The sequence below is a fragment of the Urocitellus parryii genome, chromosome 15, assembly GCF_045843805.1.
Source record: "Urocitellus parryii isolate mUroPar1 chromosome 15, mUroPar1.hap1, whole genome shotgun sequence".
NCBI lineage: Eukaryota > Metazoa > Chordata > Mammalia > Rodentia > Sciuridae > Urocitellus > Urocitellus parryii.
The window spans coordinates 6,791,970-6,913,865 of record NC_135545.1 but is presented as its reverse complement, the minus strand read 5'-3'; the positions used below and the strand labels follow the sequence as shown (position 1 = coordinate 6,913,865).

Sequence of the window (121,896 nt, the reverse complement as noted above, 5' to 3'; positions counted from 1 at the left end):
TATAAGCCTTCAAATATTGAATTTATTTTTGCATAGTTTTCAAAATGATTCATACTTTGGTTCCAGAAAGGAACCCAGCTCCTTCTAGAAATCACTTAGCAATTCCTTATGTGTCCTTTCAGAGAGATACACAACTGGAGGAAGCAAATAGAGAAGCAGATGCGTTTTTTTTTTTTTTTTTGGTGTTCCTGCCCTGAGGCAGCCTACTCTGTTCTCCAGCTTCTGTTTTTTTTTTTTTTTTTTTTTTTTGTTGTTGTTGTTTGTTTTTAATTCTAACATATCTGAGAGTCTGTACCCGAACAGAAGCCCTCATCCATCTTCAGGGCTGCAGAGAGGTCTCTCCTGTGTATGTGCCATATTTTTTTTTCATTCACCCTTGCTCCCTTTCTCATTCTCTGAGATGGGTCCTCACTGTGTTACCCAGGCTGGTCTTGAACTGGGCTCAATCAGCCCCCTATTGCTGTCCATTGAGGATATTTCTGATCTTTTTTGGTGCCTTTTTAAAAAAAATATTTACTTTTAAGTTATAGGGACACTAAGTTTTATTTCATTTTTATGTGATGCTGAGGTTTGAACCCAGTGCCTCTGTGTGCTAGGTGAGTGCTCTACCATTGAGCCACAACCCTTTTTTCTTAGTACAGGGATTGAACCCAGGGGTGCTTAACCACTGAGCCACATCTCAGCCCTTTTTATTTTTTGAGACAGGGTCTTACTAAGTTGCTTAGGGCCTTGCCAAGTTGCTGAGGCTGGCCTTGAACTTGCAATCCTCCTGCCTCAGCCTCCCAAGTCACTGAGATTATAGGCATTTGCTACCACACCCTTTGAGTGCTTATTTTGTTTTGCTTTTGGTGGTGCAGGGGATTGAACTCAGGCCTCACGCCTGCTAGGCAAGCACTCTGCCACTGAGCTACATCCCCAGCCCTCAGTACCTATTGTATTTTATTTTTTAATTTTAATATGTATTTTTCAGTTGCAGTTGGACACAATACCATTATTCTCTTTATTTTTATGTGGTGCTGAGGATCAAATCCATGTCCTCGAATGTGCTAGGCGAGCGCTCTACCGCTAAGCCACAGCCCCAGTCCCCTCAGTACCTATTTTAAACTGAGACAGAACTGACACCTCACCCCTTCCATAAGGCATTTCCATGCTGCCCATCAACAGCTGTACCAATCTGTTTCTTACCACTTTACCTGGTGTGGACCACCCTGGCAGCCACGGGGATGGGCAGTGCATGGCAGGTTCAGCGCTTCTTGCCCTTGATGTGAGAAGTGGGCGCCTTGGGTTTGGGTCTTATAGCCCGGGAGCATCTGAAGTGGTGTGTGCTGGGGTGGCTGAGCAGCAGCTGTGAAAGGCTGCAGTGAGAAGTGGGGATGTCCCAGCCCTGTGTTGACAGTCATAGGTGGGTCAGAATGAAAGGTGAGGGTGTTCACTGCTCGTGGCCCATATTTTTCCCACCAAGTGAATACCAGCAGCTTCTGCTGATGTTCAGGTAACACCTGGCCCTGCTTCCTCCATACCCATCTCAGTCTGTGAGCTTAGCCTTTTGCCTCCTGAGCTTTGGTTTCCCCATTCAAATGAGGGTGGTATTCAGAGGCTGAGGCAGGAGGAGTATAAATTAAAAGGCCAACCTTGGCAACTTAGTGAGACCCTGTCTCAGTATAAAAAAGGGCTGTGGATGTAGCTCTGAGCTGAGGTTGCAGCTTGCCTGGCATGTGCGAGTCTCTGGGTGCCATCCATCATACTGAAAACCAAACCAAAACCAAAAAAGAAAAGAAAAAGAAAAACGAATCATTAACTGCTTGATTTTCCAAGAATCTTTTTAAAAAATGAGGTGTTGCAGGCAGAGCACTATTTCATCATAACACGTATTTACTGCTGCACAGCAGAGGGGCTGAATGCATCTAGAGAACAGCAGGTAAACCTGGCACTGTGGCTCACACCTGTAATCCCAGTGGCTCTGGAGGCTGAGGCAGGAGGATTGCAGGTTCAAAGCCAGCCTTAGCAGCTTAGTGAGACTGTATTGGGGGAAAAAAAAAAGAAGGGAGAGAGGTCACAGATTTGCAGTTCATTCATCTGAACTGTAAGGTGAAGATCTGTCTGTGTCTGTTGAGGTGAACTTGAGGGACCCTTTTGAAAACTGAATGAGAACTCAGTTTCCTGGTTACTTACTGTAACTGTCCACCATTATGGGTCATTCTTTGAGAGGTACAGTTGGAGGGAAGGGCAGCCTGAGCGAGAGGACTGTATAGGCAAAGGCCTGGAGGCAGGGCACCGGATGGGTAGAGATGGCATTAGAGTTCTCCCCCTCCCGTGCCCCTGACTGAGCTGGGTCAGGCTCCTCCCTCCAGGCCTTCACCCAGTAACCAGTCATCCCTCTACTCCAAGCGACACTGGGAACAAGAGCAATAGAGCAAGACCCTGGGGAGTGCACCCTGCCCTTAACTGCTTGGGACCCGAAATGATGCCAGTGACATCATGCTCCCACTGTGAGGTCTGTTCAGGTCATTCCTGAATAAACTCTAGGGGAGCTGGGGCAGGTGGGTTCCTTATGACCAGGATGAGAAGCTGGGTGGCAAAGGGTACACTGGCTGGGGGGTGTTATTTTGGTTTTGGTGGTCATGGAGGTTGAACTTGGCCTCCATAAGGTAGGCAAAGCACCTGACTACCGAGCTACCAGCCCAGCCCTGTGGAGGAGGTGTTCTAAGTCTGGTATATATTTAGGGAGGCCTAGAGGTCACAGCGATTTCCTTGGGCGCTCTGTGACTGGGGGCTATGTCACCATCCACCCAGCAGGTAGTTTTTCAGTTACTGCTTGTTCCCCATCTAATTACAAATTCTGAGGAGAACATTAAAGGTAGAATATACAGAGCTTGTGGAGCATATATCAGCCAGACTTTTTTTTTTTTAATCATACGTCATTTGTAACTGCAAATGAAAAAGTAACCCAAGACAGAGATCCTCCAACTGCCATTTCTCAGTATAAAAATGTATTATTTGTCCGTGTGTCTTCATGTCTTTTGTCTGTCATAATTAACATTCTTCCTCTATGTACTCCCAGTTCATCCTTTTAGGAAACTCAGACGGGCAGCTGACTTTAAACAGATGCTGGGTAAAAGAGGACCATTTGTAAAGACGTGCCTATGTCGGGTCAGGCCTGGTGTTGTGCAGTAACGCCTTCTAGCTGCAGTGGCTGGAAATGGCAAGAGTAGATTTTCTCTCACGCTTCGCTAAGTGTCAGCTTGGTGCCAGGCTGAGTTCACGTGAATCAAGATGGGATTTTTGGTTGTTTTTGTTTTGATGTTTGTTTACTGAGCTGGGGATGGAACCTAGGGCCTCATGCAGGCTAGGCAAGTGCTCTACTGCTGAGCTGCATCTTCAGCCCTTTCTAAAATTTTTTTCTTTTGAGACAGGGTCTCGATAAATTTCCCAGGCTGACCTTGAATTTGCTACCTTCCTGCCTCTCAGGTAGCCCAGATTACAGGTGTACATATGTCATTTCTGCTCATATATTGTCCTGCTCAACCATGGTGGTTCAATTTCTGGGCAAGTAGAGAGCTAGAAATACATGGCAAGTAGCACTAATTACCATCTTAACACTTTACATGTTTTATTTTAATCAAGACATTTGAACAGACATTCAGCTCCATTTAGAACAAAGACCTTTTCTTTCAGTATTGGTCTCCCAGTTAGCATACAGCATTTGTATTTTACTATGCTTACAAACCACAATGAGTGATCTCACTTTTAATCAAGTCTTTAAGTGACTTGAGAGCCTGAACACACTTATGAAGCAAACTGAAGGGCTGGAGATGTGGCTCAGCGGTAGCGCGCTCGCCTGGCATGCGTGCGGCCCGGGTTCGATCCTCAGCACCACATACCAACAAAGATGTTGTGTCCGCCGAGAACTAAAAAATAAATATTAAAAATTCTCTCTCTCTCTCTCACTCTCTCTTTAAAAAAAAAAAAAAAAGCAAACTGAAAGCGGATTCTTGCTAGGTTTTTATGAGCTTATCTATTAAATCACTTACAGTTGGTTTGCTTGCACTTAATTTGGCAGCATTTTTTCTTTCTAGCAACTCATCTTCATTCTTTCTTTCTAGCAACTCATCTTCATTCTTTCCAATGTAACCTCGTTTGCATACAGATAACTCTTACATTGATTTTTTAAAAAAATTTTTAAACATTGATGGACTGTTATTTTATATGTGGTGCTGATAATTGAACCCAGTGCCTCACACATGCTAGGCAAGCACTCTACCATTGAGCCACAACTCCAGCCCCATATTAATATTTGATAGTGGATTAAATTATTAACTTAAGAACAATTGGCATAAACAGGTTTGGGAACAACTACCTCACAGGAAGTAGGTAATCCAGCAGATGAAAGCAGAACTGTTCAGTCACAGTAGTGGCCCAACAGTCTGTGCCCAGGTTTTACAGGTGAAATCGAGAGTTTATTTCAGATCGGTGGACTGGGTAGGTGACATGATTTCACAGAGCTTTACTGCAGTATTACTAATAGAATTCAGCCTACATTTTCATTTCACCTTTTGACATGAGTTTCCAGTTTGGTCACCCTGGAGTATATCCTGGTATAGCTCTCTCCATGTGTGTATAGTCCTGGGCATTCATCCCCACATGTGTCCTGATGAGGTCTGAAGGAAAAGGAAGTGTTAATTAGAGAACAGGAAGGATGAAGAAGAGATCAAGAGATGATCTAGAGGGCAGCAGGGGACATGGCCAGGAGTTTGGGTTAGTTAATTCTAAAGACACTGGGAAGCCCCTGAAGGTTTTGGTGAGAGGTGTGAGTGTTAAAGTGACAAAAGTTGGACCGATGAGAATGGGGAGAAGAGAAGATTTAGAAGTTCTTGTCTATTTTCTCTCCTCCTTGCTATGGAGTTATCTGTTCACATCTAACTTGCTGTCAAGGAGCACTGACTCACCTTTTGCCACAATCCAGTTCATATTCTGGATTCAAGCCATTCCTGTGAAGCTCTTAGGCAGGACACTTAGTGGGGCAGAGAACTGACCTGGCCTAGGGGTTCTCCCCATTCACCAGCCACTCCTATCTCCTTTGTTATTTGCTCCAAGGCTCCAGGGTTGGAGTGACCAGTCTCAATCCATATATAACACACTTGTTCCTCATCCATTCAAACACTGAGGACTATTGGTTTCCCTAGCCAGACCCTTCCTGTCTACACTGTTTAGTCAACATCTCAAACAAAAGTGATATTTCCCTCCTCAGCTTCAATTAGTGGCACTAATTCTCTTCTTCACTTCAATTAGTGGCACTCCTGTGCAACCCAAAACCTTGTTCTCAACCTTCTCTCAATGCACAAATCCTTTGGGCTCCAGCTTGAAAATCAATTGTGAAACTGACCACCCCCACTGCAGCCATCTTGCCCTTGATGCATCCTGTCCATGCCTCTTGCCCAGATTATTGCTACAGCCTCTCAGTTCTTCTGTTTTCACTGTTATTTTCAAAACAACAGCCAGAGGGATCCTTTAAAAAAATATTAAAAGTTAAACCTTCCAAAAGTAATTCTTCAGTAGATAACATTTGCTAAGAGAAGAATAAACAGAATCTGCATTTCACCGGTGTAGGCCACTTTATTTCCCCTACCATCTGTCTTCTCTCTTTAGAGCTAACTGTGGAACCATGCTGTTTCTGTAGTCTTTTTTTTTTTTTTGCATCCAGAATTGAACCCAGGGGTTGCTTAACCACTGAGTCACATCCCCAGCTCTTTTTTTATATTTTATTTAGAGTCAGGGTCTCCCTGAATTACTTAAAGCCTTAAGTTGTTGCTGAAGCTGGCTTTGATCTTGTGATATTCCTAACTCAGCCTCCCAATCTGCTGAGATTAAAGGTGCATGCCACTGCACCCAGCTTCTGTAGTCTTATAGTGTGATTATGTGCATTTTACGAATGATTTGTTTATAAAAAAAGTACCAGTTCTCCTTTACCCTCACTCTGCTCTAGCTGTACCTGTCTCCCTTCTTTTTCATCCACTTTAAAGACTTGTGTCTTTGAACCCCCATTTAGCACACTCTTCCATTTTATCGGGAATTGCAGGTTACAATTCCCTAACTTCCCTTGTTAAATTGTCCCCCTGGTCCTCAGCCCATTGAGCTGTGCATTTGCTCTAGTCAACAAGCATTGCAACTTGTAATATTTGTTTTCCCCAATGGATCACAGGCTCATTGAGGGACCTGGTGTGATCTGATCATCGCAGTATACTCACCGCCCAGCATAGAACCAGCCAAGGTATTAATAATAGGATTTTTTTCTTCTTAAAAGGTAACGAGAGTTATTGTGCCAAGCACTGATCCTGACACTTCATTAAATTCACTTCTCATAACCACTCTAAGGTTGGAATATTATCACACTAGACGAAAAAAGACTCAAGGAAGAAATCGTACACAATGACTAGTGACTACGCACTTAATTTTAGTTGAGTGAATCAACGAATAGCGGAGAGCCAGAAGCTTGAAGGCGATGCAGGGGGTGGAGCCTGGGCGCGTAGCTGTGACTGGAGGGGTTTCCAGGGGCCGATGGCCCCGCCCAAGTCCCCATGGGGCTCGCTGGGAGTTGTGGTCCCCTAGCCACGTCACCCCTCCAAGCTTTAAGTCCTCCCTTCACGCGTGGTGCTACCCTCGCCCTCGGGCTTCTTGGTAGCGGCCCCGGGGCTGTAGGTGAGGTTCCCCGACTCCCATTAGGGAGCCGACTTGGTATCACCTAGTGTCATTCAGCCCCCCTCCCACTTTGGTACGGTCTTTGGCTCCGCCACGCGCCCCCAGTCGTTTCTCGTACCTCGGAGCTCCTCCCCCGTGCTGGAGCGGCCCAAAGTATCTTCCCATTGCCATTCTTCTCACACACCTTCTCTTCCCAAGGTTCCCCCAGCCCTTCTTGGTACGGCCCGACCACGCCCCCTCGCGGACGCCGTTGGTACGCGCCGAGCTCCCCCGCTTGCCGCAGTGGTTTGGCCGCGGCGACCCCTCTGGTAGCGCGTCCCCCGCGCTTGGTACGGCTCAGCCCGTCTCCCCTGAAGCCGCGCGCCCGCGCCCCTCAGTCGGTGGATCCCGCAGCCCCCCGTGTGGCCCGTGGCAGCCGTCAGCCCGCTCGGCCCTCGTTCGCCATGGTCCGTCCGCGCCGCGCCCCGCATCGCTCTGGCGTTGGGGGCCCCCTCGGGGGTCGCGGTCGCCCCCCGCGGCCTCTCGTGGTGCGTGCGGTCCGCTCGCGCTCCTGGCCAGCCAGCCCTCGAGGCCCGCAGCCACCGAGGATCAGGGCCCGCTCGGCCCCTCCCATGGTGAGCCCCCCGCCCTTTTTCCAGAGCCTTCCACGACCCCGCCCCCGCCGGCCCCTCCCCCGAGATCACGCCTTTGTCCGAGGTTTCCTCCTCTTTGGGCTCTCCCCTGTGGCCCGAAGGCTGGTCCCGCCTGGGGCAGTGGCCCCCGTGGACCCCCCTGTGGTACACGCCGGGCTCTCTCCTTTGTTACGCGTTTCTGCTGCGGTGGGGGTGGGGTACGGGGGCGGGGCGGGCTCAAATTACTGCTGACTCCGCGGCCCAATTTAAACGCGGGGTGGGGGGCGGGCGGATGCCGCCCGCGGTTGTTTTTCCTATTGGAAAGTTGGTCCCTCTTCGGGCTGGAAATCTGAAAATGCGTGAGGGGGCTGGGCGACGGCGGTCAGTAGGGGTGGGGGTAGCGTTTTGCACACGCGCACCCAGTTGTTGCAGTCGGGGGCGTTCTCCCCTGTGCCCGAATGATGCCTGTGGCATGCGCACCTAGAATCTACACCCACGCCCAGATATGGGATGCCTTTATGGATTGCAATGAATTCAGGCCTTAAAGGTAAACATTCAACTTTGGAGGTATGTTAGGGTGCACATGCTTCATCAGACCCCAAACATGCACAGACTTTTTAAAAACCGTAAAAATGTTTGCTTAGGGGCCGTAAAAGTGCACATCACGGCGTTTCACACGCAAACCATGCACACACTTGCCCAGATGTGAGACTTCTACACTTGTACTCAGGCTCACTTAGAAACACTCTGCCCAGAGGTTGCCCAGAGCTGAAGCAGCTTTACTCAAGCCTCAAACACTCTCCTGCGGGTCTGAAACATACTCCACTGCTTTCCTGCTGCCTGAAGCATTCCCATCTAGTTGTTCAAATATGCTTCCTAAATCCTCAAACATGCATTGGAAGACTTTAAACTTCCCTCCAAATCCCCACAGAGCTACCCTGTGCAGTAAACAGCAAATCAGCACAATTTTACACACACTTGCCTAGATATGAGATTTCCTTTGGGGTTGCTTTCAGTCTAGACCCTAACTGTGTCCTTCTGCTTCCATATGCTCATCCTGAAGTTGCAGGTGTAGGTACGGTTTAGGCAAACATCCTGGTGTTTACCCACTGTGTGTGACTCCAGATCCAAACATATCAGATTCTAAGTGCTCAGTCTACTCTTCTAGACAAGCAGACCTTAACTGCGTTTGGATCATACATTGGGCTCTTAACAGAACATGTTTATAGTTCAGGTAGCTCAGGTAAGTACTCCATAATTCCTGGGTCTTATGTATCATAAGTACACCCTCATCTCCCAGGACTCCTGCAACTGTGTTTTTCCTACCTTTGCTCAGGTGTTGAGTCTCCCAGGTGGGTACCTGCAAACATGGGCTTTCATCACCTTTTCTCTGTCCCGGACACACTCCGGCCTTGAACACATCAACGCTTTCTTACACTGGAACGTTCTCTATCTAGTTTTCTCCCCCCCCAACAACAATGTATATCCCTGGCCCTCTCTGGTTTTCTTCTTGATCTTGTATGTTTGCTCAAATCCCCGACTCACCTGTCCAGGTAGACTGTATGCTTGCTCATGTTTTTATTCAGCTTAAGACCTGTATAAAATAAGTATTTTCCTGCTTGTCATTATTCTGGGATAAAAAGATCTCTATATGTTTTATAAGGAATGTGGAAAATATCCATTAGTGACTAGGTAAGAAGAAAGGTAACAACTCTTATAATTTTGCTTGTACCTACTACTGAGATTTTCACAAATTTCCTGCTTCCAACCTCTTTCTAAAGCTTTCTCTTGTTTGCTTTGATGTGTTTGATTTTAAAAAGACAGTTTAGAGAGGGCCCTGTCAGAAGAACTTGTGCTTTGGTTTGGTAGTATGGTGCTTTCTGGTGTTTTGCAAGCATTCTGGTGTGACTCCTCCAGGATTTGTCATACCCTCTTCCGAATGCCTTCCCCTTTTTCCTGAATAGCCTGTTCCTCCGTTTATTTCTTGGTACTGCCTCCCTGGGGTCAGCAAGAAAGGCCACCCTGTGCCTGGAAAGGTTGGCACAAGCTGGCAAGGGAGTTTGGACTTTCTCTTTAGGATGATGGGTAGTCCAAGAAGTATTCTGAGTATTGGAGGGACAAGACCAGCCACTGTACAGGACAGGGCTGGTTATATATGTGGGGCAGCAGGCCCTGCTGGGTATAGGAATCCTCCAGACAGCTGGCTTTTGAGTTAGGTCTGACAAATTGTTCAGGCTGCAGAGGATGAGTGGTGGCATATCCCCTAAAGGGACTGGATGACATTCCAGACTGAGAACACAGCTGGAGCAGAGACTGAAGGGGGAACAAGACCTATTCAGACCAGTGTCATGTGACCAGTGGGCTGTGGGTGGGGGAGGACATGGGATCAACCTTGACGGGTGTTGACTACTAGGGCAAGGGGCTTGGATGGGGCCCTGGGAGTGTCTAGCATGGAATTTGAACATTGGGATGTCTTTTCTGGAGTGTGTGTACATAGCCTGTCCTTAAAGGTCTCCTGGTCTGAGTTTCTTCACCCCCCTCTGCCACAGGAAGGTGCTCGGGTCTTCGGGGCTCTGGGTCCCATCGGGCCTTCCTCACCTGGCCTCTCCCTTGGGGGTCTGGCTGTAAGTGAACACCGTCTCAGCAATAAGCTGCTGGCCTGGAGCGGCGTCCTGGAATGGCAGGAGGTGAGCAAGTCTTTGTCAGGTTCACTGGAGTTTTTGTGGACTGGCCTAGGCTTCCACCAGTCCCCATGGGTGGGGGCTAGCCTGGGCTTCTAGGCTGTGTCCTATGACCCCCATTCTCCTTGCTCCCACAGAAACGCAGACCCTACTCTGACTCTACCGCAAAGTTGAAACGGGCCCTGCCCTGCCAGGCCTACGTGAACCAGGGCGAGAACCTGTGAGTGCCTGGACAGGGGACGGGGTGGGCTCATGGCCAGAAGGCGCTCCCTGACCTGCTCCTTCCTGCAGGGAGACTGACCAGTGGCCACAGAAGTTGATCATGCAGCTGATCCCGCAGCAGCTGCTGGTGAGACTCCCCCCAGCCCACCCAATCTACCCCCCGCCATACTCCATATCCTTGTGGTGACCCAGTTGTACCCTCGTTGCCTCCAGACTACATTGGGCCCCCTGTTTCGCAACTCCCAGCTGGCACAGTTCCACTTCACCAACAGAGACTGCGACTCCCTCAAGGGGCTTTGCCGCATCATGGGCAACGGCTTTGTGAGTTGGGCAGCAGGGTGGGCAGATGTGGCATGTGGTGAATCGGGCAGATCTCTACCCATAGCCCAAGGCAGGGAGGGGCCTGGGGTAGTTGTTCCCCTGCATGTGTGTTGGTCTCTCTTTTTTTGTGGTATTGGGGATTGAATCCTGCAGTGCTTTACCACTGAGGTACATCCCCAGTCTTTTTTTTTTTTTAAACGTTTTTTTAGTTGCAGATGGAGACAGTACCTTTATATTATTTGTTTTTATTTTTATGTGGTGCCACGATTGAACCCAGTGCCTCATGCATGGTAGGCAAGCTCTCTACCACTGAGCCAAAACCTTGGCCCCATGCATTCCCAGTTTTGACACAGGCTCTCACTAAATTGCTAAGGGTCTCACTAAGTTGCTGAGGCTGGTCTTGCACTTGGATCCTCCTGCCTCAGCCTCCTGAGTTGATGAGAGTACAGGCATGTACCTTCCTGTCTGGCTGCTGTTTTCAGTCTCTTGAGGAATTCTTAGTAGGACCAAGAGAACAGTAACTCCCCCACTTGAGTCTGTCTCAGGCCCTGAGAGCTTGCCATTGGGGTGGGAGTGAGTGGAGGGACCTAGGCTAGCCATGTTGGGACCCAGAAGATGCTGGTAAATGGGTGTGTTTGGGGAAAAGGAGCAAACTAGCACAGTGTGTGTGGGGCTTAGTCTCCTCTTCTCTAAAATGGGGCTACCAGGCCAGGGCTGGGGATGTGGCTCAGTGGTATAATGCTCGCCTAGCATGCGCAAGGCCCTGAGTGCAATCTTTAGCACTGCCAAAAAAAAAAAAAAAAGTGTGCGACGTAACTACTACCAGGAGCCCTTATTTCATGGGGTCTCTGAGAGGATAGAATGTTTGTGTACAGTGACTTGAGTGCTCAGTAAATGTGAGCTGGTGAGACTGCCAAAGGACTTGCGGTTTGGACATAAGGCAGGTCACGAAGTAAGCCCATTGGAGTTGTGGGCCAGAATGTCCCCTCTTTGGTCTTGGTTTTGGCAATGGCTTCTGGCCCCTTGCAAGTTGTCTAGCTGTGGAAGGTGGGCTCTGGGGGCAGGTGAGCGTCATCTATTCATGATACCCAGAGGATTAGTTCTGGGCTCATCCCCCAGTCCCTGTTCCCTTTTGAATAGTTGGCTCCCTCCCATTCTGTACCACCTTCTCCAAAAATGCCATGTGTGGCAAGACCCCTATGTCTAGGTTGTTCCCCTTTCCCTCAGGACCTAGACACATCAGGACTTGTGACTGGTGTGAGATCTCCTAGCCAGCAGGTCCCCTTCACTTAGTTCTTGCTGAGGGAGGATGTGTTGGTCCCCAAGACCCAGTCTTCAGGGAAATGAAGTGCATAACCTGTAATGTGACCTGGGATGGTCCCTTAGCAGGTGGTCACTCATTGAGCCCAGGATCAGGAGGTTAGGTTGCTGGTTGTGGTGGGGCAAACCTATAACCCCAGTGAGACAGGGAGGTTGCAAGTGAGGCCAGCCTCAGTGACTTAGTGAGACTCTATCCCCAAATAAAAAAGTAGTGTGTACTTAGCATGTGCAAAGCCCTGGGTGGAAGCCCCTAAGCCCCCACCTCCCCCAAAATAAAAGAAGTTGGGCAGGTAGCAAAGAGCCAGGTGTTCTAGGAGGTAGGCCAGTGAGGTTGGCATGGATTTCCTTTCTCCCAACACATGTGGGATGTCTTGTCAAACTCTTGTCCTCCTAATTGCCATCGACAAGGCACTAGAAGCTCACATAATGAGCATTCATGTAGTACTTAGAGTGTGTACTGCACTGTCATTAACTGTGTTACAATGGGGAAACTGAGGTTGCAAAACAAGAGGTGGCTTGCCTTAGCACACAGCAAGGAGGTAGCATGTCTGGGTTTGTACCAGCAGCCTGGCCTGATGTGTGTGTTCTTAACCACAGGCCAGTTGCTGTCATCAGGTGGGCCCAAGCCCTTCCTGGAAGCCATTCAGGTTTAGGCAGCAAATCTAGTTTCTGCAGAGGTGGAGCCTCTCAGGATCTTCACACCACAGTGTGGGTCCAAGATGCCACCCCAGCCTGAGTCACTGCAGGGTAGGGGAGATGCTGAGACACAGCACATGTTCTTAGAAAGGTACACTGTAACTGCAAGCCCTGCAGGAAGACCACGGCCTGGACTCTGACGACTTGTGCTCCTCTCGGTCTCCGGGTAGTGTGGAGGGCGAGTGGCTCCTCAGCAGTGTCCGGGGTTCCTGACCTGCTGGCCTCTCCCCCAGGCGGGCTGCATGCTTTTCCCCCACATCTCCCCCTGCGAGGTACGCGTGCTCATGCTCCTGTACTCGTCCAAGAAGAAGATCTTCATGGGCCTCATCCCCTATGACCAGAGTGGCTTCGTCAATGCCATACGGCAGGTCATCACTACGCGCAAACAGGTCAGGTGTGCCAGTCCAGTGCAGCCTGGCCCCTAGCTGGTGGACGTGGGCAGAGCATGGTATGATAGCTGGAGCAAGGAGCGTTAGGGAGCTCCAAGGAGTCAGTGGCTCATTTCCATCGAGGTTCAGTGGGACAAATGGCTTGTCAGGCTTGGGCTGGAGGGACAATGGATGGTGGGTGCTGGCAGCAGAAGAGCCTCGGGAACAGGGAGGCAACTTAGGTCTGGCATACTTATCTCAGGGAAGGTGGTGTGAGGCTAAAAGGCTCTGGAGGGTGACGTGTGTCCTGGTTCATGCCTGTCAATTACTGATAGTGCTACCATTTCTGAGAAGTGTACCAGGTTTTACAACAAATTATAGGCTCTGTGGGCTTCATACACCAGGTGAGGGGATGAGACTCGTCTCTGGACCCTTGGGAGTCACAAGGAGGTATTCAGCAGTCAAGGGGCAAAGCCACCTGAGGTTTCCCTGGGGCTGTGATCAAGGCGGAGACGGAGGTGGGAGGATAGACAGGGCTGGAGCTGACAGGCCAGGGCAGGAGGAAGGCTCAGGAGCCCTATGACAGTGGTCCAGGGAGCCTCCTCTATAGCAGAGCCTCTCCTGGTGCATGGCCCACCCTGCCTTTTTCCCCCACAGGTGGTGGGACCTGGTGGAGTCCATTCAGGCCCTGTCCAAATTGTCAACAACAAATTCCTGGCATGGAGTGGTGTTATGGAGTGGCAGGAGGTGAGTCCTGGCAGGCTGGGGACCTGGACCCAATGTATCTCACTGCCTCTGGGCTTCAGCGGCTGCTGGCATCTAGTGTCCCACCCCTGAGGCTCCTCTCTTTCTCTGTCCCCAAAGCCTAGGCCTGAGCCCAACAGTCGGTCCAAGAGGTGGTTGCCATCCCATGTCTACGTGAACCAAGGAGAGATCTTGTGAGTGTTAGATTTGGGAGCAGAGGCTACTTTCTAGCAAGACGTACTCCTGACTCCATCCTTGTGCCCACAGGAGGACTGAGCAGTGGCCGAGGAAGCTGTACATGCAGCTCATCCCACAGCAGCTGCTGGTGAGTTGGATGGCAAGTTGTGGATGTGACATCAGGGCTGTGGGGGGCTTCCCCGAGGAGGTGGCTCTGAAGTTGTCAGCTGGAGCAGCGAGACCAGCTAAAGGTGGAGGGAAGCAGTGGCAGAGGCCTTGGGCTGTGCAGCCTGTCCAGCAGGTGGAGGAGGGGCGTGGAGACAGGGTTGATGTGGACTGCTGTGGCTTTAGTTGAGTGAGGTCCAGACTTGGTGCAGGCTGCCATGAGAGGAAATGAGGGGCAGAGGTGAGTAAGGAGTAGGAGGAGGGCAGGACTTTCAGGTTCCCAGCATTTGCAGAGGTGACATTTTTCTGAGCTGAAGCGCAGGTTGGTACAGCATTAACAGATTGTCATTGACTGGTGTGGGTAGTGGGTGACCCGAGGGAGGGGACCATGGAGTCAGTCCCTTGGTTTCCCCACAGACCACTTTGGTGCCACTGTTTCGGAACTCCCGCCTGGTGCAGTTCCACTTCACCAAGGACATGGAGACGCTGAAGAGCCTGTGCCGGATCATGGACAACGGCTTTGTGAGTGGGGCTTGCACAGGCAGAGGCCACTGAGCAATATGTTGCTTGGAGCCTCAGGGGAAGTCCAGCTGGGGTAGGAGGCGGCGGCTGCTCTTGGGTTTAGAGACAAACGGAGTGGATCAGTGTAACTTTCCACAGAGCCAGCCAGAATGGCTGTGCCCAAGAGTGGGAATGTGTCCTGCACAGGCACCTGTGCTGCTCCAGACAGATATCCTCATTCTCTCAGCTCTCCTGATTCTGTTGTAGACAGGCAACTGGTATGGGTTCCAGACCTACCCTTCTAATGCCACGTCCTAGTTTAGTCTCAGGACCTGGTGTCACTGCGCATCACTAAAGCACCTAGTCAGTATCCTAGGTCCCACCTGTGGTCTTCCTCACCCTTCCCCTCCCCAGCTCTGAGCTTATGTCCCTTGCTGGAGGGCACCTCCCAGACAGGAGGTCGGTCTGCTTCCAGCCCAGGTCCCATGCACTTGGGATTGTCTCGTCTGTGGGGTTTTGGCTGAGTCTTTCCCTTTCTCTGGACCTATTTCCCCATCAGAGGTGAGGAAAGGTAGCCTTCTGTGATTCTGAACTCTCAGCCAAGGATGTCTCCTTCTGGGTACTTGCTGTGCCTGGATGACATCAGTCTACAAGAACCATTGTTATTTACCTCTCCATTAGTCTGTAATGAATGATAGCCCTGAAATCCTTCATCTGGGAAATCTGTTAAGGCCCCATTTTCTCCTAGGCCTCTCCCTTCCAATGGCTCTGGTGGGCACAGGCACAATTTCCTCTGGGACCCTTACACCACAGTCCCCTGAGGCAGTGCCCAGGCCTGAGGCTGCCCAGTTCTTTCTGGTTTTGGTGGAACTTATGAGTCCCCCCCCACCTTGGTTTTATTTCTATAAAGTGGGAGGGGTGACTTTCTGGGTAGAACCCAGTGAGCTCCATCAGGGACAGCCATGTCAGTGTCCTAGGCCTGCCTGAGACACCTGATCACGGTGGGGGCTTTGGCGCCATCTGCGGCAGCTTTGCTTCATGTCCCCCAGCAGGAGGTGGGGTTCGCATGAGGTGGAGGCACTGTGCTTAGTGCCACTTGTCTGTCCTGATGGGCTCTTTGGAGGCCTCATGTGCGGCAACCTCTTGGGCTTCAGCAGCACATGTTTTGCACAAACTGCTGGGTCATTCCGCAGAAGCCTGTGGGTTCTGGTCCACTGGTTGCTCCTGGCCTTGGTCTCCTTGTCCTCCAGATGGGGCGGTAAGGCAGGGCAGTGGGCAGCAGTGGGCTGGCAGTGTACTCAGTGGCACCACCTTGGGGCTAAGGGAGGTAGTATGCGGGAAGAGTGTGAGGAACAACCACCTCTGACACGTCCCCTACCCTGCCAGGCTGGCTGCGTGCACTTTTCCTATAAAGCCTCATGTGAGATCCGCGTGCTCATGCTCCTGTACTCCTCGGAGAAGAAGATCTTCATTGGCCTCATCCCCCACGACCAGAGCAACTTTGTCAATGGTATCCGGCGTGTCATAGCCAACCAGCAGCAGGTCCTTCAGCGGAATCTGGAGCAGGAGCAGCAGCAGCGAGGGGTGAGGCCATCCCCAATACCTGCCTTCCATTCCCACCCTCCCTACCGCTGACTCTCCCCCTGACTTCCTCTGCAGATGGGGGGGTAGTGCCCCTCCCCAAGACCAGGCCCTCCAGGAGTCACAGATGAGGCCCCTGCAGAGACTGGTGAGTGCTGACCCTGTTCAGTGCAGATGGATCTCCTCAGACTTGCCTGGGGTGTTAGGAAGAAGCAGGGTGTCCCTGGCCTGGGGAAGACCAGAGAGAAAAAAACATTGTGGTCCCCAGTGTTCTGTGGCCACCTGGGAATACTAGCCCCACTCTAGCAGGGAATTGAATCTGGGGCAGCAGCTTCAAGGCCTGGGGCTGCTGAGGTGCTGTGTCCAGCTCTTTCCACTATATCCCCTGCCTCCCAGGTCAGATGCTTCTGTGCTGGGGCCCCTGGGACTACAACTGCCCAGCAACACAGAGGACAGCGTCCTGAGGTCTCGAAGGACAGTCCCCATCCCTTTGCATTTCCCCAATAAAGTCTTTTAAAAATCTACTTGTCAGCTCAGCTCACTGCCCGAGTGCTGGGCAGCTCTCCTGCTCCATGTGATGCTGTGGCAGGGTCAGACAACAAGGCGGGAGACTGACCCCTGTCCTAGCAGCAGTCCTCACCTGAGTGTTTTTATGTCCCCAGGGCTGGCTCAGCATTTGAGCTGTTGATGGTGTTCGCTAGGAAGTATGTGTACTTAGCAGGTTACAAGGGAAAAGCTGTGACTACTGATCAGGAGTTGCTCTTTGAGATCCTCGTTACCCAGTGTGGGAAGTAAAGTGGGGCTCAGTGTGGAGCCCCCAAGTTACCTGACTTGGGATCTTCCCCAGCTGTAATTAAGCGGGTAAGGGTGTTTGGTGGCCTCACCTCCTGGGGCCTTTGTGTCAGAAGCATGAAGCTGTGTGTTGGTTCTGTTTCCAGTACCTGGTGCCAGGGCCTTGCAGGTAGTGCTCATGGTTTCTTTCCCCTGGACTTACCTGGAAGAAAGCATAGGTCAGGGGCGTTTTTGCCTCCTGTAGCTGGAGGGGGATCCATAGGCAGGTCCAAGACCCACATCCCCTGCATTCAAGTCCAATGCAATAGAACCTGAACCCTGGATATTTTGTCCTCATGCAGTACTGGGAGTTGAATGCAGGGCCTCACACATGATTAGGCAAGCTTGCAATCACTGTGCCCCTCATGGGTCATCTTGAGCCAAGCTCTGGCTAGCTTAGAGGGGCCCATTCAGTGTCTTACATTCCCATGTCTCATCTCAGTCTCTTGTTCGACCTGCTCATGACAACCTCCTAGTGACATCTTTCCACAGCCCAAGGTGGGTGGAGTGGTTTGGTGTAGAACATGAGATGTGCAGAGGACCAGCCTGAGCCAGTCCAGGTCCCTCCTTTTCTGTTAACCTGAAAATGTAGAAAAGTGTGCATGTGTGCGTGCGTGTGTGGGGGGGTGTTGGCCCAGGCCTGGTGACGCACCTCCAAGATGACCACCCTTCCTCCCAGCAAAATGCTGGCCAAGCTTGGAGAAAAATAGTATTTATTGCCAGGTCAGGGAGGGGAGCATGGGGCTGGGCAACTCAGCCCTCAGAGAACTGCCGGTAGAGTCGCTCTAGTTGCGGCTCTAGCTGCAGCTGGAATGGGATCTCCAGGATTGCAGAGAAGCCTTCCACCACCGTAGGAGCTTCGAACTGTTTCCTGGTAGCAGAAAGGGTGGTAAGGAGAGGCCAGGCCCTACCAGCCCACAGCCTACTAACTAGAGTTACCTGTAGCCGAATATGACGACATCTGACACTGGTGTGTGAGAGGAGCCAGTCATCTCCCGGAACTGTTAGGGGAGGGTTCAGAGTGAGGACATCAGGGGGAGGGAGGGGCAGGGCAAGAGGGAGCGGGAGGGCAGGGGCTCACCCGGTTGTTGTGGCGAGCCTGCTCCAATGTGGCAGTGAAGAGGAAACAACGGCAGGGAACACCTGCATCCCTGGCACACTGGACATACCTGTTGAGGCCAGGAAAAGCGCTGTCACCAGGCCCTTGCCAGCCCTACTAGAGACCTCCCATGGGGGCCAAATACCTGGCCCTGGTGGGGATGTCTGGATTTGTGTTGTCGATCACCACGCGTTTCCTCTGCTTCAGAGCTGCCTCACAGGTGCTCACACAGCGCTGCCAGGAGCCTAGCGTATCCTGGGGACAGAGGAGAGCAGGTCACAAGCAGGAATTGCCCAACAGGGAACAGAAGATGAAAGGGGGGGGTCCTGGTGGGGGCAGGGCAACAAATCAGAACTGCAGGAGGGAGGCAGGGGTGCTGGGCAGCAGCCCTGAAGGCCCGGTTGGGGCAGCCAGGGAATGAACCAGTGGGATGGTGCGGGGCAGCCTCTTACCCTGTTCACATGGACGTACCCAGCTGACACGAGATGTTTCTTGAGGAAGGTGGACTTCCCAGCTGAGAGGCACAAGATCACTATCAGTGGATACCCAGGATCCAGAAGGACACTAACAGCACCCAGAGATGGGGATCAGGATATCTCACCCCCAGGGAATCCCACGGCGACAACCACCTCTGGGTCAGAGCTCAGGAGGGAGCTGGACTCTGGGAGGCAGAGAGGCCCTGAACAGGAGACAGTCCTCTAGAGGGGTGGAACAAGAAGTTGAGACCCTCATTCCCCTGCTTGTTCCCTGCCTTCCACCCCTCGGGCCTCACCGGGTCAAATGCTGGGAGGACAAAGGCTGCTGCGGGCTGCTTAAGGAAGAACTCCTCCGGGGTGGCGAAGGACAGGCCAAGGTTGAGTGCAAACTGGGGCAAAGGCAGAGGTGAGGCAGAGGTTGAGGGCGGGGTGCGGGGCTCACCATTGGTGACTGATCCCCAGGTGACCGATCCCCAATCGGTCACCGGCTCACCAATCGGTCAGCGCAGGAAAAGTCTTTCTTCTTACGGCCAGGGGCCCAGTTGGCTGGGCGGCCTGCTGCATCTAGAACGCACGAGGATACCCTTCACTGCCAGCAGGTTTGGTGAGAAGGGTCTCGGCCCACCCGCAGCAGCCCCAAGCCCTTACCTCCCACGAAGATGCTGTCCCCCACAGAGATGGGCACGCCCTCGTTGGCCTGGAGAGACAAACAGAACCCGCTCCTAACAACTGTCCCTCCACAGTAAAGGGCTCCCTGGGGCAGCTCCTCTTGGTCTGTGCCCTGCATCAGGCCAGATCTCAAACCTCTCAAATCCTCACCATCACAGCCCTTCTCACGCTTCACTGCCCAGACTCAGGCCAGAGCAGATAGGCTTCCAGGCTCCCATCCCCGCTTAGACCCCACATGTGTTCCTACTCTGCTCCCATGGCCCCAAGGCGAGGCCCCACCCTCTCACTCACCTGGGTCCACCAGGTGGACATCCACACTGGTGAACACACAAGGCTTGGGGCCTTCACACCAGCTGTCACTCTGGCCAGGACCACTTCTGCAGATATCCATGTGGCTTCTTCCCTCACCTCCCTTAGACTTTTACTCAAATGTCACCTTCTTAGAGAGGTCCCCCTGGCTACCGTAGGAAAATCACACCCTACTTCCTATTTTATACTCATGTGTGCATTTATAGCTGGCTGCCATCAGCGGTCTGCGAGTACTGCTAGAGCGGGCATGCCACTATTATTTACCAGGATTTTCAGCTCAGAACAAACCATTGGTTGAATGAATGAACAATCTCAACCACTGATTTTTTTTTTTTTTTTGGTGGTACTAGGGATGGAACCCAGTGACTCAAGACATGCTAGGCAGGTGCTCTACAGCTGAGCCACATCCCCAGCCCTATTTTGTATTTTTTTTAGAGACAGGGTCTCACTGAGTTACTTAATGCTTCACCTTTGCTGAGGCCGGCTTTGAACTCATGATCAGTGAGTTTGATCAGCTGCCTTTGAACTCAGCCTCAGCCTCCTGAGCCGCTGGGATTTCATGCATGCGACACCGTGCCCGGCTTATTTTATAGTTTGAGACAGGGTCTCCCTAAGTTGCCCAGGCTGACTCAAACTTACCCTCCTGTTTCTGCTCCTGATGCAACCTCTGACTTCAGCTTAATAGTACTGGCCTCATATACCAGCACCTAGGAACTGACAGCTAAACCACACGACAAGGACTAAGGGAGGAGAGAAAGGAACAAGCCCCAAGAAACAGGGGCTGGAGCAAGGGGAAGAGGTACAGCTCACCTGCTCCTGCAGATGGTCCCACATGCCAGTCACCGGCTTCCGATACAGGCCTGCATGGGTAGCCACCAGCACCTGAAGTGGGGCAGGGGTCACACACCATCCTCAGCTCTTCCAAGCCCCAAAGAGCTGCTCATGCTCTGGGATATATAGCTCATGACAACTGCTCATGGCTTGACCCCAGCAGAGGCCTCTGTCCCATACATCCCAGGGACTCTCTCTGGGTTTGTCTCCCACCCAAGGGTCTTTGTTACCCTACCCTGGCCCTAGCCTCCATTCTAGTCATACCTGAAAGGGAACCCCCAGCTTCTCTACCACAGCCTCCACCTTGGCCTTGAACTCCTCTGCTGGCAGTTTCCCTCGTCCAATGCCCATCTGGTTGGTGAAGATCACCAGCTAGGGAGTAGACAATGTCACCAGGGCCTCCTCATCAGAGACCCTGTCGCGCTTGCTCACATAGGCACAGACCTTGTAGCCTTCTGCTTCCAACTCCTTCAGCTTGCGTGGAATCTCTAGGTACAAGACCCTGGAGTGGGTGGGAAGTGGACAAGTGACCTGGGGCCTGGAGGGGTCAACCAGCTCCACTCACTCCCTTCCCTTGCCCCTCCTCACCTCCAGTCACTGGGGCCAGTGGGAAACACCTTCCCAGAGCGGGTGGTGATGAGGGTCCCATCCAAATCAAAGGCAGCTACCTGGTGTCACCAAGAACAGAGGAGGGGCAGCATTGAGATACCTGTTTCTTCACTCACAGGATGAGTCACAATAACACTTCGATGCAGGGAGATGGTTTTCTGTAGATATGACCCAACAGGGATGAGGCACAGATACCTCTGTACGCAGCACCTGAAATCCTACTGTCCTGTCACTCCTGTGTCCACCCCACCTCTGCATTTCTAGTATTAAAATGAGGATTAGTTTCTTACCTAATCTCCTCCCCTGAGCTTTTACACCTTGGAGATTAATAACTACAGGGGAAATAAAACCAGAGCAAAGCTTTTTTTGGGTGCCCACTGCCTGTCAGGGACCAAGGCCACATACTTTTTGGGAAGTCATCATTTCAGAGGTGAGATGTAGACTCAGCATGGCCTTGACTACATCTAAGTGCAGTCTGAAGAGCCCCTGCTGACCTGTTCCTGGTCATCCTACTGATTCCTGGGTGGCTACCAAGGGGCAGCAGAGACCAACACACATTTCCCCCAAGGCTAAGAGGCTGACAGCCTTGCCTAGGATCACATTTGAAGTTCAGACTGAATGCCCAGCCTAAGGCAGAACCTCCAGCAGCCTCACCTTGCCCCGAGGCTTCACCCCAGGTGCTGTGAACACTAGCAGCTTCTCCAAGCTCTCCCAGCCAGGGGATGACATCCTTAAGCGCTTTTTCTGCTGCTTAGCATCCTCCTCCTGCTCTTCATCTGAAGCTACTGGAGAGGTGCCAGGCGGAGTATCTGGCTGGGATCCTGATGTATGGGTCTCTTCCCAGCGCAGGGTCAGTGGGTGGAGGCCATTGACCAAATATAGTGTGTCCCCCACCCCCAGAGAGCCCTCCAACCCTGGTTTCAACTCCTGGGTTCCAGCAGTTGAAGGGTTAACGCCCAGCTGCAGAGAAAGAGGGAGGGGCTGGGACCAGCTCCACCCACTGTGAAAACCTCCCCCCCACCCAATACCACAGGGTGATTTAGTCCACCTACCAATCAGACCCTTACAGGCTTCCAGTCTTGCCCAGTTGAAAGGGGACAGATGGATACCCAAATAAAACCCACAACTCTTTTTCACCAGCACACCCCCTTCTTCTGGCCAGTTTTCTACTGGGTCTATCCCCTGCCAGTTTGCAACTCCCCTCCAGACCCTACCCCCAGACACTGCTGCCCCTTGCTGAAGCACTGGTACCTGTTTCACAGCCACTGTCCGGGTCTCAGGGTCTGCAACCAGCTCCACTAGGGGATGAGGGGGTGGGGTCAGGATCGCATCCTTGTGTGAAGGGCACCCTCATACTGGGGAGCGGTGGCCAGTTTCAGGCCACAGAATGGAGCTACAGCATCCATTCCGGAGGGAGTAGGAGACAGTTTATTTCTCAATGGGATTGGCTCCCACTGAGTCCCTAGGACTGCGTGTGGCATGGTCCTTGCCTACGAACAGGGCAGATACTTTCATATAAATAATAATAAGCGAGGCTTGACGCAGGCCCTGGGCTTGCCCTGTTACCATCCACGTCCACCCGGCTTTTACTTTTCTCTGTAGGATCACCTCTCTTCACAAAGGTGGCGGCCAGTTTTAAACCTTCAAATGGCCCGACAGCAGCCTCCGGTGCCCACTGACAATTCTCCCGGGGTTGGCTCCACACCCTCTCCCCCAAGGTCAGGTACAGCCTCTCCTTCTGCGCTCCCCAGAAGGCACCAATCGACTCCTGGGCTGGACGCACCACGCAACTGTGCCTAGTAGCCGAGCGTCCCTGGGTGCATCATTCTTTAGGATCTCGTTCCCGCCTCTAGAGCAGGCCACACCCCTTCCCGCTCAAGCCCGTCCCCACCTTGGTTTCTGGAGCACTTCCGGTCCGTAACACGAGTGAGGGGACCCCTGCCCAGGACCAGAGCCTGCCGGTTAGAAGGCAGGAAGATGGGAGGGGCTCCCCCAGCGGCGCTCTCCAGCCACAGGCGGCCCTGGACCTCCTCCTCAGCCATCCTGCTGCCGGCCTAGGGGAAAGTAGATTCTGGGGTCTGAGCGACAGGTCGTCCTCGTGAACTACAGGAAGCCCCGCCTCCACCTTCCGGCACCAAGGTTCCCCTCCCTCGGTTACCGGCCCCGGAAATCCCACCCCCTCGCTGTCGCTTCTCAGGCGACAAGGCCGGCCCCAATCCCCGGTGAGTGAAGTTCCCACCTCTCCCGGCAAAGGCCAAGAACGTCGCGCGTACATCCCCAACTCTCACCCGTGCTCGCCGCTCCGACCAGGAAGACTCTGCGAGAGGTTCTGCCCGCTACCCAGAGGGCGGCTTTCAGCTTCCGGCGAACGGAAATGACTGTCCTAGCCCCGCCCCCTCCAGTGCTTAGGGTCCTTCTGCCGCTCTGCCCTTCTTCCCTCTTGCGGCGTCGCGAGCCTCATGCCGTTAGGCGGAGTGGATCCTCCATCCATAGACTTTTTTTCTCTTTACACGTTATCCTCTTATTTTAATCTTCTTTGCTGGAGAAAATTGCAACAGGAGGAAGCTTTCCGACTTGACGACCATCGTCAGTAAAAGAAATTCAGGCCCCCTAGTCATCTATCCTACTTTTGTTTTACCCCCGATGCTGCAGTTAAATCCGCATCTATGAAGTGGAGATACTCGTTCCCAGTTGTGGGTTAATAGGAAGATAAAGAGTTGATGTATGTAAGTGAGCGACAGTAAGGCTGTTTTGTCTTTTTCCATTGTTAACACTTCTCAGGTGGTAGTCTGACGATAGGGGATGAAGATTCCATTTTTTACCTTTCCCTATTTTTTTTTTTTTTTTTTTGCTTCTGGTATTGGGGATTGAATCCAGAGGTGGTCTGCCACCGAGCCACCTTCCCCCCAGCCCTTTTTTATTTTGAGGCAGAGTCTCGCTGAATTGCTCAGGTTGGCCTTGAGCTTGCTAACCTCCTGAGTCGCTGGGGTTACGACGTGTGCTCCAGCGAGCCGGCTGAACCTAGTCCTGACTTCGAACCAGGTTCCACCTGCTGTCTAATCGCCCCCAGCATTCTTGTGGGAAACGCCCGCCTGAAGATTCCTGGATTTGTTTGGGAACCTTAGCATGCTCTCCAGAGACCTATTAATTAAGGGCCATTACGATTCCATCACTCATTCCGCTTAAGGTTGGAGTTCCATAGTCACATAGGACTGAAGTGGTCTCCACGACCCAGTGAATTTAAATTAAAACCGAGACAAGGGGCTGGGGATGTGGCTCAAGCGGTAGCGCGCTCGCCTGACTTGCGTGCGGCCCGGGTTCGATCCTCAGCACCACATTTAAAAAAAAAGTTGTGCTCCCCGAAAACTAAAGAAAATTCTCTTACTCTCTCAAAAAATTCCAACATTCAGCTTTGCACCGAGAGTCAATTAACTGCTGCTCTCCGTCTTCGGAAAAATGTAGAACACCTAACACACCTCACACACACTCATAGAGGTAAAACTCTTTAATCTCAGAGCGCCCCTCCCAACTTCCGACCCCCCCACTCTCTCCCCCACACCAGGGCCGGAGAGTGAGCCCCCTGCCCTCCACCTCTGGTGGACGAGGGCCCTTTAAGGCACCTGTGGGGGTGGGGGAAGAGGAGCGGGAGCTGGTTCCGTCCTGGACGCAGGGACGGGCTTGGATTGGCAGGTTTTTGTGGGATGGAATCAATGAGGTGGGGTGTCAGACGCAGACACGGGACTGGGCCATCCCTGAGGTGGCCAGGGTCACAACTGTCAGGACTAGGGGCAAAAAAAGACCCCAGCCCAGTAGTGTAAAGCCATAAACTGGAAGCCGCAGTTCTGGGCAGTTGTGGGCGCCGGAGGCTTGGCCGCTGTCCCCGCGGAGCCAGTGAGGTGGGACAATTCTGGAAGGGCGGGCGGGCGGGCCTCGGGAGACTCCAGCCAATCACAGAGCTGCCCAGTCACCAGGCTCGAGTCAGGGCCACCACCCACTCCTGGGCTTGGCAGTGCTCCTTCAGGGACCTTCGCTGAGGCCGAGCTGACCCCGGGAGGTTTGGGACCGGCCTGGCCCGACGGCGGCCGAAGCAATCAGAGTCTGACGCTGGGCAGAAAAATGGGCGACAGACCCCACGCGAAGAGTGGCCGGATCGCACTCCTGGGCGGGAGATCGAGGGCTGGAAGGGCGGCGGGAAGTGCAGGGCGGGCCAGTCCCGGGACCGCCGATTCGTGGGGACTGTCCCGGCTCCGGCTGGGATTGGCCAGCCCTGGGGGCGCGGCGGGGGTGTAGTGTGGGCGGGGCGGACGCGGCCCGGGAAGCTTTGTGGGCCTCAGTATTTCCGCTTCAGCTTTTGGAAGTCGCTGGTGTTGAGCCGAGGTCGTGGCAAATCCCCGAAGACCTGGGTGTCCTCAGCCTCCCGCAGAACCAAAGCGCGCATGCTCGCCGCGATGCGGTCGAGGTCCGGCGAGGAGGGCTGCAGAGAGGGCGGGGTGGGTCAGCACCCTCAGGGCCCGCGGCACACACCCAGAGCTCCAGCACTCAGCCCCTGCACCCTGGGCGACAGGCCCGCTCCCAGCTGGTCCCGACCCTCCCGCTTGGGCCCTGCGATGCCCACCGCCAGCCATGCTCTCTTGCTCCATTCTTCTACCCAACTCACACCTCCTCTGGCAGCTTTGTTGGCCTCTCCCCCTCCCCATCTTGACCTGTGTGCCACCACAGCTGCCTGTCCCACCGCAGGGAGGGGTCTCAGGCACCATTTGGGCTAAAGATCCAGTCACATTCCAATCAGACCTCTGCTGGGGACTAGTTAGCTGTACATAAAGAGATTTTGCCTTCCTAGGCCTCAGTCTCCCCTTCTGAAAGATGGGTATAACAGGGCCCCGGGAGGGCTGAAATTGGATAGCCATCTCAGAGATGGAGCAAGGAAGGTGAACTATCAGGTGGTCTGCATAGAAAGGACCCTCATATCCACCATCAAAGCCCTCCAGTAGGCTGGGAGAGGCCATAGGCACTAGTTGGTCAGGAGCCCATGAGGAGGACAGACAGCCCAGGGTCCAGTACTAGGAGGCCTTGAAGGTTCAATCGGTTAAATGTGTGACCATAAGCTGCCAACATGGACAGCAGCGCTGTACCTGATGCCTCACTGGGCCCTTCTACAACCTGGGGGCAGAAAAATGGGCGACAGACCCCCCACGCCCATTTTTCTGCCCAGCGTCAGATCACTCATCTCTAAGTAAATGGACACTGAGTCTTGAGGGGGACAATGCCAGGCCTTCTCCCTTGCAGCCCACTGCTCTTCTAAAGGAAGCTGGGTTCCAGTCTCAGACCTCTGGGAGGCCATGCGTCCTCTCAGTGCCTCAGTTTCCTCATGGCTTCAAGGAGTTCCAGTGTTTGGTAGCTGGAGCTACCCCAGGAGCGCAGAGGAGGCCTTCCGAACCGAACAGCATGGCTACAGCTGCAGGCCTGTGGCTGGAAACCTGCCTCTCACGGCTGAGTGGGCTTCAGTGAGCTCACAGGTGAGAAGGCAGCAGATCTGAGGGCTTCGTGCAGCAGGTGGCTCTGAGCCTGTCTAGCCTCCCTCCTCCCCAGCCCCACCTGCCCCTCACCGGCCCGTTCTCCTCATCTGATGACCGGGCCTCTGTCCTCTTCTCCTTGAAGGCCCAGACAGGCACCGACACTGGCAGAGACCGGGCATACTGCTGTGTGGGCAGCGCCGAGGCTGGGGGCATGGAGTAGGCTGGGGGGCCAGCTGGGGTCTCCTCACTCAGGCTGCCATCTGTGAGAAAGGGGTACTTCAGCCTCTGTCCCCGTTAGCATTCCTGGTTCTTGGGTGTGGGGATAGCGGGGGACACTCACCATCTGTGCTCTCAGGGTCTGACTCGCAGAAGGGGGGCAAGTCCTGGAGGGTTGCATCCTCATCCATCACAAAGAGCCCTGAGGATGGTGTCAAGAGGCCCTGGCCAGTCAGGTTGCTATCCTGCTACAAGTGCCCCAACTCCAGCCACTGTCACTGCTTTCTGGGGGCTCCTGCAATTATTAGTCTCTCAGCCTCAAATACACGGTGCTCGTTATCTGTCCGGTCATGAGGAGAATTCATCTGTCAACCTGTCACACCCTCAGATGCAAAAAATACCCTGGCTAACAAGGAGCCTCTAAGATCTGTTTTGGACAATCAATGTGACTCAGAACATAGGCTTACAGAAAATGCCACATTGTGACACCTGCTTGACAAAAGGAGAGGCTCTGAACGATTGTGTCGCTGGCTGGAGATCCCACAGCAAGTAAGTGACATCACCAGGATTTCAACTACGCACACCTGGCTACTGTCTGTACCTTCCTTCTTGGCAGGTGTTGTCCAGCAATGGGAGGAGGCCGAGGCCAGGCATTGGTGACAACAGACAGTAATTCCTATTAATTGATTCCCCTGCACTCTCTCTCACTCCTCAGAACCTCAGTGTCGAGTGCAGCCTCTGGGAGGAACCCCTGCAAGCTGGCTGCCCCCTGACTGGGGTGGCTGCTGGGTGACGTTTCACGAGACACAGTCCCAAGGGCCTCGGCCCCCCCCGGAGAGTCACAGCAGGCAGCTAGCCAGGACCAGATCCCCAGCCCCTGCCTGGCACCTTCTTACCTCCGTTATCGCTGCCACCCAGCCGCTCCCCGGAGGTCTCTGTCTCCGTTGGTTCATCCTCCTCGTCCTCCTCATCCTCCCTGGCCAGGGCAGCCTGGGGTGGGCTTGGGGCAGGGCTGGGCGGCTGTGGTTCTGGTGGGGGCCCGGGGGGCCGGGCAGCAGCAGCTGCCCTATGAGCTTGGGCAATGTCATGGAGGCAGCGCCGGGCAGCCTCAGCCAGGGCCCCACGGCCATGGGCTGCATAGGCACAGGGCCCCGGGCGTGGTGGTGGCGCAGCCGTCAGCAGCACCAGCTCTGTGCCTGTCCGGGCCCGGAAGCGCTCGGCGGCCCCCACCACAGCCTCCCACAGCTCCTCCGGCCGCCCTGACGCCATCAGCGCCCTGTGGGCCAAAGCAGGACAAAGGGGGATGAGGCTCAGGTGCCCATACTGTTCCCACCCAGCCTCGTCCACCTGCCCCCTGGATGCCACTCATGTCCCTCACATCCACTTTGCCCCGCTAAGCTTGGTGCTTTCTGCAAACCTGCTACTTCCCCGGGCCCCTCACACCACCCCTCACTCACACCCACCTCCCTCCTGCCCCAAATATCTGCACTGTCCTTTCCCAGCCCCAGGTCTCCTTTTGGCTCTGCCCTGTCCCACATGCGAGTCAGGAGTCCTTGGAATGTGGCAGCTACAAGCAGAGAGGTGCTATGAGCGTCACAGCCATGCCGGGTTTTGAAGACAGTATGAAGAAGCAGAAGGCAAAACTGCTCGGTAGCCGTCACTCACTCTGGACCCCATGTTGAAAGGATGGCAGTTACACATACTGGCCAAATAAAACAGATGGCAGAAATAAATTTCATCTGTTTTCTTTTTCCAGTGGCTTCTAGGAAACTGGCAGGCTGGCACTGCATTTCTGTTGAACAAGCTGCACCATCACCCCAGCCTCCAGTCACATAACATGAGGCCCAGAGGGTCATCTCCACCAAGAGCTGACCCTACCACTTGCGGAATTCCCAGGACAAGGTGGTCCCCACACCTGGAAGACTGAACCTCCATTCAAGGCCAACCAGTCACTCATCCTGTGTGAATGAAACTTCCCTCACCCCTGATTAAGCCAATTCCCCTCCTTGGGGCTCCTGCATCAGAGCAACCTCCTGTTACAGCCAATCCCCTCAGGAAAGGATTGAATAAAGGGGGGAAAAAAAGCCATGTGAGCTGCTCTCTGCCTAGAAATCCACCCGCTGAAAGCTTTGCGCTTCCTATGAGATGCTGTCTTGCCACCTTGTCTGTAAGTCTTCCTTGGTTCCCAAGTGGACGACATCCTCCTCAGCCCCCACAATGCTTAGGCTCCCTCCATCCTGGTCAAGTCACCTCAGCTAGTGACAGCTGTACCACTGACTGCCTCTCTTATCAGACTGCGAGCTCCCCTAAGCAGGAATCTGTCTCTAGGACAAGTCAGCTCTGGACAACATCGGTGGGAAGGCCAGAGGCAGGGGACTGGCTTCCTGCCCTGATTCCAGCCAGCTATGTGACCCTGGGCCATTCTTCCCTCCTTCTTCCCCGTTAACCAAAGCAGTAAGCCAGAGCTGCTGGGGAGCTGAGGAGCTTCCTTGGAGACATAATTAAGTACCCTGTCACTGGAGGGATTCAAGTCCACCAGAGGCAGGGTGAAAGGAAGCAAGGAATCGGAATTCAACTTTCAGGCCCTTTTTGATTTGTGACCACAGAAATGGGTACAGGAACTCGATGTCCTCACCTCACCTCCTCTCAGCTCACTAAGGTGGGGGCTGATAACCCACAACAGGGTTCAGGGAGTACACAACTCTGCTGGGAGGGAGGTCCACGAAACACATTCCATATTCCAGGCAGGGCCCGAGGGTGGAATCAACTTCATCTCACTCCCCACCCTAAGGGGAAGGGAGAGTATCACCCCACTTTACACTTGCAAACTCAGGCTCAGGGAAATTCAGTACCTTGTCCAGGGTCACACAGCCAGAAATAGCAGGGCTGAGGCCAGGACTAGGACAAGATCTAGAGAGTTCTTAATCCTGCCGACCATCCTGCCTGCCTCAGGTGGGAAGATTCATGATCTTCTTATCCAGATGGGGAAAATGAGGCTCAGTGAGCTTAAGAAACTAGCCAGAAAGCACACAGCTGGACAAGGCAGAAGAGGGGCTAAAACCGCTGTCTGTCTGATCCCCAGGTCCTGCAGCACTGGGAGGTGTCCAGTGTCTCATACACTCTCAAGTTCTTTCCATCTGATGAAGGAAACTCAGGCTCAGAGCAGGTACAGACTGGTCTAAAATCACAGGCAGGTCCTGACAGTGACAGACATGGCCTGGGCTCTCACTTTCCTGGGCCCCCTATGTGTACATGCAGAAAATAGAAGAGGACATTAGGATCCAACTACCTCTTTGCACTAGAACTTGGGGTGGCCACAGAGCTGACCAGTGTGAAAACGGAGGCAAAGCAGGTTGTGAAGGTCCCTGCACCTCAGACAAGAGGCAGGGGCAAAAAGGACCAGGGACTTACACAACCTCTCTGCCAAGGCCTGAGGGCTCTCTGGACTGCTCCCCAACAGGGCAGCAAAGAGCTAGGAGCCTCCCGCCCCTTCCTCTGGGAGCGGGTCCAGTCGCCTCTCAGGAGCCTCACCCCCGTGGAGTTTAAGATTGGGGGTGGGGCATGTCCCCTACGGGAGGGCGGGGGGGGGGCGGCAAGGCGACTAGCCCCTTCATATGGGATGTGGAGGGAAGAAAGGTGAGGAAGAGGGGAGGGGGAGTGAGGAAACTGACTCCAGGAAGCGGTGAGAAAAGGGCAAGCCCCCAAAGCCTAAGGGATGCTAGCGAAGCCCCCCACCTGTCAAGCTGGAAGCGACCCTCGCCCGGAGGGGTGAGGAACGCGAGCATGCACGCTGGAGCCGGGGCAGGGTGAACGTCGGGGACCAGCTGCGCCGCTCAGACCCATTCCCACCACGCCCGGGGTCCAGGGAGGACCCACTTCTACAAGAAAAAACAGGAAATCCCGCCCAGGTGGGGCCAGGACCGGAAGTCCCGCCTTTGGACGGGTGAGGGGCGCCGCGAAACCCCCCCCCCAGCGACACCTAGGTCCCGTGGCATGGCCCACGAGTCAAGGTGAGGATCCTGTGGGTAGGGACACCGGGAAATAAGGTTGTCTAGGATTTTCCTGAGGTCAGACATGACGGTTCCCATGGGAGACTCTCTTCCAGCATTCAGCCAAAGGTCGCTGGACGATCTCTGCACGCTGATTGATGCAGGCCGTACCCCTTCCGTGAACCGATAGCCCTCCCAGCGCCCCCTCTGCCTCCGGAACGCCAAATCCTCCCCATACCGCGGTTCACAACGCCGCCTCCACTCACGTGCCCGTAGCCAGCATGGCCGGCCCGGCGCCGTCGCCGCCCTCAAAAGGCATGGCGGCGCTGCGTCACTTCCGCGTGGTTGCCCCTCCTCCACTCCGCACACTCCTCCTCCCTTATTCGGGTCTCCTGAGACCAAAATGGCAACAATAGATGCTTCATCTAGACCAATGGGGGCAATAGTAACAGCAGAGTGCCCATAAATGAGATGGTGAAAGAAAGGTTTCCGCGCAAGCCTAGGCCACTTCGATTTGCCCCCAAGAAATATGGCTGACGGCAGATCCTCACACAGGATTGTAATAAACTCAGGCAAGTGACCTGACATCCCTCACCCGTAATCAAGTTTTTCCGCAGACACAAAAAATGGAGGAAATCAGAGCCCGTCAGCGACATGGCATCCAGTCTGGCTTCATTTTCTCCCAATGTGTATGGACACTCCCTCCCACCAACCGACCCCCCAGCAGCACAAGACTGGCAAATATCCAATATGGCAGCATTTCTTGCTTCGGTTTGCCCAGCTTCAAAATGGCGGCTCAGCCCACTTTCCACGGTGACTCAGGAATTCGTCTGGGACAGCTTCGTTTCCGGGGGCATTTACGGCTGCATCCCGTAATCCCGAGCCCCTCCGAACGTCTTGTGTACATCTCCTCTCACCTTTATCTGTTCCTCTTTTCCAACACCTCGCTTTCGGGCCCCGCGGAGAGATGAGACTGCCCCGCATTAACATGGCCTCGGCCGACCTATTAGGGCCGTGCCCTTGAGCAAAATGGCACCTCTTTGACTTCGATGCCAGTATACAGCATGGAAAAATAAGTGGACGTTTTGGGGCGAACTCGAGCTAGGGGAGGCGGAGCTCTTGGACCCTCCCACTTGTTTACTGCGTGGCGAGAGCGGAGACGCTGCGCCTGCGCACCCTCTGACAGCTCCACCTTCAACGTCTATGCCTTGTGACTCGAACCCTTGCAGTTCAAGTTCAACTACCCCATTCTGAAAAGTGGTCTCACCCACTCCTGCTTTAGAATGGTAAGGGCGCTACCACCATCTGGACTTGAGGGGGAGTGTCCTTTCCGGATGTGACACCACACTGACCCGGAAAAGAAGGAAGCTGGGGCAGTGGGGCCTCTGTGGCAACTATGGAGGGATCTGGCTACAGGGTAAGTACTCAGAACCCATTCCTTCGCTTCTGTCTATACAAACCTCCCCCTTTCGGTAGTCTACTGGCTGTGCAGGGGTTATGGGAACCAGGCAAAGCCTTAGCAAACACCATTCCCTGGTAAACGCGCTGTCACCCTTCGCTTGGCTGTCCGGAGGGACACCCTGCCTTTTAGCCCCGCCCTCTTTGGAAGGCGCACCCACGCCGGAACGCGGGTCTGGTCTTCAGGTTTGGTCACACCCTCCCTATCCCCTCCGCAGAGCCCCAGGCCCCGCCCCTGGGACTAGCTCCGCCCAGGCCCGCTCCCATTGGCTCCCTTCCGGTGCCGCCCCTTCACGAGCCCGCCCTGGCGGGGTTTTACCCTCCCTGGTTGTGGCCGGCAGGTGGTGTTTGAGAAGGGAGGTGTGTACCTGCACACCAGCGCCAAAAAGCATCAGGACCCGGACTCGCTCATCGCTGGCGTCATCCGTGTCGTGGAGAAGGTGGGCTGGAAGAAAGCAGGGCCTTCAGAAGGCAGGGGTGGTAGGGTGTGGAAGGCTGAGTGAGGGTGGTGACTGCATTATTTGGGAAACTGCACTGAAAGCTTTAAGGTGGTTTGGAGAGCCCACTAATTCCTCTTCATTTACCCCAGGACAATGACGTCCTTCTGCACTGGGCTCCTGTAGAGGAGGCTGGAGATTCCACCCAAATCCTCTTTTCCAAGAAGGTAGGGTTCCATCGAATCCCGCTTCTTACTCTTTTCTAGGTCTGAGTAGCAGAGGCATTGAGGGACCTGGGTACCATCCTAGACACCTGTGGGGGCATGTGTGAGCCTAGCTGAGAACTAGGAACTCTCTGCTCCACTGTTCCTCTTTGTGAAATGGGCTGAAAATGCCCATTCAAGGGAAGAGGATGGGGACCATAAGATTCATGGCTGTGAGGACACTTGCTCCTGTACCCTTTGCTCCTTGGGGGAGCCTTGCCAGAGTGGGATGGGAGAGCTGAGCCTGTGCATTCCAGTTGCTTGAAGGAGTTTGACATTTCTTGGGTGTAGTCTGCCATCATGGTAGAGAACAGCTCACTGAGGTTTCTTATCCACTTCTCCCCTCCCCTCAGTTCTTACATACTTTGTCCCTTTCCTGTCTTTCACGGGTTATCACCAGCACTACTGGCTTTCACTCTACTTAGCCCTCAGCACAGCCCTTGTCTGCACCATTTCACAGAATCTGTGCAGCAGCCCCTGAGCTGGCACCATTAAGAGCAACCACCATCTATGGCTCTTATTGTGTACCAGCCCCCATAGTGGGGATTTTGTTAGTTTCATAACAATCTGTGAGTAAACAATTTTTTTTTCACTGTTGAGATATAATTCACCATAACACTTTTTTTTTTAAAGAGAGAGGAGAGAGAGAGAGAGAGAGAGAGAATTTTCAATATTTATTTTCTAGTTCTCGGCGGACACAACATCCTTGTTGGTATGTGGTGCTGAGGATCGAACCCGGGCCGCACGCATGCCAGGCGAGCGCGCTACCGCTGAGCCACATCCCCAGCCCAACACTTTTTTTAAAATACTTATTTTTTACATATAGGTGGACACTTTAATATACAGTAAGAAATTCATTTATTTATTTTTATATGGTGCTGAGGCTCAAACCCCAGTGCCTGACACATACTAGGCAAGCGCTGTTCCCCAGCCCATAAAGTAAAAAATTTAAAGCATGTAGTTCTAACTAATTAGAAATTAAAAAAAAAAAAAAAGCACGTAGTCCAATGTATTCACCATCATCACTAAGTTGAAAACATTTTGTCATTCCCCAAAGAAACAGTATGCCTCCTGGTGGTCACTCCCTGTTGTCTGTGCATAGCCGCTTGTAATTGTGGATCTATGCCAATGACCCGTGCTGACGAGATGAGCTGGCTGCAACATTAAGCTAAGAAAATGGTGAAAAGGCACAGGACACAGAAGTAATTTTCATATCGAGAGCGGGACTGCTCTGTGACCTTAAAAGTCAGCTTCCACACTGGAGAGAGCACTGGAAAAGAGTGTGCACCTGGAATCTCTTTATTTTTATGAGGGAGACACAGAAAGGAGGTTCAATATAATGTTCTTCATCAAATAAGGCAGGGGATAAGGTTTCAAATGGGGGGTTGTTCAATCACATTGGCTCAAGTCCAGAGCTGAAGCAAACTTCTTTGCCCAGTGAAGGTAAAGGCCACTTGCTTTGCACAGCGCATGGTGTGCAATGCCAGATCAACATCCCCTTTACTCAAGGTTGAGAGGGGATGCTTAGCTCATGGGCAGGTGGCCTCCCACAGATCTATTTTCTTTGTTTGACTTTGCCTGTTTGAGATGTTTCCTGTAAATGGAATCATGCAATCCTTTTACTCATACTTGCAAGGACCATCCATGTTGTAGTGTGGCCCTTTTCCTTCATGAGGCTGAATAGTATCTGGCCTTCATGTCACCTGGATATGCAGTATTTTGCTTCTTTATCAGTTTGATGGATGTTTGGGTAGTTTCCATCTTTTGGCCATTATGAATTATATGCTGTGACCATGTCTGAGTTTTTGTGTGGACATAGATTTTTCTTTCTCTGGGGCCCATACCTAGGAATGGATTGCTGGCTCATCATGGTAACTCTATTTTTTAATCTTCTGAGGAACTGCCAGACTGCTTTCCAGAGCAGTGGCACCATTTTACATTCCCACGAGCAGTGTAGGCAGGTTTATTTCTTTGCATCCTCGCCAGCGCGTGTTATCGTCTGTTTAATTCAGCAATTCTGGTGGGTATGAAGTGGTATCTTCCTTCTTTCTTTCTCTTTTTTTCTTTCGTGGTGTTGAGATGGAACCCAGGTCCTCATGCATGCTAGGCCAATGCTCTGCCACTGAGCCATACTCCAGGCTTGTGATTGGCATCTAATGGTGGTTTTGTAGTGCAGTTCCCTGTTAAGTGCTAGCAACTTTCTTTAAGCACTGCAGTCTCGCTGTCTCACTGTCTCACTGCAAAGCTACTTGCTCAGTAGCATTCATCCCTACACACTGGAAGACCTGGGTTCAAGTCCTGGCTATGCTGGGTGACCTTGCTCGAGTGCTGTGCCACTGTTAGCCTTACTCCCTGTTCAAATGGACTGCCTTCTAACAGAGACTCTAGGCTCAGATCTGGAAACTCTGAATCCGTAGCACCTCATTCTCCTCCTTTCCTCCCCCAAGGACTCCAGTGGGGGTGACTCCTGCACCTCTGAGGAGGAACCTACCTTTGACCCAGGCTATGAACCTGACTGGGCTGTCATCAGCACAGTGAGGCCACGGCCACATCACTCAGAACCCACAGAAGGTAGGCTGAACTGGTGTCCCTGGGAGGCAGGTGGAACACATCTTGCCCTCAGTGGCAAAGATTTTGTTGCTTAGTTGGAATACCCACCTGGCACCACCTTCCTGTCCCAGGAGAGTGGAGTGGATTGGCTTCGGGCACCCCCTTGGGTCCTACCCCTGAAGGTTTCTAGGCTGGTGGGTGTGACAGATGCAGCCAGTTATCAGCTACAACAGGGCTGATAACTGGGTTATCAGGGTTGGTCACGTCCTACCTCTCTGAGGGACACTCAGGAATTTTCTTTCCCAGCAAGGCCAGAAGAAGGAGTGCAGGGGGTGTTGTGGTTTGAGTGTGGGGTCTGAACTGAAAAGGAGGTTGGAGGTGAGACAGAAAGGAATCTGATTTGGAACAGACCTGAAGGACTTCAAGTAGCAGATTAAGGAATATAGTCTTCACCCTGAAGGTTGTAAGGAACTTGAGAAGGTTCTGGAACAGGCACATATCTACCAGGCTTCTTTCCCATTTTATTGTTTTATTCTCTAAGAAATATAAGGTGGCTCAGTTATAAAAGATTAGGACATGGGAACCACTTTTGGTGGGACCTCAGGAGACAACTGTGCTGACCTGGCTGCCTCTGTACTTCCACGCTGCTTCCAACACAGTGCTGTCCTCCTAGGTGCAGAGCCAAGCTCCACCCAGGGCTCCTGGGCCTTCTCGGTGAGCCTGGGGGAGCTCAAGTCCATACGCCGGTCCAAGCCAGGCCTCAGCTGGGCCTACCTGGTTCTGGTGACTCAGGCTGGAGGCTCGCTGCCTGCTCTGCACTTCCACCGTGGGGGCACCCGAGCCCTGCTGCGTGTCCTCAGCCGCTACCTGCTGTTGGCCAGGTGAGCCTTCTCTCAGCTCTAGGCTCTGACTAGGCCCTGGCCCTCTGCAGCTGCATCTTGACCCCTTCAGATTGCAAAGAAGACACAATTCAAACTGACTTAAAGGAAGAGAAAAGGAATTGCCTGGCATAACAAAACTGAGAAGCCCAAGAGTAGTGTGGATTTCAGTCAGGCCCTGGGACCCACAGTGCTAGAGATTGCTTCTTTTCCCTTTGAGCTTCTGTCATTCTCTGAGGCCCCTAGCAGCCCAGACTTAGCAACAGCCTGCATGGAAACATCTTCCCATCACATTCCAGCAGAATCCCACAGCTGCCTCTCAGGCTCATCCCTGAGTCGAGTCACCCTGGCCAGGGAGGTGCAGTCCCTTATTGCCCAGCTCTAGTCCCTGACCTCTCCCTGCAATAACATACCTGAGATGAGGGCTTCCTCAAGGGCTGCTGGGATGCTGAAATGAACAGATGTGTGCCTGGACAGCCCAGGACACTGGGTCTCCACCGCGCATCACCGGTGCATCCCCTCCCACCTGCCAGCTCACCGCAGGACTCCCGCCTCTACCTTGTCTTCCCTCACGACTCTTCCGCCCTCTCCAACTCCTTTCACCACCTGCAGCTCTTTGACCAGGACAGCTCCAACGTGGTGTCTGTGAGTGTCCTCTCTACCAGGCCAGCAGGGTGGGAGTGGGGCAGGACCCAATGGAACCTGTGATAATCTTTGTCTCTGTGCCCAGCGCTTCCTCCAGGACCCCTACTCCACCACCTTCAGCAGCTTCTCCCGAGTGACCAACTTCTTCCGAGGAGCGCTGCAGCCACACCCTGAGGGGACCTCCTCCCCTGACCTTCCTCCACCACCTGATGATGAGCCTGAGCCTGGGTTCGAGGTCATATCCTGTGTAAGTATCAAGTGGGCCCTGCTTGTTACTTTCTGGCTGTTTCATGGGCACATGACTTAATTTTCCTGGGCCTCTATTTCCTCCTTACAACGTGGGACAGTAGTGGCACCCCCTTCTGGGGTTGCATAAGAAGTAATTTCAGTTGGATATGGTGGCATACAACTGTAATGTCAGCAACTTGAGGAGCTGAGGCAAGAGTATCATGAGTTCAAAGCGAGCCTGGGCATCTTGGCAAGACTCTGCCTCAAAATAAATAAAAGGCTGAGACTGTAGCTCAGTTGTCCTGGGTTTGAACCCCAGTACCAAAATTTAAAAAATAGCAAAGGGGAGTGATCTGACAGAAGCACATTCGGCCGTGCCAAGCACAGAGCACACCCGATGGCTGTTGTCACTGGGGGCTGTCCTGCCTTGGGTGGCCTTGCTGCTGATTCAGGGAGGGAGCTATTTTCTGTCCCTGATTATTAATGGTCTGTTGAGCTAAGAAGGGCTCTGAGCTCCCTTGGAGGTGGACTGAGATGGTGCTAAGGGCCAGTTGTGGCAAGCCCCAGGCTTACCTCCTTGTGTACTGCAGGTAAAACTGGGGCCACGGCCAGCTGTGGAACGGGCTTCCCCAGTCACAGAAGGGGAATGGGCCCTCCACGTGGGCCCTGAGGGCCGCCTACAACAGGTCCCTGAATTGAAGAACCGGATCTTCTCAGGGGTGAGCACCAGAGGATGCGGGATGGGCAGGGCTGGTGGCATCAGGAGATCCACTGAACTACCTCTGCCACTCTACCCACAGGGTCTGAGCCCCAGCCTGCGACGAGAGGCCTGGAAGTTCCTCCTGGGATACCTCAGCTGGGAAGGCTCAGCTGAGGAGCACAAGGCCCATGTGCGCAAGAAGACGTGAGTGAGGAAACATGGCCCCTGTGTTCTTGGGGCAGTTTTGCCCTTCAAAGCTTTGGCTTCCACCTCCCTAAGTCTCCCAGGTGGATTGGAGTTCTTGATCAACAGCATGTCCCATGAGCCAGCACGGCACCTGGCTCTTCACAGGGATGCTGTAGACAATAGGCTTGTTCCATGAACACTGGTTTTGAGCCTGCCATACGCTGGGCACTGTGCTGTGCCAGAGGATATGGTGGTGAACAAGTCAGACCTGCCATCCCCATGTGGTCTGTCTCCAGTCTGAATTGCTGCTTCATTCCTGGGCCATGCTGTGTCACTAGTCGTAATAGTTTTGTGGTCTAGCCTCTGCCCTCCCTACTCCTTAGGGATGAGTATTTCCGCATGAAGCTGCAGTGGAAGTCTGTGAGTCCCGAGCAGGAGCGGAGGAACTCACTCCTGCATGGATACCGCAGCCTCATTGGTGGGTGTGCTGGGTTTTGGGGTGGTGCAGAGGTGAAAGGGTGGGAGAGAGGAAGTAGCGAGGAGGGCTGGGGCAGGGATGAGGTCATCTGGGGAGGGAAATGGGGGTGAAGCATGGTAGAAATGGCCTGGGGTGACAGGCCAGGGATGGGGGCAGGGGAGCCTTTAGGATTAAATGTCAGTTGTCACTGGGAGGTCTAGACAAGTGATTTTACCTCTCTGGGTCTCGGTTTCTTCGCCGGCAGGATGGGGTAAGCTGGTGAGTTGAAGCCCAGTGCCTCACAGCAGGAGTGTTAATGATGATTTTGGAACCAATCCCACTCCTGCCCCAGAGCGAGCGCTGAAGCTGGGGGCTGCCAGGGAGCAGAGGAGGCAGGGCTGGTGCTGGTGGCCAGGAGGAACGGGGGCCTCACCTTTTTTACGTTTGCACTCTGCGCTGGGTTCCTGCAGAGAGAGATGTGAGCCGCACTGACAGGACCAACAAATTCTACGAGGGCCCCGAGAACCCAGGGCTGGGCCTCCTGCATGACATCCTCCTCACGTACTGCATGTACCACTTTGATCTTGGTGCGGAACTGGCCCCGGGTGGAGGTGGGGTGAAGGAGCTCTGCCCTAGATCCTGACCTTGCCCCCCTCCCCCCAGGCTACGTCCAGGGCATGAGTGACCTTCTCTCCCCGATCCTCTACGTCATTCAGAGTGAAGTGGATGCTTTCTGGTGTTTCTGTGGCTTCATGGACCTTGTGGTAAGGCCCACTACAGGAGTGGGAAACAGACCTCTGAGAGTCAGGGCTGGGGGCTCCTGATACCCCCTGCCTTCCTCTCCCTGCAGCATGGAAACTTTGAGGAGAGTCAGGAGACCATGAAGCGGCAGCTCGGACAACTCCTGCTGCTCCTGAGGGTGCTGGACCAGCCACTGTGCGACTTCCTGGGTATGTCCTTAGGGCTGGTGGGTGAGTAGGCAAGGGATTCACAGACCTTGCCAGAGATTCTCTGTTAGTAGCCACAGAAAGTGTCTGGGATGCTTGGTGCTGATCTGAACAAGAGATCCTGAAACTTAAGTGTAAGGGCTGAATGGCAGTTTGGAACTGAGCTTTGGCATTGCCCATGATCCTCTAGCCACCCCCATGCTTCCCTCCACCTGAGGGACTTGAGCTACAGCGTGGTCTGCCCAGGGTGTTTCAGAAACAGGGAATCTACCATCTCTGTCCATCCTGCTCCCGCTCAACCTAGGCCAGGATCAGAAACTGGTTTTGTGACTCCTGGGTGGGGCTGCTGCATGCTATCTATAAGCTATTTGTTCAATATAAAAAATGCTGAAAATTCAGATGAAGAAAAAAGTAAAAGATGATGATAAGGTAATTTATTTATGATATTTCCTTGAGGAAGCTCTAAGACTCTTGGGGGAGGGAGATAAACGCCTCACCTCACGTTCTGGGGCATGAGGACCTGAGCTGCCTCTTTGCAGCTGAATGCGTGGAATTGTCTATGCCTGAATGTGTCCGAGATCCTCTAAATGCATGGAATTCTCTTCCCTGAAAGACACATGGAACTGATTTATCCTGATGGACATCTGCAGTTTCTTATCAGGATAAATAGTCTGGAAGATATGTTAAGGTCAAAATTCAAAAAGGGAACTGACCATGTCCAGGGCTTTTGGGCTGGGGTGTGGCTTAGTAGTGGAGCACTTGCCTAGCATGTGTGAGGTCCTGGGTTCCATCCCCAGCACTGCCAAAACTTTTATAACCCCCCCACCTCCACACTGGGAATTTAACCCAGGGGTGCTTTACCTCGGAGTTACATCTCCAGTTCTTTTTAGTTTTTATTTTGATATAGGGTCTTGATAAGTTGCTTAGGTTGGCCTAGGACTTGTGGTCCTCCCATCTCAGCCTCCTCAGTTGTTAAAGAGTTATGTGCCATCTTTTGAACTGATGTCCTCATCGCCACTTGCCTGCAAAGTTATCACCCCAGCTGACATTTTGGCCAACAGTGTTTCTGGGGGCCAGTGTCTACAACCCTCACCAGCACTGGTGGCTAAGATTTTGTTATCCTTGGGAGTGTTTATCTTGTCAGAGTGAAAGATGTGGAGGTAGTGCACTTCCTCTGGAGAGTGGCAGGCATGGTGGGAAAGCTGGAGTGGGCTTCTGAAGCCCCCAAGCTTGCACGTATGACCTGCCTGCACCCAGGGAGGGCCTGACAACCAGGACGACTCAGAGGCTTTGTCCAGCTGTTGAGCATGTTGTGAATTTTTTTTTTTTTGAATTGGTTTTGAGTTTGGGGGGAATTGGGTTTTGAATTTGCTTATTATAGGGCACCTGCTCTGGGTGAAGCTGAGTCATGCATTGTCCTCCCCCAGACTCCCAGGACTCTGGTTCTCTCTGCTTCTGCTTCCGGTGGCTACTCATCTGGTTCAAGAGGGAATTCCCTTTCCCGGATATCCTTCGGCTGTGGGAGGTGGGCCAGCCAGTTCTGGTGGGAGGACTGAAGAGGAAGGAGAAGTGGGAGGGGCTGGAAGGTTGGAGGGAGATGGGCAGACCTGAATGAAGCAGACTTGGGTAGGACTTCAGGCAGAGGTTCCTTCTGGCACCCCCAGGTGTTGTGGACAGGGCTTCCCGGTCCCAATCTGCACCTGCTAGTAGCCTGCGCCATCCTGGACATGGAGCGGGACACCCTCATGCTGTCTGGCTTTGGCTCCAACGAGATCCTTAAGGTGAGGGCTCCCCCTGTCGTCCCTGGCAATGCCTTGCCTGTGCAACAGTTGGACTATTGAATGGATGGTTGGCTGTGTACACTGTCAGGGTGGATCTGCTGTTCTCTCCTTTCTCCTATGCCTGCCTCCTAGCATTGTACCCACGGAATAGGTGAATGGGGACATGCCCCGCCCCTTCATTTTATAATATATCTGGCCAGCAGTGAGCAATGGGAATGATTACTGTAGGACTGAGAAGCCTGACTCCCTGACCCCACAGCCCTGCTCTGAGCCCCTACAGGGTCATCCCTATCTTCCCTCCATTCCCCAGCAGGCAGGTGTGTAGAATAGTGCTTGACCCACTCCCTCCCCACAGCACATTAACGAGCTGACCATGAAGCTGAGCGTGGAAGACGTGCTGACTCGTGCCGAGGCCCTCTACCGGCAACTGACTGCCTGCCGGGTGAGTCCTGGCTCTCCCCACAGTGGTCTCCCAGCTCTTCTGCTGGCTCACCACTGACTTTTTGCCTCCACACCCCTAGGAACTGCCCCACAACGTGCAGGAGGTTTTGGGTCTGGTGCCACTCTCAGAGCCCCGCAGCCCCTCGCCCCTGGTGTCCCCACTGCCACTATCACCTACACGGGCCCCGCCTGCCCCGCCGCCTCCAGGGGACACAGCCCCACAACCTGACAGCAGCCTAGAGATCCTGCCAGAGGAGGAAGACGGCCCGGACTCCTAACCTATATTGACCAGTGGCCTGCATGGGCGCTTTATCTGCCCCAGGCCTCTGGGGGCTAAGGGAGGGACCTGTGAGGAGGGCTACTGCCCGCTGCACTCCTGATAAGCTGGTTTCATTAAACTGACATTTCTCACTTCACTTGGCATTATGGCCAGGATGGGGAGGTGGTGGCATGTGGCCCCTGTGCAGAGCCCAAGCCTGACCACCTGACCTGGGACTTGGCCAATGAGACATAAGAGGTGTCCCCATAGGGCGTGTGGAGGCAGGGCTTTCCAGCCAGCCTGATTTGGGGCTTCTGGAAAAGTGGAAGATGAGGTGTTCAGGGCCACAGCAGCAGGCACCTCCTGGATGTAATGGCAGTGAGGGGCCTGCAGAGCTGCACACTGGTACCCTGCCCACCAGCTGCTGCTCATGTGAAAAAAAATAAACTAAATTTGTTTAGCCCACTGGAAGTCATAGATTTTCTGTTGTCACAGACCTGGTTGGGTGGGGAGCACTGTAACACTAGTAGTGCATTGTCTGTCCTGTCCCCTTCCCCCATAGAACCCCCTGTCAAGGAAGAAGCTAGGGACAGCTTCTGGGGCTCCAGGATAGGCCCCTTCCCTTTGAACTGCAGGGCTAGTAGCTCTTGTCCAGGCAAACTGGGGAAGCAACTGAGCAGGGACGGGGCTGAATCACATGACTTTTTCTGAAAATACTTTAATTCAAGCCGCTAAGGTGGTCGGTGTGCTGGACAGATGGGAGCTGATGGGCTGCACCATGGGTGGGTTCTCCTTTTCCCTCTCTGCACGGGGGATAGCTGGCTTCCTCCTGGACATCTCCCTGCCTCTCGTGGACCACATCCACGTGTGTCTCATGGACCACGTGCAGCTCTGGAGGCTCCTGCTGGTCCACGCGCTGAGGCTGCGACTGTGGCTGCGGCTGCTGCTGTGGTGGTGGCTGCGGCTGCTGCTGTGGCGGCTGTGGCTGCTGCTGGTCCACGTGGTGCTCGTGGTCCACGTGGTGCTCGTGGTCCACGTGGTGCTCGTGGTCCACGTGGTGCTCGTGGTCCACGTGGTGCTCGTGGTCCACGTGGTGCTCGTGGTCCACGTGCCCCTCCACGTGCCCCTCATGGACCCTTACTACATGCATCTCCACACGCCCTTCTTTGCCCTTATCCACAGGCCCAGGCCATTCCCGGGTGTTGATTTTTATGGCAACCCGCAGAGCCGACTTGACGGCTGTCTCCACCCAGCCATGTGGGTGGGCAGTGTGCTCCCCGGCGAAGTAGATGCGGCCGTAGGGGACCACCCAGTCGAAGTCCTGCCCATTGTCCTGGTCAGTTTGCCAGAGAAACGGCGGCTGCACCACGAAGCCACCCTGGCTATGTGGGTCATCCTCCCAGCGCTTAACGACACCGCTGCCGTCCCAGAGCCGGTACACAAGCGGCCCGTGCAGCGTCGCCAAATCGTTGAGTGCCAAGCGCATCGCATCATTCGGGCTAAGGCCAGAGAACACAGCCGCAGAGTCTGCCCACGTGTAGGAGGCCAGCAGCAGCGCGCCCTCATCTGGTGCCGGGTAGAATATCTGACGCGATGGGCGATCGGTGTTCGAATGGCCGCCTTCAATACGCTCGTCACGCCAGAAGGCCCGACGGAAGTTTAGGAACACTTTGGTGGCCGGCACATAGTGTAGTTGGCGCAGCGCCTCCTGTCGCTTGCGCGACAGCGGCGGTGAGAAGGCGATACGCTGCAGCGCGGGCCCGCTTGCGGTCAGTAGCACTACATCTGCTGTCAGTGCCTTCGGATTCCGCGACGTGTGCGAGGTCGCAATGTGCACGCGCACTTCTTGCATGCTCTGAGTTATCGCTATGACCGGAGCGTTCAGCAGCACTGGCCCGGACAGCGAGCTCAATAGCGCAAGCGGCAGCAGGTCCCAGCCGCCCACGATGCGGCTGTACCTGTGGTCGGGCATAAGCGTGAGTGGATATTTACAGCGGGATTCCTCAGCGCAGGCCCCGGCGCGTTACTTGCTCCTATTGGCACCCCCGTCATCCCCCTCATCCTCCCCACCCCTCTCTGGACCTCAAAGGCAGGAGACCTGCAGAGTAGAGGATATATGACCCAAAACCACACCTCTTCTCTGGGTTACACCCTTCTGCAGGAACCTTTCTTACCAGGTCCTCTGGAGGACCTCTGTTGCCCAGGTAAGCGGGACCAGACCAGAGGGACTGGCCTCTCCAATCCTTTAGCCCATTCCTTCACCCCTGCAGACCGGGCCCTTCACACCAGCTCCACCAACTCACTTGGGGTTGGGTTGGCCTCACCCATCCAACACTCACCGGAGCCGGTCGCTGAGACAGCTGTGCGCCCGCAAGGCCTCAGTGAAGCTGAGGTGGAAAAATCCGTCCTTGGACATCACGTCTCCCAGAAGCTCCACGGCAGACTGGCTCAGGTTGCTTTCCCAAACGAGGTATTCCTGCAGGGCCAATGAAGGCCCAAATCAGGGCCCAGGTAGGCTGCACCTGCCAGCGGTCAGCTCTGTCCCTGCTTCCCTGAGAACCTCTCCCTAGCTGGGTCTCCTGTTTCTATGCCCTGGACCTTAAAGATTTGGTCCCCTCTTGTAATGGATGAGGGAAAAAGAGGTTCAAAAAACGGGCGTGTCCAGCCCAGGGGAAGGGAGCAGTCACACTGGAGCCTCAGATTTCTTACTTCTTTGGGAAAGCCCCATGGACACCCTCTTTGCCTTCATTTCTGACAGTAAAATCGAAGCCACCACTCACCAGAAGCGTGAGCCTGTCAAATCTCTTCATTGCCTTTCTGCAGCCCAGCACCATGACTTCTTTGAGGGCCTGTCCGGGAATAAGCAGATGGTGCCAGCAGGAAGGGCTGGGTTCCCCTGGTTCTGCCCAAGGCCAGACATCCACCACTCCTTCAAGCCCCCAGGCCTCCACCATCAGCACTGCCCTCCACTGCAACTCAGTTGTCACCATGGGGAAGAGTACTCTTAAGTGTTCATTCCCCTCACCCCTCATTTGTTCAGCCCAGCCTAGGATTGTGTCTGTGCCAGTTGTGCTGTGTCTTTCTGGATCATTGCTGGCATGGACAGAAGATGAGTCCCCTCTGCCGTCAGCACCAACAAGACATGATGGCTAAGAAGGTGTAATTCCCCAGCCTTTCTCTTGACCACCAACCTCTGGCCTCCTCTTAGCCCGGTGTTCCAGGTTCCCACCAGCTCCTTGGTCAACTTTTCTCAAGGCAGCCCTGGTTCTACAGAACAATGGCCAGTGCCTCGGCTGCCCTTAGTGCTCTCCTACCTTCATTGCTGCACTGTGGCTTCCTGCCTCATCTATTCCTGACACAGTGATCACCCTTTTTGGTCTTTCAGTTTCCTACCAGAAGCCTTGCCGCTCGGGTCAGATTTCAGCCTTCTCATTTGTCCACCTGCTTTTCACTCCCGACCAGGAACTCCCCACAGAAGGATGTGCCCTTCACTCTCGCTCACTCAGCTAGCATTTCCCTAGGCTCCCTGTACTATCAGTGTCAGGTCACAGAGCTGACCAGGACTTGGTGCTCACCCTTGTCCATGGGGGAAATGGACAAGTAAGGGGCTCCTGGAGTTGGTTGTGGCCAGTCCACCCTAAGGGCATCTGGAAGGCCTCCTGAAGGGGAGCTGGCTCTCAAGGGATAGACAGGAGTTCCTTGGTGGGGAAGGAAAGCAGAGCAAGCAAGAGGTATGGTGGGGGTGCAGGTATGGGATGACAGATGAGCATAGCAGGCTTCGAAGAGCAAACAGCAGGTGCATCTGGACCACTAGGAGGACTTTGGGGGTAACAAAAATTTCTTAGAAAAGAAAAGAAGCAGAGGCTGGAGAGCTGGGGGAGGTAAGGCCATTCAGAGCTGACACCTGAGTCTAGGGACTGTGACTTTGTCCTGGAAGGTCTGAGGAGTCAAAGAGGGCTGTGAGCAGGGTTAGCTCTGAGTGGGAAGACTCTTCTGGTGCAGGAGGCTGGGCAGTCATGGAAGAGACTGGGGTGAGGGTTCAAGGAGAGGATGGGTGTGGGCTTGGGCTTGGGCTTGGGCTGGACACAGAGGTGGGAACATGCAGTGGGGGTAGGAAAGAAGGGAGTGTGGATGATGATGACACCTGTGGGTCTGCCCCATGACTTGGGGCTGGTGGAATCATTGTAAGAAGAAACCTGGGAGTACGAATGGGTTTAGGGAAAGATACTAAGCTCAATACAGCTGAGGGGACATGGCACAGGTCTGGGTTGCAGGAAATAGATTTAGGAAACATCACCTGGGTGATCAGTTTTAGTCAAAGGTATAGAAAGGTGAGGTGGTCCAGTTCAGAGTGCAGTGGGAAGGGAAAGCTTGTGGCAGGGGAGCTAAAGGCAAGAGCCAGAGGCAGGAGATGATTAGGGACCACTGGGAAGGTGGGGCACAGAAGGTCAGGGTAGAGGAGGACATGGGGACACCTACTTTGTGGAGAGCCATCTGGTAGATTTCTTCAGGTGAATGACCCTTCTCCTTGGAGCGCAGGTTGTAACCCAGCTTCTCGGGCATCTTCTCTACCACGTAGTTCCGCAGCTTCATGTCATTCACTTCTGTCCATGTGTTCTCATCATATTGGGTAAATTTTGTCAGATTGAGTCCTAGGCTCTTGCAAAGCTCCTGAAGGATCCTGAGGGTGTGGGAGAGGTTGGGTGAGGGCCAGAGTTGGCAGTCCTAGTGGGGTTTGGAGGAGGGAAGTTGTGTATGGATGTGAGGCTGGGGTAGACTTGGGATCATCAGTGCTGGGGATGGGAATTAAATGTGGACAATGTTGAAGGCTGAGGGTGGAAGGAGGATGAGGACTGGGTCAGGAGCAGGGATTGTTTTCACTGGGGATGAAGTTGGAGCTCAGATTTGATTTGAGAACAGGAACAGAGTTCAGGATGGATAGAGGTTGGGGATGGGGAAAGGGCCAGAGGCAGTGGCCACGCTTGTGCCTGGGGTCCTGAGGGTGTTGGGAGAGGGAGAACTGGGGAGGCTTGAAGGGGATGGGATGGTACTGGTGTGGGCTAGGGGCTCTGGCTGTATAAGATGACCTAAGTCCTGCAGCAGGTACCACAGCAGAGCTGGTGCCAGGGAACCATGAAGTTAGGAGAAAGATCAAGTTGCAGATTAGACTTAGATCCAATTTGTGTGGGACATCTAGGTGTGAGGGTGCTGTGCTCATTGCTAGAGCACTTGCCTAGCATGCATGAGGCTCTGGGTTCCATGAAAACAAATGAAGACACTGGAGCCTAGAACTGGGATAAAATTGGGGTTCTGGTTGTGTCTGGGTACAGAGGTAGGGCTGGGGGCATCCAGATCAGGCCTCACCTGTGGGAGTTGGGCATGCGCATAGCTCCCAGCTCCCCAATCCAGCCTGTCTTCCGGTCCCGGAAGGTAAGGATGCGGCCCCCAATTCTATTATCTGCCTCCAGGATGGTGACCTGAGAGAGGAGGGGAAAGTGGGGACCTTCAGTTCCTTCTACTGAGCTTCCCACCTCTGCCAGACCCTCCCTTCCTCCATCCTACAGTGGTGTGATCTAGATCAGAAGATTGCTTTCTTCCTCCTTCCTCTCCCCCTCTTCTTTCCCCACCCCCCAGTACAGGGTACTGAACCCAGAAGTGCTCTACTACTGAGCTACATCCCCAGCCCTTTCTATTTTGAGACAAGGTCTCAGACTTGCAATCCTCCTGGTTGAAAGATTCCTTTCTTTATGGGTGGTGAGAGAAGCTGGGAACAACAGAAAATGGGCATTTCCATCAGGAAGGCCACTGGCTGGATTGCAGAGGGACTTCCCAGTTTAGGAAAGGAATAGGGTGATTTCCCATATGCATAGAAGTCCCTGGGCTGGCCCATTCTCATTCTTGGATTTCAATAGGGAACACTGTGGTTAGACCTCAGGTGTCGCTTCCACTTGGAGTTTCTACCTCTATCAAACACAAATCCCCATCCTGGCTCCCACCTGATATTTAGAGTGATTTAGAGCTGGGTGCAGTTGTACACACCTGTAATCCCAGTGACTCAGGAGGCTGAGGCAGGAAGATTGCAAGTTTGAGGCCAGCCTCAGCAATTTAGCAAGGCCCTAAGAAACTTAGCAAGACCCTATCTCAAAATAAAAGATAAGTAGCTGGGAGTGGTGGTTTCTTTGGTTTGGGAGGCTGAGGCAAGAGGATCACAAGTTCAAAGCCAGGCTCAGCAATTTAGTGAGGCCCTAAGCAACTCAGTGAGACTCTGTCTCTAAATAAAATATTAAAAAGGGCTGGGGATGTGGCTTAGTGGTTAAGTGCCCCTGGGTTCAATCCCTAGTACCAAAAAACAAAAAACCAACAACCAAAAGAGTGATTTAAGCAAGGTACAGTGGCTCATGCGTGTAATCCCACTGGCTCGGGAGGCTGAGATAGAATTGCAAGTTCAAAGCCAGCCTCTGCAATGGTGAGGCACTAAGCAACTCAATGAGACTCTCTCTCTAAAAAATATACAAAAAAGGGCTGGGAATGTGGCTTAGTGGTTGGGTACCCCTGAGTTCAGTCTGGCAACCTCCCTGGACTGGAAAGTACCAGTACAAAAAAAAAAAGAAGAAGAAAAAAAGACTGAGGAGTGGGACTGGGCATGTCAAAGATCTCTCAGGGCAAACATGTTAGAGCAGGGGTTTCAGGAGAAAGAATAGGTCTCTTTCTACCCCCACCACTCTGCCTACACAGGTAGGATATGGTGTCCTCCACCCAGGACTCCCAGGGAGACTGTAAAAAGCACTTCTCACCTTGTGTCCAGCATTGCCGAGCACCTTGGCAGCCACCAGCCCAGCCACGCCAGCACCAACTACAATCACTTTCTGGGGCTTCAAGGTCCGATTGAGGCCCAAGGTCACCACCTTGAGCAGCTGCTCGTAGTCAGGATCCTGCATGCATTTCTCAAAGGGGTCCTGGCTGAAGGCCACCTTCCAGTCCAGGGAGGCTGCCAGACTGAGGAGGATTGGCACAAGGGTGAGGAGGCGCAGGGCTGAGAACAGGAGGAAAGGGTCAGTGCACACATGGGGGCAGGATTCTGCCCCGCTTGTCCCATGGCCCCTCCCCTGCTTACTTACCCAGCTGGGCCATGACTCTCAGGTGGGAGATGCTGTCTGGGGTGGAGGAAAAGCAGGGGCCACTGTGACCAGAGCCTGTGTTCTCCCAAGCCTGACTGTCTCCTTGTGGAGTGCCTGGCTAAGCCCTTGCCCTGCAGCCGTCTTTCTCTCTGGGCTTGTGTGTCCCCTGACTTGGCCCTCCTTCTCCTGCCTGCCTGCCTCTGCTCTTATCTCCCGGTTTCTGCCCCTCTTTCCCGCTGTTTCTTCTCTCTGCCCTCCTTCTCTGTCTTCTCATCTGACAGTCTCTTGTTTCTCATTGTCCTCCCCTCTCTCCCTCTCAGTCCAGGTCTCTGCAGGCTCCTCTCTCCATACCCTGACACCAGCCTCTGTAGCTCTACCTTCAGTTCTCTGAGGACTAGCTGGGTCTGCTGCCCCTCTCTCTTCTTAAACTAGCTGGCCACACCCTCCCTTTCTTTGGGCTGGGGAAATGAAACTGCTTGTTTGGAATCTCAGATGTCAGAGGCTAACAGAGGCTTTTCCCCAAGGGGGAAAGGGATTGGGAGGAAGTAACTCACTCTATTTTCTGATAAATTGGTATTCAGGTAACCATGCTGAGGGTGGGGACTGCCCCCTGAGCCTGCCCCATCCTAGTTACCAGGTCCCTGTTTCTACTTCCCCTGTGCTCTCTGCTCCTGGACTCTTGGGGCAGGGGGACCAAGGGTTTTTCTTGTCTTGGGGCTTCATGTGCCTGGGCCAGACCTCCTTTCTCCTGAATCCTTCCCTCTGTTAGCTATGGCTGTGCCTGCAGGGCCCCTGCTGGCTCCATTTCCCTTCCCATATACCATTCCAGCCTTAATTTCCCCTCTATGGAATGAGAACAGTAGTGTTCTCTCAGGCAGCAGTGCAGTGGGCAGACTGTGGGCTCTAGGTCAGCCTGCCTTGGTCCTGGATCCAGTGCCTGCCACCCTTTGAGCAGGGTCTGGCTCTCTCTCTTTTTTTTTTTAACTATTTTTTAAAAATATTTTTTAGTTCTCGGCGGACACAACATCTTTGTTGGTATGTGGTGCTGAGGATCGAACCCGGGCCGCACGCATGCCAGGCGAGCGCGCTACTGCTTGAGCCACATCCCCAGCCCCCAGGGTCTTGCCCTCTCTATGGTCCCTATGTGCTGCTGTCAAGTGGGGGCTGTTACAGTGTAATGGGATGGGATGCATCCTGGTAAGATCCTATAGACAGCATCTTGATTAGACTAGAACCTGCCCCTCTGGTCAGCTACTGTGGCTGCAGGGACATTGGGGCTTCCTAAGTGGCCACCTAGCAGGTGAATGCTTGCCCCTCCTTTCCATTCCTGCCTTGAGAATTACCATGTACTCCGTGCAGGCCACAGTGTGGGGTGGCACCTTGAAGAAATGGCTTCCAGGAGCCTCTACCTTTGTTCTTTGCCACAAGGTCTTCATGTCAGGCAGCAGTGAGACCAGGTGACTTGGAGTCATCTCTGAGCCTCTCTCTTTTTTTCTTTTTTTGGTACCGGGGATTGAACTCAGGGGCACTCGACCACTGAGTCACATCCCCAGCCCTATTTTGTATTTTATTTAGAGACAGGGTCTCACTGACTTGCTTGGCCCCTCATTTTTTTTTTTTTTTTTGGCTGAGGCTGGCTTTGAATTCCCAATCTTCCTGCCTCAGCCTCCTGAGCTGTTGGGATTATAGGTGTACGCAACCACGCCTGGTTTATCTCTTGAGTCTCTACACTTAAGTCCCTAAACCAATGGTGAAGAAGCAATCAGGGATTAGAGAGAGGGAGGAGTGGCTGAGGAGAAAAGTCAGAGGCAGCTGGTTCTCTAGCTAGGGTGGGGGCATTACCAAGAAAGAGTAGGCTGGGAAATTCTGCAGTAAATCAAAGGAGGATGTGGGTACACAGGAGGACTGGGTGCATAGGAGTGAGTCAGAGAAATTGATGAAGGGGTTGGGGAGGAGTGACCAAGGGGCAAAATCGGTGAGCTGGACAGATCCTGAATGCTGACAGAAAAAGCTCAAGTCAGGGGCCAGGGTTGTGGCTCACTGGTAGAGTGCTTGCCTAGCCTGTGTGAGGCACTGGGTTTGATCTCTGGTACCACATAAAAATAAATAAAATAAAGGTATTGTGTCCATCACAACTAAGAAAATATTAAAAAAAAAAAAAAAAAGCTCAAGTCAGCATGAACAGCAACAAGAGACTAAGGGACCTGTCCCACTGCAGTCTCCACTTGGGTTACCCTATGCTCAGGACTTTACATGCACTGTGATCCTTACAAGGCCTGCATTTGACAGATGAGGAAATTGAGGCTCAAACACGGCAAGGAGGACCACAAGGCTCAAAGGGGAAAGACTTGCCCAAGGTTCAACAGTGGGAGCAGTTGCACTGGGGATTCCTCAATCCTTGCTGGCCTGGCTCCTGACCTGAAGACCCTGGGCCTCCATATCCTCATCACATCCTACACCAGTTAAAGGAACTAGGAACCACCATGAAAGGGTGGAGGTGGCAGAGCCAAGGGTTACTAACACACATCAGGGCAGGTGTTTGGGTCCCCACGGTGGGTGAGTGAACCCCCCTTGTCCTTCTGGCAATGGGCTACTCGGTTCATTGCTCCCCCTTACCTGGCAGAATCTAGGGAGCAGGAGGGGGCATAAATGGAGGGTAGGGTCCTACCACATAAAGCATTGTAAATCCTGAGCTACTGATAGCAGCTACTGTTTAGTAGTATTTAACTGCAGGCTAAATACATTTTACAGTGAAGAAAACTGGCGCCCAGCTAAGTCACTAGCTAGAGTGATGAGCCTGCATTTGATGTGTGTGCAGCCTGGCTGCAGGCTTGTGTTCTCAACTGCTTCTGCTACAACAAGCTCAGATGATTATTATTATTATTATTATTTGTTGTTGTTGTTGTTTTTTGGTTCTGGGGATTGAACCCAGGGGCACTTTAACACCTAGCCATATCCACAGCACTTTTTATTTTTTGTATCTTTTTTTTCCCTAGCCTCATTGGTACTGACAATTGAATCCAGGGGCACTCTACCACTGAACTATATTCTCCTGTCCTATTTATTTATTTATTTAGAGACAAGGCCTTGCTAAGTTGCTGAGGCTGGTCTCAAACTTGCAATCCACCTGCCTCAGCCTCCAAAGCTGCTGGGATTACAGGCATATGCCACCACACCTGGCTCAGATTTATGCGTTAGGGTAGGGTCTCTTTAGTTTGGCACTATTGACATTAGGGGCCAGATAATCTTGGGTGGAGCTGCTTTGTGCACTGCAGGCTGCTGATTGGTTCCTCTACCCACTAGATGCTATATAGCACCGTATCCTCCACTACAGTGCAACAACCAAAAATGTCTCTGGACACCACCAAGTGTTCCTAAGGGAAATGGGTAAAGTGAGGGTGGAATCAGGGAGGTATGGGCCACAAAGAAGAGTAGCAGAGGTTAGGCTTGGTGTCCTAGGTGTGGGCAGGAGACAGGACAGGATGCCCAGACAGATGGCCAAGGTCAGACAACAGGGTGAGAGGTGGGGTGGTACTGAGAGAGGGCCACACTAATTATCTGTTTGCTTCCTTAGTTTTGGGAAATCCTGGAATTTAAGATGGAATTTCAAGAAAACAACTTTAATCCTTCTAGGTAGAAACGGTCTTTAGGGGGAAAAAGTGTACCAGGTGGTTTACGTTTACTTCCAGAATCATAATGATAGTTCTAATGGGATTTAGGTCATATCCACAGCAGCCAAAGACCTGGCCCTGGCTCCACTGGAGGTCTCTGTGGCCCAACAGGGCAAGTAATGCTGATAGTGACCATGCAGACTTCCCAGGGACTGGGCTACTGCCTGACATTTTGTAAGCTTTTCTCTGAGTCTATCTGAAGACCCTGAGTGGTCAACATTCAAATGTTCCCCAAGCCAGGCAAGGTGGCCCATGCTTGTAATCCCAGCTACTCGGAAGGATAAGGCATGAGGATCCAAGTTTGGGGGCAGCCTAGGTAGCTTAGTGAGGTTGTGTCTCAAAAACAAACAAAGGGATGGGTGTAGCTCAGAGAGCTTGTTTAGCATGCATGAAATCCTGGATTCCTTTCCAGCACTGAAAAAGCAACAAAGCACTCCAAAGTCACAGAGGAACAGGGATTACCCAGGGAAAAGTCATGGGTCCAAGCCCTGGATGCAGGGGCACAGGGAGCAAAGGACAAACTTACCCAAGGCCCCTGATATTTTGCCTGACCCTCAGAAAGGGGTTCTCTTCCCACAGAGCCCTCCTGTCCCTCCCTCCCCAGTTTCCAGAATACCCCTGGACCCCAGATGCAGGGGGAGGGGGCACTCACTGCATGGCCGGCTGTGGGGGGCTTTCTCAGTGCCCATGGCCTTTCTGGTTAGCCTGGGACAGAAGTCATCATCAGACATATGCAGAACTGGAACGAATGGCAGTGGCTTTGTCGTGCTGCCCTTGTTGGGTCAGAGATGCCAGGTCCTGGTGTGGGTTAGAGTAGTTGGGAGGCTGTGGGAGGGCAGACTTTCTTTCCTAAAAGTGTGTTATCATGGAAACTTTTCAACATATATAAAAACAGACACACTAGGATGATGAAGCCAAGTGCTTCTACCATCTCATAGCCTTGGTTTCTAATTACATTTTATTCCTTCCCAAACTGGATTATTTTGAAGCAAATCCCAAATGTTGTTTTATAAATAAATACTTCAGGATATTTGTCTAAAACAGGGAAAGGCAAACTTTTCCAGTAAATATTTTAGGTTTTACAGGACACATTTTTTTTTTTACTTTTAATTTATTTATGTATTCTAATTCACATGTCTCTGTTTCAATGTACCCATATTCAAACCAATATATAAGTGAGGGTGTGGCTATGTTCCAGTAAAGCTTTATTCACAGTAACAGGGCCATAGTTTGCCATTCTCTCATCTAAAAGATAGGAAATTACTTGAGATTGAATCCAAGGGCACTTAACCACTGAACCACATCCCAGCCCTTTAAAAATATTTTATTTAGATCCAGGGTCTCACTGAGTTGCTTAGGGCCTCACTAATTTGTTGAGGATGCCTTTGAACTAGCAATCCTCCTGCCTCAGCTTCCCGAGCCATGGGAATTTCAGGTGTGCACAACCCAACAAGAACTTACTTTTTTTTTTTTAAACTATAATACCACTATCACATTTTAAAATGGCAATAATTCTTTAGTATCACTAAACCAATGTTCATATTTTCCCAATTGTCTCACAATTTTTGTTTGAATCAAGATCAAATTGGAGTTCACAAGTACATTTGAGTGATGAGTGTCTGTCACTTTTGGTTTTGTGGATTTGGTGGTTTTTTAGAACCAGGGATTGTGATGGGGTCCTTGGGGACCAGGTGAAGTGCTAGCAAGGCTGTGCAGGTCTGGTTCCTGCCACAGGAAAACCTTTTGGTATTCATGGAGGTTGAGGCAGATGGTGTCTTGAGGTGAAATGGGATTAGGGGTACCCAGATAAGTCACTGAAGAGACCAGGTGTGTAGTGCTGTGGGACAAGTCTGGGGAAGCTCGAGTTATTTTGGCCTATGGGGAGTAGGAGGGTTTGCGGGGGCTGGCTGGTGTCCCAGAAGCAGACATGGCTCCCAGGGTGAGGGATTTCACTCTTGGAGAAATTGCATAGAGAGCCACTGTCCCTAAGGTTATGAGGGCAGACTCAATTTTTTTAAAAAAATTTTTGGGTACTAGGGTTTGAACCAACAATCTACATCTCCAGCCACCCCCACCCCCACCCCCACCTCTTGTCTTAAATTGGAGACAGGGTCTTACTAAGTTGATGAACTTGCTGGCTTTGAACTTGCAATCCTTTTGCCTCGGCTTCCCAAACTGCTGGACTTTTTTTTTTTTTTTTGGTACCTGGGATTGAACCCCGGGGCACTTAACCACTAAGATACATCCCAGTCCTTTTTTATAATTAGAGGCAGGGTCTTGCTGAGTTGCTTAGGGCCTCCCTAACTTGCTGGGGCTGGGTTTGAACTCAAAATCCTCCTGCCTCAGCCTCACGAGCTGCTGGATTTATAGGCAGCATGCACTACCATGACTGGCAAGGGCAGATTTTTTTTTTTTTAAGTTGGACACAATATCTTTATTCATTTATTTCTGTGTGTGGCTGAGGATTGAACCCAGGGCCTCGCATGTGCTGGGCGAGCACTCTACTGCTGAGCCACAACTCCCAGCCCCAGATTTTTTTTTTTTAAAGCTCTTAATTTTTGGGTTCCCTAAAATTTAGAAGCAGTGGCACGCTGGAGCTAGCTCCATCAGATTCACAAGAGCTGATTTAAATTTTCAGGGTTTTGTTTTGTAAGTAACTCAGTCTTAAAAAGATACCTACAATTTAATAAATATTATTTTTTGCAGTACCTAGGGATTAAACCCAGGGGCAGTCTACCACTGAGCTCCATTCCAGGAAACCCAACTTCCTCCAGAGTTGCTGGGATTACAGGCGTGCACCACCTCTTCATATTTGAGTATGTTTTACCCTATTACACATGCTCATGAAGTGAATGTATTTTCTGAATTGGTGTGTGTCCGCTCTCAAATCTGTGTTCACCAACCTCACGTGGACAGCTAGAAGTCAGCTGTGGTGTGAGGAAACACACCATGCAAACTGGCATCTACTGCCTTTAGGCTTCCCCACTCCCAAGACTTACTGTTAAGACACCATCAGCTTGCCACTGCCAGGGAACCATCTATTCCCAACTTTCCACAGGGGTCCAAGGCTACTCTTCTTCTGGAAACTTATACCCATTTAAAAAATCTGACCTTTCCCATGCAAGCTGAGCCTGATGGTTTAAGGACATCATCTAGAGGAAGGGTCTGGGCTGTAAGGTGAGGGTCATCCCTAACAGGGTAAAGGAATGCAGGGAGAGCTTTTGAGAATCACCTTTAAAAGCCTTGGATTCCAAATCTAGTCACCACCTGTTTGTTGTCTTCATAATAGTTAATGAAGAGGAACTTAAGAGGAGGGGCCAAATGCTGGACTGGCAAGGAAGCACATCTGCCTGTTTTCTTCCTGAAAAGGGACAAACTGCAGTTATAATGAAGCCATCATGCTAAGGGAGGCCCCAGTAGAGTGCTAATCCTGTTTGTTCTTGGGGACCCTCCCTGACTCCCCCAGGCCTGCTGGGGCCATTTCCCTGTGGATCCAGAGAACTATGCACAGTGATCCATATTTATCTTGCTTGTGTTCTTCAAAGTGGGGTCCCCAAGGTCCTCCAGGGTGTGAGAAGAAAATATTAGAACTCCAATTTGTTTTTTATTTTTTAAATACAAGAAAGCTGAGAGTATAGCTCCGCAGTAGTACATGAGGTACAAGGAACAAAATCCCTCCTGCCCACACCCCCACCTGCACACACACAAAAACCCAACTATAAAAGTAATTAAGCCTTACCCTTGTTTAATATGCAAGAAAATAAGAATGTTATATATTTTTTTTGTACAGGGGGTTAAACCCAGTGGCCCTTTACTTCACTCAGTCTTAGCAAAAATTCATTTTGATAGGGTCTCCTCAGTTGCTTAGCGTCTTTCTAAACTTCTGAGGCTGGCCATGAGCTTGTGATTCTCCTGCCTCAGCCTCCAGAGTTGCTGGGATTACAGGTGTGCGTTACTGGGCCCGGCAGTGATAGGGATATTAAACACACACACATGAAACGTTTGCTCAAAATAGTTTTTTCTCTTCACATCTGAATGGCTCTTGCCAGTGATGGGCAGAGAAACATTGCTCCATTTCCTAACTACATTGCTAGATCAGAACTGGTGTAAAGCACATGCTCCAAAAACAGTGAAACAAGCAGTTTTTTTTTTTTTTTTTGTTTTGTTTTCTAGGGGAAATTGAGGACTTCCTTTGGGCAAAGGGATCAGACAGGCAAGAAGGTCCACAGCAGAAAAAGGACAGTTAGCTGGCAGAGCTTTTAGGGAAAAGCCACTAGGGCAGTCAGGGCTCCTCTCCTCTAGTTCATTGTTTCCTCTCCTATGGCTTCTGCTGGAACTAAACTCTTGGTATTTAATTTTTTTTTTAGTTGTTGATGGACTTCATTTATTTATTTATATGCAGTGCTGAGAATTGAACCCAGTGCCTCACATATGTGAGGCAAGCACTCTACCACTGAGCCACAACCCCACCCCTAAACTCTTGTTCTTTAGTGCCAAAGATAGTCCAAGGAAATAATCACTCATGACCTCAACTTTGGAAAACTTCTGGAAACTGGGCCATAAATCTCCAAAATATGTGGCCCAGCTTAGTGTTGAACAGACTCAGGAAAGCCAAAGGGCCAGATTCTCCATCCCCCAGAAGAATGAGACTCAAGTACTTGAGATCACTTGAGCCCATGGGGGTCTGGAGGGCTGAGGCAATGGGGCTTTACCTGCAAAGTGCCCTCCCATACAAACCCACACTCTAGAGCTTCACCTCTTCACCACTGAAGCATAACCTTAGTCCCACAGCTGGCCCTGTGACAGAGGAATGCAGTCTATGATGTCACTATGATATTTACACCCGCTGGGGTGGTGTCTTACATATGGTGGCGGATGACAGCACTCAGACAGGATTCTATAGAAAATATGGACCGTGCCTTGGTGCTGCTCTTCCACCTCTAGTAACTGTCCCACCAGAAGAAAGCCTGTCTTGAACTTGTGTTGCTTCCTCCCCATAGGTCCAATCACATATTGATTGGTGTCTATAAACAGTGTAGTTTTGCTTGTTTCTGCTTTTCAAACTGAAAAGCAACTCTCTCCTTCTAATATTTACCCAAATAGCAGATTTTATTTCACAATACACTTTATTTAGGAAAGCAACATACCATCACAGGTATTTCAAAGAATGCAGCAAAGTACAAAGACAAGATATGAAAGACAACTGGAATACAACCAACTAACTGGCTTTGGCCTTCAAGACACTGGATCTTACCACGACTAAGTTAACTTTGGCAATGGGAAGAGAGCAGAACCAAGTCTGTGGCTGCCTCTGGCAACTCAGGCCATATTACACATTAACAGGTACTTTTGTAGAGTAACATGCTGAGTTTTATCTTCATTGTTTATTGAACATGTGACAGGACTGTGATGGGGACACAAAGGGGAATGACAGTCAGTCTCTGCCCACAGGAGCTCACAATCTAATGGTGAGATAGAGAAGCACACAGTCAACACAATACAGTGTGAAATGCTAGCTGGTGTCCTAAGGGGACCCCAGGATGGTTACCTAACCCAGCTTTGCACAATCAAGAGGTTTCCAGGAGGTAGCAAGCCTAAAGCAAGTCCTGGAGGATTAACATGCATATTAACCAGGCAAAGGGAGGCCTCTGGATGTGAATTCTGACCTTTTGTCATCCCTTGTGGACCCCGAGGGACCATCTCCTCCTCTGAAACTCTCTATCCCATTGTCAGTTCCATTTTTTTTTTGTCTTGGTGGTTAATTTTCATGAGCTTACGTCTTGCACTCCAAGACCAGGCTGCCATCTCCTCAAATGACAGGGAGTAACCTTAGTCTTTTTTCAGCACACCCAAGACTGAGTTGGACAGAGTGGCTGCCAAACACAAACCCTGGATAGGGAATAGATTGTTCTTCAGTGAATGAGCATTTCTCCATCACTTGGCTGGAACAAGAAGGAAGAGGTGGGTGGTTGTAGTAGGTGAGAGGGGCCAAAGATACAAATATAACACAAAAACCACCCACTATGTTGCTGCCTGGACCAGAGGACTCAGAATATTTCCTATTTGCTAATGGGAAAAGTCCAACCACAGAACCATTCTCTCAACAGCACAGTAATTTGAAAGAAAGTTATTTCACTGAAACACAACATGACCCCCATCCCGCTGCCCCAAATCCATGGCCCTAAAGAGGCCTGCATTCAGTCAAAGGTGATTCGGAAGCTGCGCTCCTGCTCCTTGCGACGCCCTTCGCACACTTTGGTCACTTCTTCCACCTTCCTCTGCAGCAGGGCTGAATTCTGGTCAATCCACTGCAGAGAGTCCATGTGTGCATTGAGGATCTTGCAGATCTGCTGTAGAGGGTCACTGGTGTCGGCAGGGCCTCCAGATGTGTTCAGATGCTCGATGATATCCTTGAGGTCCTGGGCCATACGTTTCAGCTGTGCATCAATGTTCTCAGCCAACTTGTAGGTCTTCTCACGCTCCTCGTCAGCATGCTGCAGGTAGATGGTCCCGCTCTGTTCCTTGACTGACTCCTCCAGTGGGCTCAGCAGGTCTTCCAGCTCCTTCTGTTGCGATAGGATGAAGTCAAGCTCTTGGTCCAGCCGCTTCTGATCCAGCTTCACCTTCTCTACTTCCCGGTGCAGGCTGGTGATCTTCTCCCCATTTTCAATCAGGGTGCGGTCCCAGGCATTGACCTGGGTGGCCTGCTGAAGGAAGTGCCGTTCCTGGTCCTCCAGTTCCAGGCTCCACTTGTTGATCAAGCTCTCCAGCTGCGCATAGGTCATCACAGGACAGGTGGCTGCTCCAGCAGCTGTACTGGTGCCAGGTGGAGCTGTCACAGCAGCTGGTACATTGCTGGGGATCCCACTTGGCACCAGTGGTTTTAAATTCAAGGCAAAGCCAGTAGAAGTGGTGGTGGTGGTGGTGGTGGTACTGGAAGAGGATGTTACTGTGGAGGCACCAGAAGCTGCTCCAGGAGCCTTTAAGCTAAACCCCAGTGTACCAGCTCCAGAAGCTCCGGCAGTGGTTGCTGGGGCACAGAGGGAGAGCCCTGTGGTGCTGGATGAAGTGGGAGCAGTTGCTATTGAGGCAAAGAGAGTAGGCCCTGCACTGGTGGTGGCAGCAGTGGGTGTGGGAGCAGCTGGCTGTGTGGTCCCTGCTCCAGTGGTTGCTGGTGCTGCTGGAGTGAAGGGTAATCCAGACAGTGCGGTGGGCTGGGCAGAACTGCCAACGGAGCCAATGTTGAAACCAGAGGTTCCAGTCTGGGACGTGCTTCCACCAGTGAAGGAGAACCCTCCAGATGTGGTGGATGGGGCTGCAGAGGTGGTAGAGGAGCCAAACACAAAACCAGTGGGTGCTGCCCCCTGGCTGGAGGTAACAGTGCTTGATATGGCATTGGTAAGGGTGCTGCTGCCAAGCCAAAAGCCACTGGGGTTCCCTGTGGCTGGGCTGGTAGTTGTATTGCTCAAATTTAGCTTTGGAGCATTGATTCCTAAGGAAAAGCCAGTTCCTCCAGAGGCAGGAGTTGTTCCAAATGTGAACCCTGAGGACTGTGTTGCTGGAGCTTGGGTAGTGAGTGAGAACAGACCAGTTGAAGGGGTGGTTGTAGTTGGCTGTGAGGAAGTCCCAAAGTTAAACCCTCCAGTGCCCGAAGCAGAGAAAGAAAAACCCGTTGCAGGGGTGGTTGTTACTGTCTTTGCAGTGCCAAATGTGAACCCGCCTGTAGGAGCCCCAGTGCCTCCAAAATTAAACCCGCTCATGACTCCAGACTCTGGTGGCAGCAGCTACTCCAGCTTCCAAGCAAATCCAACAGCGTCTGCAACCTTGGGGAAGATTTTTAAAGCAGAGGAAGCAACATGATCAGATGGCAGTTATGAAAAGGCAACCTCAATGGCATGATGGAGCATGCTTGGTTTGGAGGGTGGTGGGGCTAGACAATTACAAAATAGGCAGCAACCCTTCCTCTTCCTTCTGTATAACCCTAACTAGACTCTGCTAAACTAGCAAAGGAAGCACTAATCCATGCTCCAAGAGTTCAGGTGCTACAAGCTATGTGTGTCTGGGTAGTGTGCAAACATGTTCAGGACAGTGGGAGCCTTCCACTGTAGGGACAAAGTGGGAGACCGACCCTCAAGTGAACTCAGCCCCCATGAGGAGGTCCAAATGGAGGCACTTCCAGTGAATGAAACTAGGAGGATACAAAATAACACCTTTGGGACCTGTTCCCAAGGTGGGACTCAGTGAGGTTCTCCTGTTGGCTATAAACAGAGCATTTGGGAACTGATCTGGCTCATGCTGCTGAGAGGTTGGCTCTGGCACATCCCTTACAACTTCAGGGGACACAGGGCAGGCTGGAGCCTATGTCATTCTTGGATGGGTGTGAGACCTGAATGCTTAATCAGGGCACTAAATGCCTCTGGATATGGTGACTGGCTCAGGAATAAAGTGAGATGTGGTCAGCCAATCTAGGGTTTTCCACCAGGCTAAAAGGCAATAACTTCTTTTATTTGCAGATGTAGCCACAGTGGGTATGTATCTAGGCTTTCCCCTGGGCATCTTCTTAGCCATCTGCAGTGGGAAACAATGAGTTGCCAACAGAGTGATGGGTTTGGGGAGAGAGAAGGGAGAAGGATAAAGAACAACCCAGAAGCTCCCAGGGCCAGAACATCTCCATTCACTTTATTTTGGTACTGGGGACTGAACCCAGGATTGTTTACCACTGAGCTACACACCCAGCCCTTTTTATTTTGAGACAGAATCTTAATAAGTTACTGAGGATCTCACTAAGATATTAATGGCCTCCAACTTGTGATCCTTCTGCCTCAACCTCCTAAGTAGCTGGGATCACAGATATGTGCCACATGACCTTCAGGCCTTGGTTTTTGAAAGAACCAAATTACAGAGTATGAATTCATTATAAGGAACTAGTGGACTCACAGCCAATTTTTATAATCACAATCTGAATGGGATACACTGAGTTAATGAATTAAACAAGCCATCCTAGGCTGGCTTTCTGTCATATTGCCTCAAAGATGATGGGGAAGGGGACCCTAGACCAGGTAGGAGGGGACCACAGCCTAGTTAAAGGCGGCATGTGTAAACCACACAGGCCTGGTCAAGGCATTAGAGTATAATCTTTCCAGGTAGGCAGTAAGTAAGGACCCCTAATTGGTTTCCAATAGAGTTTGGTGTGGGAGACAGTATAATGACCCTCCAATGTGTCCACTGGGAGTACATCACCATACACAGCAAAAGGGACTACGTAGATATGATTTAGAATCTTGTAATGGGGCCTGGCATGGCAATACATGAGGCAGAAGTCAAGTTTGAGGCTAGCCTCTAACTTAGCAAGACCTTAAACAACTTAGTGAGATCTTATCTCAAAATTGGTTTCAATCAATCCCCAGTACAACAACAACAAAAAAAGACCAAAAAACAAACAAAAAACACACGCACGCACACACACACACACACACACACACAAAAATAAATCTTGTAATGGGGAAATTATCCTGGATATCCAGACGGCCCAAACGTAACCACATGTGATACTATAAGATGGATGCAGAGGGAAATTTGATGGGAAAAGAGAAGGCCATGTGATGATGGAAGCAGAGATTGAACTGATGTGCTTTAAATAAAAAATGGAGAAAGGGGTCCCTGACCAAAGGAAAAGCAGGGAAACAGTTTCTCCTCTGCAGCCTCTAGAAGAACCAGGCCTGCTCATACTTTGATTTGGCCCTATAAACTTAACTTTGGACTTCTGACCTGCAGAACTATACAAGAACCAATGTGTGTTCAAGCCACTAAGTTTATGGTAATTTGTGAGAGCAGTCAAAGGAAACGAATATGGTTCTGAAGTAGAAGATGCCTGGTAGATCCGAGGTGGGACTCAAATCACTCTCCTGTCCTTGGATAACAAGGTTCAGCAAACCTCTGAGCTCAGTTCTCTCCCCAGGAAAAGTGGGGTACCATCTGGGGAGACCTTCCCAACATAGGAAGTGGGGTACCTTCCCAACATAGGAAGGGTACAAGCCAGGGTGCTCACTATCACTGTGGCCACAAGGCAAAAACAAAACTGCATTTTCACATTGTGGATACCTCTGGAAGATGGTGAGAAAAGGGACTGGGAGGTACCGTAAACACCAGCTGTGAAGTTCTTCCGTAAAAGACCCTGGGTGTGGCTGACCTCAAGTTTAGTATGAATTCACAGTTTGTTAACACCATTCAGTGCATCCTTGGGCAACAAATGTCAATTCTTAGAGCTTTCTGGGGCAGCTGACTCCAACTCTAACAACTTTGTAAACCTCCTACAGCTGTCCTCATCCCTTTTACTGTATCCTTTGCTTTCCTCATAATCCCCTATTTTTTCCATACAGCCATGTGGGAGATGTCCCCACGGTCACCATGCTGGATTGGCCTAGTCTAAGCCAGTAGATCTCAACTGGCTGCCCAGGGGCACTACCTGGGAGCACTCAAAACATGCAAAACTGCCAGGTCAAAGGTCAACTCTCTGGAGGTGGAATCCTGGCCTTGTCATTTTTACAAAGCTATCCTAGGAAATTCTGTAAAAGATTCCTTCATACTGGGCACGATGATGCATGCCTGTAATCCTAGCGACTCAAGAGGAGGCAGAAGGATACCAAGTTCAAGGCCAGCCTCAGCAACTTAACAAGACCATCTCAAAAAATAAAAAAAGGCAGGGCTGGAGATATAGCTCAGGTGATAGAGTGCTTGCCTTGCATGCACAAGGCAGGCCATGGGTTCAATCTCCAGCACCACAAAATAAATAAGTTTAATTAAATAAAAATGGGGGAAAAAAAAAGGCTGGGATGTGGCTCCATGGTTAAGTGCCCCTGGGTTCTTTATCTGGTATTCCCCCGCCCTCCCCATAAAAAGTCCCTTTATTCTCCAGAGGCCATGGCAGATGTCTCAGCTCCCAGACCTTCTTGTGTAAGACCACACTGAGCCACCTTGAGTAGGGTTTGTTATTAGAAGCCAAAAATAGCTGACTGGCTAACTTATGTCTCAGTTCTCAAGAACTCAGTTTGAGAGCTTTTGCTATTAATAAGTTGAAGCTAAATTTTTCAAAAGAATATTTATAGGGCTGGGGATGTGGCTCAATCGGTAGCGCGCTCGCCTGGCATGCGTGCGGCCCGGGTTCGATCCTCAGCACCACATACCAACAAAGATGTTGTGTCCGCCAAGAACTAAAAAATATTAAAAAAAAAATTCTCTCTCTCTCTCCTCTCTCTTTAAAAAAAAAATTAAAAAAAAAAGAATATTTATAAAAAGTTCTTAACTACTATTAAAAGACTGCAAGAGCCAGGTGCGGTCGTGCATGTCTGTAATCCCAGCAGCCGGGGAGGCTGAGGCAGAAGGATCATGAGTTCAAGGCCAGTCTCAGCAACTTAGTGAGACCCCATCTCTAAAATATAAAAAAGGGCTGGGGATGTGGCTCAGTGGTTGAGTGCCTGGGTTCAATGCCTGGCACCAACAAAACAAAACAAAAAAGACTATAATCCCAATGAAGCAGGAGACTGAGGCAGAAGAATCGTAAGAGTTTGAGGCAGCCTAGGCAACTTAATACAACAGTCTCGAACAAAACAAAAAAAGGCGGCTAGGATGTAGTTCAGAGTTAAAACACCCAGTACTATGAAGAGGAAAACAACAAAAAACAATCTTAGTAGACTACAAGAGAAAAAAACTTGCGGGCTTGATTGGTGTAATGGCTCACCACTAATTAAGTGCTCCATCAGTTTTCCAACAATATAGGAGCCAGGATCTATTCCTGTGGTGCACACATGCTGATCCAACCCTGTTGTACATTCTTCTGACAGATTATTATTCACTCCTGAAAGCAAACTTCAGGGTAGGTCCATCTTGTCAATAAGGACTATGAGGGCCAGAGTTGTGAGCTAAGCCATGGCTCCTGCGATCAAGGTGGTCAAGAGATATGTCAAATGTGAGCTTCAGGACCAGGTTCCAGGGAGTGTTGAAAGAATCAGGGTTGTCAGGGCCAACCAGGAGCTGGGTAGGGAGGGGAGGTCATCCAGGTCAGGGAAGATCCTGTGTAAACACAACAGAGCCTGAAACAGCAGGTGTTTCTGGGGTGTGAAGGGATCTGGGGTGGCAAGAGGGGCAGTGGATGTGCAGTGAAGGGTTGACCTGGCAGGTGTGAGCTGTGCAGACCGTAAACATTCTAAGTAGACTTGCTCTTGCCCAGCTCCTAGGAGAGAACCTCTAAGACCCTGGAAAACAGAAAGTGTCTTGATTCCCCTGTGGCCTTAGGCCATTCCAGGTAGTCCACACCAACAATGATTTATAGTGGACATTGAGCACTGAATATCTAAATTTATCCATAAAGATATTGTAGGGACAAATGCATGGAGTACTGCATAGATGGCATATGTTAAGGGCGTCTGAGCGGCAGGCCAAGCCCTGGGTGTGAGGCCATGTGTTGTAATCCCTGTGCTTGCTCCATGGCCCACTCCTTGATTGGTCGCTGCAAGGACAGTTAGCAGAAATTGTATTGGTGGCTGCCTGTAATCTGCTTAGCTACTGCCTGAGTATATATGGAAACTGTGCAATAAAATCAGACCTGCTTCCTGCTTGGTCTCCCAAGGTCTTGAATATTGACTCCACAGCCACACTCTCATCTACCCTGTTCTGTGGGCCTCCTCACTGGACGAGAGAGCACCCGTGCAAGATATTCCTTGCCAGTGGAACTGATCCCCCACAGAACTTTAGATACCAAGGTTTAGGTGAGCTTCCCTGGTTAACACTACAAACAGTCCCTTATTTACAATGGTTCTACTTAAAACTTGCCCTTTTTATTTTGAGACAGGGTCTCACTAAGTTATTGAGGGCTTAGCTGAGTTGCTAAGCATGACTTTGAACTTGTGATCCTCTGGCCTCAACCTCCTAGGATTACAGGCCTGCACAACCATGCCTGGTTCAACTTACAACTTCTTTTGACTTTGCAATGGTGTAAAAGTGATATGAATTCAACATAAACTGTACTTAAACTTTTGCTCTTTTCCCAGGCTGGTGACACATGGAATGATCCTCTCTTGAGATGCTGGACAGCAACCAACCAGGGGTTGTTTGCAGTCAACCCTTCAATCATGACAGTAATCTGAAGTGTGCAGTGCAGCTAAACCAGCTTGTTCAGGTTAGGCATACTTCATCCATTTTCAACTTATGATGGATTTTCTCAGGACACAGCATCATGTTAAGTCAAACAGCACCTGTACTCCACATGTGCTGCCACATGTTGTTGCCGGGAGCACTAAATGCTGTCCATGAACTCCAAAAGAGCAACACCTGGAAGCTTGTGCTTCACACCTATGCACCTCTCCCCTTGGCTGATTTTAGTTTGTGGCCTCTTGCTGTAAAAAACTGGCCACAAGTATAACAGCTTTGCTGAGCTCGGTGAATTGTAGTGAATCACTGAGCCTGAGGGTGGTCTTGAGGACATAGTTACACAAGATGTGGTAGGAGAAATCAGCAGAGTCACAAATATTAGTCTAGTAACTTAAACTTTTTGTTGAGGGAGCCACAGGGACTGTAAGGGGTAGGGGTTATTATGGCCAGAAATTAGGGAGCACTAGATTAAGGCAAGGGCAATGGTCTGGCTGAGAGCTCAAAGTCTGACCTGGTAAGATCAGAGGTGAGAGAATCACAATTTGAAAAATGTGCACAATGTGACTTTGATAAACAAAGTAACTGACAGCCAAGACTTGGAGAGTTTCTCACAAATGCAAGCTAGCTTGAACTCTGACACAGGCATTTCCATTTTTACCATCAGGGAGAATTTTCCTAAGAGAAGCCAAGGGTGCCAGAGGAAGCAAAGAGGAACCCAAACTAAGGAAGTGGTGCATCTCCTGGTAAAGCGGAAGGGAATGCTTGCACCAGGTGCTCAGGGCTGGATGGCACAGCTGAAGCAACCTGTGGCTCTCCTGGATTACTGGTCCTCTTGCCACTCCTCATATATCTGTTCTTGTGTTTCAGAACATTCATATCATCTGGGAGCTGAGGAAAGACCCACCTGGGATTGTGACCTACAGATTCATCCCACCCCCCAGCTTGGGAACCATGGTTCTCTTCTGTCATTGCCAACCACTACTCAGTTCTACTAACTCACCTCCATCTTAAGTTGTTTTGCCACTCCAACTTAACTTTACCTGAATTGTTTACTTTAATAATTCACTCAGTACTACCATGAGTAAGGTGATGACAACACAGAGGGGAATAAAGGCTTGTTCCTGCAAGGCACAGTGGCACACAACCATAATTCCAGCAACTTGGGAGGCTGAAGCAGGAGGTGCCCAAGTTCAAGGCCAAGCCTCAGCAACTTATCAAGGCCTTATCTCTAAAAAGGGCTGAGTATGTTGCTCAGTGGTTAAGCCCAGCTGCTGGGTTCAATCCCCACTACCAAAAAAATAATAAAATAAAAATTGTGGAAGAGTAATTCTAACTACTGAAAAGGCTGAGACAAAAGGATGACAAGTTTGAGGCCAGCCTGGACAACTTAGTGAGACCCTGTCTCAAAATGAAAAATAAACACTCACTCACTCTTGGGCATCACCTTCCCTCACTTGCCCTACCACATTGGTGATGGGCCTGCACCTTTGCTACCTGTGTTTCTGGAGGGATTACCTGTCCAAAATCCCATCTTTTGTCCATTTGAGCATATTCACTGGGCAGCACATCACCAGCCAGCAAACCCAGCATGTCAAATAGGACTTGCTATCCATTTATCATAAATATCCTTTGAATGAGCTTCTCCCTCTCCCTCCTGTCAAAGAAAACCCTAGAAGCTCAAGGGACGATCAGCTCAGAGCCTGATTTCAAGAATGGAAACCAACTGATGAACAAGAAGCACCTTATTAAGACCTCAGCCAAAGCAGAGGTGCCAATGCTCTTGGAAGAGAAAGCAATTCAGAGGAAAGGCAGGCATTGCCGGGCAGGTTCTGCAGTAGAAAGGCCTGTGCGGCTAGACCAGAGCATGAGTGTGGGTGGTAGTAGGCCACAAGAGGGTTCCACCAGGCCGACTCATCCTGGTTCCTGACAGGAGATCCTAGTGGCTTAGGCTGTGTTTCATCTTTTTTCTCCAGAATGAATCACAGGAATCTTTAGAGCATGTTCAGACACTTACCATTGAAACGTTCATGTGTTCCTGCATGCTACCTACCATAGAGGCCTTACCATACCTGACCCATTTCTCAACCACCTCAATGACACACTGATGGGCTTTAAAAATGACAAACCTGATCCTTTCTGTTCCTAAGTATGATGATTGAGTGTTCACACGTTCTGTGAGATGTATCTTCCACTAAACCTTGCATAACATGCACACATTACCTAACATATAAAATTAAAACAAACAAACAAAAAACTACTCTGTTAATTCTATGAGCAGGTCCTCATAATTCTATGAAGAAAAGGTACAAAAAGGAATACTCTGGTTCTCTGTCCCAAGCCACTTAGCTTTCGCTCCTGGAGACAAGTTGTTTTCTGTGCTTCTTTCTAGAGATTTTCTGTACACTCAAGCAAATTCACAATTTGTAGTCTGTTTGTATCTAAGAAACAGCATCCTAGATGCACTGTTATTTTTTCATTTAATTTATCTTACCAGGCCTGTTCTCCCCATTGGGTAGAAAAGGAAATTGAGTTTTTCAGAGAGGCACTGACCTGTCTGAGGCTCCCAAACTATGTCTGTCACCTGCTGCATAGAGTGGTACCTAAATGACTCTTGGATTCTTCGAGGTCCTCAACCTTCTGTTCTTCCCTCTTTGCCTTGAAAAATACTCTTTCCCAAGAAGTCACAACTAATAAGCAATTATATCTTCTTTCCTACTCCTGAGGCCCAGCTGCACCTAAGGAGCTCAGGTGGTGGGACAAATAGCAATTTTCCCCAAGGGAACGCCAATCAGCTTAGACATACATGGTAAAGAAGCCAGGAAACAATCACAGGAGTAGATCTTAAGAATTTTTTTTTTTGGTGGGGAGTGGGAGGTGATGGTGCCTGGGATTGAACTCAGGGTCACTCAATCACTGAGCCACAACCCCAGCCTATTTTGTATTTTATTTAGAGACAGGGTCTGAGTTGCTTTGTGCCTCACTTTTGCTGAGGATGGCTTTGAACTCGGGATCTTCCTGTCTTAGCCTCCCAAGCCGCTGGGATTATAGGCATGTGCCACTGTGCTGGTCTGTTTTTTGTTTTTTTAAACAGAGGGTCTCACTATGTTGCAAAAGCTGGTCTTGAATTTCTGGGCTCAAATGATCCTCCTGTTTCGACCTCCCAAGTACAGGTCCATGCCAATGTGCCTTGCTCCTAAGGAGTCTAGAACCACCACTCTTAATGTAAAAATAATAGAACTGGAAGATATCTGAGGAATGCTCTAGTGCTGGAACCCTACCTCTTTGCTAAGATTGTTTTCTTTATTGTACTGAAAAAATCCCACCCAACGACATTTTTAACATATAAATTTTAACTATATAATTGATAAGTCATTTCTTTAGGCATATTTTTTAGAGCCATTACTGATAAAACTAATCCTCCCTTGAACACTACCTTACACTCTGGTCCACAACACCTGTGAGGTAACCCCTGTTAAAAAGCTACTGTGTAGCAGGGCATAGTGGCACATGCATATAATCCAAGGAGCTTGGAAGGCTGAGGCAGGAGAATCACAAGTTTAAAGCAAGACCCTCTTTAAAAATAAAAACAGGCTGGGGATGTGGCTCAGTGGTTAAGCACTGCTGGGTTCAATCTCCGGTAACAAACAAAAACCTGCTGTGTATCTTTCCTCTGTTTATCTGTAGGCAGTCATAGCCAGAACGTTTTTATGTGTCTTTGCTAATACATAGGCTGTCATACTGTAAAGCATCATTCTACAGTTTGATTTTAATTCCTTCTAATGCTGTCAATCAGACCACTGTAGAGACTTATCACATTTTACCTATTCCTTTACGATGGAAACTTAGAACTTGTAAGTATCCTGTACACATCTTTGACACAAGCTATAGATGTTTTCCCAGGACAGATCCTGAGAAGCAGAATTGCTAGCATGCTACCTACATTCTGAGTTTCCCAGAGACTATCAAACTGCCCTCCACCCTTCCTGTACCTGTTCATTCTAATAATGAGCAGTACCGGAGAGATACACTTCCTTCCAACCAGTTAAGCACCTGAAATTACAAAATTTCCAATCTAAAGTATCAGTTGTATTTACTAAAAATAATGATAAAAGGCATTAGCCACTCAGCACCCACCATGTGCTGGCATATGTTGAATAATTCACAAATATACCTCATTCATTCAACAAACATCCACTGAAACTTAGGACAGATTCAGCTCTGTGCTGAGTCAATAAAAACAATATGTCAGCTGGGCGTGATGGTGCACACCTGTAACCTTGGTGGCTTGGGAGGCTGAGATAGGAGAGTCACCAAGGTACTAAGCAACTCAGTGAGGCCCTGTCTCTAAAATACAAAAAGGGCTGGGGTGTGGCTCAGTGGTTAAATACCCCTGGGTTTAATCCCCCTGTTCCAAAACCAATATGGCATGGCTACTGCCCTCAAGAAACAGTGTTATTCAAATGTGATTAAAGAAAAACATATCAGGACTGAAAACAGGTCTTCAAACAAGAACTTGCACATAAATGTAAGGTGCCTTCGTCCACTATGCTGCCTTTAACTCCTTCATTCTAGTCTAGCTTGAGGTTTCCTGCTTATACTTTGGACTTGCTCAAACCACTCCTGCCCCAGAAGGTTTGCATCTGTGGTTCCTTATCTCTGGAATGCTGCTTTCCCTGAAGAGGAACTCCCTTACTTCCTTAGGCCATGGCTAAAATGTCACTTACTTTGAGGTCTTTCCCTGACTCAATTTAAACCTATGCAAAACTAAAATCCCCTCATCCCCCAACACTCCTGAATACCTATCCTTGTTTATCCTTAGGACTCAGGGGTCACATGAAACACATCCTTACTTTTTGGATCTTGTTTATTTTTTGTCTGATGTTCCCACTGTGGGCACTCAGTAAATGCTCAGTAAAACACACAAGCTCCAGAGATTGCTTTGTGCCAAGCATACTGCTAAAAACTTTAGTGACTAGCTCATTTATTTCTCAACCCTTCCCCCAGAGGTAAGCACCCTTAGCATGTTCTTTTTAGAATTAAGTGGCTTCCTCAATATCAACATAAGTGTCAAAGGCAGGATACAAGGTCCCGGTCCTCAAATAATTCAAAGTTACTGGAGATAAAAGACAGAAAGGTAAACTATAGGACAATATGTTGGATACTATAAGAGTTTTGTTAAAAACTACTGGAAACTCTGGGAGCAGTGGAGATTAACTTTCCCTGGGGGATGTGTGAAGGGAGGGATCATAGAAAGTGGAGGAAAGGCAATCCAAGTCTAAGTTAGGTCAACTATGTCATTCTAAGCAAAAGCTCAGATGGGCAAAGGCCTATTGCCTTGGGGACAGGAAAACAAAGAATGCCAAAGAAAATATACATATGGCTGATGAGCATGTGATAAGATGCTTGACATTATTAGCTACCAGGAAAACACAAATCAAAACCACAATGTACAACCAGGTGTGGTGGTGCACGCCTGTAATGCATGTAATGCAGCTAGGGAGGCTGAGACAAGAGGCAGCCTCAGCAACTTAGTAAGGCCCTAAGCAACTCTGAGAGACCCTGTCTCTAAATAAATAAAATAAAAGGGGGGGGGGCTGGGGAAGTGGCTCAGTGGTTGAGTACCCGAGTTAGTTCAATTCCCAGTACACCCCCCCCCAAAGAAAAACAATGGGATACCACTTCACATCCACAAAGGTGATTCTATTTAAAAAAGATAGCAACAGTATTGTTAATAATATAGAGAAACTTGTAATCAGCATTCCTTGTTGGAGGATACATTAAATATGTTAAATGATGCAGCCATTTTGGAAAAGTCTGGCAGTTTCTCAAGAGATCAAACAGTTACCCTATAGGTACCATTTAAGAGAAATAAAAACACATGTCCAGCCAGACACGGTGGCACACACCTGTAATCCCAGAGGCTTGGGAGGCTGAGACAGGAGAATCACCGGTTCACAGCCAGCTTCAGCAAAAGTGAGGCACTAAGCAACTCAGTGAAGGCTTATCTCTAAATAAAATACAAATTAGGGCTGGGGATGTGGCTCAGTGGTTGATGCCTGAGCTCAATCCCCAGTAGCCCCCCCCCCAGAGGGGGGGGGGAACGTGTCCACACAAAAACCTGTACATGCATCTTCACAGGACAGTAACATTATTTGTAAGAGCCCCGATGTAGAAATAATCCTAATGTCCACCGATGAAGGGATAAACAAAAATGTAGCACATCCATATAATAGAATATTATCCAGTCTAAAAAAGGAATGAAGCACTGATGCTGGGTGCAGTGGCACACGCCTGTAATCTTAGTGACTAGGGAGGCTGAGGCAGGAAGATTGCAAGCTCAAAGTCAGCAAGCTTACCTGTCGGCAACTTAGCATGAACCTGTCTCAAAAATAAAAAAATAGTGTATAACCAAAAATATGAAAATTGTGCCCTGTATGTGTAATATGAATTATAATGCATTCTGCTGTCATATTTAACAAATTAAAATTTAAAAAATGAAAGATTCATTTACTAACATATTAAAACAAATTGATAAAAGTTTTAAAATAAATAAATAAGAAGGGGGCTGGGATTGTAGATCAATGGTAGAGCACTTGCCCAGCATGTGTGAGGTCAGCACCACATAAAAATAAATGAATAAAATAAAAGCATTGTCTTGCATGAACAAGGCCCTTGGGTTTTATCCCCAGCACCACCAAAAAAAAAAAAAAAAAAAAAAAAGACACAAAAAAACCCCCACAAAATAAAAGCACTGTGTCCCATCTGCAATATTAAAAACAAACAAATAAACAAACAAACCCGGCTGGAGATATAGCTCAGAGATTAAGGTTAAGATTCAATCTCTAGTACCAAAAAAAAAAAAAAAAAGTCATGAAGCATTGATATATGCTTCATTGCAGATGTACCTTCAAAACATGATGTTGAACTGGGTGTGATGACACACGCCTAAAATCCCAGAGATTTGGGAAGCTGAGGCAGGATTGCAAATCCCAGACAGTTTCAGCAATTTAGTGAGACCCTGTTGCCCCCCCCCCAAAAAAAGGGTGGGGGGATGGGGAGGTTAAAAATTTAAAAATTGAGCTCAACCATTCGACTCCCAGGGTGCATGCGTGCGTCACACACACAGAGAAACATGATTTTGAGTAAAGAAGCCAAAAACTAAATGAAATGTCTAGAATAGGTAAATCTATGAACAGGAAGTAGATTATCGTTGCCTAGGGCTAGGCAGGAAAAAAGTGAGAGATAATGGCCAAGGGCTTCTTTTTGGAGTGATGATAATATTCTAAAATTGATTGTAGAAGTGGCTGCACAACTTTGTGAATGTAATAGAAACCACTGAATTGTATACTTTGAGAAGCAGATGTGGCTTATACATTAAACAAACCAACCAATAACCACAGCATGCTAGGAAGGTCAGGTCAAGGGTAACAGTGAGGCTGCAGAGGTGGGCAGGAGTCAGGCTGTTCTAAAGACAGGACCATACTTTCTCTTACAGTGGCTGGTAATGCTGTTTGAGAACAGGCTCAACCAGGAAGAAACTGGAATTGAATGCACTGGTCACTTATGCAGGCCATCAGGAGGTTCCATAGGGAACATAGCAAGGCCTGGATAGGACAGAGACCTGAGAAGGGGCAACTTTTAAAAAAAGTTATGGGGGTGGTGGGTGGAGAACTGCACATCACTGTGCTCCCTCCTGGGCCTCTCTCCTCTCAACACCAGTTTCCCAGGGGAGGAGCAGCGATGTCAGTGAGGAGGGAGGAAAGCATCCAAGTCAGGCTGTGGGAGCAACGGTTATTGTGGAGGAAGCCTCTCAGGGAACTAGGTGAAAGCAACCAGAGGTGGGGGTGGGGTGGCTTTGATTCTGAGAACTAGACCCAACCACAGTTTCTATCCTGGCCTCTGGGTAGAATCACCACACTAATATTCCAAAGGCATCTGTTGGGTGCTGGGTCCTGTTTTCAGGGCTTTACCTGCACTATGGTTACAACTCTGATCTAGGCTGTTTGGTTCCAGGGCTGAGCTTCTAACCGTTACTAAGCCTCTCCTGTCTCTCCAATATGACATTTTTCCACTCCCTACCACCACCACCCTATGTCAAGTCTCTGACGACATCTTAGGTCATCTCCATGATCTTCCAGCCCAGTTTGAATCCAATTCACCTTATCTGCCTCATGGCATAGAAGTAAGGCAAGAGGGGTATCAGCTGCTCTTGCCCCTCAATTGCTCTGTTTCTGGAGTTCCTGCTCCATGGTAGGGGCAGGTACAAAGGTCAGAAAAAGTATCAAAGGACTTGATCTAGCAGACCTAAGGCTCAGTGTTATGACTCTCAACCTTCTCCACAGGTAGTGTCCACAATACTGCTGAGGGAACAGCAAAGAGCCCAGGGGTCCTGTGAGGTCGTCACATTGTGGTTCCCTCCTCTTCTTCTCTCCCTTCAGCTTCCATTAAGACTGTCCAGCCCACGAGAACTGGCTGGGTCCAGGCGCAGATACTTTTCCTCCATGCCCAAGTGCCCCTGTGGGAACATGCATCATGGCCTGCCAAATGAGGGGAGCTACCTCTCAGTCCTGTCAGCTCTCTCATCCCCCTTTCCATATTGGCAAGATGCACGTTATCCGCTGTGAGAAACAGAAGAACAGCCCAAATGTCTAGGCCCTGGTGCTCTCCTGCTGGACGCTAACATCAGACAAGACCACTGTGACCATGGTACACTGAGAAAAGACACTCTTGGAATCAAATCTTAAGACAAAAACATGAAAGCTTTCCAAACTACAAAAATGATCACTCACCCCTGGCTCAGAGCTTATCTGTGCTTCCTAACAAACTACAGCACTGGCTCCAAGCAGTCCTCCTGTCTCCACAGTGGAAACATCCAACCCAGAGCAAAGCCCCCCTTTCTGAACCTGCCAAATCACCTGACACAGCCCTTCCTAACACTCCATGAGATGCCCCACCCCCCAGGGCCTCTGTGGATCTCTCCCTGCAATAAGATGTGGTCCTGGTGGCCTCTGACTGAGGCATGGAGGGCTGATAAGAAACAGACAGGGTACTAAGCCTCTTCTTCCAACAAGTACCTTTTCCTCACAAGTGTTGTCTTGCCAAACTTTACTCAGAGTTGGCCCATAACTGAATGAGACCCTGTTCCTTTTCAGTCCTAAATCCAGCAGAGAGGGGCCTGATCCCAATTCTCAGTGACTCTGTATAATAAGCACCTGGCTCTCTGCTATGACCAGAGAGGATTGCAAAATTGGGAAAGGGAAATCACTGAACATGAAGGTCACAACGGCCCACAACCTGAGCCCTAGACACACTCATGATTTGTCAGCTGGGAGTTTTTTTTCTTAAGTACTTGTTAATGCTAGATTAAAAAAAAATATATCTTAATTTCCAACCCCTCTTGTAAAATCTGTACTGTTAGTCTGGTGTTGCTGCCTAGTATAAAAGGTTGTCCCCAAGTAGTATCTGTGCCTTCCAGGTGGTCCCTGTGCTTTGGGGGCCCACTCCTCTTTCTGGGTCTGTGATAGCCCTGTCTTGGGGCAGCTCATACTTGCTGAGCCAGACATTGGTCTAGACCTTCCCATGTGTTAACTCTGACCCTAATCACTGCCCTCTGAGGGAGTTCTGCCATTGTCCTCATTTTCCGGATCAGGTAACCATGGCACAGAGGGGTGGAGCTACACAATTAGTGATGGCATTCTGGGCTCCAGAACATTAGGCTGTCAACTGTCATCAGTCTGCCCTGTTCTTTTCCCATTTCCAGTCCCTGTGGAGATGCAAGGGAGGATGCACCCAGGCCTGGCCCATTCTTTACCTGCCAGATAAGGAAACAGACTATGAGAGGAAGGGTATGTAGGCTGAATAACAGCTGCCCAAAGTTGTCTATGTCCTAGCCCCAATTACCTTATTGACTCTGTGCAGACATGATTAAATTAAGAATCTTTGATGCAGAAATTATCCTGAATTATCTAGGCAGGCTCTAAATGCAATCAGAGTCTTCATTAGAGGGAGAGGAGGAAAATGAAGAGGTATGACAGGGCTGGGGATGTGGCTCAAGCGGTAGCGCACTCGCCTGGCATGCGTGCGGCCCGGGTTCGATCCTCAGCACCACATACCAACAAAGATGTTGTGTCCGCCGAGAACTAAAAAATAAATATTAAAAATTCTCTCTCTCTCTCTCTCCTCTCTCTCCCCCCCCTCACTCTCTCTAAGGAAAAAAAAAAAAAGAGGTATGACAATGAAAGAAGCTAGAGTGATGAGAGGAAGAAGCCAAAAGCCAAAGAATGAGGCAGCCTCTAGAAACTAATAAGGACTAGGACACAGATTTTCTCTTAGAGTCTCAAGAGAATAGAGTTCTGTCCTCTTGCATCATCAGGCAGTAAAGGTGTGTTGTTCTGAGCCACTGAATTTGTGGCAACCTATCACAGCAATAAGAAGAAACTAATATAGTTGGTAACATTCAAGATGCCAAAGCTGGTCAGGAACATGGGCCTAACCAGTCTCTGAGAGCTGTGACTACTTCTGAAGAGGGGCTGAGGTAATCTGAGGGCAGGGGAGGGGCTCTGGAGGACTCTGAGCCACTGGGCCACGCGGCAGCCTGTGCTCTGCCTGCCCAGCCCCCTCCCTGCACTGTTCTTTCCCCAGCTAAGCAGGCCTTGGCCTTCCTGCCCTTGTTTATCAGGATACCCACCTCCAACTCCTGCCCCCATGGCCTGTGTGACCCAGTTACCTTTCCTGGCATTGATCAGTGACCAGGAGAGCAAATTCTTCAGCCTTTGTGCAAGTGCAACTCATTAGAAATGTATTTACACTCATGGAGGTGATTGCACAGGGTTAGGAATTGTGGTGAACAATTCTAGCAAAGAGGAAGTTAGTGACACACTGTAAGCGTTTGGGGCATCAATCATGTACACTAACATCTGTCTCTGAGATGGCTCCGAAAGCAGTACAAAGTGTAAAGGGAATGGAAAGAGAAAGAAGCATGTACAGACCCTGAGTTCATAGTAAGAACTGGGTTTTACCTGTGACATGTCCTTAATCCTCCAGCACCTGGCATCTTATCCAAAAAGATCTAATGCTCAGAGGGTACCTCCCACATACCCAGCTCTGTTTTAGGCATTTTACATATATTAATGTACATCACTACCCTATGAGGTGGGTCTTCTTAGCCCCATTTTATGAGTGAGGAAATAATCAGAGATAATGATACTTACCAAGGGTCAAAGAGGAGCAGAGCTAGGATATGAATCTAGCAGGCTTGCTCTGACCCACTCTGCAGAAGGCAACTGAGGCTTAGGCACAGCAGACCTTTGCTTCTAACCCTAACTAGAACTAAATGCTGTAAGTTCAGGACCAGAACATTAATCCATCAGACACAAAATTCAAAAGTGTTTTCTATCAGGCTAAGCTACCCAGATTAGGAAACCAGCGAGAGATTGCTGCAATAGGGCAGGTGAAAAGGGCCTTCTCGAGGGCAGACAGGATGGCAAGGGGCAAGTGGAGATCAATAGAATTTGGCAATTGTGAGCAGCAGCAATCTGAGTTGAAGGTCTAGGCTTAAAGGTCTCATGGGGGTCCTGGAAGCTGTGCAGCACCATGATACCTGGGCTCTATTTAAGGAGTAATTGATTCTGCACAACCCCCTTTATCTCTTGAGGTTTCAGTCTTGTCTCCTGAAAGCCAATTTGGGGGCTTCTGTGATGTGAGGCCCTTTTTTGGCATCAAGTCTCAGGTTATCAGGGTCCTGCAGATGGCTAGTCTCCCTCCCCCTTTGCACCCCTGCTCCCTTGCTGTGCTGGATCCTTGCTGTTATCCAGAGTTCTGCTACCCAGGAGCCACTGCCAGGTGCTCAGAGGCCCCCAGAGAATTCCTTTACTCCCCCTCCCCTTCAAGGAGCCAGGGCTGATGCAACCTGACTGCAACTGCCACCTCACTCCCCAAGCTAGGCCCCTCCGCACTGAAAAAGAGTCCCCAGCAGCCCCACCCTTGCTCCAAACTCCTACCAGAGCTGAAGAGTTGGGCACCTGGACCCTAGAGGACTTTGTGAGGCTGGGAGAGGTCAAGGCATCTGAGTCCAGAGGGTCTAGGTCAGGAACAGATATTGGTAAGGGATCAGGATTCTAAGAGCTGGGGTGGCAGGGAGCCACTGATAACTCACCATCACAAACTAGAATATGCTAGGAAAGGCTGGATAGCTAAGTGTGTGAACTGGCACCCACTCAGCAAAACTAAGTCAAACTGCTTAGGTAGCAGCACAGGTAGCTGAGAGAGAGAAAAGGGCACAAGAGGATGAAACAGAGGGGCCAGAATCCTGGCACCATTACCTTCTCAGTTAGTACTTGCCACATATAGCCAGAAACAAGATTCCCCTACTGAGAAAGGGCATGTCTAGTTTTTTTTTTTTTTTTTTGGGGGGGGGTTGTTTATACTGTACTGCAGACTGAACCCCAGGAGCACTCTACCACTGAACAACCTCCCAGCCCTATTTTACTTGAGGCTCGCTCTCACTAAATTGGTGAGGTTGGCCTTGAATTTGCAATCCTCCTTCCTCAGCTTCCCGAGTAGCTGGGATCACCAACAAGCACGATTACACTTGTTTTTTTTTTTTTTTTCATTTTTGTTTACTTTTTATTTTTGCACTTGGTTTTCCCAGTTAACAGAAAACAAAGGCATTAGGGAACCACTAGTGAAATTGGAACAGAGTGGCATTTAGTCAAAGGTAATGCACTAATTAATGTTTGAGACAAATGTGTCCTAGTAATAATACAGGATGTTAACAAGGGGGAAAACTGGGTGAGGGCATGAAGAAATATCTTTGTAACTTTTCTAAACAAGACCTATGGGCTGGGAATGTAGTTGCTGAGGCTGGCCTCAAATTTGCAATCCTCCTGCTTCAGCACCCTGAGTTAGCTGGAATTATAGGCATGTGCCACCATGCCCAGCAATCAGTTTTCACTAGTTAGCAGCAAAGACAGAACATATCCACCTCAATGATAATGATAATGCAGCACCTATTATATGCTAGGCACTAGTCTATAAAGGCTTAATGTGGACTAAACCACTCACTTCATCCTCATAACAGCCTAAAGGGTACTATAACTATCACTTTTTAACTACAGAGAAAACAGCCATAGTGAAAGAAAACTGTCATGGTCATAACAGCTGGCAAGTGTGGTGCAGGGTTTAAACACAAATAACCTGGCTCCAGAATCATTTTAACTTCTACACTATACTGCCTATGTTATAATATAGCCCCTACAGGCCCAAGAAAATGGAGTCCTGCCCCCCACCTTCAGTATTGGGGCATGAACTTTGGGCGCTTTACTGTTAAGCTACATCCCCAGTTCTTTTTTTGAGACAGCGTCTCCCTAAGTTGTTAAGGCTGGCCTTGAACTTGCAATACTCCTGCCTTAGCCCCCAGAGTGGCTGGGATCATAGGTGTGCACCACCACCACTGGTTCCCCTACCTTCTTTGTATCTTGAAGTCGGTTTCTTAACTGCCACGGAAAAAAAGCTAAACCCTATGTGCAATGTTCTAATGTAGCTGGATGCAGGGTGGGAAAGGAAGGGGTTTCTGCGACAGAGGAAAGACTCACACCCACCCAGGCTGGTGGAGGGCCAAGGCATGAGGAGAAACATGAAGGATGGTTATCATGGTCCCTCTCTTTAAAAGGTGATCGGGGGTGGAGAAAAGAACACTGGGACCTGAAGCTCTGTGGAGGAACGGGCTGAGCATTGGTCACGCCACTCTGTCCCAATTTCACTAGAGATGTGAGAATGACTATCTTCAGGATGGTGTTGGATGGTCAACTGTCTGGGGGCAAAGGAGGGCCCTAGAATGAGACTGGATCTTAGAGTTGTTATTAATAATAAAATACCTTAAACAGGAACGGAGGAGCCAAGCTCTCTGCTTAGGGCTTCGCTGACATCACCTAGTCTGATTTCCACAAAGAAGTCCGCCAAGTAGAGTTGATTTTTATCCTCATTTTATAGAAATGAACTGTTGCGAGTTTGAGGTAGAGGATGGGGCCAGATCTCCAAAACCATAAAGAGGAAAGGGGGCCAGGACTTAGGAGTCAAGCAAGGAACTCGACCCTAGAGTCAACGGGAAGGTGGCAACTTCAGAGTTATAAGGAGGGGGACCGCCCCCAGGTCAAAGGGGGTAGACCCGCGAACCCCACAGGCCGTTGGGGGTTGGGGTTCAGATTCGTGAATCCAGGAGAGGAGGCCGGATCGCCTCCCGTTGGGGCCGCGCGGAGGCGGGGCGCGGAAGGATCCGAGCGGGCCGTGCTGCGCCGCCCCCTGTATATCTGTCCCCAGTCCCCGAGGTTGCCTCATTCCCCGTCCTCTGATCAACAGCCTCTCCTCACGCTACCGAGACGCCGCCTCCCCCCGCGTAGCCTCGGCCATGGCTCTGTAGCCGCGACCCGTTAGTGCCCCCAGCTCCTCTCCGCGCTTACCGCGCCAACGCTCTCCGCTTCCACCGTCTTTCTTCAATCGAGGCAGCCGCCGCCTCTCCTTTCCACAGCCATGGAGTGAGTAGCCGCTCGCGCCTCTCTTCAACTGCCTTTCCCGCCCTTTAGCAGCTCGCGGCACTCCAACAGGGCCTTAGGGTGGGGAGACGCCGGCAGGGAATCACGGTCGCGCAGGCGCAGAAGAGGGACGACGGCCGTCGGCGCGCGGCTGAGCATGCGCACTTGGCCCGAGTGGTGGGGGGAGGGTGAGTTCTTTCAGGGAGTTGCTGTTTAAGGTCGGCCCGCGTGCGATTGCGCCTGCGCACCAGCCTCCAGAAGGGGTAGTTGTTTTTTTCCTCTGAACGATTTCGTCCACGCGCGGTGCTCCTGCGCATGAGCCCACCAGAACCCTGTACTATGAGGGGTGGGCTATAAACGGTTGCACATGCGCATTGATCCCCAGGGCGGCTGAGGCCTGCAAGAACAATGAACGACTCCAGGAACGGAGCATGCGCTTTAACGCTCGGCAAGAGAACCGCACGAGGGGTGGGGGTTGGGCTGCTGTTCTCGGCCCCTCCCTTTCCGTCTCCCGGTCTCCACGTGGCTCGTCTGGCTCACAGTTTTACTCCCTTATTTCAAGCAGACATCTGCTGGGGCACGGAGTAGCCTAGATTGACAGTACTGAGGGCGGGGCGTAGGAGCCACCTGTCATTAAGGGGATGGAGCTAAGTCCACAGCTTTAGCGAAGAGGCTCTTAGGGGAAGTCCTTGTGAGGAGGGGGGGGGGCTTGTGGGGACAGCCGAAGTCGCCTTAAAGTTGAAAGAGAAAAGTGGAATTGGAGTGGATGACCTTGATGAAGGGACAGGGCATGGAGAATTCCCCTGGGAACTGATTTGGGATGGAATCTAGGAAGGGAATTGGGCCTAATGGAAGTATTTTAGAGGAAAGAGCATGGCTGGAAGAAAATTCCCCTGGGATTGAATTTTTTTATGAAGAATATTATGAAGTGGGTGGGAGGGGCTCAAGGTAATTCCCTTGAGAAACCATTAGGGTTCTGTATCGGGGGAAGAGGTGGACCTTGGGGAATCAAAAGAAAAGAATTCCCTTGGGAATGGGTGGGAGTCAGAAATTTGGAGAAAGAAAGGGCAGATTTAGAATTCAGAAGGGACAAGACTTGGTTCCAAACCTCCCTTGGAAGGGGGAGGGAGGAGCCCCATTGGCATGGGGTGTGGCTTGGTTTTCCTTTCACTGTGACATGATACCCTCTTGTCTCACGTGCAGGTACTCCACTTTTGCCTTGGTGCCTGTCTTTGCCCAGCTGAGCAGCCCACAGAGCCTCCTCCCAGCTGTTGGTGTAACCTCTTCTGCCTTCGGTGCCCAGCGCCTGTGCCACAGTCATGTCACTCCTGGCGACCCTGGGGCTGGAGCTAGACAGGGCCCTGGTCCCAGCTAGCGGACTGGGCTGGCTGGTAGACTATGGGAAACTCCCCCTGGCCCCTGCCCCCCTGGGCCCCTATGAGGTCCTTGGGGGAGCCCTGGAGGGCGGGCTTCCAGGGGGAGGAGAGCCTCTGGCAGGTAAGGGCAGGTGGATTTGGAATGGAGTGTGCTAGGGGCTTGGGGATGGGGGAAAGGAAGAATTCATCATTCCTTTACTTGTTCATTTGATGAGTATTTATTGAGGGCCTACAATGTGCCAGGCACTGTTTAGGTGCCAGAGATAAAGCAGGGAGCAAAAGTAACATGATCCCTGTCCCCTCTTGGAGCTCACAGTGTAGTGGGGAAACAGGCAAGAGACAAAAGATGATGTATTGGGAGAAGTGGAAAACACAGCAGTCACTTAAAAATGAGGCCCCACTCCTCCCCCCACCTTCTTCCCCCCACAAGCATGTTCCCTCCTCCTCCCCTTCCCCACTTTTGACCTCCCCCAGCCCTCTGTCCTGGATTCCCTTGACCTGCTAGCCATCTCCTGCTGCAGGGAGGTTGAGCAGGGGGATGTGTGCTTGATGCCCCTCGCCCCACCTCAGCAGCCTCCTGGTTCAGAGTTCAGGTAGCCAGGAAACCACCAAGTAGGAGGTCATGTTTAGACGGAGGCCTAAAGGATGAGAAGAAGTAAGCATGAAAAGACCAAAGAAAGAACATTTCAGGGGAGAGAAGAGCATATGCAGGGATCCTGATGCAAAAATTAACATATCCATTACTATATCCCAAATGCTTGGCACATAGTGGGTTTTCAATAATTACTAAATATCCAGATATGGTAGCATGTGCTTGTGTTCCTAGCTGCTTGGGAGGCTGGAGGCAGGAAGATTGTGGAGCCCAGAAGTTCAAGGCTAGCCTGAACTAGACCCAGTCTCAAAAAAAGGAGAAATGAAGAAAACTGAAATGGTGTGTGTGTGTTTGGGTGTGATGTGATCTTGCTTGCCTTTTAAGAATAGAGAATAAATTGGAGAAACTACAGATATAGGCCTTCAGGAAAGAGTGTACCAGATGATTGAAAAAATGGTTGGTTGACTGTTTTATTGACAATGGGGTCATTATTTGGTTGACTCTTTTGTTCTTCAACTAAAATTAGTTAATGGGTTGATTGGTTAGTTGATTGATTCCTTGATGGTTGGTTGGATGACTGATTGGTTATTTGGTTGACTGGTTCATTTGTTCCTTTACTGTGTGGCTTGTTGACTGGTTTGATGACTTTAGTTGGTTGACTGGTTGAATAAGACAAATGAGCCTGAGACAGACATATAAGTGATCACTTGATTGGGTGGAGGACCCAGGAACTCAGGGCACTTTATGTTCCCCCTCCACTCCCTAGGTGACGGCTTCTCTGACTGGATGACTGAGCGAGTTGACTTTACAGCCCTCCTCCCCCTGGAGGCTCCCTTGCCCCCAGGTGCCCTGCCCCCACCTTCCCCACCTCCCCCTGACCTGGAAGCCATGGCTTCTCTGCTCAAGAAGGAGCTGGAGCAGATGGAAGACTTCTTCCTTGAGGGCCCACTCCTCCCTCCACCTTCACCACCACCACCACCACCACCACCACCCTCCCTCCCCCTCCCCTTCCCCACTTTTGACCTCCCCCAGCCCCCTGCCCTGGATACCCTTGACCTGCTGGCCATCTACTGCCGCAGCGAGGTTGGACAGGGGGATGTGGGCTTGGTGCCCCTGGCCCCACCTCAGCAGCAGCAGCAGCCGCCGCCTCCTCCTCCTCCTCCTCCTCCTCCTCCTCCTCCTCAGTCCTCTCGCCCAACTCCCTATCCAAATCCTGCTACCGCCCGAGGGGACCGCAAGCAGAAGAAGAGAGACCAGAACAAGTCAGCAGCTCTGAGGTACCGCCAGAGGAAACGGGCAGAGGGCGAGGCCCTGGAAGGCGAGTGCCAGGGGCTGGAGGCGAGGAACCGGGAGCTGAGGGAGAGGGCTGAGTCGGTGGAGCGGGAAATCCAGTACGTCAAGGACTTGCTCATCGAGGTGTATAAGGCCCGCAGCCAGAGGACCCGCAGCAGCTAGGGGCTAGGCCTTTGGGTTCTAGGGGCTGCTCATCAGCTCAGGTCCATTTTTGTCCTGGGGTCCTCCTGCATCCCTTGGCCTCTGTCTTTATTCTGCTCCCCCCACACACCTGCTTTTGTCCTTGTCTCCTCTTGCCTATTCTGGATTTTGTGCCCCTCATGGGAATGTTTAGCCTTAGTCAACATAGACACCCACCACTACAGTGAGGAGCCAGAGCCCACAGGGAGCTCAGAGCAGTGGAAGCCAGGAGCCCAGCTCTCTCAAATTTCAAATTAGTGGCTTCTTGCAGGTGCCCTTGGTGGGGTGGACTGATTACAAGACAGAGCAGGCTTGTGAGGCCAGGAAGACATGCAGGGAGACTGTGCAAATAAAACCCAAGTGGGGGGAAGGGGACCCATGTAATATAGGTGAAAAAGCAAGCCAAGTGTCCTTGGGAATCATTTCCTGGAGGGAGCCACATACACAGAGCAGGCAGATCTGCAGGCCAATGGGGAGGAAGGGGGATGGCTATAGTTAGTGACTGGGGGATCATTTAGCTCTGGGAGAAAAATCAGTGTTTTGTGAAGGTTTGTGGGGAGGGGCTGCATCTAGGTGAGGGGGTGTGATCCTTTGGGAGATTGTGAGCAGAAATAAAAGTGGAGTTTTCTCTGACCTGTGTGTTTCGTCTTTGGAGAAGTCGGGGAGTGGGACTCTTAGCACAGACAGTAATAAAGATTACAGACTTTGTTCGTTGTCATGTGCATACACTTGGCAGAAAAGTGACAAACTCAATTGGTAAAAATAAAAGAGCCACTTTTAGATTCAGACCATTTAATTGTTAACATTAACAGCAGAAGAAAAGCTAGTCACAGGTGCCAGGCCCCATGACCTTTGTCATGCATGTCAAAAAATAACAACACAAGGGGCTGGGGATATAGCTCAGTTGGTAGAGTGCTTGCCTTGCATGCCAAGGCCCTGAGTTCAATCCCCAGCACCAAAAAAAAAAAAAAAAGAGAAAGAAAAAGAAAAGAAAGAAAGAAAGAACAACACAAAACCAGAAAACTGGGCCACTGCAGTGAGTCAGGGGTGACCTCTGGCTGACTGCCCACCCACCCATCTTTCACGTTCTGGAGGATCACGAGGTGTATTGCCAGGAATGAGTCACTGTGGATCCAGCTTCCTGTGTGGCCCCTGTGCCTGGGTTTGAGATTACTATAGATCTTGGTGGAGACATTCCCCTGTATTTGTTGAAGGCTTACTATGTGCCAAGCACTGTTTTAGGTACTTAATGAGCATTATCAGTGAACCCAAGAGGAAGGTATGGTTAGTTAACTTTTGGATGAAGAGACAATCACTCAGTCCATCTGTGCAGTTCCATCTGCCAAGTGCTGGTGGGGAGGGCACAGGTGGGCACAGAGTGGTGAACAAGTCATATATTTCATTCATCCTGTTGGGGAGACCATTACATCAAGTCACTTGGCCAATTATATCAGTTCCAAATGCTTTTGGCTGCAAGTGACAGTTCTGACCATGGGTTGCATAGAACAGAAGTTAATTTTTCTCAAGTCCGCAGTGGGGAGCTGCTGGCACTGCTCAGAGGCTCAGGTCTCTGATTTTCTTGGCCGTTGGTCAAAACCTAGAGGCCACAACTGCAGGCAGGAAGTCAAATCTTTCCTAGGATATTTAGCAGCTTCTGCCTCTCATTATTTAGAGTTATGGCACTTGGATATCCTAGCTACAAGGGAGGCTGAGAATGCATGTATGTATCTAGTGCCTCTACTGCAGGTAAATTGGAGAGGGTAGGGAATGGATGTTGAATGTGGGTAACAATGTGTTTTACCCTCAAGACGACTTATTAATGGGCCAAAGATTTTGACTTGGGCACCCTAACTGAGCAAGATGTGGGAATACTAGCTAAGGAAAGGAAAATCCAGTGTGTACTTACTGGGCACCCTCTCTACGTGCCAAGCATGGTCTAGACACAGCCTAGAGGAGTGAACTGCACAGACGTGGTTCCTGTCATGGAGCTCACAGTTCAGTGGTGGAGGAATCAGCCAGACCACAGTGCACAGTTAATTCTGGGATGGTAAAAATATTTCCTTTTATGGTATTTAAAATTTTACTTGTGGAAAAATACATATAAAATTGATCCTCTTAACCATTTTTAAGTGTATGATTCAATATTGTTAAGTACAATTCATATTATTATTCACATTTTTGCATGACCAATCTCCAGAGCTCTTTTTCATCTGGCAAAATTGAAACTCTTTACCCATTAAGCCATAACTACCCGTTTCCCTTCCTTCTGCCCCAGATGACCAGCCTCCCACTTTCAGTCTCTGAATTAGACTGCTCTAAATACCTCAGGTAAGTAGAACCTGACCTTTCTCCCTTTGTGATTGGCTTGTTTTGCTTAGCATAATGTATTCAAAGTTCATCTCTGTTGTAACATGTGCCAGAATTTCCTTCCCTCCTAAGGCTGACTGATATTCTATTGTATGTGGGTGTGCAAATTTCTCCAGACCCCACTTTCAGTTCCTTTGGGAATTGCTTGTTCAGTCTGAGGTCTTCAGTAGGTTGAATGGTGGCCCTCCAAAAGATATGCAGCACCCTAACCCCCAGAACCTGTGAACCTGACTTTATTTGGAAAAAGACAGATTTGGGCTCTAAATTCAATGACAAATGTCCTCTAAGGAACATGGAAGAGAGACAGGAGAGAGCCATGTGAAGGCCAAGGCCAAATTTGGAGCCATGTCACAAGCCAAGGAACTTCTGGAGCCACCAGAAGTTGATAAAGGAAAGAAAGGACTCTGCCCTAGAGCCTTAGAGGAAAGGCCTGTGCCTCTCCTCGATTTCACACTTCCAGTCTTCAGAACTGAAAGAGTAGACTTCTGTTTCTTTAAGCAACCAAGTGTGGTAGCTTATTATGGCAGCCCTAGGAAACTGATACACCATTACAGTTTAAAATGGTGATCATCATTTTGGGGGACTTTTTCTTCTTTATCCTTCACTTTTTGGTGCTGAGCAGAGCAAGTTTAAAAAAAATAAAAAGAAGAAAAAAATAACTTCATGAGATGCCATAACCATTGATCAACCTTCCTGTGGATTTCCACCTTGGCTTCTCAGCTGGAGGCTGTGACCCTCCTGGCTTGAATTTGGTTTGAAGCATCCCTGATTGGCAGAAGCAAACACAAATGTCGAGGCCTGAATTCAAGTTTGCAGCCAAGGCCCTCAGGACAAAGCATCTTCATGCTTACCTCTCAGGTTCCCCCTCTCCCTGTGGACTTGGACCCGGGAAGACCTTGCCCATTGTTCACAAGTCCTTGTCCTTTCTGTGCAGATGTTTTCCTGATGCTTTATATAAATTTAAGTGAGATGGTTTGTTTGCACAATCTAGAATAGACTACCACACCATCAACCAGACTTTTCTTTCTCTTTTCTGGTGTTGGGAACCAAACTCAGTCTCATGCATCTCAGGCAAGGGATCTACTACCAAGTCTCATCCCCATCCCTCAACACAGACTCCTAATCTCCATCTCAGATTATTTTGTACATATGAAGATTGGCATTTTTAAGCCCAGGCTCCAGAACATCATTAGTTTTCACTAAACAGTGTAAGAGAAGGGGAGAATGGTGCAAGCCTGAAGTTCCACCTACTTGGTAGACAGAAGTGGGAGAATCACTTGAGCCCATGAGTTTGAGACCAGCTTTGTTAGGAGCCACAGCAAAAATATTGATACAGGCACCTTTGGATTTTATGACCGCCAGCCAGCAATTCACATTCATATGGTAATTGGACTCATGCTGTCTAGCTGGGCCCATTTTCAGGACTCAGGTTACTCATGTCACTCTTGTAATGGGAGAGTTCCCATTGGTTGGGAAAGGATGGTAGGAGGGTGTTCCGGGGGAAGGGGAAACCCCCCCGGCTCAGGAAGAAGACACACGTGGCGGACCCACCTGTTAGGGGACGCACACGGCCTCTCTCTAAATAAAACTTTGTCTCAGTTTGACTGGCTTGTGTTCTTGTGCCCAACCGGGTTGCAAGATTGCAAGCCGGCGTGCACTGACAGCTCAGCAGGGAATCGCTCAGCAGGGGTGCCGCAGGCAGTGTTCGGCAGCAGGAGCGGGACTCAGCCGGCCCGGGACCGGGCAGTTTGCGGCACAGCTTGGGCAATATATTGAGACTCTGTCTAAAACAAAACAAAACAAAACAAAATAGTGTAAGAAAACAGCGGGTCAATTCAGGTCAATCTTATTGGAATAATAAAGGATTGTATTAAACTTCTCCTTGATAACAATGAAATTAGGAGCAATTAGTGATTTTTCTCCGAGGGTGCAGTTGTGGGGTGGATGGGGTGGAGGTGGGGGTACTGGCACTGTCATATTTGAACTGTGTGGCCTTGGACAAGTGTCTTCACTTCTCTGAGCCTAGATTCCTTATCTGGGAGTCACAGATGGCAATGCCGAGTCTAAGATGCAGCAATGTAGAGAGAGAACACCTGGATGCTAACACTTCCTCCATCACAATCTTTGTGAGCTGAAAACAAAAAAGGCGTAGGTGGTATCTGTTACAGAGCCTGGGAATCAAAGGATTCAGAACAATGTTTAAAAATAGGAGCAGAATAGAATGAGAAGCATCATGGTGGTGTTTGGGGAAACTGCATTCATGGAAATGATGTCTTACTGGGCATCATGGTCAGATAAGTTTGGAAGCCACTGGCAATGGTACTCAGCGTCGCACATCGGTTTTCTGACAACTGTACATTATCGCACCCGCCATCACCTGCCAGTGGGTCACCAATTCCACTCGCCCCGCCCCCAGTCAACGTTTCTGTCTCTTGCGGTCTTAGCAGAGCGCTGCCGCCAGGGGGCGCCCGTGCCCCGCCCGGAGTGGGTTTTGCGCCATCCTCGACTAAATAAATGGTCCCGCTTCGTTCAAGGATCCTGTTTACTGGGACTAGAAACCCTGACCTCGAATACAGTTCCCGAAGCACAGTCCTTTAAGGTCTTTCAGGCAGTCAGGTGGGCCATGGCTCTCCTAAGATATCCATTCATCCCTTCCGTTCACAATGTTCATTAAATACCTCCATGCGTCAGAAGAGGTCCCAGCCCCAAGAGCTGAAATCCCAGTGGGGAGAACAAAGGCTTCCCAAATGCGAGGCACCCTCATACAGGAGGGATCCGGTCTGGGAATTAAGAGCCAAGCTTCTGCGGGGAGCACACTCCTGTAATCCCAGTGACTTGGAGGCTGAGACCAGGAGGATCGCCAAGTTCAAGGCCAGCTTCAGGAATCTGGTGAGACCTTGTTTCAGAATAGAAAAATCAAAAGGTGGTTGGGGCTGTATCTCAATGGTAGAGCCTTGCAAGTGTGAGGCACTGGGTTCAAACCTCAGCACCACATAAAAAAAAAAAAAAAGAATAAATAATAAAGATATCGTGTCCAGGGCTGGGGTTGTGGCTCAGTGGCAGAGTGCTTGCCTAGCATGCATGAGGCACTGGATTCGATCCTCAGTATCACATAAAAATAAAATAAAGGTATTGTGTTCACTTATAACTAATATATATATGAAGATATAGTCTCCATCAAAGGGCTGAGGATGTAGCTCAATGATAGAACACCTCTATGCTCAATTCCCACCACCAAAAACAAAACAAAACAACAAAAATCCCAAGCTTCTGGTGCCCACAGCCAAGAACCCCGCCAACTGCATGAACTTGGGCCACTTGCTTAGCTTCATTGTACCTCTATAAAATGGGAATGATAATGGCAATCACTTCGTTGTGAACACTGCATGAATTAATCCTTGCAAAACACTCAGAAGGGGCCTCGCATGTTTTTGAAACCAATTGCTTAAAATTCCCATTTTACAGAAATGAAAAAATAGAGGAGCAGAGCAAGGTAATAAATCTCCAAGCCCATTTTTTTTTTTTTTTTTCCCTCTCAGAAGAGGATTTCAGAGTTAAGTCCTGGGATTCTGATTCCCATCCCTGAGGCTGTTTCTTTCCATGGGATCTGCAGCGGGAGTGAAGACAGCGCCCTGTACATAATCAAGGGCTGTCAAATCCCAGCATAAAATGTTCCTGCTGAGGACACAGGCCAGCATCAGTGTTAAGGCTGGAATTTGAGTGAAGCTCTGGGTCAGGGTCTCTGGGTTGGGGACGAGCTAGACAAGTAAAACCCATTTAAATAGAATGAACTGCCTCCAGATTGCCGTAACAACCTGGGTGGGGGAGTAAAATGAGCTGACCATTGCATTGGTAGAACTGCACTGTCTCAGTTGTACGGAGTTGTAATGCATTATAAAGTAAAGAGTGGGGAAAAGAAAGCCAACAACATAACCAACAGATGCTCTCTAGCCAGATATAGGATCTCAGGAAGTCATTAACCTCTGTCCTTGTGTGCTCCTTCATGGGGAAGAAGCAGTAGGAGCTAGCATCCTGTCCAGACTGATGGTCTCTAAGGCCCCTTCCCTGTTCTGTGATCATCTGTGCTCCCTCCATCAGGAGGTTATAATCAAATGCAATAGTAAAACATCCCACAGTGTCACGAGTCACCCATGGGCTGTGTGTGTGAACTATGCACATAGTAGCCATATGAGGGGATGGGCTTGGCACTTTGGGCTGCACAATGCAAGGGCACCTTCCCTTTAACTCTGCCTATGATCCCCCACAGCGCCTGAGTTGGTTGGTCTTGCCAAGATGTCAATCAATCTGCTGACCACAAGACATCACAAAGAAAGACTCCACCCTTCAAACCTCATCCCCTGCCTTATTTGGTGAAGAACATTCTATCAAACCTCCTTTGAATGTCTTTCTATAAGAATAAAGAGACTCCAGGTGCACACTTTTTTTTTTCCCAGCACTCTTTCCAGCATGGAAGTTGACTTTTAAGTTCACAGAGCAGTCCCGCCCTCGGTATGAAAATTACTTCTGTGTCCTGTGCTTTTTCGCCATTTTCTTAGCTTAATGTTGCAGCCATCTCTTTTAAAACACATTCCATCTCGTCTGCGCGGGTCGCTGGTGAGACACAGGCTTTGCCAAGCAGCTGCTATAGCTCATCGCTTTGCAAAGAGATAGTGAAGAATTTTCCGAGTGGGTGAATGATGAGTCCTTAATGTGCTTCTTGTTTTCTTCAACATCAGCTTCCCTTTAACTTTCCTTGTAACTTTCCAGGAAAAAAAAATTTACTGCCCCATGTGCTGAATGGGCCCAGAGCCAGAAGGGGTCGCAGTCAGTCCAGGCTGAGTAAACTTTTGTTCTGCTCGTGGGCTGTGAGATCCTGCTCTCTGCTTCAGCTGGATGCTACTTTTTGTTGCTACCAGAAACCTCATAGCTAAGCAACAGCACCACCTGTGGACCCGTGCGTGGGCTCTCTCTTGTCCAGCCAGGAGGTTCACAGAACAGGGTAGAGGAGAGTGTGGCTGCAGAGTCATGAATCAAGATCTCGAGAGACCAAGCAGGAAGCGGGTCTGATTTTATTGCACAGTTAGTATATATATATATATATATATATATATATATATATATATATATATAGTCAGTAGCTAAGCAGATTACAGGCAGCCACCAATATAATTTCTGGCCAACTGTCCTTGCAGCGACCAATCGAGGAGCTGACCGTGGAGCAAGCACTGAGACCATAACATGTGGCCTCACACACAAGGCTCTGCCTATAGGGTAAGTGGTTTGCCGTTCACACGCCTAGCACCAGGGGAATGGTTTGCCACTTAGGCGCCCTTAACATATTCCATGTATGCAGTACTCCATGCACCTGTCCCCATATCTCCCCCCTCTGACTGTGCTGCAAGGACTTCAGCCAGCATTGCAGATTTTTGTTTGGTGGCTTTTACATAGTTAAATAACCGACTCACAATATAAGAAAAAATTATCACTATCATAAACAGTAGGGCCAGGGTAATAACATTATAAGGATGAGTTAATTTGGCTATTAATGTTCAGTTAATCCATGGAAGAAAGAAGAGGCTGTTAAGACAGACACCTTAGTCTCATTGATTTTGACAATTGTCGTAGTAAGGTTATGCATAGTCATACATAGTTAGCATCCCAAGCGCCCTTAATATACTGAGAAAAATGGGAGAGGTGTAAGGTTACATCTTCAGATACAGCATATTGGGTGACACGAATACTATGAAATTCAGGGTCACAAGTGAGCCTTTGCAACATAAACAGAATATCTAGTTGTTCCTGGTGGAGGTCTAGTTCTTGCTGAATGACTAAAATAGCGGTCGGGACAGTTTATTTAAGTCATTTTGAATGCCAAAGGCTTCTGCCATGGCAGTAGACACATTGTTCACAGTCTGAGCCATATGGATACTCTGAGTGAATGAAGCAGCGACAGTGGATGTGGCAGCAATGGCAGTCACCAGGGCAATAATTCCAGTGATGATGAGACTAATTGCATGCCTTGTCCAGTGTAGGATCCCATTCAGAAGATTATTCATCTCCATGTCCCCTGGACTCCTCCACTCTCTGGACAGGTTCACTGGAAGCCAGATTGCTGGGGACACTCTGAGGATAAATATATTCTTAGCTTTCATATCAAAGGTTAGAAAATTTGTGAGCCAGCAGGATGTATTGATTGTACAAGGGATCTCTTATGCAGTATGAGTGGTATTTATGCCATCAGTATCATTGATTTTTAAAAATATTTTTAAATTTTAGTTGTAGCTGGACACAATATCTCATTTCACTTGTTTATTTTTATGTGGTGCTGAGGATCGAACCCAGGGCCTCACGCTTGCTAGGTTAGCACTCTACCACTGAGCCACAACCCCAGCCCCAGAATCATTGATTATTAGCATAGCAAAGGGTGGCATAACACAAGCTTGTGCATGGTGGATATGGGTGTAATTTGGGACAAAGATGAATCCATGGTTAGGGCCTTGTTTCAATATCAACCCATCCATTCAGCCGGCAGCTGCCCATTTGATGGGTCTAGGGGCCAGCAATATTGGCGTGACATCCATCATACCATATTGATTTCCTGAATACTGGTTGTAATGGCTTGTCCCATGTAGCAGTTACTGCAGTAGCCCATATGGGTTTTGGGCACATCAGTTACATTCCAGGGAGCTGCCCCCATCCAGACACATAGATGCTGTTCTTGCCCAGAGAAATTCCTCTTATCAAGGAAATAAGGTATGGCTATGTCACATTGATGCTATCATTATGGGATGCTATCATTATCTGAGGGGGGCTTTCCAAAAAGTGTTGTTGGGTATGTTGGCAGCAAGGGTTTCTTGCATTTAATGCTATAGGTAGCATTAACTATAACTCTAAGGTCAGTGAGAGACAGCCCAGCATATGATCTATTATATTTATATACAATAGTTTCATTGGCAAGAGCAAAACAGAAGGGACTGTCTTGGATTATGGGTTTCATTATCTACTACAGAGAAACAAATGGGTAGAGTAAGCATGGAAATGCTAGTGTTCCAGGGTACGGTCACCTCTTGGATGGATAACTCAGGATCAATAAGGTTGGAATTCTATGAAAAGAGCTTAGGAAGGGCTCCTTCCCAATTGGCCACTGCTAAAGGTGGTGGCCTAGTGACTAAAGCCCAATTTACCTGATGGGAGGCTTCACTGTTAGCAATGAGTCCGCACACAGTAGGACCACCCATAGGCCATTACACAACCTGAATAGATATCAACAATTACATGAATATATTTTGAATTTCCAAAAGGTGCATAATGAGTGACAGCCATTTGCCATAAAGCATTAAATTTTAACCCTCAGGGATTCACTCCAGCAGGTTGTAAAGGGCCAGTGGGGAGAAAAGGTGCACATTTTTTGCAGTCTCTGATTAGCCGTCTGCAAGCCTTCTTAGTCCTGCTTTTATGCAACAGCCAGGATTAAGGCCAGCAGAAAGGCTTGAGCTGCTTGTGCCCCTATATCCTGGGTGGCCAAAATCCAGTCATCAAGCATGCCATTTCATACTGGCACCACCTCTGCTCTATGTTCCTTATTAATCCCCCCCAGACCGACTCCTTGTCTAGGACCTCCCTGGCTCCTTCAGGAGACACCTTCCCTTCTACCGCCTTGTTTACTCTGTCAATAGACTGTGGCAAGTCCTCAGTGGCTCTCTGCCTTAGGCCCTGAATAGAAACTGTACCTCCCCGGGCTGGGGTGTGGCTCAAGTGGTAGCGCGCTCGCCTGGCATGCGTGCGGCCCGGGTTCGATCCTCAGCACCACATACTAACAAAGATGTTGTGTCTGCCGAGAACTAAAAAATATAAATATTAAAATCCTCTCTCTCTCTCTCTTTAAAAAAACAACAACAAAAAAACTGTACCTCCCAGCTGGCGGTTTTCTCCAGACTCTCAAAGCACAGAGTTGTGCCTGACCAAAATAATTTGGTGGGTCTATGGCTTGTACCACAGGGGAACTGTCGATTCCCTCTCCCTGAAAGCACTCAGCTTTTTTTTGTGGTGTGATTACGATCCCCCTGCTGTTCACATTCATCATAGAAGAATGCCTTCCACTTCAAAAATATTGTGGGCTCAAGACCCACTCTGGCTAGGTCTTGAGGGCAATTAAGTTCAAGGCTGAGTGCTTTGAGCATTTGCTCTGTGAAGGGCACCCGGGGCCCATCCTCTTTTACTGCTTTCTTTAACTCCTTCAGGGTACCCCAATGCATGTGGACACCAAGTGGCAGGGCACTGTGGTGTGGGGGCCGTGCTGCCTGGGAAGGCTTGTACTCCTCACCCCACTTCTCGTCTCTTGTCTTACATAGATCTTCAAAAGGATCTCTGGCCTCTTGGAATGAGTTTCTGGGAGACCCTGGCTTGGGCCTGTCCAGTGGCCTGGTCATTTCCAAACTGTCATAGTCCTGCTGGCTTTGTCATTGCCTCATAAGGAGGCAGTTGCCATTGACTCAGGGAAGATATAATCTTTGCCTGTCACTGGAAGGCATACTTGTGCCACTTGCAGTCACCTCTTCTTGCACCCTGCAGGCTAGCAGTACCACTTCCCATCTCTCTCCCTCCTGCACCTGTTGTGGTTGCTTGCTTTGAAGTAGATTTTCACACACATCCCTTTTTCCCCGTGTCTGTCTCTCAGAATCTTGTCTTCCCTCAGGGCCATCATTATATGACAAGGGTCTGTTGCAGAGCCCCCTAAACTCTGCTGAATGGCTGTCACAATAGGAAAAAAATATAGTGGTGGTGTATACCCCTGTCTCACTTCAGCTTGCCATACATTTGCCATTATCTTGTCCCATATCCTAGGATCAAAAACATCAGTGGCACTAATCCAGGGGTCGTGTCTATTACTACGTCCTATGACTACTATAAAACTTCTGAGCTTCTCTCTTATTCCGGGTTAAACCTCTAGTATCTAAGACAGTGCGCAGCCCTTGCAGCTGCGGGTCTGTGGTGGAACTCAGTAGGTTCCCCATTTTCCCTTCCTCACCGCTCTGTGAGGGACCACACCCTGCCTTATAGGCTTACCTCATCTTAGGAAAATAAGACAGATGAGCTAGCTCTAAGTCTTATGGAGCTAACTGTCCTACTAGAAAAGTAAGAGTTAAAAAGTCCACCAGTCTCCAAGGCCACGGGAGTGAGGTAACACAGAAGGACATGGGAGGCAGGGAGGTCAGCTCTGCCATTTAGCATAGTAAAACGCACACCCTGAGGTGGAGGCTCAAGATGGTGTGTCTCCTCTACATGCGATGACTTCATGAGAGCTGGACCCTGCTGCCTGAAAAGCTCTTCCCTTGTTCTTGGTTGGAATCAGCCTGGGATTTCTGTTCCTCACTGCGGTCTCCTTTCTTGCTCAAGCAGAAGTTCCTCAATAAAACCTTGCCCGGGCTTTCGTGCTTTCCAGATGCAGAGTTTGTTTCTATAATTCTGGATCCAAGAAGCTGAGTTCCAGCAACACAGTAGGAATTGAGAGCTATGAAAGGTGGTAGCCAGGTGAGGAGGTGAGTACTTAGTAGGAGGCCGAGGCAGAAGGATGGCTGAAGCCCAGGGGTTTAGAGTCAGCCTAGGCAACAGAGTAAGATCCTGTTGAGAAAGAGAGAGGGGATAGAGGGGAAGGAAGGAGGAAGGAAGGAAGGAGAGAGAGAGGGAAAAAAAGAAAGGTAGAGAAGAGGGGCTGGGGATGTGGCTCAAGCGGTAGTGCGCTCGCCTGGCATGTGTGCGGCCCGGGTTTGATCCTCAGCACCACATACCAACAAAGATGTTGTGTCCGCCGAGAACTAAAAAATAAATATTAAAAATTCTCTCTCTCTCTCTCTCTCTCTCTCTCTTAAAAAAAAAGAAAGGTAAAGAGGGACTGCGCTGGCCCTGCTGTCTGTCCACCTGCTGCTGTCTCTCCACTGATGGCCCCTGAGAAGAGGGAATGTTACTCTAACTGATGAGAGCCCAAGACCTGGGCTGGGTCACATGAATTGACAGGGACTCATCCCTGGCCCCTGCTGTGTGGCTGATGGGTTGAGCCCAGAGGACTTAAGAGACTTTGGCTGCATCTGGGGACACTACTTAATAATAGAATTGTATTTTGTTTCCCAATGTAACTGTCAGGGCAGAATCTGGAAATCCTGAGGTCCTGGATACCAGAGCGTAAATTCTTTCTGGATTCATTATATGTTTCTACAACTCTGGATCCAAGAACCCACGTTGGGCTAACAACTGATTAGTACAGGTAAGGAGGTGCCCTGATGGTATCCTGAAACAACAACAACAAAAGGTAGGAAATAAGGAGTCTGGGCTGGGGTTATGGCTCAGCTGTAGCGCACTTGCCTGGCATGCGTGCAGCACTGGGTTCGAGTCTCAGCACCACATATAAATAAAAAAATAAATAAAGGTCAATCAACAAATATTTTAAAAAAAGAAATAAAGAGTCTGAATAAAGTATGGACTTTAGCTAATAAAGTTATTTCAGGGGCTGGAGATTTGGCTCAAGTGGTAGCGCGCTTGCCTGGCATGCGTGCAGCCCGGGTTCGATCCTCAGCACCACATACAAACAAAGATGTTGTGTCTGCCAAGAACTAAAAAATAAATATTAAAAAAATTCTCTCTCTCTCTCTCTCTCTCTCTCTCTCTCCCCCCTCTCTCTCTAAAAAAAATAAAATAAATAAAAGCTCTGCCTTATTCTTAAAAAAAAAAAAAGTTATTTCAAAATTGGTTCATTAATCATAACAAATGCATTATGCTAAGATAAGACATTAGACAGGGAAACTATTGGTAGGGAGAGGGGCTCTTTGAACATTGTACTCTCTGCTTGTGATGGTTAAATGTATGGATCTGTTAATTTAAGGTTGTTTTGGGATGAAGTGAATACTAAAATTGGTGAATTTTCATTAAGCAGATCAACTCCTTAATGTGGGTGGACCTCCTCATCCAATCTGTTGAAGGCTTGGAGAGAGTAAAAACACTGGCCTCCTAGACCGAGCAAAAATTTGGACTTTACCTGCCTTGCTTTCTGTACATTCTCCAGGCCGCTGGTCCACATTGAAGATCTGGATTTGCCAGCCACGGTAATCCTGTGAGCCAGTTGCTTCAAATAAATTAATAAACCAATTGGTTTGGCTTCTCACTTCTGACTTCTCCCTTTATCGTCAATGGCAGCAGAGCAGGGGACCCTGAAGGACTGGCCCCATGGTCCAGCCTTGGCTCAGCCTCAGGACAGTCAGTGCTGGGAGTGGGGCTGGCAGGGGAAACAGGGGAGTGGGGCCCAGGGGAGGTGATGGGGTCCATTCACTCACTTCATCATTCATTCTCCAGGCAAACTTTTACTCTAGGCAGGGGCTGAAGAGAAAGAGGAGAACATGACCCCCAACCCTTGGCCCGGGATCTGTATCTCAGACCTCCTCTCTCCAGCCAAAAATGATACCTTCCACCATCCCCTCCTGAGCTCTGGGATGCTGAGGGAGCCAGTCATTCATCCTGGGGTCCCTGAGGAAGTTGAGAAGACGTTTGGGTTGTTTGTGGTCCTAAGGTCACTGGCTTGGTATCAACTGCATTATATACAGATCGGGTAAAGAAAAATTTGTGGCTAGAGGCATCTTCTCTGGGGAACTCAGCTCCAGATTTGCTAATCTAGTATTAACAGCGAAGACATTAAACATTCCTTTTTCAATTTTTTTTTTTTTTTTTTTTTTTGGTGTGCTGCGGATGGAACCCAGGGCCTCTTGCATGCTGAGCAAGCGCTCTGCCACCAAGCTACAATTCAGCCCAGATATTCTGACTTAAAAAGTTGCCCTCCTGAGCTGGGGTGGTGGCTCAGTGGTAGAGCACTTGCCTAGCAGGTGTGAGGCACTGGCTTTGATTCTCAGCACTGCATACAAATAAATGAATGAAATAAAGGTCCATCAACTTCTAAAAAAAATATTTAAGAAAAGAAAACCTTAAAAAAGAAGTTGCTCTCTTTTACCCATAAAGAGACCATTCATGTGTGCTGTGTCCTTGTGGGTTTCTTGACAGCCTGGAGCCCCCCATAAAACACACAGACAAAATGAAACCAAGCCACCCCTCACAGACACATCAATTTTCTGTTTGTTTTTGGTATGAGCAGTTGAACCCAGGGAGTGCTCTACCACTGAGCCACATCCCCAGCCCTTTTTATTTTATATTTTGAAACGGGGTTTCGCTAAGTTGCCCAGACTGGCCTCAAAATTTTGATCCTCCTGTCTCAGACTCCTGAGTTGCAGGGACTTCAGGAGTGTGCCACCATGCCTGTCAGGAACAGGATTTAAAAACATCAAAAGGCCCAAACAAAAACACAAGGGTCTTGTAGGAGGTCAGGAGACACTTTGTGAAAGGAGGTTTAGGCCGTGTGCTTGTATTTCTTTATGTGCTTGTAGCTCTGAGTTTGAAAACATTTGCAAAACAACAGTCTGTTGTGGGTACCACAATCCAAGCTATGAATGTACCATAATTCATTTAGCTAAGGTTGTGTTGAGATTTTCTCCAACTTTCTGGCAATATAAATTCTTTATTCCTCTTCTCCTTTATCACATTTGGGTTTAAATTCCAACATACTATTTGCTTATAAAATCACTTGAACCAAACTGAAATGTGTGGCATAAAAGTGAAAGTTCCTGTCCCCTTCCAGCCCCAGGCCCTAGTCCTATATTCTCTTTTTTGGTGCTGAGGATTGAACCCAGGGCCTTGTGCATTCAAGGCAAGCACTATATCAACTGAGCTGTATTCCCAACCCTTCTTTTTTTTTTTTTTGCTACCAGGAATTGAACCCAGAGTCACTAAACCACTGAGCTGTGTCCCCCTTCCCCACAGTCCTACATTCAAAAGCAAGTTCCAGTTAAAAGGAACCTTACTATTATGTATAATTATTATGTACTAAAAATAAATTAAATAAAATTTTAAAAAGCAAACCCTGGGGCTGGGGGCTAGCTCGGTGGTAGAGCCCTTGCCTAGCAGGTGAGAGGCCTGGGTTCCATCCCCAGCACTGCAAAGCAGAGATAAAACCCCTAATCTCTGTAGTAAGTGTACTGGACACCGATTGCTTCCTGACAAACCACCCCAACTAGCCCTATTTCATGTGTTAGGATGCTTCAGGACAGCAGTTAGGTCTGGGTTCATCCGGAAGGTTCTGGAGGTCAAATCAGGGGACATTCTTGCAGTGCTACATGTGGCAGCTAGACGGGGGCCCTGCGGTTCAAGGGCTGGTGTGTGGCTCCGAGATGAACACAGGAGCTGATCAGATCCCGCATCTGAGGACACACTGTTCGAGAACATTCTCCGGAGCTCCCACGGATACCCTCTTGTGGGCTGCTTGGTGGGGTCATCTCAAGGTCTCATCAAAGCACCTGAAATGGAGCCATCTTCAGACAAGGACACCCTGGTGAGCTCACTGAGCCCTGAATCCCGCCACGCCTGAAGCCAGACCCACCTGAGGTTGTCAGCCTCCAAGAACCAGGACACTGCCCACTTGATTAAAGAGGCTTCTCCATCCCTGGCAACCAAGAGCCCCAGATCACCCAGGGAATTCTTCTTTCTTCCCCTGCGCCTGTCTCAGGCTGAGCAGCCTGTCCTTGGCACTTGCTTCTGCAGAGCATGTTCTTTGCTGCAGAACAAATCACCCTAAAAGGTCGGGTCTTGGCTTTGAAATATTTTTCTCTTGAAAAAAGCTTGCTCTTAAGGTGACTGCAGGTAGAATCCCTTCCACAGGAGACTTGAGCGGCGACCGCAGACTCTCAGTGAGTCGGAATTTAGTGGGAAACATCACATTGATGATTTGTGGCATCTCAATGCCACGCAATTTGTGGATTGAGATGCCACAAATACAGATTTTGTGGCTGTTGGTGGGAGGTGTGGACGGTGCTGATCCAAGTGGAAGCCCGGGGTGGACGGCCAGGGGAAGGTGCTGGCTGTGGGGCCACGTGGCACAACACGCCCTTCACACAGCTCCTGCCGCCTTCCTGGGGCAGAGGAGGCTTGTCATGAAGTGGTCCTCACTGAGCCCTTATACTACAGACCAAGAGCTGGCTGCCCAGCCTGCACAGAGCAGTGCTGTGGCACCGGAAAAAGGAAACGCTGCGTGTTGAGGGCCACTCATCAGGGACAGAGAGCAAAGGCTGGAACCTGCCTCTCCAGCCACTTGTAACTGAGGAGCTTCTAGGGAGGGGCAGGGAGCAGCTGCTTGTGCTCAGAGGGCAAGAGGGGGAGGTTTGGGGGTCCTCTTGCATAGAAACGGACTGATGCCCTTCCTCTTGACAGGTCACAGGATTCTTTGGGGGCAGTTACCATGTTCAGCAGAGTCTGAGTTTCTGAGGTCTAAAGGTCATTGACCAGCGGAGTGGACTTCTGCCTATGCCCATTCTAGACACATTGGTTTCAAATCAAATTTGGAGGCTTTTCCTGCAGAGCAGCTTAAGCACTTTGCTATGTAAAGAACTATATGGCCTGACCCCACTTCCCTTATACTGTTAGAACTGAGCAGCTAAAGGATTTCTTTTAGTTCTTTTTTTTTCTTTGAATTTCTACCATGCTGTATTTTCAGTCCTCTTGCCTTGAAAACCCCCATGAGAGAATGCTGGTTTTATTTCCATGAAGCAAAGAACTCATCCTGTAGGCTGATGAAAAGCCTCTTAGTCCCCTCTCTGTTGATAGAACAAAACTCCTGAGGCGGGGACTATGTAAAGCAAAAAGGTGTGTTGAGCCCACAGTTCTGGAGTTTCAAAAGCGTGGCCTGTCTGTTAAGGACCCTGTGGCACATGGCACCACAGTGGCAGGAGTGTGGGAGAAACAGAGACCTTAGAGAGACTGGAAGCCAGAGAGGGGCCAGCAGGGGTGTGGCTCAGGGGAAGGGCACCTGGCTGGCATATGGGAGGCCCTGGGTTTGATCCCCAGCACTTCCAAAAGGTGGGGAGGGGAGTCAGGCTTGCTCTTCTTGGGAGGAGGATTCATCTCCTCTGAGGACAGCGCCCATGAGCTAATCCCCTTCAGCAAGGCCCCCGACCTCAGCAGCACCACGCTGTGGACCAAGCTTCCTACATGGGAATCTGGGGACTCTGAAGTCATGGCTGAGCCATAGCCAAGAGTCCCCCAAAATGTTAGACTTCATTGCTTGCTTGCTTTTCTTCTTTCTTTCTTTTCTTCTTTTCTTCCTTTTTTCTGGTACTGTGGATAGAACCCAGGGGTGCTTTACCACTGAACTGCATCCCAGGCCCTTTTCAATTTTTATTTGGAGACAGGGTCTCACTAACTTGCTTAGGGCCTCTGGAAATTGCTAAGTCTGGCTTCAAACTGGTGATCCTCCTGCCTCAGCCTCCCTAGTCACTAGGATTACAAGTGTGCGACCCCACACCTGGCACAAATTCTTGATGTAAAATAATCTGTGGGGCTGGGGTTGTGGCTCGTGAGTAGAGCGCTCGCCTAGCATGTGTGAGGCCCTGGGTTCGATGCTCAGCACAACGTAAAAATAAATAAATAAAATAAAGGTACTGTGTCCAATTACAACTAAGAAATGAATATAAAAAATAATCTATGGAGTTAAATCTTTTATTTCTTATTATAGTTTCTAACAGTTTATTTTATGTCAATTGGATCATATATATAACAGAGAGCAGGGGTGGGGTTGTGGTCAGTGGTAGAGTGCTCACCTAGCACGTATGAGGCACTAGGTTTGATGCTCAGTACCACATGAAGTTAAATAACAAAGGTGCAGTGTCCATCTACAACTAAAAAATATTAACAAAAAAGAACAGACAGCAGGGTGGGTGCTACATTGTTGATGAGAAATTTCAGATGTGATAAAGAAATGGTTGATGAAAAATGTGTTTCTTCCGGTGTCCAGGCTGGTCTTCAGAGGGACATTAATTAGAAGGGGAAAAGACGGTCTTGCTATCCTCTAACACGTGGTTGTAGTAGTCACCATGACTGGTTTTGAAAAAGACTTATCCTTTACAGAATTCAGTATTTTATGGGAGGATACTGACTGCTGTAGCAGGATGGGAAGTTGGAATCACCAAGTGTCCTCTTGAAAAGAGGAACAAAACTTGACAAGAATGTTCTTTTTGGTCATGGACACCATTGTGAAAAGTCATTGACCAAGGGCTGGAGTTGTGGCTCAGTGGCAGAGCGCTTGCCTAGCACATGTGAGGCATTGAGTCGGATCCTCAGCACCACATAAAAATAAATAAATTAAATTAAGGTATGAAATACAAGTCATTGGCCAAGACGTGCAGTGTCCTCCTGAGGGGAGGAGAGCTGGTGAGCCTTGGCCAGGGAAGCTGAGGAGTGACAGCCAGGGACTTCACTTGCTGCTAGCACACGTTGGAGCCCCAGTTCATGACACCAATGTCCACTGTGCCTTCTCACTAATGAAGGCACAATGGGAAAGAAGAAAAGGAGGAAGTGACCGTGGGAGGACTGTGTCACACTGTGTGTGGAGCACAGACTGCAAGTGCAAGGGAATTTATATGCCAATTCAGCAAAAGAAGAAGTGGAGAGGGAGAACCAACCCATAGGGCAATGGAGCTCAGCAAGAGAGGAGCGGTTTGAACACTTGCAATTTATTCCAGATGAACAGGAGTGACTGTGCCAAGGAGAGGTGGGGCTGCAGGAAGCAGCTGTGGAGATGGGCGTGAGGGGTAAGGAGGGACAAGGTGTCCCCCTAGCAGTTCACATGCCTGGAGGCCAGAAGGGAGAAGCAGGTGAGCAGGGGACAGCCCGACGGAGCTCTGGGGGCACTGGGAAGCAGGGGCATCCTGCAGGGTGCACCCCAACTGGGCCAGGGTGACAGACCTGGTGGGCTCCACACTAGTGCGCTGCCCTGGGAGCGGGTTCTGGGCAACGACCTCTCAGCAGACACAGTCCCTTGGGGGCTTGAGGCCTTTCTTTCTTGATGGCCCAGGACAGTCCTGTGAGTTAAGTTGATGGGGTCTATTTTACAGAGGAGGAAGGTGAGGAGTGAAGTCATTTGCTCAAAGTCGGGCTCCTCACTGGTGATGGGGCTGACACTGGGGCTCCTCTTCTGCCCAGCACCAGGATGGGGCATCCTCTGTGCTGCTCCACTTCCTGTGCACATGGAGAACAGCTGATCTAGCAATTGTCCCTGATGTCTCTCTCCCCAGGACATCCGGCTGCTCCTGGAGGCCGCCATTGCAGATCTTGATCTCTGAGTATTCTGTCTTGCTGGTGTCCTCGTGCACCTCGGGATCTCGAGGCTCAAGCTCCAGGAAGCTGAGGGTAGCATAGTGCAGCTCCTGGGGCTCTGGCTCCTCGCCCCCGGCCAGTGTGGCTTCAGTGGGGGTGGGACCATGTGAGGGGCTGTCCCACCAGGATGCATCCTTGGGACCCTGAAGTGGGGCAGGAGTCGGGATGGAATGAGGATGACGGGGCTGGGAGAGAGCCAGGAGGACCCACAAGCCAACCCTTAAATGAGCATTTAGTCGCCTCTGTTCACCCCACAGAGAAGGACTGGGCTCCCTGCTCTCGTCCACCCAGTCTTGTTCCCTCAGTGCCGTGGGATCGTGTGCGCCTGGTGCTCGGTCAGTGCCCGTTTCACAAGCCTTCACAGAATCCACGAGGAACACTCATGTGCCCAGTTACCAGCTGGAGAAAAGGGAGCTAAATAACCATTTCCAAACACAACTAATGAGTGGTCAGCAGGGTTCCTGGCCAGGTCTCTCTGAGTCCAGCGCCCTGTCCCCAGGGGCAGAGCGCCCCCCACAGCAGCCCTGCATATTGCACAGGACAAGCAGACAGAGCAGTCACCTTCTTAGAGACACCGTCAAACAGCAAATGTGACCAGGTGCACAAGAATGGGCACGGCCAATGGGCAGGCCTTAGCACAGGCCCAGATGCCCTCGGCCCACACAGCATGTCAGAGGCCAGGCAGGCAAAGGGACCTGGGCAGCATGCCATGAGCCCAAGAAACAAAGGCTACTGTGCCTTGGGACTCATCTTGCCTAGATTAGGGGTGGACTCTTTGCACCCAGCTCCTGGGAGGGATTATCTTCCCTCAGGCCCCGCCTGACAGAAGGATCTGCATCCCCCTGGTAACCTCAGGCCAGAGGAGTTGACCTACGCTTACCTATGCTAAGGTGTGGTTTATGGTGGCCATGTAGGGAAATGTGGCATCAGTTTGAACTTTGGAGAAGCTAGACACCAAGTGACTGAGGCCAGCCACATAGGTGAGAGTGTCAGTGGGACCAGCCCCTAGTGGAGCCTTGGATGCCAAGGCTGGGTGGAATTCCTGGTGGCAACACTGCTACCTGCTGTCAGGCCCTGGCCCTGGAGATGAGGTGCTGTTGGAGAGACTCCAATGGGACAGGACCCCTGGGACCTCCTGTCGCCCACCCCACCCCTGTGCCTCTTGCTTCACAGCTGATGTCGGGCTTGGAACCCGGGAGGCTTCCAGCAGAGCGTGGCCATTTGGGGGATATTTCTGTGGCTCCCTGCCTTGCTGAGGAGTGAGGAGAAGGAAGGGGTGAGGGGATCAGAGAGAAATGAAGAGCCGGAGTGGAAGGGGCTGAACTGAGCCCAGGCAGTGGGTGGTCAGACCCGGGTGGCCATGGCCTTGGGAGCAGGGAAGGGGCTTGGCTGGGAAGTTGCAGGACACTAGACTGGGACTGGGGCCGTGTTGGAGGGGACCCAGGAGCAAAGCCTATTTGTCATAATGAGTCCCCAGGCTGTCCAGGGGTTCTGGCCCGGCCACCTGGGGAGGGGGGGCTGGAGGGCAGGGGGACCCTCACTCACCCCACAGACAGGGCCCAGGTCAACGGGGGCGTCCTGATGGGCAGTTCCTGTCTGGCTACCAGCTTTCTTCCTGCGGGTCTTTAACCTGAAGGAGGAGATGGGACACTCAGCCACCTGTGGTTCAGACCTTGGGGTGGACTTCAGTGGACCCTGCTAAAATCGCCTAGAAAGCCTACCAAGGCCCAGGAGTCAGGGGACATGTCTCAGGGGTGACTCCTGGGATAATGGGCAGGGCACAGACCCCTGCTCTGATCGTCTGGCCAAGGCCACTCATAGGCACTGGCCTGTCAGACCCTCCAGTGGGGCCTGTGGGGTCCTGGGGACGCACCCTCCCTCCACACCTGGCATCCTGCCCAGGAAGAACACTCACCAGGAGAAGACGAGGCAGGCACAGAGGGAGAGCAGAGCGGCCCCACCAGCAGCCCCCAGCGTCCCCAGCAGGGCTTCCCTGAGCTCTGGCTTCCCTGCAGGCAAGTGGGGTTCATGGGGAAGCCCTCTGAGCCCCAGGACCCCGTCCTCCCCCGACACACCTGGAGCCCTTCATCCCAAACAGCCCAAGAAGGAGTCCTCTGTCCACCCCTTCCTTCCAGGCTCAGCCCATGGCCCCAGCCCTGTCCTTGGTCACTCCTCAGATCCACCTCCCTAAACCTCGGCCCCCACAGGCCCCCTGACCTGGCAGCAGCAGGACGCTGGCGCTCTGGGTGCCATGGGCGTTCTGGGCCTCACAGCTCAGCCTGAGGTCGGAGCTGAGTGCCCCGTGCAGGCTCAGGGAGCTGTTGGCCCAGTGCCCCGTGGAGCTGGATGTGACCCTGAGGGAGGCATTGCTGCTGTTCCCCTCCAGCAGCCCCTCCCCCAGCCGCCAGTGCAGGGAGGGGGCCGGCCAGGCGCTGGAGGAGCAGCTGCAGAGCAGAGCCTGGGCCTCCCAGGAGCAGGAGGGTCCCAGCAGCCTTGGGGGGTCTGAGGAGCAAGGAGAAGGGTCAGCAGATGCCACCTCGTCCCAACCCAGGCGTGCCCTCCCTCCCCTCCCGGACTCACAGTGCACAGAGAGGCTCAGGGAGAGGTGCTGGGAGCCCAGCGGGCTGCGGGCATGGCAGGTGAATTCTCCTCCATGCTCTGTCTGCACCTGGGGCAGCTCCAGGACCCCAGGGTCTGAAAGCCACTCAGGGCTCAGGGTCTGCGTCCCCCAGGTCCAGCTCAGCCTGGCTGGGGGGTTGCTGTGGGTGACACAGACCAGGCGCAGGCTTTGGCCCTCCAGGACTGAGAGGGACGTGCCATTCCTGATGACTTCCATGACTAGGGAAGGGAAGAGGCAGAACTGACCTGTGGCCCCGTCACATGGGCCCGCAACGGGGCACCCAGAGGCCCTGCTTCCTCTTGCCCTTCCTACCTGTCCTATTTTCTTGGGAAACGGTCACCCTCAGGTCCTCTGGAGGATCTGCAATGGAGACAGGAACCAGCTCCAGATGGGCTGGGCTTCCCTCTGGGCAGAGGATCCAGCCCAGGACACTGAGGTGGTGGGAGGGCAGAATCACGAGCTGGGTCCCCACACTGACTGCCCAGTGGTCTAGCAGGACAGAAGCCGGGTGCCAGGGCCCTGGGTTTCTAGGCCCCCCAGAGCTCTGGGACCCTATCATGGCCCTGCCCCTCCTCTGCTGCCCTCCCAGGGACCTTCTGGACACACTCACACTGCACAGAGAGGTCCAGGGTGCCCTGCTGGGAGCCCAGCCTGTTCTCTGCTCGGCAGGTGTAGAGCCCCGAATCTCCAGGCTTCACCACGGGCAGCTCCAGCTCCAGGGTTCTGGGGCCCAAGCGGAAGGACCAGGAGAGGACTCTGTCCTCCAGGACCCAGCTCAGAGTGGCCGGGGGATGGCTGTCAGCAGCACAGAGGAGCCGCAGGAACTGGCCTTTCTGGACTTCCAGATGTGAGAAGTTTCCCTGGGCCACTGGGGCTGGAGAGGGACAGACAGAGACAGACACAGACAGAGCTGAGCCTGGCCTAGGGTTCTGAGGCCCTGGGCCTCTGTCTTTCAAAGCAGCTTTGTCCAGTTAAGATCACACACCGTACAATGGCACTGACAGACCACGGCGGGTCAACAGTCCCATGGCTCTTGTGTGTTCAGATCTGGGTCACCACAATGCCAGCGCATTCCCACAACGCCAGGGGCGAACCCCCACCCAGCCCTTGCCCAGCCCTTCCATCCCCAGCCTAAATACACAAACCCACTGTCTCTGGATTTGCCTTCGCAGGGTGCTACATTCCACAGAATCCCATGTGTGTGGTGGACTGTGTCTGGCTGGCTTCTCTCCCTCAGCGCCATGTCTCCAGGGTCACCATGTACAGTGCCTGCCAGAGCCTGGCTCTCCTTTAGGGCTGAGTTACATCCCACCATCTGAATCCACCACATTAGTGCATCCATCCATCAGTCGATTGACAACTGGGTTGTTCCTTGATTTCTCTGAGGCTGTGGTCCTTGTCCACATTAACCACCCATGAGCCTGTTTACTGTTGAAGTATCCAAAATCCAATCATCAGCCCTCCAAGGCTCTGGGGGGCTGATCTCCACCTCCTCCTCTCTGTCCCCCAGGCTCATATACAACTCCTGAGGAGAAGGGGCTGTTGAGACTCCCTCCCTCAGTGACACCCAGCAACTGTTCCTCTTGTCAGAGGGGAATTGAGTGCTGGTTTCTGGGGTGTTCTTCCAGAGCTCTTTCTTTGTCTTCTGGTAATGGGCATGAATGAGCCCCTTTATTTTTTATTTTCAGACACATTCTCCCTAAGGTCCCCAGGCAGCCTCAAACTTGTAATCCTCCTGCCTCAGCCTCTGAGCTGCTAGGATTATTGGCAAGATCAGTGCACCGGGCTCCAGAGCTCTTCTACAGCAGCATTCCCGAGGGGTGTGGTGAGTTTCCTTCCTGATTCGGTTCCTAGACATAACACCTCGGGTCCCCTTACCCAAGGACTGTCTCTGAAGCATCAAGTCCTCTGCATGGAAATCCCCAGGAGCCAGTTACAAAGTTAGACCTCAGCCCTGCCCGGACCTCCCGAGGCTGCTGTGGAGAGTTCATAGGAGCTCCAGGCAGGGTGGGTACAGGTTCACGGGGACATGTTCCCAGAGGCATTATCAGGAAACCAACCCTCGTGCGCAGCCCTGGTGGACTGGGCTAGTGAACTGTGGGACCACAGGTGAGGACACGCAGTAATGACACCACAGGCTACGTGGATGGTCCTTGAGAACACGAGGTGGGGTCACATCAAGAGAGTCAAGACACTTAGGATCCTGCAGCGGCACCCAGCCAAGTGGCACTTGTACAGGGACCCTCAGAGCAGCACAAAGGTGGAACTAGCCTGGAGACCCTGAGCTGAAACATGGTAAAGCCGGTGTGCTCCTTCCAGTCTCCGGATGTTCTCCAGCCACGGGGAGGAAAGCAGTCCCGGCCCGGGTACAGGAAACCTTGCGGCCATGTGACAAGCCACACACAAGAGGGGTGCACTGTGTGACGGCCTTTAGTGGTAGGGTCCCCAATAGGTAGAGCATAGCTATAAGGGACAACGAGGGGCTGCCAGGCCTGGAGGGGACAATCCGGGGTGTGGGCCAGGCACGGGGCTCTCTGTTCCATGAAGAGTGTGCTCTGGCCTTTGAGGGGCTGGTGGCAGGGCCACACCATGAGTGCACCAAAGGCCACCTCTGTGTCACTCGAAGACAGTTGGCGCTGTGTTGCAGGAATCTCACCTGCACGGAGGAGGCAAGGTGGAGAGTGGCGCATGTGTGTGTGTCCTGGTCACTTACACCACGGAAGGAAAAGAGGGCAAGCTAAACCCCGTGGGAGAGTCAGGTGTATTGGGTAAAACTATGAGGAAATATGGGGACAGCAGGAGACAAGCAGTGGCCTGGGGTCCTGGAGGCAGAGGCGGGGGTGAACACGAGGCCTTTGGGTGCCTCCAGGGCCCGTGTTCTCACCTACCCGGGTGGGCAGCGTCAGGGCTTCGTGCTGTGAGCCTCCTTCTAACTGCACGTGGTGAATGGAGGAGCTGAGGGTCCGTCCAGAGGGAGCCTCCCTGGGGTGGCTGCTGCGGGGCTCGGCTCCCTGCTGGCAGACACCTGTCCCCGCCCAGCCCCAGAGGGACACCCCGCCTACCTGGGTCACCTGCTCTGGAGATGCTGATGGTCAGGTTCTGAGGAGCATCTGGACAGAGAGACCCCATGAGGGCTGCAAGCACAGCTGGCCTGCGATCCTCCCCAGGAGCCATGGAAATGAAAGAGGAGGCAGCACCCCAGAGGCCAGTGTCCTCCCTGTGTCCCCTGGAGGCCTGTGGCCTTCAGGACCCAGGCTCAGCAGCCTCTCTCAGTCTGTCCCAGCTGCTCTGACTCTCCACAGCTGTGACCCAGCCACTCCCCACAGGTCCCCCCTGCTGGCCCCGTTGCCTTGTGGTCAGGGTTTCCCACACCAACACAGGGGGACACAGACATTCAGACCCCGGCACCCTCCCCACCCTCCGCCCCCACACAGCAGCCCGGTGCCCTGGCACAGCACTCACAGGACACCTTGAGCTGCACAGTTCTGGTTGAAGACACGTTAGCCCTGGGGAAGGTCACTCGGCAGGAGAGGTAGGTGCCATGGTCCTCGGGGTGGGGCGTGAGCAGGATCTCCGACGTGGAGGGCTCCAGGCCTGACCCCGCTGCTCTCAGGGCAGCCCCAGCCCAGGAGAAACGGGGGGCCGTGGGCCAGTCACAGGCGCCAGGCATGGAGCATGTCACGTGGCTGAGGTGGCCCGACTGCAGGGGCCCCGGGGTGATGATGTCTGGGTTTTGGGTCAACTCTGGGGAGGAGAGAGGGACACACCAGATCCGAGAGAGGACCCGTGTATGTCTCTGAGACAGACACCCCAATCCTGAACCACCTGGGCTCCACTGCCCCCTCAAGACCCGGGTCTCCCCAGACCCTGGCGCCCCTCCCTACCCATGTGTGCTGCTTGTTCCTGGGCACTTGTCCTCACCTGTGACAGTCAGGGTGAGCAGGTTTCTTTTGTAAGTGTGGTTCACAGCTCCTTGCTCTAGATGAAAATAGTATGTTCCGCTGTCGTCCTTCCGGACCTCAGAGATGCTCAGGGAGCAGTCGTTAGCCTGGGGGTCTCCGAGGAGCCGGAAATGAAGTTTGTACTTCTCTTTTGCTTCCTTGTCTGGGTTGTTTGTGGCCATGAGAGTACTGTTTTTTGGATCATATTTGCAATTCTTTGTCTTGTACCAGTAGCCGTAGGTAGGTGTGGAGTGGTTCCAGCCAGCCTCAGGGTAGGAGAAGGAGCAGGACACAAGCACACACAGGCCCTCCTGCACTGTCACCGCCTCCTGCATCTGCAGCCAGGAAGATTGTTTCTTCTGCAGGGACCCTGGGGAGGACACAGAAGCTCAGCTGCAGTCCCAGCCCACACCTAGGCTCCCTGGTCCTCAGCCCACTCACCTGCCCCCAACTGAAGCAGCAGCAGGGCCAGGAGCAGCATCTTGGGCTTGGAGGACTGTCCTGTCCTGGGATCCTCTGGCCTCTGGCTCTGCCTCTCTGAGAGGACACTCCTCAGGAAGTCTGGGGAGGGCCACTGACCACCACAGAAGAGGAACCTCAGCAGCAAGTGCCCTGGTTTCACTGTCTCCTTTTCCTAAAAGTGGGCTGAAGGGCAGGAGGCCTGAGCCTCTAGTGGGAAGGACCCGTGCAGCCTCTGCCTCAGGGCAGGAGTTCCTGCCTCACAGGGGAAACCTTGTGTGGTGGCCCAGGGACAGCGATGGGGTGCCTCACTCCCTCACTCCCTCACTGCCCAGGCGAACCTCTGCTCCATGCAGGCAAAGAGCAGAGCATGACCCCCATCTCCTGCCATAGGGCTCCCCTTCGCTGCCTCCAACCTGGGCCCCCATCTTGCATGCTCCCAAGGGCCCTGGCTCCCCTGCGTACTCAGGGATATTTTGGGGTGCCACTGCTTTGGGTCTGCTCTGAGTTTGGGAGGTGCCGGGGTGGACCCCAGGGCCCATTTGTGCCAGGCAGGCGCCCCACGCTGAGCCACCCTCCCAGCCCAGGGCTTGCGCCTTTGCTTTGGGCACTGGAGCGCTTCAGGGTCCTCCCTCCTCGTGGCTCAGGGCACGACCACTGCCCAGGCCTCCGAACTCCCCTTCTCCTCTTCTGCTGAGGAGCTGGAGCTCCCCAGTGACAGGAGGCTTTAGCAGCTTTCCCTTCCCAGAGCTTTCTAGGGCCCAGCTGTGCCACATCAGGGATGGAGGGAGCCTCCCCAGCCTGTGTCAGCAGGAATGTACCCGTGTCCACCCCCGTCAAGGCCCACGAGTTCCCCAGGTTGTGGGTCCTCTCAGAGCGGAGATGCCTCATACCAGGGTTCCCAAGGTTGCCAGAGTGACGTTTGTCCCAGTGGATCCTGGCTACTTCCGGTGCACTGTGTCCACGGCTCATGGGTCTCTGAAAATTGCATCTTCCACAGCCTGGATGGCTGGTCATGGCCAGGAATGGACAGCACAATGGGAACCCGAGGGAGAGCCCGACGGAGCTCTGGGGGCACTGGGAAGCAGCGGCATCCTGCAGGGTGCAACCCACCTGGGCCAGGGTGACTGACCTAGTGGGCTCCACACTAGTGCACTGCACTGGGAGGGGTTCTGGGCGATGGTCTCTGTGCAGACACAGTCCTCTGGGCTTGAGGCATTTCGTTCTTGATGGCCCAGGACGGTCCTGTGAGTTCGGTTGATGGGGTCTATTTTACAGAGGAGGAAGGTGAGGAGTGAAGTCATTTGCTCAAAGTCGGGCTCCTCACTGGTGATGGGGCTGACACTGGGGCTCCTGTTCTGCCCAGCACCAGGACGGGGCATCCCCTCTGCTGCTCCATGTCCTGTTCACATGGGGAACTGCTGACCTAGCAATTGTCCCTGATGTCTCTCTCCCCAGGACATCCGGCTGCTCCTGAAGGCCGCCATGGCAGATCTCCATCTCTGAGTATTCTGTCCTGCTGGTGGCCTCCTGCACCTTGGGCTTTTGAGGCTCAAGCTCCAGGAAGCTGAGGGTGGCATAGTGCAGCTCCTGGGGCTCTGGCTCCTCACCCATGGTCAGCGTGGCAGCAGGCGTGGGACCATGTGAGGGGCTGTCCCACCAGGATGCATCCTTGGGACCCTGAAGTGGGGCAGGAGTCGGGATGGAATGAGGATGACGGGGCTGGGAGAGAGCCAGGAGGACCCACAAGCCAACCCTTAAATGAGCATTTAGTCGCCTCTGTTCACCCCACAGAGACGGACTGGGCTCCCTGCTCTCGTCCACCCAGTCTTGTTCCCTCAGTGCCGTGGGATTGTGTGCGCCTGGTGCTCGGTCAGTGCCCGTTTCACAAGCCTTCACAGAATCCACGAGGAACACTCATGTGCCCAGTTACCAGCTGGAGAAAAGGGGCTAAATAACCATTTCCAAACACAACTAATGAGTGGTCAGCAGGGTTCCTGGCCAGGTCTCTCTGAGTCCAGCGCCCTGTCCCCAGGGGCAGAGCGCCCCCCACAGCAGCCCTGCATATTGCACGGGCCCCTGAGCAGGCACCCGCCCGGCCTCACTCAGTTTGCAGTGGGGAAGGACAAGCAGACAGAGCAGTAGCCATCTTGAAGACACCGTCAAACAGCAAAATGTGACAAGATGTGTTATGCCAGATTCATGGGACCCCAATAGACTCCAGGAGCCGAATCCGATGCAATCACACAAGAGTCTTTATTGCAAGCTCGAGCCTGGACTCACAACCGTTCTTGACGCAGCGGTCCCAGGGAGTGAGTCCCGGTCCTTTGTTCAGTGAGATTTTATAGGTTTTGGGGGGATACTCTATGCATCACAACATCACACAGCAAATCATTCCATACCGCGGGAAAATCAAACAACAACTCTTAACATTGATAGCACATTCACTGGCGGGAACAAGTTGGTAGGGTTGATTGGTTAGTACAAGAGGGGGATTCTTTTGAACTGATTGGTTTAGGCCATGAGGGGTGTATGTGCTGAACTACATGGTTTCCCAACATGTTATCAACCACCATAAACTATTTGGGGGTCACCTGGCATCCCAGGTATTTTCTGTCTCATGCTGTTTGGAGGTTGCTAGGGGGGTTGCTATGGGTCCTCACCTAGCCTAACTGAGTCAGGGGCACCTGGCGCCTCAGACCTCTCCTGGTATTTACAGACAAACAACTCAGCAGGGTGGGTATGTGCTTAGATGTGCTCCGTGTGGGCTGGGGTTGTGGCTCAGCGGTAGAGTGCTTGCCTGGTACATGCGAGGCCCTGGGTTCGATCCTCAGCACCACATAAAAATAAATAAATAAAAATAAAGGCATTGTGTACAACTAAAAGAAATAAATATTTTTTTTTTTTTTAAAGAAGTGCTCTTGGGGCTGGGGATGTGGCTCAAGCGGTAGCGCGCTCGCCTGGCATGCTTGTGGCCCAGGTTCGATCCTCAGCACCACATACCAACAAAGATGTTGTGTCCGCCGAGAACTAAAAAATAAATATTAAAAATTAAAAAAAAAAAAAAAGAAGTGCTCTGTGGGTTTTTCCAAGGACAAGGGTAAGCCCCCTTCCTTCGGACAGGCCTTGAGGTAGAAGCTGCTATTATTTATTTATTTTTTAAAATGGAGTCACATGAGTTTCTCAGATGCATAAGAATGGGCGGTGCCAATGGGCAGGCCTTGGCACAGGCCCGGATGCCCTCAGGGCCCACGCAGCATTTCAGAGGCCAGGCAGGCAAAGGGACCTGGGCAGCGTGCCATGAGCCCATTTTCATGCAAAGCAGGGCCTGAAAGATCCTCTCTTCTGACTTCCTCTTTCAGAGTTGTTGGCACCAGGAAGGACTGGGCTCAGGCAGGCAGGACCTATTCTGGCTCAGCCCCCGGGCAAGAGCTCCTGAGAGTGGGGCTGGCAGGGGAAACAGGCAGTAGTACACCCCCCCCCACCCCCCCACCCCGTCCTGTTGGAGAACACGTCCTGTTGCGCAGGGCTCACCTCCGCATACCCAGCACCCACCAGGCCCCTGCCCTGGATGTTGCCCCTGGCCACTGGCCCCCCTCCATCTCACACTCTCGGCTCCGGCTGCCCAGGGAGAAGCTTGGCAGCCTCTGAGGGGCTGGCATTCAGAAGAGCTTCAGGAGTGGGGTTGGAAGCTCTGAGGTTACCAACTTGAAACTCTTAATAATTTTATCTTAGAATTTGTGTTTTTTAAGTAAAGTACGTTGGGATAATAGAGTCCATGTGGAGGCTGGTGCTTGGTACCTCGGCTCCACCTCCTCCACCCCCAGATAGCTGCTTGGCTCCTCCTCACCTTATCCCACACCTGGGCACCATCTGAGGGTCTGAACTGCCTACCTCCAAGACTCTTCAACTCTAAGGGATGGGACATTAAGAAATCAATAAAAAATACGCTGGGGCTCCGGCTCCTCAGTTATATCCCCAGCACCACAAACCACACAAATAAAAAAAGAAAAGTCATCAACAAAATGTCATCAACATTCTATCTGTAGAATGGAATATTATTCAGCCATAAAAAGGAATGAAGTGCTTGTTTCAGCAGCACATATGTCGAAACTGGAACAATACAGAGATCAGCATGGTCCTGGCGCAAGAATGACACGTTCCACATTTTTAGAGCCCTTATGCCTATAGAAGACAAAGCAGGCCCAAATCTTCACAAGACTCCTAAAGCACAAGAAGTGAAATCAAGAGTCATTAAACGGGATGGAATCAAACTATAAAGCTTCTTCTCAGCAATGGAAACAGTAACGCGAAGAGAGAGCCTACAGAATGGGAGAAAACCTTTACCACACGCTGTCGCGTTCCACAACTAGAACACTCAGGGCCACTCCAGGTGACCTGGGCTGCATGAAATAATCACACAGAGAAATACCTTTTTCTTTGGGTCCTGAGACGGCTCCTCCGACCTTAGGGGTCCATGGAGAGAGAGAGAGGAGCACGTGCTGAACCCTCTTGTTGGGGAGAAGCCACTCAAATGAGGCAAGGGGTAGGATTACAAGGGGACAGGCGAGTGGAGCTCAACCCCTCTGTGTGCTGCCTACTCCTAGGGCCACTCCCAGGGCCACACCTTATTATCTGAGTGAGGGAAAAGACCGAGTCATGGCACTAGGCGCCAGACTAAGTGATCTTTCAGATCCCCGTGGTGCAGCAGGACTTAAAGGTGCGGGCTCTTTTTTTTTTTTTTTTTTTTTTTGTTTTTTTTTAGAGAGAAAGAATTTTTAATATTTATTTTTTAGTTCTCGGCAGACACAACATCTTTGTTGGTATGTGGTGCTGAGGATCGAACCCGGGTCGCACGCATACCAGGCGAGCGCGCTACCGCTTGAGCCACATCCCCAGCCCCAGGGTGCGGGCTCTTGGAGTGGCTTCCCACAACACACACCTCAGATAGAGCATTAACCTCCAGGATATGTAAAGAACTCAAAAAACTTAACGCCCAAACCACAAATAACCCAATCAATAAACAGGATAAGGAACTGAACAGACACTTCACAGAAGAAATTCAATTGATCAACAAATGTATGAAAAAATGTTCAACATCTCTATCAATTAGAGAAATGCAAATCGCTTGCTCTCTTACTCTCCTCTCTCTCTCTCTCCCCACTCTCTCCCACCCCTCTCTCCCCCCTCTCCCCCTCTCTCTCTCTCTCTCTCTCTCTCTCTCTCTCTCTCTCTCTCTCTCTCCTCCCTTCTTCTCTGTGACTGGCCGCTACGGTCCTGCTAATAAAATCTCAGACAGGTAAACGGTTGTTTTGGCTTGTTGAGTTTAACGGAGCTTTTCCATCGTCCTTTACCTTGGTACCGAAACCCGGGACGGGGATTCACGTCACTCAAGGCAGAACCCCGTTCCCAAACTCTGAGCCCAAACGTTCCTGTCGTAGTCCACTCCTCTGATGGCCTGCCTGACATCCACGACCGGCCTGCAGATTGCTCCTCTTCAGGGATTACCAGCTACTTGCCAACGAGCAGACAACATGAACATCTAGTCATCCCAAGAAACCTCCATCAAGTGCTGAAAGATGAAGATACCGAATGACAACTCCACCGAAGGCCCATCTCTACCCCACCATGCCAAAAAGAAATAAGCCCTTGGTTTTCAGCTTTATATGTTCTAGTCTGCCTTCTCCTGGGCATAGGCTTTTTCTACCAGCCCTACAGACTGGACATACCGTCACCTCCAATCCCTGAGAATGGCTCAAACTTGGCGCACCTCCAATCCCTGAAGTGGTGTGAACTCTCAGCCAATGAAGAAGTAACAGCCCACTTGCCTTGCTCCTCCGCATCCTGTGTTAAGCCCATAAATATCAATACCCTGGTCGTCTTCGTTCTCTTACTCTTGCTCTCTCCCCTCCTCTCTCTCTCCCCCCTCCCCTCTCTCTCTCTTTCTCTCTCTCTCTCTCTCTCTCTCTCTCTCTCTCTCTCCCTCCCTCCCTCCCTCTCTCTCCTCCCTTCTCCTCTGTGACTGGCCGCTGCGGTCCTGCTAATAAAATCTCAGACAGGTAAAAAAAAAAAAAAAAGAAATGCAAATCAAAACTACTCTGAGATTCCATCTCATTCCAGTCAGAATGGCAATTATCAAGAATACAAGCAACAATAAATGTTGACAAGAATGTGGCAAAAAAGGTCCGCTCATACATTGCTGGTGGGATGGCAGATTGGTGCAACATACGGAAAGCAGTATGGAGATTTCCTCAGAAAACTTGGAACGGAACCACCATTTTACCCAGTCATCCCACTCCTAGGTTTATACCCAAAAGTCTTAATATCAACATATTACAGTGTCGTGGCCACATCAATGTTTATAACAGCTCAATTCACAATAGCTAAACTATGCAACCCACCCAGGTGTCCTTCAACAGATGAAGGATAAAGAAAATGTGGTATATATACATAATGGAATATTACTCAGTCTTAAAGAAGAATGAAATTATGGCTTTGCCAGTAAATGGGTGGACTGGATATGACAAGCACAGTAAGCCAATCCCGAAAAATGTTTTCTCTGATATGAAAAAGAAGGAGAACTTATACCCCATTTATGTATGATGTGTCAAAATGCGTTCGGCTGTCATGTACAACTAATTAGGACAAATTTAAAAATTTTAAAAATGGAATGACATTTAATAGATGCTACAATATTATAAAACTGGAAAACACTGTATTAAGTGGAGGAAGTCAGACAAATATGACATAATTCCACTCATGTGAAGTGTCAGGATTAGGGAAATCATAACTCTAGAGACAGAAATGGTTTTTTGTTGCCTGTTGGGAGGAGACGTGGCCACTGAAGAAGCACTAGGTTTTCTTTAGGGGTGATAGGAAGTTCTGCAACTAGGTAGCAGTGCTTAGAGCCAGAGAACTGTACGTTTCAGATTTTGAGATGGCAAATTGTATGTTATATTCCTCAAGGAGGGGTGGCATGACTTCCCATTCCTTAACGGGGGGCTGCACACTTGACCTCCTTCCAGAGAGGTCAGTATGACACGGGGAAAGAGGGAGCTTTACAGAGGAGGAGTCTGAACACACGACCTCAGCCAGGTGACCAAGGTCAGCACGGGAACGACAAATCACAGGACTTGAGAAGGTGTGAGAAGTGCATTCAGCCTACCCTCTCTTCCTCCACCAAACCCCCAAGGTTCAGTGGAAGGCCGGGAATGGGTGATGCCCACCTGTAATTCCAGCGGCTCAGGAGGCTGAGGCAGGAGGTTCATGAGTTCAAAGCCAGCCTCAGCAGATTAGCAAGGACCAGAGAAATTTAGCAAGACCCTGTCTTTAAATAAAAAATAAGAAGCAAGACAGGCATGGTGGCACACGCCTGTAATCCCAGTAGCTTGGGAGGCTGAGGCTGGAGGACTGTGAGTTCAAAGCCAGCCTCAGCAAAAGCAACTCAGTGAGACCCAATCTCTAAATAAAACACAAAATAGGGCTGGGGATGTGGCTCAGTGGTTAAGCAAACCTGGGTTCAATCCCTGGTGCCCCTACCACCACCACCAAAAGAAAAGAAAGGAATCAACAGAGTGAGACTGGGGAGGGGGAGGCCTTGGGTTCCCATTGTGCTGCCCATTCTTGGCCATGACCAGCCATCCAGGCTGTGGAAGATGCAATTTTCAGAGCCCCGTGAGCCGTGGACACAGTGCACCGGAAGTAGCCAGGATCCACTGGGACAAACGTCACCCTGGCAACCTTGGGAACGTTGGTATGAGGCATCTCCGCTCTGAGAGGACCCACAACCTGGGGAACTAGTGGGCCTTGACGGGGGTGGACACGGGTACATTCCTGCTGACACAGGCTGGGGCGGCTCCCTCCATCCCTGATGGGGCACAGCTGGGCCCTAGAAAGCTCTGGGGAGGGAAAGCTGCTAAAGCCTCCTGTGACTGGGGAGCTCCAGCTCCTCAGCAGAAGAGGAGAAGGGGAGTTCGGAGGCCTGGGCAGTGGTTGTGCCTGAAGTCACGTGGAGGGAGGACCCTGAAGCGCTCCAGTGCCCAAAGCAAAGGCGCAAGCCCTGGGCTGGGAGGGTGGCTCAGCGTGGGGCGCCTGCCTGGCACAAATGGGCCCTGGGGTCCACCCCGGCACCTCCCAAACTCAGAGCAGACCCAAAGCAGTGGCACCCCAAAATATCCCTGAGTACGCAGGGGAGCCAGGGCCCTTGGGAGCATGCAAGATGGGGACCCAGGTTGGAGTCAGCGAAGGGGAGCCCTATGGCAGGAGATGGGGGTCATGCTCTGCTCTTTGCCTGCATGGAGCAGAGGTTCGCCTGGGCAGTGAGGGAGTGAGGGAGTGAGGCACCCCATCGCTGTCCCTGGGCCACCACACAAGGTTTCCCCTGTGAGGCAGGAACTCCTGCCCTGAGGCAGAGGCTGCACGGGTCCTTCCCACTAGAGGCTCAGGCCTCCTGCCCTTGAGCCCACTTTTATGAAAAGGAGACCGTGAAACCAGGGCACTTGCTGCTGAGGTTCCTCTTCTGTGGTGGTCAGTGGCCCTCCCCAGACTTCCTGGGGAGTGTCCTCTCAGAGAGGCAGAGCCAGAGGCCAGAGGATCCCAGGACAGGACAGTCCTCCAAGCCCAAGATGCTGCTCCTGGCCCTGCTGCTGCTTCAGTTGGGGGCAGGTGAGTGGGCTGAGGACCAGGGAGCCTAGGTGTGGGCTGGGACTGCAGCTGAGCTTCTGTGTCCTCCCCAGGGTCCCTGCAGAAGAAACAATCTTCCTGGCTGCAGATGCAGGAGGCGGTGACAGTGCAGGAGGGCCTGTGTGTGCTTGTGTCCTGCTCCTTCTCCTACCCTGAGGCTGGCTGGAACCACTCCACACCTACCTATGGCTCCTGGTACAAGACAAATAATTCCAAACCTGATCCAGAAGACAATGATCTCGTGGCCACAAACAACCCAGACAAGGAAGCAAAAGAGAAGTACAAACTTCATTTCCGGCTCCTCGGAGACCCCCAGGCTAACAACTGCTCCCTGAGCATCTCCGAGGTCCGGAAGGACGACAGCGGAACATACTATTTTCATCTAGAGCAAGGAGCTGTGAACCACACTTACAAAAGAAACCTGCTCACCCTGACTGTCACAGGTGAGGACAAGTGCCCAGGAACAAGCAGCACACATGGGTAGGGAGGGGCGCCAGGGTCTGGGGAGACCCTGGTCTTGAGGGGGCAGTGGAGCCCAGGTGGTTCAGGATTGGGGTGTCTGTCTCAGAGGCATGCACGGGTCCCCTCTTGGATCTGGTGTGTCCCTCTCTCCTCCCCAGAGTTGACCCAAAACCCAGACATCATCACCCCGGGGCCCCTGCAGTCGGGCCACCTCAGCCACGTGACATGCTCCATGCCTGGCGCCTGTGACTGGCCCACGGCCCTCCGTATCTCCTGGGCTGGGGCTGCCCTGAGAGCAGCGGGGTCAGGCCTGGAGCCCTCCACGTCGGAGATCCTGCTCACGCCCCACCCCGAGGACCATGGCACCTACCTCTCCTGCCGAGTGACCTTCCCCAGGGCTAACGTGTCTTCAACCAGAACTGTGCAGCTCAAGGTGTCCTGTGAGTGCTGTGCCAGGGCACCGGGCTGCTGTGTGGGGGCGGAGGGTGGGGAGGGTGCCGGGGTCTGAATGTCTGTGTCCCCCTGTGTTGGTGTGGGAAACCCTGACCACAAGGCAACGGGGCCAGGAGGGGGACCTGTGGGGAGTGGCTGGGTCACAGCTGTGGAGAGTCAGAGCAGCTGGGACAGACTGAGAGAGGCTGCTGAGCCTGGGTCCTGAAGGCCACGGGCCTGCAGGGGACACAGGGAGGACACTGGCCTCTGGGGTGCTGCCTCCTCTTTCATTTCCATGGCTCCTGGGGAGGATCGCAGGCCAGCTGTGCTTGCAGCCCTCATGGGGTCTCTCTGTCCAGATGCTCCTCAGAACCTGACCATCAGCATCTCCAGAGCAGGTGACCCAGGTAGGCGGGGTGTCCTTCTGGGGCTGGGCGGGGACAGGTGTCTGCCAGCAGGGAGCCGAGCCCCGCATCAGCCACCCCAGGGAGGCTCCCTCTGGAGGGACCCTCAGCTCCTCCATTCACCACGTGCAGTTAGCAGGAGGCTCACAGCACGAAGCCCTGACGCTGCCCACCCGGGTAGGTGAGAACACGGGCCCTGGAGGCCCCAAAGGCCTCATGTTCACCCCCGCCTCTGCCTCGAGGACCCTAGGCCACTGCTTGTCTCCTGCTGTCCCCGTATTTCCTCATAGTTTACCCAATACACCTGACTCTCCCACGGGGTTTAGCTCGCCCTCTTTTCCTTCTGTAATGTAAGTGACCAGGACGCACACACGTGCGCCACTCTCCACCTCGCCTCCTCCGTGCAGGTGAGATTCCTGCAACACAGCGCCAACCGTCTTCGAGTGACACAGAGGTGGCCTTTGGTGCACTCATGGTGTGGTGTTGCCACCAGCCCCTCCAAGGCCAGAGCACACTGTATTTGGTACAGAGAACCCCGTGCCTGGCTCGAACTCCCGATTGTCCCCTCCAGGCCTGGCAGCCTCTCGTTGTCCCTTTGTCACTTTGTCCTTTTATCACTATGCTCTGCCTCTTGGGGACCCTACCACTAAAGGTGGTCACACAGTGCATCCCTCTTGTGTGTGGCTTGTCACATGGCCGCAAGGTTTCCTGTAGCCGGGCCTGAACTGCTCTCCTCCCCGTGGCTGGAGAACGTTCCGTGTCTGGAAGGACCACACAGGCTTTACCATGCTTCAGCTCCGGGTCTCCAGGGTGGTTCCACCTTTCTGCTGCTCTGAGGGTCCCTGTACAAGTGCCACTTGGCTGGGTGAAGCTGCAGGATCCTAAGTGTCTTGACTCTTTTGATGTGACCCCACCTCGTGTTCTCAAGGACCATCCACGTAGCCTGTGGTGTCATTACTGCGTGTCCTCACCTGTGGTCCCACAATTCACTAGCCCAGTCCACCGTGGCTGCGCACGAGGGTTGGTTTCCTGATAATGCCTCTGGGAACATGTCCCCGTGAACCTGTACCCACCCTGCCTGGAGCTCCTATAAACTCTCCACAGCGGCCTCGGGAGGTCCGGCAGGGCTGAGGTCTAACTTTGTAACTGGCTCCTGGGTATTTCCATGCAGAGGACTCGATGCTCAGAGACAGTCCTTGGGTAAGGGGACCCGAGGTGTTATGTCTAGGAACCGAATCAGGAAGGAAACTCACCACACCCCTCGGGAATGCTGCTGTAGAAGAGCTCTGGAGCCCGGTGCACTGATCACGCCAATAATCCTAGCAGCTCAGAGGCTGAGGCAGGAGGATTACAAGTTTGAGGCTCCCTGGGGAACTTAGGGAGAATGTGTCTGAAAATAAAAAATAAAGGGGCTCATTCATGCCCATTACCAGAAGACAAAGAAAGAGCTCTGGAAGAACACCCCAGAAACCAGCACTCAATTCCCCTCTGACAAGAGGAACAGTTGCTGGGTGTCACTGAGGGAGGGA

General features: G+C 51.1%; 9 protein-coding genes, 1 long non-coding RNA gene, 1 other non-coding gene and 1 pseudogene across 22 annotated transcripts in view; 6 read left to right on the top strand and 6 right to left on the bottom strand.

Moving 5' to 3' along the window:
• Window positions 1-529: 529 nt before the first annotated feature.
• On the bottom strand, window positions 530-6,808 carry LOC113194949 (uncharacterized). The gene is made up of 3 exons (XR_013342436.1): window positions 6,246-6,808; window positions 4,551-4,658; window positions 530-2,018 (listed from the first exon to the last, which is right to left on the bottom strand). It is a non-coding gene; the product is annotated as an uncharacterized LOC113194949 (long non-coding RNA).
• A 102-nt stretch (window positions 6,809-6,910) lies between these two features.
• Ptov1 (PTOV1 extended AT-hook containing adaptor protein) lies at window positions 6,911-16,607 on the top strand. Its single transcript, XM_026406260.2, has 13 exons — window positions 6,911-7,310; window positions 9,857-9,994; window positions 10,126-10,208; window positions 10,280-10,337; window positions 10,424-10,531; window positions 12,781-12,936; window positions 13,573-13,662; window positions 13,780-13,853; window positions 13,927-13,984; window positions 14,419-14,523; window positions 15,889-16,086; window positions 16,162-16,231; window positions 16,480-16,607. Exons 1-12 carry the CDS (start codon window positions 7,140-7,142, stop codon window positions 16,171-16,173), a joined length of 1,251 nt encoding a protein of 416 aa, XP_026262045.1. The 5' UTR covers window positions 6,911-7,139; the 3' UTR covers window positions 16,174-16,231; window positions 16,480-16,607.
• Window positions 16,608-17,525: 918 nt separating this feature from the next.
• Window positions 17,526-23,636, bottom strand: Pnkp (polynucleotide kinase 3'-phosphatase). The gene is made up of 17 exons (XM_026406259.2): window positions 23,147-23,636; window positions 22,799-22,961; window positions 22,159-22,205; window positions 21,562-21,867; window positions 20,887-20,966; window positions 20,743-20,800; window positions 20,563-20,670; window positions 20,278-20,349; window positions 19,138-19,186; window positions 18,983-19,053; window positions 18,786-18,878; window positions 18,615-18,711; window positions 18,466-18,527; window positions 18,159-18,268; window positions 17,996-18,083; window positions 17,854-17,915; window positions 17,526-17,785 (listed from the first exon to the last, which is right to left on the bottom strand). Exons 1-17 carry the CDS (start codon window positions 23,180-23,182, stop codon window positions 17,668-17,670), a joined length of 1,620 nt encoding a protein of 539 aa, XP_026262044.2. The 5' UTR covers window positions 23,183-23,636; the 3' UTR covers window positions 17,526-17,667.
• Window positions 23,637-24,613: 977 nt separating this feature from the next.
• On the bottom strand, window positions 24,614-31,715 carry Akt1s1 (AKT1 substrate 1). 8 transcript variants are annotated; one of them, XM_026406190.2, is made up of 6 exons: window positions 31,546-31,715; window positions 30,867-31,053; window positions 27,536-27,915; window positions 26,764-26,841; window positions 26,514-26,683; window positions 24,614-25,381 (listed from the first exon to the last, which is right to left on the bottom strand). In XM_026406190.2, the coding sequence occupies exons 1-6, from the start codon at window positions 31,616-31,618 to the stop codon at window positions 25,238-25,240; spliced, it is 1,032 nt and encodes a 343-aa protein (XP_026261975.2). In that variant the 5' UTR covers window positions 31,619-31,715; the 3' UTR covers window positions 24,614-25,237. The 8 variants fall into 8 exon arrangements, with proteins under 8 accessions (XP_026261975.2, XP_026261977.2, XP_026261976.2 ...); XM_026406192.2 differs by having other exon boundaries at window positions 30,867-31,020; XM_026406191.2 differs by lacking the exon at window positions 31,546-31,715 and adding an exon at window positions 31,224-31,403.
• Window positions 31,716-31,818: 103 nt separating this feature from the next.
• On the top strand, window positions 31,819-42,282 carry Tbc1d17 (TBC1 domain family member 17). Of its 2 annotated transcripts, XM_026406188.2 has the most exons (17): window positions 31,820-32,045; window positions 32,428-32,526; window positions 32,676-32,750; window positions 35,234-35,357; window positions 36,010-36,217; window positions 36,748-36,859; window positions 36,945-37,106; window positions 37,678-37,806; window positions 37,888-37,991; window positions 38,357-38,451; window positions 38,901-39,017; window positions 39,094-39,194; window positions 39,281-39,380; window positions 40,805-40,902; window positions 41,042-41,158; window positions 41,514-41,600; window positions 41,680-42,282. In XM_026406188.2, exons 1-17 carry the CDS (start codon window positions 32,025-32,027, stop codon window positions 41,875-41,877), a joined length of 1,947 nt encoding a protein of 648 aa, XP_026261973.1. In that variant the 5' UTR covers window positions 31,820-32,024; the 3' UTR covers window positions 41,878-42,282. The 2 variants fall into 2 exon arrangements, with proteins under 2 accessions (XP_077649515.1, XP_026261973.1); XM_077793389.1 differs by lacking the exon at window positions 32,428-32,526 and having other exon boundaries at window positions 31,819-32,045.
• A 117-nt stretch (window positions 42,283-42,399) lies between these two features.
• Il4i1 (interleukin 4 induced 1) lies at window positions 42,400-81,642 on the bottom strand. Its single transcript, XM_026406214.2, has 8 exons — window positions 81,519-81,642; window positions 80,250-80,396; window positions 48,653-48,891; window positions 47,223-47,335; window positions 46,338-46,539; window positions 44,639-44,707; window positions 44,198-44,334; window positions 42,400-43,816 (listed from the first exon to the last, which is right to left on the bottom strand). The coding sequence occupies exons 1-8, from the start codon at window positions 81,640-81,642 to the stop codon at window positions 42,577-42,579; spliced, it is 2,271 nt and encodes a 756-aa protein (XP_026261999.2). The 3' UTR covers window positions 42,400-42,576.
• Nup62 (nucleoporin 62) lies at window positions 58,013-80,439 on the bottom strand. Of its 2 annotated transcripts, XM_077793390.1 has the most exons (3): window positions 80,250-80,308; window positions 71,700-71,800; window positions 58,013-60,470 (listed from the first exon to the last, which is right to left on the bottom strand). In XM_077793390.1, the coding sequence occupies exon 3, from the start codon at window positions 60,405-60,407 to the stop codon at window positions 58,845-58,847; it is 1,563 nt and encodes a 520-aa protein (XP_077649516.1). In that variant the 5' UTR covers window positions 60,408-60,470; window positions 71,700-71,800; window positions 80,250-80,308; the 3' UTR covers window positions 58,013-58,844. The 2 variants fall into 2 exon arrangements, with proteins under 2 accessions (XP_077649516.1, XP_026262033.2); XM_026406248.2 differs by lacking the exon at window positions 71,700-71,800 and having other exon boundaries at window positions 80,250-80,439.
• On the top strand, window positions 67,923-68,023 carry LOC113195051 (small nucleolar RNA U13). The gene has a single exon (XR_003302359.2). It is a non-coding gene; the product is annotated as a small nucleolar RNA U13 (small nucleolar RNA).
• On the top strand, window positions 80,094-84,423 carry Atf5 (activating transcription factor 5). Of its 3 annotated transcripts, none has more exons than XM_026406250.2 (3): window positions 80,094-80,324; window positions 81,525-81,818; window positions 83,056-84,423. In XM_026406250.2, the coding sequence occupies exons 2-3, from the start codon at window positions 81,641-81,643 to the stop codon at window positions 83,742-83,744; spliced, it is 867 nt and encodes a 288-aa protein (XP_026262035.2). In that variant the 5' UTR covers window positions 80,094-80,324; window positions 81,525-81,640; the 3' UTR covers window positions 83,745-84,423. The 3 variants fall into 3 exon arrangements, with proteins under 3 accessions (XP_026262035.2, XP_026262036.2, XP_077649517.1); XM_026406251.2 differs by lacking the exon at window positions 80,094-80,324 and adding an exon at window positions 80,517-80,584; XM_077793391.1 differs by lacking the exon at window positions 80,094-80,324 and adding an exon at window positions 80,599-80,769.
• Window positions 84,424-103,150: 18,727 nt separating this feature from the next.
• Window positions 103,151-110,429, bottom strand: LOC144250270 (sialic acid-binding Ig-like lectin 11). Its single transcript, XM_077792781.1, has 11 exons — window positions 110,370-110,429; window positions 109,909-110,298; window positions 109,450-109,590; window positions 109,050-109,097; window positions 106,598-106,861; window positions 106,300-106,347; window positions 105,948-106,205; window positions 105,585-105,869; window positions 105,283-105,376; window positions 104,913-104,997; window positions 103,151-103,510 (listed from the first exon to the last, which is right to left on the bottom strand). Exons 1-11 carry the CDS (start codon window positions 110,407-110,409, stop codon window positions 103,151-103,153), a joined length of 2,013 nt encoding a protein of 670 aa, XP_077648907.1. The 5' UTR covers window positions 110,410-110,429.
• A 4,041-nt stretch (window positions 110,430-114,470) lies between these two features.
• On the top strand, window positions 114,471-114,559 carry LOC113178369 (U6 spliceosomal RNA; annotated as a pseudogene).
• Window positions 114,560-119,011: 4,452 nt separating this feature from the next.
• LOC113178445 (sialic acid-binding Ig-like lectin 11) overlaps window positions 119,012-121,896 on the top strand; it is an 8,829-nt gene continuing 5,944 nt past the window's right edge. Inside the window, exons 1-4 of the mRNA XM_077792780.1 lie at window positions 119,012-119,051; window positions 119,123-119,512; window positions 119,831-119,971; window positions 120,323-120,370. Of these exons, the coding sequence (XP_077648906.1) occupies window positions 119,012-119,051; window positions 119,123-119,512; window positions 119,831-119,971; window positions 120,323-120,370 (619 nt within the window). The remainder of the gene's footprint in view (window positions 119,052-119,122; window positions 119,513-119,830; window positions 119,972-120,322; window positions 120,371-121,896) is intronic.

What these genes read in the sequence shown, in the direction of transcription:
- Atf5 (XM_026406250.2), top strand. Translation starts at nt 81,641, where the DNA reads ATGTCACTCCTGGCGACCCTGGGGCTGGAGCTAGACAGGGCCCTGGTC. An exon ending in GGGAGGAGAGCCTCTGGCAG is followed by an intron (nt 81,819 to 83,055) that starts GTAAGGGCAGGT and finishes TCCACTCCCTAG; the next exon opens with GTGACGGCTTCTCTGACTGG.
- Akt1s1 (XM_026406190.2), bottom strand. Translation starts at nt 31,618, where the DNA reads ATGTTAATGCGGGGCAGTCTCATCTCTCCGCGGGGCCCGAAAGCGAGG. An exon ending in GAAAAGAGGAACAGATAAAG is followed by an intron (nt 31,054 to 31,545) that starts GTGAGAGGAGAT and finishes CCATTGGTCTAG; the next exon opens with ATGAAGCATCTATTGTTGCC. An exon ending in AGGCGGCGTTGTGAACCGCG is followed by an intron (nt 27,916 to 30,866) that starts GTATGGGGAGGA and finishes TTTGGCCCACAG; the next exon opens with GGCGCTGATGGCGTCAGGGC.
- Nup62 (XM_026406248.2), bottom strand. Translation starts at nt 60,407, where the DNA reads ATGAGCGGGTTTAATTTTGGAGGCACTGGGGCTCCTACAGGCGGGTTC.
- Pnkp (XM_026406259.2), bottom strand. Translation starts at nt 23,182, where the DNA reads ATGTACGCGCGACGTTCTTGGCCTTTGCCGGGAGAG. An exon ending in GGACAGTGGCTGTGAAACAG is followed by an intron (nt 21,868 to 22,158) that starts GTACCAGTGCTT and finishes CTTTCTCTGCAG; the next exon opens with CTGGGCGTTAACCCTTCAAC. An exon ending in AGGCTCGCCACAACAACCGG is followed by an intron (nt 17,916 to 17,995) that starts GTGAGCCCCTGC and finishes CTCCCCTAACAG; the next exon opens with TTCCGGGAGATGACTGGCTC.
- Ptov1 (XM_026406260.2), top strand. Translation starts at nt 7,140, where the DNA reads ATGGTCCGTCCGCGCCGCGCCCCGCATCGCTCTGGCGTTGGGGGCCCC. An exon ending in GCGTCCTGGAATGGCAGGAG is followed by an intron (nt 9,995 to 10,125) that starts GTGAGCAAGTCT and finishes TTGCTCCCACAG; the next exon opens with AAACGCAGACCCTACTCTGA. An exon ending in GTGTTATGGAGTGGCAGGAG is followed by an intron (nt 13,663 to 13,779) that starts GTGAGTCCTGGC and finishes CTGTCCCCAAAG; the next exon opens with CCTAGGCCTGAGCCCAACAG.
- Tbc1d17 (XM_026406188.2), top strand. Translation starts at nt 32,025, where the DNA reads ATGGAGGGATCTGGCTACAGG. An exon ending in TGGAGGGATCTGGCTACAGG is followed by an intron (nt 32,046 to 32,427) that starts GTAAGTACTCAG and finishes TGTGGCCGGCAG; the next exon opens with GTGGTGTTTGAGAAGGGAGG. An exon ending in AGAACCGGATCTTCTCAGGG is followed by an intron (nt 37,807 to 37,887) that starts GTGAGCACCAGA and finishes CTCTACCCACAG; the next exon opens with GGTCTGAGCCCCAGCCTGCG.
- LOC144250270 (XM_077792781.1), bottom strand. Translation starts at nt 110,409, where the DNA reads ATGCTGCTCCTGGCCCTGCTGCTGCTTCAGTTGGGGGCAG. An exon ending in TGTGCAGCTCAAGGTGTCCT is followed by an intron (nt 109,098 to 109,449) that starts GTGAGTGCTGTG and finishes CTCTCTGTCCAG; the next exon opens with ATGCTCCTCAGAACCTGACC. An exon ending in ACCTGGGCCCTGTCTGTGGG is followed by an intron (nt 103,511 to 104,912) that starts GTGAGTGAGGGT and finishes GCCCCACTTCAG; the next exon opens with GGTCCCAAGGATGCATCCTG.
- Il4i1 (XM_026406214.2), bottom strand. Translation starts at nt 81,642, where the DNA reads ATGACTGTGGCACAGGCGCTGGGCACCGAAGGCAGAAGAGGTTACACC. An exon ending in CGCATGCCCAACTCCCACAG is followed by an intron (nt 46,540 to 47,222) that starts GTGAGGCCTGAT and finishes CCACACCCTCAG; the next exon opens with GATCCTTCAGGAGCTTTGCA. An exon ending in TTGACAGGCTCACGCTTCTG is followed by an intron (nt 44,335 to 44,638) that starts GTGAGTGGTGGC and finishes TTGGCCCTGCAG; the next exon opens with GAATACCTCGTTTGGGAAAG.